Genomic DNA, 105,703 nt, shown 5'->3' with positions numbered 1-105,703 from the left:
TGCCTAAGTGATTTGATTTAGGCACCTAAGTCTCATTGACTGTCAATGAGTTTTAGGTGCAGAAGGGCTGGATTCACAAAGGAACTTGGATGTGGTGATGGTGAGCGTCACTGTGCCTCACTTTAAGTCATCTTGAAAAATCACTGGGATTCACAAAGCCTGAGTTTGGTGCTTCAGCTCCCTGCAAGGTGAATGGAGGGAGATAGGTGCCTCCGAATGGGATTCGCAAAGGCTAGCACACCAGGCAGTTCCCTGCCTAAGTTAGCTAGTGGGAGATGTCAAAGCGATGGATTTGTTCTAAGCCCCACCCCCTCCGAGTTTGGGGCTGAAAGACAGGCCAGCACTTAAAATATTGCATTGGCACAGCTGCACCACTGTAGCATCATCAATGAAGATGCTGTAAACTGATGGGAGGGAGCTCTCCCATCGACATACTTAATCCACCTCCCTGAGAGGTGGTAGCCATGTCAGTGGGAGAAGCTCTCCTGCTGACATAGCGCTGTCTACACAGTGGGGTGTCGGTACAATGACCTCACTGGGGACGTGGATTTTATATGCCTGGGTGATGATGTTCTATCGATATCAGTCTGTAGTGTAGACTAGACCTCAGTCTGAGCTGGAGGGAGATGCCTCCCTCTGCTTAGGATTTGCAGCTGACAATCCCTTCTTGGTGTTAGGCCCCTATTCTGTTTTAGCAAGAAAGCAGGGTTGGGGAGGGGAGACCATAACTTCTCTAACCACTGGGCAGAGACTCACCTGGATTGCAGGAGACCTGTTCAAATCTCACCCGAGGGGGAAAAGGGATTTGAATAGGGATCTCTGACACCCTTCCCCTCCCCCTCCCTCGGGGAGTGTTCTAACCAATGAACAACGGGATATTCTTCTGTGGGGAGGGGGGACCCCCTTCAGTCTCTCTTGTTTCATCATTTAGTCACAGGGGAATAGCTGCAAGAATCATTGGGCCAGAGGGAGAAAGACCGCACATATGAGAATGAGACGGTAGCCTGGGGGTTAGTGCAATTACTTGAGAGGTAGGAGAACCAGGATCCCTACTCCAGTGACTTAATTATTTAGCCATACTTGTGGAATAACTTCAACAAGAGAGTTAGGGAACGTCACATCAGAAATATCCTATAGCACAGCAGCTAGGGCACTTGCCTGAGACCCCTCTTCAAAGCCTTTCTCCCCCTTGGGAAGAGATGGGTGTGTGTGTGTGTGTGTGTCGGGGGGGTGGAATTGAACCAGGGCTCTCCCACATCCCAGGTAGTAGTCTAACCACTAGCTAGGCTAAGAGTTGAGTACGGTCTTCCTCTCTCTTCCCCCTGCTCCCTTAGAAATTCAAATAAAATTCTATTCAAATGGGCTTGGCTGTGGGCTGGAATCAGGTTAAGACTGTAAACAAAGGCCAACTAAGATGCTAGGGGGTAAAAAAAGCAGGTATCCAAGAATAAATTAACATTTATGCATAACTTGAGGGATTTGCCATGTATTTTGGGTGCTTTCTGCTACTACGTTCACATAGTATTGACTATAGATCTGCAGGGGATTTCAAAATCTAGAGAAATCATCCTGGGGAATTAAAAACACAAAACCAAAAAATCCTCCATAGGCAACTGGTGTGAGGAAGAGGGAAGAAGTCACATCAACCTCTTGGTACCTCTGGATAACCTGAACACATCAACCACAAACCAGTATCTTGCTGCATGGGGCCTTGGTCTTACAAAGAATTAGGAAGAAAAGTCTGACCTCCCATCTACTGGCCATGTGTAACCAAAAAGCTAAGGTAAGTGGGCTTCTTTACAAGAAAGGAATACCATGAGTAACAGGCTCACACTACCCCATTCCCCCTTGAAAGTCTATAATAAATAGCAAGTGGGAAGGCTGACAAGGACAAATTCTTGTAGGGTTTATCTAGCCACTCACTAGCTGATTGTGACATCAGCTTAAATGGGGATAACATCCATCAGCTGGAGTCTTGGGAGTGTTCTCACAGCACTCCAGCCACTGGCAAAGAAGAGTAGTGAACAGAATTCATAGGCAGCATGAACAGAGCCCTGCATTCCCCTACTATGGAATTCTACTGCCACCTAGCATGCATTAGGCACAAGGAGAAACCCCAGAATCGCTTCTGCAGGCAACATACAACCAAGCAGATGCTTGTTCGGGCTACTACTCAGACTTTTGCTTCCAAAATGAGTGACCATAGCTAAGCCAGAACATAGAAAAGGGGTCATTACATCTCAGTAATTCAATTTGGCTAATGGCATGCTATGAAACACAGCTGGATTGGTTCTCAGGCTAACTGGCTTGCTTTCAGAGGCTGGGCTGTAGAACATATAGCATGGGTCAAGGAATCTGGAATTAAATTTCTTCATTTAACTGAATATAGCCTTTTGGTCCAACTATTCCCGGGCTCAATCCTGCAACATTAGCTGCAAATACAGCTCCTCTCCCCCACCCCCGTTAAAGGAAACATGCAGTAACAGAAAACTGTACTCCCTAAAAAGATTTTTTTTTTAAGTGGTAAATTAATAGCTAATTATATAGTTAGGGTGCCACCCACTAAAGTCCTTCGGCACTAAGTCCCATTTTTTAGGTGCCACTGCAAGCTATAAAACTGCTGCTTGGCTGCCACCTTACCCCATAGGTGCCTAGGCACAAGGTGAGTTTAAGTTTTTGCAATTAAATTGCTTGAGCACCAATGTTTCTGCCTCTGGGTGTGCATGCTGTTGCCTCACACTAGGCATCTAGACACCTAGCGCTCCAGAGCAATTCACAAACTGGGGAAGATAGTGCTTCCACCTAAGTCAGAGAGGTGGAGGAGCGGCTCCCTTAGGCATGCTCAGGACGAAGTGGGGGCGGGGCAGCTTGAACTGGGACAGGGTCACCCGCATCTTGGGTACATACCCTCTCCACTACTCCGGTAAGGTTATAAGAGGTCCCGCTCCACGCAGCCGTTTTATTTCAGGCCCTGCACACGACTTAGGTGGAGGAGCACCTAATGTCTCCCAGATCAGGGCTTGCTAGCAGCACTAAGTGCCTCACAGCAGCCCAGACTAAGGGGACCTCTACAATGCAAAAAAACCAAAAGCCTACAGAAGCAAGTTTCAGAACCTGGGTCAAGTGACTTGGGCTTGCGAGGTGCGTGCTGCGGGGGCTAAAACTGCTAGGGTAGTGGTTCCTGCTTGGGCTGCAGCCTGGGCTCTGAGACCCAGGGGGGCTGCTATATGTTAGCCTCGTAGTCCGAGCCCCGCGATCCCAAGTCAGTTGACCCAGTCTTTTTTTCCTTTTGCAGGGTAGATGTAGCCCTAGTCACCTAGGTCTGCAAGAGAGCCAGGGCATAGGACACAACCCTATCATCAGCATTTCCCACTGGTTCACTTAAGCAAGGTGCCACCTATCATGCTGGCTTTGTGGGTCACATTCTCAGGCACCTCACTCTTCTCCCCCTTCTGTGTACAGGGAATCTAGGCACCTAACGCAGGCTGTGGATCCCAGGGTTGTACCTGTGATTTTCTAGGTACCATGATGCTCAGCATCCTAACGCCCTTCACGGCCCCCACCCTTGTTCCCTAGCACTTGACAGCCAACACCTGCCAAACATTGAGGCTAGCCGGCTAGGTATAAGGTTTTGTTAAAACTTAAGCAGGAAACAAGGCGGAAGGGAATGCTGGGAAAGGGTCAAGGCAGAATCTCTCCGGTAAAGCTGAGTGGCAGTCAAATTAAGAATAATGCGGTTAGCTTCATTCCATCTTGGCCAAAAGAGACTGTCTGTGAATGTGACCTATGGGAGCTCCCACACAGCAGACACTGCCTTGCCAGCATAGAACTAAGACATCAACTCTCACTGGAACAAACAAGGATTCAAAACTGTAAGGTACTGTAAGTGCCAGTTTCTATGGCATACTTCAGTGGGAACTACAGCTCCGCAGTACCCCTGAAATTTCAGCCACTTTTATTTAGGTGCCTCATTTTAGATATCCATGTGTTGGCCTTTATCTTTAAGGCTGAGCTAGCTCACAAAGTATTGAGTGATTACCTCAATTGGTCACTAGGTGTCACCTGCCCTCTTCAATACTAACTTCATGCTTAGCAATAACATGTTGGATCCAGTGGCACCTCTATTTTTACAGCTGTAGATCTTACAGAAGAAAGATTAAAACTTACTGGAATCTTTCAGTCATGGGTATGGTGATTAGAAGAGCAAGCTTCTTAATACCGTTTGTTTTACCTGCTCAGAGAAGGGTAAGAATTTATTCACTGAAAGCTAAAGTAAATAAATACAGGAAATTGTCATAATTTTTTTTTTTGAGGATATCTGGGTGAGATTCTGCCTGCAGGTGCATGAATGGCTTCTGTCATTGTCTCTGACATTGATGCACTCTGATGTTTGGCAAGTCACTTTACCTTCTCTCTTTTTCAGTTTTCCCAGCTTTAAAGTGAGAGTAATAGTCACTTTGTGCAAATACTCTAAGATCACATGAAATATTTCCTAGAACACCGTAGCAAACTATTTTATAGGCACAGTATCTATCTGTAAAGGAATACCTTCTGTAAAGAACAAAGGCGTTGGAGTTTATAGTAACCTATTTCTCAGTGGTGAGTTATTGCTGCGTAGCATAGAGTTCAAGTCCATCCTCTGTGATTCCTTGCTGGAGTAAATAAGAACTGTGCATGCATTTCCCTTCCATGTATTAAATGCTTCTGTGACAACATGGTCCCACATGTTTCTGCTTGGAATTTCCCTTGGACAAACTAAGGGAACAATTACGCAATATGTTTCTAGAAAGCTAAACAGAAAATTGTTTGGGAATAAATCATGGGGGTTTTTTCAGCGTGAAGAGACATTCCTAAATCTTTTATTAGACATTACACAACCACAGTCAAGCAAGTTATTGGGATAACTGAATGTGTGTCTTTCATGCTGCTAGCCCCTTAAATCACTTCATATGATTTTTCTCTGAACTCTCCAATTTATATCCAACTGATGAGGTGCTCAGAAGGGAACACAGTGTTCCACCTGTGGTCTCCACAGTCAGCTCCTCCCCCTCTTCGCTTATGCTTCAAGAGATCTGCCTGGGGCGATGCTGCTATAGATTTTTTTTATTAAGACTTGGCATAATCATGGCTTTCAGGAATGCCTCCTACCCTAGGCTGCAGTGCCTCAAAATATTCACCTAAGAAGAAAATCAACTACATTAAGAGTGGGATTTTCAAAAGCTCCTAAATGATTGTTTCATTGGGACTTGTGCCCCTAAGTCGCTTCCCGCTCACAACCCCGGGCGGCAGGGGGTCCACCTGTGAGCAGGGGGGGGCTGATGGTCAACAAGCAAGGTAAGTAATGCAGTGTCTACAGGACTACTGCACTGCCCTAATTATCTCCACCTAAGCCCTACGCCTCTTGCGGAGGTGGAGTTATGAGGTGGGTGTAGTGGGCGACTTGCATTGGTGGGAGATACGTTGTAGGGTACACACTTACAGAGTTAGGTCACTGTAAGCTGCCTTACATCAACCTAACTTTGTAGTGTAGACCAGGCTTCAAAGGTACTGAGGCATTGCACTGCTCAGTGTTGCAATGCCTACACCCCGTCTGGCTTGCCGTCTAGTGGAATCCTCAGCTCTGAGCTATGCACCTAGGCTCCCCACACAATATGTGCATGGGGAGAGTTTGAAACCTAGAAAACAGATCCTTGGAAGACAGAAAACCGAGTGCAGAGGCAGGGGTGAAATGCCAGGGAGAGGGGTGCAGGCACCTGAATGGCTGACAACGTACTTGGCTTATGAGCCAGAGACAGGCAGCTCGCTATGCTTGGGATCCTCAGCCACAAGCCATCTCCTGCAGTTAGGCACCGAAGAGTCGTCAGCCAGCAAGGCAGCCATTACATTAATAGCCAAAACAATCTCTTTCTGTCTCCTGCTCATGCTGGATACCTCTCTCAAGCTTGCCCCCTTTCCCTGTGCACCCCAGGCTCTATTTGTGCAGGTGCTGTGTCCCTCCCACCAAATCTATGGCCTGCATCCAGCCCTTCTGCAGGGACTGATAGGTCTTAAGTGTGGTCATACTATGCCTACAGGATAAGGCCATGCTGACAGAACAGGCATTCCCCTGCCTAGTTTTGAGAATCCTGCTTCAGGCCTGAGCTGCACATTAGCTGTGGGATGATGTCAGGGCTTAGGTGGCTTTGAAAATGCCAGTTGGTACAAAGTTAGATGCCTACAGCATTTGGGAAATTTCAGTGGGGTTTAAATGGTGGACTTCAACACCAAACTAGCTTAGAGGATCTGAGCCTTTGTTCTTTAGGGTTGTATTTTCAAATGGCAAGTTTAGCAACATCACTTACTTTAAAAGAAACAACATGCAACTAAAATGCTCTGAAAGCACAAACAAGGCTAAGGTGGTATCAGGATCAAGGCCTGACAGGCAAAACAAACCTGAAACAGCTCACTGTGTTTAGGGTTTATAGACAATTCTTTGAACAGCTGTTTGATAGTTTAAAGTTGGGACCACTTGTGTCTTTCCCCTCCCCCCCTCTTTTTTTTACATCTTCTGACCGTTGCCAGGGTAATTTACAGAAGGAAGAGACCACCCTCCTTGCCTGATATTCCTTGTTAAATAGGTTTCAGTCTCAAATCTACTGTCAGAATGTGGTAGCCATCACTAAGCACAGAAAAGGCAGGACTGTTATCAACCTAGTGCTTTTGGGTATGACCACAGTACTGTTAGCACACCTGTTCTCTGAACTAACCATCTCTCTAATGAACGAATGTCCTTGTTTGTGATAGAAGTCTGCCTGTTAGATGAACACTATTGGTATTTTGTGGAGAGAGAGTACAAGTTCAGAACTGTAGCCTTCTGCAACAATTGTGGGCTGTGGTGGTAGGAGGAATGATGCTTAGTTACAACATAAAATGTAAACAGCAGCTGGAGAAGTGCTTACATCAGCTATAGTCAAACTGTACAAGTTCAGCGTAGGGTCAACTTCCCTCCGAGGCAGATAAAGGTAGTACCATGCAGTTTCATCTGTATGGGACCTTAAGGAGAGGTTCTGTTTGTTCTACAAAAAGTGTCAACATTAATATCCATGCAGAAGGAGGTACAGCTGAGGCCAGTGTCCTTGGACAAGTTTTCACTCCCCTGCTGTGTATGTGGTAGTTGCTTCTCTCCACCTCAGCTATGGCTGCATTTCATTGGTGCTGTGGCTGCAGTTCAAAGAGCACTTTGGGATTGTTCAGCATAAAAAACTCATAAGTATTAAGGTGGTTACAGTTCACTCCAATTTGGCAAAGATTAACTATGCAAAGAGTAACTATGGATCTAGAACACGTAAAAAATCACTGCAGATTCATTCTAGGAATAAAGGAGTGGGGTGATGGCAGAGAAAGATAAATGTAAATGATAATCTTCTCTATCTAGCAACAAAAATGCCTAACACCTGTTTAAGGAAGACGGTTCAGGTGCCAATTCTCCTTCTGAAAATGAGTCCCAAAATGGGATTTGTTTGAGGAACGGAGAATAATGTTGCTCCACTTGATGCCTTAAATCCTTAAGTTTCCTTGTACAGGTGGAGCATATAGAACAGCTTGACTTCAGTTCTGCTAAAGAAAGATGTACACTAAATAAAACCCAGTATGGAAAATATTCAAAAACTGCACAGTTTCATATATTAGTCACTTTGGTGATGCCTAAGTTCAGAAAAAAAAAAATCAATCACCATCTCCTTGAATTTAATGAAGTTCTTTAGGATACTATTAGGAATGCCATAAATCACATTACAAATGTAAGAGCAAAATTTATGGCAATGTAGGAGTAAGGTATCAGTTCAATGCTAATCAAAGGAACACAGTTACATACGAAAAAAGATCTATACTATGGGTAGGCAATCTATGGCACGCGTACCAAAGGCGGCATGCGAGCTGATTTTCAGTGGCACTCACACTGCCCGGGTCCTGGCCACCGGTCTGGGGGGCTCTGCATTTTAATTTAATTTTAAATGAAGCTTCTTAAACATTTTAAAAACCTTATTTACTTTACATACAACAATAGTTTAGTTATATATTATAGACTTGTAGAAAGAGACCTTCTAAAAACAGTAAAATGTATTACTGCCATGTGAAACCTTAAATTAGAGTGAATAAATGAAGACTCGGCACACCACTTCTGAAAGGTTGCCGACCCATGATCTATACAATTCTTAATAGATTGCCCAAAGATTTTTCTAACACTATCCACTCGTTATAAAAATGTGCCACATTATTAAGATATAACTTCCATTAAAAATTCAATAAGAACATCAAGCAGTCAGAAGTTTTGATTAACAACTGTGAAACCGTTGACTTGCAAGATCAGTTGATATCTGTATGACTTTAATAGCAAATGATACAAAATTATGCCTTTGAGGAACTTGAAGCCAAATCCTGGAACCTGCAGGCAGGTCAAAAGGACCTAGCTACATGCTGGGTAGTGTCACTCTGGCATGGCTGTGTTATGTGTGTGGTAGAAGCCCTCATTCACCTTCCCCCAGACCTTTACTGCAACTCCATGGCTGAAGCACCCCCTGCGGCTACTGCTGGTCTATAGGAGAAGACTGTCAGTGGATTCCTTGGTTCAAATTCCTGCTCTCCTCCCCCACCTCTACATGCATTAGGAGCTCAATGGAGCAGAACTGCATGGAAGCAAAGGGTTCCCAAATACTGCCCTTATTTGCAGCAGTGGTTCTGTGGAGCTAGGGCCTTCTATGGTCATGGGGGAAGAAGCCCAAAAGTCACTTTGAGCCACCACATATTAGTTCACTTTCTACACATTTTGGCACCATTTATTCCTCCCTAGTACATCCCACATGTCATCTTTTTTCAAAGGCTCTTCATGTGACAGCTCAACCCATCCCCTCTCATGTTCTAGAATAGCAACACCACTGCCTACTTTGGCAGTGCACAACTTTATAATAGCAGTGTTATCCCGCAACATGATAAGCATAAGACTGATACGCTCTCCTGAAAAGCAATGGCTCAGCATGCTTTAAACTAATGATTGATATCTACTTCATTTGCTACTGTTGCCCTGCAAAACACAGCTAGGTCAGAATCTTGCTAGAATCAGAGATGTCCAGAAGCTCAAGCAACGATGCTGAATCACCACAACTAGCTTCCCAAAGCTCAGATATTTAGAAGATCTGATATGGCTGCTGATGCAATATTTTCCCTATTTTGATTCTGTTAAAGTCATAGAAAGCGACTGATTATTGTGCTGATTATTATTTCCACGGGAATAACAGATTTAAGATTTATCCCATCGCATGAACAGCTGATGCCTTCCGAATAAGTCGCTCAGTCAATGGTGAATTTGGTCTCAACCCATCACGTTCTGTCAGGAGGCATCTGAAGGAGGTAAGGGGGGGGGGGAAGGGAAAAAAAGAGACCTTAAATACAGTGCTCAAAATCATAACAGCAGGTTTTTCTGTTTCCTGGTTTAGTAGTCATGTGTCATCTGAAAATAAGGAACTAGCTGCAGCAAATAGGCTGGTCAACATTTTAGTTGCTGGCACTTTCATGAGTTATTCAAGGAAAATCAGTGTAGAAAACAGAACAGCTATGTTTTTAAATGCCCATATTTATGCTTTGACCACAAACACCACAATGCAGGACATATACTAAGACAGTGAACTTCCCTTTCCCATTTCTAACCCTGTTTCACATGTTCCCTGTTTTCACAGCCACGTGGCAAAGCACAAGAACTCTGTGAGGTTGTGCTAAATAATCTTGCTCTCTTCCCATCAAGATCCTAAAAGCTCCCTTGTTCCAGCTCACCTTCTACCACTAACCATCCACTCCTGCTCTGATACCTCATAATCCTTAACCATAACAAACATTTGAAATAAGGGGTCTCATACATAGACTACCCGTTCATATTACAGTAACTCCTCACTTACCGTCCTCCCATTTAATGTTGTTTCGAAGTTACATCGCTGCTCCATTAGGGAACATACTCGTTTAAAGTTGTGCAACGATCCCTTATAATGTTGTTTGGCTGACTTTACAAGGGAGCATTGCACAAGTTCCTCTTCTCCACCTCCTCCCCGTCCCTTCCTGCCTCCCAGCACTTCCCCCACCGCCAAACAGCTGTTTGGTGGCGCTTAGGACTTTTTGGGAGGGAGGAAGCTGCCCCCCCCACCCAGAACGCAGGGGCTTTAAGGGCTGCAGGGCCCTGGGCTAATGGGGCCCCGGGGCCCTGGCCTGCAGCTCTAAAGCCCCTTTTGGAATGCGGCCCTGCAAGCATGGGCCGGAGGACACAGGAGGAGCAGGGGCAGCTGCGCAGCCAGCGGCTGGAGAGAAGCGGCGCTTTCCCCTTCAAAGCGCCGCTTCTCTCCGGCTGCTGGCTGCGCGGCTGCCCCTGCTCCTCTTGTGTCTTCTGGCCCGTGCTCACAGGGCCGCATTCCAAAAGGGGCTTTAGAGCTGCAGGCCAGGGCCCCGGGGCCCCCTTAGCCCAGGGCCCTGCAGCCCCTAAAGCCCCTGCGTTCCGGGTGGCCCTGCCTGCTGGTGTGGGGCACAGCTCCCAGAATCACGGCCATGGGGGCGGTGCGGCACAGCACCACCTGCACACCCCCTGCACCAAACAGGAGCTGCCCCAGGTAAGTGCTCTGCGCCTCCTGCCTGCCCCACCGCTGAGCCTCCTCCCACATCCCCACCCTGAGTGCCCTCCTACACCCTAACTCCCTCCCGGACCCTACACCCCCAGCCTTGAGCCCCAGGGGTAAGCCAGGGGCACCTCCCCACCACAGTACAGTACTGTACAGAATATAATGCCTTTTGTCTGCCCCAAAAAAATTTCCTTGGAACCTAACCCCCCACATTTACATTAAAACTTATGGGATAATTGGATTCGCTTAGCATCGTTTTACTTAAAGTTGCATTTTTCAGGAACATAACTACAACGTTAGGTGAGGAGTTACTGTACTTTTAATGGTCCATCCCCAACTAATGTCTGCATGTTGTCTAGTTTTGATCATAAGGGCTTTCTGATAGGGAGGTAGAAGAATAAAATGAGCAAGGATCTCGTCATATCTGGGAGGCTGGAATGATTTTCATTACTTAGAAGCTAGGAGTCTGATTTTCCACTCATTTACACTTGTGTTAATCAGGACTAACTCCAGTGAAGTCAGTGGAGCTACTCTGGTGTCAAACTAGAGTAAGAGAATCTGGTCTTAAGGCTGCAATTCTTTCTGCTGGTCAGCACAGGTAGCCTCCTTCAATAGGCCTCAATATGGGGAAACGCATCTGCTACTCTGCTCACGTGAGCAGCTCTTGTGATTTGTGCCAGACTGCACAACAGAGAGCTGAAATATGGCTCGACAATAACTAGGCTTGGCAGCATCCCACTTTAACTGATAACTGTCGGCAAACATCGATTTCAGGTGACACACTGAAACCGGGGGCGTGAGGGAGGAAGAATCAATTGGTAGCAGTCGGTGCCTGCAGGGATCGGGTGCCACTGGCCCAGTGGCAACGCAGGGAGGCCTCTGTAGCTCTGCTGTCATGGGAGTGAGGGAGCAGGTCCAGAACAGCGCGGCTGTATAGGGCTGCCTCAGGGCCAGTGAAACCCAATCCCTGCAGGCACAAAGTGTGGGGGGAGGCAACTATCCTGGTGGGGCCAAGCAGAGACCCCCAGCCAGGACTGCGAGGAGGAGGACTAGGAGCCCCTGGCCATGGGGGAGGCCACTGCACAGCTGAATAGCTCCTGCTAAAATGCATTAAGTCCTTTGCGGCCTCACTGTCACGTCCGCTCTGCCCTGCCAGGACAGCAGCCTTGCCCACACCTTGAGCCGGCAGGGATCGGGTGTCACTGGTCCTGTGGCCATGCAGGTAGCCCTCTGCAGCTCCACTGTCACGGGTATGAGAGAGTGGGGCTGTGAGAGTGGAGCAGCAGAAGGCTCCCTGCATTTATGTGGGGCCAGTGACACACTCAGTCTAATCTCCACAGACAGAAGGTGTTGGAGAGGCTGTGGTCGTGTTGGCCCAGTGGGAGGGGAGGTCACTCCACTGCTGAGCAGCTCCTGCCCAGGGACAGCTCCCAGACTCCTGACTGGTGTGTGAATGGGGCAGTGACACCTGATCCCCACAGGCACAAAGTGCGGGAAAGGCTGCAGTCCTGGCCCAGTGGAGCAGAGACCCTCCAGTCAGCACTCTGAGGAGGAAGAGACCACCCTGTTGCTGAATAGCTCCATGTCCAGGTAGGAGCCATTCAGCAGCAGAGCAGCCTCCTCCGTGGCTGGGGATGCATCCTCCTCCTCGCAGCCTGAGCTGGGGGTCTCTAGGATCCCAGCCAGGATCCCAGCCTTCACCACAGTTTCTTGTAGCTGAACTATCGACTGCCAATGAACTGACAACATTGACCAGCCCAGTTTGTAGCAGCTGAACAAAGTTAATATTTGACAATTGCTGCAGATTGTGCCCTAAAAGATTAAATGTAATACTACATAGCTTTAGTTTTGCTAGCATATAATTTTACTTACAATTTACAATGTTTAAAAATATTGACAATTTCTGCTTTCATAAATACTATTTCTATTGATATATATCATGGAGTCCAGAAGTCCATATTTTAGCAAGTGGTACTCACCTGGCCATGTTCTGATGGGCTTTTGATTTGCAATTTAAAGCAGCATGGATCAATAGCTGGTTGAAAACATCCCTCTGACAAGAGAAGTCACAAAAATGAACATAAGTTAATATTTAGTAATAAATGCTGCAAGTGACAATTTCTTGGTTTCTAGGGGCTGGGTAAACCCATCCAGGAGGGATCTACTTCTCCCAACAACATTAAGCAGCTGAGACACAGTATTTATTATTTGTAAATTTGTCTCAATTATCACAAATTTAGAAAAGGAAAACTAAAAGGGAAGTGTAACACATGAAATACAAACAAGCCCTACCCAAATGCAATTAAAAAAACCCTTCAACCCCTTTACCTGAGCATTGCTGCCTCCGATCTGTAAGAGCTGGTAGCGAATTGGATAAAGTAATTCTACTGTCTTGTCATAATTTCCATTGTCAAACTCTATCAAAGCCTGGCAAAGTGGCAACCCCAACTTCGGAGCCAGCTCCAGCTCATGGTCTTCACCAGGTGCTCTGCAGAACAGGAAAGGAGTTAACTGCCAACTAAGCAGAAGGTCAGACTGCAGCACTTGTATTCTTTAGTGCTGCTCTGTCATCTCCTGCAGCATGATACTGTCGGCGCAAGTTAGTTTCACCGAGTTTAAGGAACTGTGCTACACGGAACCAAATCAAACACACACTCTGTACATTTTGCTAAATAAATGTGGAGGTTACTTACATTACAGTAACTGTGTTCTTAGAGATGTTTTATCCCTAAGGATGCTGCTCTGCAGGATGTACATGCGCTTGTGCACGCTCAATCAGAGACTGCAAAGTAGTTTGCAGGCCTGCACAGAGCAGTGCCTTGCGTTTTGAATGAGGGTATATAAGGAGGTGCAAGCCGGCTGCCACTCAGTTCCTTCTTGACCATGAAGCCAGAAGATCCACAGCAGCGTGGAAGGAGGGTGGAGCACTCATCAGGACAAAACCTCTCTAAGAACTCAAGTTACTGTAAGGTAAGTAACCGCTCCTTCTTCGAGTACATGTCCCTGTGGGTGCTCCATGGTTGAAAACTCCCAAACAGTGACTGAAGTCCAGTACAGTTTGTAGGACTGCATCACCAAAGGAGGTGTCATCTTTGGCAGAGGTAAGATGGCATAATGCTTGGCAAAAGTATGGACAGAAGACCAAATAGCAGTCCTGCAGATTTCTGCTATGGGAACATCCTTCAGTAGAGCTCCAGAAGTGGACTGAGTGCCAGTGGAATGCGCTGTTACTCAGGAAGGAGGCTGCACACCAGCAGGTCAAGATGCAACCCAAAACCCACTTAGACAGCTTTCAGGTGGAAATTGGTTTGACCTTTCTTCATTTCTATGAATGACACAAATAACCCAGGAGAGGCCCAAAGGTTTTAGTCCTGTCTAGATATAAGGCAAGGGCTCTTTTGATGTCCAAGGAATGGAGGCATACAGTTTTGGGCAGAACACTGACAGGGGAAGCTCCTGGTTAACATTATATTCAAAGGACACCCTTGGGAGAAAGTGAGGGGGGCATCGTATGAGCCTCTGTCAGGGTACATCTGGCCCACATCCATCCAGGGATGCTCAGTCTTTGCCCACCCTATCGCAGCCAGATTCCTGAAGGGTCTACACAACATGTTTGCTTTGATTTGACACCCAGTTCTACAGTGGAACCCCAGCCTGGTTCTAAATGCCCTAAGTAGAGCTCTCTTTGAGCCAACGGCTGTCTGCTCCCTTCCCCACCTCTCCCTCAAAACTTCATTCCTAATTGCCATCACCTCAGCAAGATGAATGGGGGAGCTGAGAGCGCAGATGGCTGACCTACCATACACCACCTTTTATAAGGACAGAGTTATACAAGGCGCAGAGATCAGAATAGTGTTAATGCCCTGGACATTGCCAAGTGGACCTCTTGGGCAACCGGCCTCTGAGAAGCCAGTTGTCCAAGTATGGGAATACCCATAGTCCCCAGTGGCAGAGGCAAGTGGCTGCCACTGAAAGAATCCTTGTGAACGCCCTCAGGGCTGTGGACAGTCCAAAAGAGAGAACTCAATATTGACAGTGATCTGCCCCTATTACAAAACACAGAAAGTGCTTGTGTGAGGGGTGGGTGGCTACATGAAAATAGGTGTCCGGTAGGTTGAGGGCAATGAACCAGTCTCCTGGATCTAAGGATGGGATTATGGTAACTAGTATCACCGTTCTGAAGTGTTGTGTTAGGACACAGTTATTCAAGGTCATGAGGTCAAGAATTGGTCTCCACACTACATCTTTCTTGGGAACAAGGAAGTAACAGGAATAGAACCTTCTTCCAATGAACTCTAGTGAACCTGGATCTAATGCTCCCAGGAGGAGAAGAGAATGAACCTCTTATCTTACAACTTCCTCATGAGAAGCATCCCTAAAGGGGATGGGGAGGGAGGAGTGGAATGGAAGTGAACAGAGTAACCCACTTTGACAACCTCCAATATTCACTTGTCTGAGGTGAGCGATTCCCAGGCTGGTAAGTAGTGGAAAAGTTGGTCTCCAAAAGGCAGGGTAGTCATACAAGAATTGATCCGATGGAGTAGGCTGCTTGATGCCTTCAACTGAGGTGTCAAAAATGCCTTTTATAGGGAGCATCTGGTTGAGTGGCCCCCGTTTTTGTGGTTTCAGCAGTCTCCAGAAGCGCTCCTGAGACTTAGGGAAAGCGTGGTGATGGTACTGGAATGATCTTGATCTTTGAGCAGTTTGGGATCTACTAAAGTGCCTTTTAATCACAGGCACATAAATCCCTAGTGACCGCAACATTGCTCTGGAATCTGTGTGTGTATGGAGGGAGGAGTCTGTGTGTTCACTGAAGCACTTAGGCCCTTTAAACAGCAGGTCTTCCATTTTATTCTGTACTTCTCTCGGAAGACCCAAGGACTGGAGACAGGATGCTCTTCTCATGATCACCACCATGGCCCTGGAGGCTATCTCAGCCGCAGAAGACCAGCTGGCAGGAAGTCTTTTGTAACCAGGGGATAAACTGAATCTTTCTGGTCTTGTCACAAGTGCTCAACAAAGTGTGTAAACTTGGAGTATGTGTTAAAGTTGTGTTTTGCCATTCAGGCTTGGTAGTTGGCAATACAAAATTGGAGAGCAGCTGCTGAGTAGCTCTTTCCTCCCAGCAAATCCAGCCGCTTGGATTTCTTGTTATATGGAAAAGGCCTAGAGAAAGATTGACTGCTTCTCTCGTTGGCTGCGCTGACTACAAGAGAATTGGGGCTGGGGTGGGAGTAGTATTCCATTCCTTTCGGTGGGATGTAGTTTGAGGTGATGTGCCTTGAGAGCTAGGGGCTACAAGGTTCAAACTCAAGTGCTGATCGTCAGAGTCCTGCACGCATGGGACCCCAGCAACGCGCGAGTGTTCAGAGAATACGGAATCGGTCAACGCTACACTCAGCTGATGTGGCAACTCATGGTGACGGATGCTATCAGGTGGTCAAGGGACATCTATCTAGAACACATCACCGGACATCGGCAATACCAGGAGAGATGAGCTGGAGTGCCGATGAGAAGCGCAGTCGGGAAAGTAACTGAAATATTTCCCTGATGGATTGCATCTTCTAACGGACAACCTATCCTAAATTCTCAATTATTGAGGGACAATCTTCACTTATTGCTATATTTGATTTCCACAACCAACTCTCTGTATAACTTTTTATGAGTGATGTGCCCGAATATTTGGATGCTAATATCTAAATTGTATCGTTAAATTTATTAATCTTATTTGGGTTATTGCTGATTATGTACTATATGTATTGTATTACTTTTAAACCAACCTTTGTACTTTTGGATAATTTAAGCACTATACCCAGCTGTACAGACACTCTTTTCTTAACCTATGTATTATATAATTTTAGCATTAGCTTTAATAAAATTTCTTATCTGCCCACTTACACATTAATAGCATTATGGCAGGTGTTTGCCATAGAGAGTATGCGGGCGATAACAATGCCTCATCGATGGGTTAATATTCAGGATGTCCACCAAGGAACGTTTCAACTCCTGGATTTCCTCAAATGGGATTTGAAGAGAATCCACTAGCCTCTTCATGAAGTCCTGAAAGGCTTTGAAATCACCAGTGTAGGACTGCAGTGGTGGCATTATTGCCTCATCCAGAGATGACCTTACAGAGGGAGGTGAGATGTACTTGACCTGAAACTCTTCTCTTCCTGTATATCATCTGGTACCTGAGAAGTGCGCAGTACCGTGATGTACAGTACCAGAGGACAGTCTGCAGGTACAATACCAATGACTTTTTCTCAGGTATCCAATAGTACTGGTCACTGTAGGGATCCCCTGAGTCACAGCAACCCCACTGGGGAGGGGGATAAGGGAAGGGACTCCAATGAAAACCATAGTCACTGAGCCTATGGTATTTGGTAGTACCCTAGAATCCTCTTCATGAAAGGGATTCACGTGAGTAGGATAGTATGGTACCAGGATAACATCCTGAACTGAGATCTCTGAGTCCCACGAATCTTCCTCTGAGCTAAAGGGGGGATGGCTCTCTATTGTCCTAACCAGGCTGGCGACTTAAGCAAGTCTCAACTTGCAGCTGTCAGGGTGGTACTGGAGAGGTGGCTCTAATAAATCAACTCAGTATTGGAGACTCAGGCTCATCAGAGATTATGAAATCCTCTGAAGAAAGGAACCTGGAAGGAGGTGGAGGTCTCTGATAGCCTTCAGACAAAGTGTGTGTCGGTACTGGAAGTGGAAATGCTGACTGGTGAGATGGAGGCTGTTGCAGTACGGAGGTGGTTGTAGAATCATCTCTCACCTCAGATGTACACTGAGCTGCCGGTGCTGGGGCATAGATGATCCCTTGCAGTGCTGCTATACACACAGGGCTGTCAGTGGTGCAACCGTGGTGGTTACTCTGGTGGTAGATATGTTGTCCAAGTGGGACTTCTTCCACAGTACCAATCCCTCCGTTCCGGACTCAGTCGGTGCCTCTACTGTACCCTTACAGAGACAAGAGGTCTCCCGAGAGCGGGTTTAATGGTTTATACCTCTCCAGGCAGGGAAAAGGAGTATGTTTCTTCTTTCGAGTTTTATTCTCTGGGGCCATAACCAAGACTACAATGGAGACCAAGGCGACCTGTGACATAGAGATCAATGCACCGGGGGGGTGAGGGGGGAGCAGACCTCTCCAGAGTTAGATCATGTTCTATTAACAGGAGCTTACATCTAATTTCCCTGTCTTTTTTTACTCTACCCTTTAAACCCAGACAAACCTTTCATTTAGAAGGATCCTGGGAGTCCCCCAAACACCACAGGCAACTTGAGTGTCTGTCACTATGGGGAAAGGACTGATGGCAGTCTGACAGGGCTTATAACCTGGGGGTTTGGGCGTAACAAGTTGTGCTCTGGCACAAAAGAAAGGTCCATGAAGAGAGGAGAAGTCAGGAAGCCCTCCTTGCCCCTGCAAGCACAATAGTGCTAAATAAAATAAAGAGTAACCAAATGAAACTAAATAGAGAAACTATAAAATAATGAAGTAAATAAGAAATTAAGGATTCCCAAGGTGAAAGGCAGGAAGCTGAATGCTGCGGACAGCAGAATGCTCCATCTTGAGCTGCAGGTGGTTGAGAAGGAACTAAGTGGCAGTGGCCTCACCTCTCCTTATTTGCCCTCATTCAAAGCACAAGACGCTGCACTGTGCACGCACTGGCCCATAGACGCTACTTTGCAGTCTCTGATCAAGAGTGCCGGGGAGCGCACATATCCTTTACAGAAAATCCATGGGGACATATACTCAAAGAAGAACCTTATTCGCTGTAACTTTAAAAATTCTGAAATCTTAAGTATTTTAATTGGACAAGTGAAAACATCCTTTCTATAACCTCTTTTGACCTGAGTAGTTAGCCAATCATCGGGGGCCTTGCAGGTTGTTTCCACTCAGAGGAGATATTGATGATAAATAAGGCTAAGATTTAGTCAGGGGTATTTTTAGTAAAAGTCATGGACAGGGCACAGGCAATAAACAAAAAGCATGGCCCGTTACCTGTCCCTGACTTTTACTATAAATACCCCTGACTGAATCTGCTCTGGGGGCCCCTGGGCACTGCTGCTCTGTGGCTCCAGGGGGGCCGGTGGCTGGCCCCTGCTCCGGTGGCTCACTGCCTCCAGGGACCGCTCCTGCTCCGGAGTTAGCTGCCCGGGACCGCCCGAGCAGCAGCCAGTGTTGCTGGCCCCAGGGGTGCCTCAGCAGCTGGCCCCGGGACCACCCCTGCAGGGGTCAACCACGCTGGCCACTGCAGCTGCAGAAGTCATGGAGATCCTGGAAAGTCACGGAATCTGTGACTTCCGTGACCTGCAGGACAGACTTGCAGCCTTAATGATAAAGTCAGATATTTCCTGATGCAAACCTGTTTATTAACAAGAACGTACACAGAGTCCTGTTTCCCTCAACACAAAAGGAAACGAACATACAACAGAAGCCAGTTTTTTTGCTCCATATTCCCAACCTCTTTTTCCAGCCAACCCAGCACTCGACCCAGAAAGCGCTCTCAGATTTTTCTCAGAGTCATGCTACAAGAGCTTTTCTGGATGTCCTTGGCTTTTTGATTGCCTTCTCTGTCAGAGTGCCACTCACACCCACCCACCCACCAATATCCAGCAAACCTTTGCATCCACAAAGCTCAGTTTCTGACCAGCTTTGCTTATGGCCTGTGATTTGGGCAATAGCTCCTGTTGTTTCAGTTATCTTATTCCAAAAGGAGCCTAACTGATTCTTACATTATCCTAAATAAAAGGCAGGTTTTACACCCAGCAACTTCAACAGATTTCACCCCACCCCAGCACAACACAATGGAGAATTTTGTTTGCACACTGATCCACCCAAGAGCGGGGAAAGAGTCAACAGGTTAATGACCCAGTAGAACAGATTATTCATTAATCCAGTTTATTACCAATTCCCAGTATAAAACAAAGGGAAACGAAATTAAGCTGTGCCTGTCTGTCTTATGGAATATAGGTTTCTGTTTAAAATTTAATTTGTATAGTTATCTGTTGTCAGTTGAAGCATTTTCTTAGCTCTAGATTTGTTAGTATATGACCATTAGAAATCTTTATAACAACATAAAACAGCTTAACCCTGTTGAAATGGAGTGCTAAATTTATGCTACTGAATTTGATGAAGGAGCTAACCACAAATAGCTGAGAGACAGTACTCCTAAACTACTTGGAATGTCAGCTAGTTGGCCCAGGACTGTTTTTTTGTTTTGTTTTTGTACAGCAGGGTCCTGTTTCATGACTAGGGATTCTAGGCACTATAATACAAATGAATAATGATAAAGAGGCACACTAAGTTTATGAAAACTCACAAGGTAAAAATGTATATGCAATGTACAGCTGCAAGCAAAGAGAATATACAAATATATCTTTAAAATCTTCAAATTCATCCCATGTCTATAATAGAAAGTTTTGAAAATATAGAGCAGGCTGTTGGATGCTTAGAATTTTATGTTTAGATAAAATAAACAAATACAAATAGTTTCTAAAATAGGTAATGTAACTTATATTCTTGACATGAGTAACTAGTCCAGTTTAATACATCTTGGCTTAGTAAACATCAAGTTTAACTGGATATTTAGTTTTTCAAATATGCCTATTCATATCAAGATATGCTTTATAATGTAAATAAAGTAAAAATAAGTTTTATAATGGTTCGGACTATTGCAATGCACAGCAATTACAACAATGACAATGTTATAATAAAAGATGTAAAGAGAGGCAGACAAGCAGAGCAAAGTACTGTAGCACTGGGTGAAGGGTTAGCAGTACTAAGTGTAAACTCATTAAATGTTCTACAAAATAGCCATCCACTAAAGTTTAAGTTCTACAGCTCAGACAGTAGCTATAGAAAAGAAAAAAAAGTCCATCATGATCTGCTAGTAGTAGGCAAACCAGATTACGCGGTTTTTCAACTCTACATTTCTCACATTTTCTTCTTAATCTCTTAAAGCCTCAGTGGATCATATTCACAGAATGTGAATCAGAGTTGTTCTGCAACTTTATGTCCAAAACAAAAATCCATCACACTTGATATTAAGGTTCCAGTTCTAAAAAGGGTAGCAGGCATTACTCTTTTTTTGGAAGATTGTTAGGCCTTGTCTACACTACGAGAGTAGTTCGATTTTACTTAAATCGAATTTTTGGAATCGATATTGCAAAGTCGAACGTGTGTGTCCACACTAAGGACAGTAATTCGACTTTGTGAGTCCACACTAACGGGGAAAGCGTCGACATTGGAAGTGGTGCACTGTGGTCAGCTATCCCACAGTTCCCGGAGTCCCCGCTGCCCATTGGAATTCTGGGTGGAGCCGCAAATGCCTTCTGGGTAAAAAAAAGGTGTCCAGGGTGCTTTTGGGTAACTGTCGTCATCCGTCCATAACTCCCGCCCTCCCTCCCTGAAAGCGCCGGCGGGAAATCAGTTCGCGCACTTTTCTAGTCAGTGACAGCGTGGACGCCACAGCACTGCGAGCATGGAGCCTGCTGCAACCATCACTGCAGTTGTGGCCGCTCTCAACGCCTCGCAACTTATCATACACCTTTCCCTGAGGCAGATGCAGAAAAGTCAGGCGAGGAGGCTACGTCAACGCGGTGATGGCCTGAAGTCTGAGAGTAGCACAGACCTCTCAGAAAGCAGGGGACCCAGCGCCGAGAACATCACGGTGGCAATGGGTCATGTTGATGCCGTGGAAAGGAGATTCTGGGCCCGGGAAACAAGCACTGAGTGGTGGGACCGCATAGTGCTGCAGGTCTGGGATGAATCCCAGTGGCTGCGAAACTTTCGCATGCGGAAGGGAACTTTCCTGGAACTTTGTGAGTTGCTGTCCCCTGCCCTGAAGCGCAATGACACCCGGATGCGAGCAGCCCTGACTGTCCAGAAGCGAGTGGCCATAGCCCTGTGGAAGCTTGCAACGCCAGACAGCTACCGGTCAGTCGCGAACCAGTTTGGGGTGGGCAAATCTACCGTGGGGGTTGTTGTGATGCAAGTAGCCAAGGCAATCGTTGATGTACTGCTGCCAAAGGTAGTGACCCTGGGAAACGTGGAGGCGATCATAGATGGCTTCGCAGCGATGGGATTCCCAAACTGCGGTGGGGCCATAGATGGAACTCACATCCCTATCCTGGCACCGGAACACCAGGCCAGCCAGTACATTAACAGAAAGGGCTACTTTTCCATGGTGCTGCAAGCACTGGTGGACCACAGGGGACGTTTTACCAACATCTACGTGGGATGGCCGGGCAAGGTTCATGACGCTCGTGTTTTCAGGAACTCTGGTCTGTTTAGACGGCTGCAGCAAGGTATTTACTTCCCGGACCACAAAATAACTCTTGGGGATGTGGAGATGCCTATAGTCATCCTCGGGGACCCAGCCTACCCGCTAATGCCCTGGCTCATGAAGCCCTATACTGGCGCCCTGGACACTGAAAAAGAACTCTTCAACTACCGGCTGAGCAAGTGCAGAATGGTGGTGGAGTGTGCTTTTGGCCGTCTCAAGGGGAGATGGAGAAGCTTACTGACTCGCTGTGATCTCAGCGAAACCAATATCCCCATTGTTATTGCAGCTTGCTGTGTGCTCCACAATCTCTGTGAGAGCAAGGGGGAGACCTTTATGGCGGGGTGGGAGGTTGAGGAAAATAGCCTGGCTGCTGATTACTCACAGCCAGACAGCCGGGCGATTAGAAGAGACCAGCGGGAAGCGCTGTGCATCCGGGAGGCTTTGAAAGCAAAGTTCCTGAGTGAGCAGGGTAACCTGTGACTTTAAAGTTTGTGTATTGAGAAGCTAAACCTGCCCCCATTTCTTTGCCCAGTTAATGTTGACTATCCTATCCAGTTACATACCCCCTTCACCCCACTTCCAACACACATTTCAAAATAAAAATAGTTCTACTTTGTTAAAGCACACCGTTTTCTTTAATACTGTATTCGCGGGAATTTTTTAAAACTGGGACGCAGACTGTGGTGCGGAGCGGGTGTACTGTAGTGGCGCGAATGCAGCTTCTAAACTCAAGGATTGACAGGCTCCGCTGCGGTGGGATGGTTGTTTCAACGGAGCCTGTCACCCCTCCTGATAGGGACTGTGTGTATGGGGGGGTCTATGTGACTTTGTGGCAGGGGGAGGACGGTTACAGATCCCCTGCTGTGTGGCTCTGTGATCCTGCCTAAGGACCGCCGCTTAAGATCTGTAACTGCCCTCCCCTGCCACAAAGTCACAGAGCAACCCACCCCCCACCACATAACATGAAAACAACCTCCCAGACTAACCAGGGTAACTAGTCACTGCATCACTGCACTATGTATGTGCCCTGCTGCTGTGCCTGCCCCCGACTATATACCCTGCCAAAGGTGACTGTCCTGTCGAATTACCAACCCCCTATCCCCCCCTCCTGCAAAAGAACATGATGGAAACAGTAGTTAACAGAAACGTATTTTTTATTATCAACCAAACATGGAACTGGGAAAGTGAAACTTGGACGGGGGCTTGTGTCAGGCGGGAAGGAAAGAACTTGTCAAATTTTGGGGAATGAGAGCCTTCTGCTGCTCGAGCTCTCTGCAGGGGTGGAGTGAGAGTTAGCAGGGACTCTGCCGCCTCTCCTTCTGTGCACTTTGGGTGAGGGGAGTATGGGACTTGGTGGCGGGGGAGGGCGGTTAGAGATGGACTGCAGCGGGGCTCTGTCCTCCTGCCTCCGTTCCTGCAGAACATCCACAAGGCGCCGGAGCGTGTCCGTTTGCTCCCTCATTAGTCCAAGCAGGGTTTGAGTCGCCTGCTGGTCTTCCTGACGCCACCTCTCCTCCCGATCCATGTTGGCTTGGTGCATTCGGGTCAAGTTCTCCCGCCACTGGGTCTGCTGTGCTGCCTGGGCTCTGGAGCAGGCTATAAGCTCCGAGAACATGTCCTCCCGTGTCCTCTTCTTCTTATGCCTAATCCGCGCTAGCCTCTGGGAGTGTGATGACAGGCTAGGTTGTGAGACAGTCGCAGATGGGGCTGTGGGAATGGGAAAAAGGGAGTGAATTCCTCAGAAAGATAAATGTAGTTGTGAACAAAGAACATAGTCTTTCTCTGTTAACAAGACCATGCACAGCACCTCTCACATGCGCACTCAGCACAAGGTCGAATTCTCGGCCTTCGCATTCAGTGCCTGGGGTCTTGCACAGCACATTTGAGAACCGTGTCAGGACAACGGAATTTCTGTTGCAGGCAGACATGGTAAGCCGTAGACTTGTGGCAGCTTAAAACTTTAATATTAGCAATGGCCTCATTTCACATTGAAATCAATGTCAGTCCCTGCTGCCAGCAATTCGGCAAGCAGGAAGTCTGCTCCTGTCCCACACCCTCGCGGCTGTCCCCGGGAACGATCCCTTTCGGCTGCCCCTCTCCCGCCTCCACCGCGTGGCTGCAAACCAGCGGTTACAGTTCTGTAAAGGAACGGCAAAGCAGTCCCAACACTAACATTCCCCTACCTCATTCAAAGCAGGTCATCATGAGCGACATCACCCTCATGAGGATCTCTGACAGCGAGAAAGAGAGAATGCTCCGGGAAAGCCTGCAAAGACCAGGGCCGTATGCCGCCATGCTGTGCAGAGCAATGATTCCAGAGTACTTGATAGTCTCGTGGCGTGGCAACGTGTCCTACTACGGAGGACCCAATAAGGCCGCTCTCCCCAAGAACCTAATGCAGCGGATTTCCAATTACCTCCAGGAGAGCTTCCTCGAGATGTCACAGGAGGATTTCTGCTCCATCCCCGGACATATAGACCGCATTTTACTGTAGCTGCTGTAGCAGTGACTAACCAGTAGAGCGGCTTGGGCAGGACAATCATGCAAAACCGGACATTGCTAGATTTTTTTTCAATAGTTGCACTGCCCATGACTGAACCGTTAAGCTAATCAAACTAATCATGAGAAACCCATTTTTTAAATTGTTAATATTCCTGTTCTGTTACAAATAAATGTTTAGATTTTTACAACACTTACTGGCTGATCCTTCCCCAGATTCTGTGTCCGGGGTAACGGCTGGGGAGGGTTGGTAGGGGATCTCTGTAAGGGTGATGAAGAGATCCTGGCTGTCGGGGAAATCAGCGTTGTGAGCGCTGTCGACTGCCTCGTCCTCCTCATCTCCTTCCTCATCTTCCCCGTCCGCTAACATGTCCGAGGATCCAGCCGTGGACACTATCCCATCCTCAGAGTCCACGGTCACTGGTGGGGTAGTGGTGGCGGCCGCACCGAGGATGGAATGCAGTGCCTCGTAGAAACGGGATGTCTGGGGATGGGATCCGGAGCGTCCGTTTGCCTCTTTGGTCTTCTGGTAGCCTTGTCTCAGCTCCTTGATTTTCACGCGGCACTGCGTTACATCCCGGCTGTATCCTCTCTCTGCCATGTCTTTAGAGATCTTCTCGTAGATCTTTGCATTCCGTCTTTTGGATCGCAGCTCGGAAAGCACGGACTCATCGCCCCACACAGCGATGAGATCCAAGACTTCCCGATCAGTCCATGCTGGGGCCCTCTTTCTATTCTGAGATTGCACGGCCATCACTGCTGGAGAGCTCTGCATCGTTGCCAGTGCTGCTGAGCTCGCCACGATGTCCAGACAGGAAATGAGATTCAAACTGGCCAGACAGGAAAAGGAATTCAAATTCAAATTTTCCCGGGGCTTTTCCTGTGTGGCAGTTCAGAGCATCCGAGCTCGTACTGCTGTCCAGAGCGTCAACAGAGTGGTGCACTGTGGGATAGCTCCCGGAGCTATTAGCGTCGATTTCCATCCACACCTAGCGTAATTCGACATGGCCATGTCGAATTTAGCGCTACTCCCCTCGTCGGGGAGGAGTACAGAAGTCGAATTAAAGAGACCTCTATGTCGAACTAAATACCTTTGCGGTGTGGACGGGTGCAGGGTTAATTCGATGTAACGGCGCTAACTTCGACATAAACGCCTAGTGTAGACCAGGCCTTAGTGATTTCAAGAGTTCAATAAGTTGCTTATAACCATGACTTATCTAAAACACTTTCTACTGTGCTTATAATCATCTTTAACACAACTGTAACATGCTTTTAACATCATTTAATCACATAGTAACCTTTTATAGACCATTTATAAATGGAACCATAATATAAAGGCCCTATCATTTTTCTAATGCTATGTATAAACCATCTCTATTTTTAGTAAGCTGTGTTTAGGGTGGGGGAGGGTTGTTGTTTTTCTCCCTCCAGAATACTCTACTCTTCTGCAAACTGAAAGACAAATCACATGCTCTCCCTTTTTTTTGTAAGTGAAAACAGCTGCCATTGTAGGTGGCTACCTATTTGCTAGTCCTGTCCATTTCAAAGTGTTCTGAGGTACCTTTATGCCACAAATGTCTTGCATCTGGCCCCAAAAGGTAAGAAGTAAAAAGCACCAATTGGCTCAGATTGTACACTGAAGAATGAAGGGAAATCAGTTTCACCCATCGAAAATTTGTGTACATAAAACAAAATCGGGAAAAATGTAAGAGTGGATTGTCATTCTCATACTGCCTGTGATGGTGATCAATAGCAAAATAAGAGCAAGAAATATTTTTTTTTCCATACATAAACAAGGACGTGATAAATATTTTTCTATTTTGATGAAATACAAAAATATTAAAATTAGTATTGAAGAATCAAACTGCCAAATCTTAGCAAAATTATTTTGGCAGCAGTTTAAACTCCATTTCATGTAAAAATGATAATTTGTTGTATACCTATAGCAAATATAGGATTATCAATATGGACACTTTATAGATATCTGGTAATGAATACAGAACAATGTTTTAAATTGATGCAGCAGAGCAAAAAGGGCCCTTATAGGTAGTTGGCTTATTTTGTAAAGTTTGTTCACTACTTTACAAGAGAAATGCCTCTGTTCAGCAATGAACACTTACATCCCTAGTATATACCATTGTAAGGAAAACAACCCTGTTTACAGGTTAAGATGCCACAACCACTCAAAGCAAAAAACCTACAGTGCTGGGATGAGGATGCTGTTCTCTGACAAGATTAAATACACACTCTAGACAATTACACACACTCACGGTAAAAAGTAACCATTAGGAAATCCTTATTGTATAACTTCAGAGACAACACCCTGCTGAAACCAGAGTTCAAGTTATAACAGCCTAAACCAAAAAAAAAAAAATATTATGGTACCTAGCAAACTGGAAGCAATTAATTATAATACTAATAAACCTTGTAATGGGAAAATATTTATTCAGAACAACATTTTAATTCACTTGCTTACTTGGCAAGTTCCTGAAGAGTTGTTAAGAGCTCATTGGTGGTTTTGTGGTCTTTGGCTCCTAGCGAAGACATGAGAATGTGGACATCATTGAAAAACAGAACATGATCTTTGGAGTGTTTCTTTGTGAGTTGGATAACTTCATTCCACCTGTCTCCTACCTTTACACCTAGGAGTAAAATACGTGATTTAAAATAAGACTCCACTGCAAAGCAATTTCTTTAGCATATATTTCCAGTTTCATTCAGCCTTGTAAGCTTTAAAAAGCACCTCTCAACGCAGCAGACTTTGTAACTAGCACTCAGTGTCGTATCTCCCACTTTTGAGCAAGTACTTTATTGCTTATCTCCAAAACCACCTTCGGTCACTGATGTCCTGTACCCCTTTAGATAAGGTTCATGGGATAGATGACTTCCCCCGAACACAGATGAAGGAGGATAATGCCCACAGTTGTCATTCTGGATCTGTCTGTGGCATTTGATTACTAATACTGGACTGCATATATAAATATGTGCAGCATGACTGGCTGTAGCAGAGTTCTGTGAAAATTATTATTTACAATTTAGGAACTAGTATTTTTTTCTGGAACTCTAACTTCATCTTCACTTTAGAAAGTAAAAACTCTGCTGGCTGTATATTTAGTCTCATGGAACTGTTCGAATAATGCAATACCTACAGTGGACTACTTATTTCAAATATCAAAATTAAGAACTAAATATTAGTGTTGGCTTGATATTGACTATAAGAGCAGCCAATAGCCGTTTAACAGTTTATATGTATGACCTTTTAAACTGAGGCTGAAAAACAGATCTCTGGGGACAGAGAAAGTGAAATTTGCCAAAAAAAGAAAAACGTGATCTATGTTAACTTAGTTGAATGGAACTCTGTACTCACAGGAAAGTAATAAACTCTAGGGAGAAATAATGGTAATGCATGTTAATAGAAACTTAAAACTCAGCTCCCAAGAACAGCAGCTCTTTCAAGTATTTATTCTCTAAAATAACCCACTGCTCAGAGTTGCTCTATATATTTTTGTAAATCTTCTTCTGCATGTTGGAGCACAAGGAGGAGTTTTATCTTACTATTTTAAGAAGCACAAGTACAACAGTTCTTTACCTTCCAACTGAAGCCGGTACAGCATGGAGCAGTTATCTACTACATCTAGCATACTTCCACTGGACATGCATCTGGGAGCAATCTGCAATCAGAAAGCATTCTTAAACTGCATTACATATATTTAGGTGGGAAGTTAATTTGAGAGTCAAACTTACTATGACAGTTCAAAATTAATTCTGTCTCTTTACTCTTCCAGATAGAGCTATTTTGTTACAAACCTAATCACATCTTTCAGAAATAGAACAATCCACACATAATATTCATATTATTTTCTCTCTGTTTTCCCATTTATAAAATCAAATACAGTGAGTGTGAAAACTGCTTTTTCCTATGAGCTCTGCTTTCCCAAAATGGAGCCATAAGTTCTACTATACTTTGCAACAGTTACTAGGTAGGACAAGGTATTTTTGTAAAGTTTAACACCAAAACAGACTTGTTATGCTGACTCCTAGTTAATTTACTGTGAATTATTTTAGAAAAATTCCTCTAAAGTTCAAGCAGGAGAGAACTTTAACAAGTCACCCAAAAAGGAAAAGACCTGACAAAGGAAGTTGGAGCCAAACTAGTAACTGGCTTGGTAGTTAATCTGTGAGATCCAGTCTTAGTCATGATACCTTAGACCTATACAAAAACTATTTTACAAAATGTTAAACTTTAAAAAATTATCTATATTTTCTTCTGGTGCCCTTAAGGCCTCTTCATAGCAACTAAGACAACAGGGTATAAAAGTGGTACCAATACAAATAATTGGAAAACACTAAAAAAATTAGTAGTTTCTAAAATGTGGTCTGAACAAAATAAAAATAAGTTGGTGTGATATAAAGGGTTTTTTTAGCACTGGTGTAGGATGACCTGTATAACTTGTATGTAATTTTCCCAGTTGAGTTGAATAATTTCTCTAAAATGCCAATTAAACACTTAAAAATAAAACCAGAAAATGGTATCACACTTTTATATATTTTGTGTCATATGAAGAATGAGGCAGGTGCACTCTCTCTCATTGGAACGTCTTTTCATTAAAACAAAATTGATTTATACTCACATGATTGTCATAAATTGTCAAAGCCGCTTCATAATCACCCTGTAAAAGCAAAGGAGGATTGTGTGATGACCTTTAGGATACAGTATCATAGCCAATGAGGTTAATCTGAGGCATGATTATTGCTAGTTGTAAACTTTTCCCAGTGTCCATAAGTGACTGGCTTATTTCTTCTTCTTCCCAATATCTAATCTCAGTATCTGAAAAAAGAGCTCCCGAAATCATCCTGCATAAAAACATAGTACGTATTGCAATCCAATACGCTCGATAGAAAAATGTTTGTAAAAGATTTCAATACATCTGAAATACTTTTAATAGGGAGAATTTAACAACATAAAATCTCTGATTCTTTAACATAAATGGCCCTATTGGTCAGTCTCAGGTAATTTTTGCAAACTCCAGCCCCTTACGTTCTTTTTGCTGGCAAACTTTGTATTGAATTCAATGGGAATTTTGCATATGCAAAGACTACAGAACTGGGTTTTCTATCACAAAATTAGTGAATTTGCTTTTAATGTAATATTTAATTGTCTCAGCTCAGTAATTTCTCTACATTCCCGTACAGATTATTTTAGATTTTTTCCTTCTAAAATATCACTTTTGAAAACACTTTAGTAAAGCACCAAACACCACAAATTATACTGCAGTATATTCATAAATACATCCAAATATTAAGAAGGGAATAAAGCAGTCCATACCCTTTTGCTCAGGACTGCCTGCTAATATGAGATTATTCATCCACCTGGAGCATACAGCATATAGATGTAGAAGTGTGCTCCTACCTTTTCAATGAAATACAAAGCCCAGTGCCAGTAATTATGGCAAGCAAGCATGTCACAGTCCTGAGAAGAGAGAAAAAATATTTTACTTCCAATATAAACTCATATTCCAGCTGATTTTATATGGCACTCTTCTCCTGCAATAAATCAGAGGGCATAATAGATCAGTGGATATTGGAACCAAGGAGCATACACGATTGTTCCATTCTGAAAACTAACTATGGAACCCTCTTATTCAATACACTTGCTCCTTGTGGGTAGAGACACACAAATATGGAATCTCACAATACAAGTTCTACAGAGCCACTTTTCAGAGCAGAACTGCATTTTGACTCAGACTCTACCTCATTCTGCAACATCTTTATTGGAAAACCTCCAAACTGACAGGACTAATTTCACACCTTTCTGTCCAGCCACAAGCTGACAGCATAAGGTCAAATACTCCTCTCCATCACACTGGCACAAACCCATTGGAAACAGCAGGCTTCCACCAGTGTAACAGCCAAGAATCTGCGTCAACAATACATCTAGGATAACTCAAATAAGCACAAAAAAATCACAAAGACTCTAACCCCCCCTATTCCTGCACAGCAGGGCGGTTAAAATTCATCTTATCACAAGGAGGACAATGTGCTCATTTAAGAGGTGACCACTGCAATATTAACCTCTGAGAAGCACCCGTGTTCTCAGGATGTCAGCATTTTATGATATTTACATAAGCCAGTAGTTTATCATCACTTGTTTAATATTAAGCTGCAAAAGGATTACTGAGTCAGATGGTTACGCGTCTGACATAAAAATGACATTACTAAATTCGGCCTATACAATAATCTGTCTCAAATGTCATGCAGGTAAGATTATTGGGTCCCCCTCCATGAATAAAACATAGCTGCTTAGTGCTGCCAATTATGAGTGTCATACACAATTAAACTGTAATTGCCCAAGGCAGTGCAGTCCTGTGGGCTGCTCTAATTCAGAGGAAGGAAAAAAAGGGCAAACTGCTTTATTTCATTAGTGGAACAGTTTGGGTGAAGAGAATAAAACAATAAAATACAGAGCCACGCAGCTCCTGAATGTGTTGGTCAAAATAAAACTAACCAGCAAGAAAGTTCATGCAAAATCTACACCTCTCTTCCTGGGGAGGATAGAAGGTAAATTTTCAAAAGCACCTAAGTGATGTAGGCACCTACGTCCTATTTCCAAAAGTGAACTAGCACGTAGGCCCCTAAGTCACTTAGGTGCTTCTGAAAATGTTCCTCAAATTGTCTATTGTTACATTTTTAGGGTGTTCTTGTTTGTTTGGGGTTTTTTGTTGTTGTTCTGTTAAAGTCATTCTGCAAGGGGGAATTTAAAAAGCCCTTTCTAAAATGACATCCCTGAACTTTGAATGAGCACTCAGAAAGATTTCTGTTTATAGTTCCAATCGTGATATTCCTAATATTTCTAACTTCAAAAAACAACCCAAAAACATTTTAGACCGTTTTTATACAACTCTGCTCCTTGTGTATAGTGGAACTCTCTAGTGCTTGGAGGGACAGTATGCAAAGTGTCTGCCTGTTTGTGTGTTAAGCGATTACACCTACCACATAGCCCCTTGAAGAGGGGTCTGAAGGTTCCCATTTTCGGAAGGAGTTCTGGGAAAGGGTGTGCTTAAGCTAGGGGGATACTCTGGAGGTCAGTGGTGGTCTTGGGGGCATAAGTCAAGTGGCCTTTGGGGCTTCGTTTCCACAAAGAGGTAACAGACTGAGAGTTGGTGCTCAGGAAATGTGTCCAAAGAGGGGAAACACTGCTGCAGCCTATTGAGACCAAGGGAAGCTAAACAAAGAGGGGGAATTCACTGTCTGGACCTCTCCCACAGCAATCTGTTGAGTGTCCAAAAGGCGCACTGGACTAGACCTGTGCCAGATGAATACTGTATAAGAATCAAATAACAGCAAAAGGTATAAGGCCCTGCCATGCCAATCGTAGGAGTCCTCAACCGCCCCCTGTTAATTTCTTTACTGAACACCTCTTTTTAAGTCCTTTTCCAAGCCATTTATCTGGTCAGTGTATACCTTCCCTACAGAGTACCTGCACTGGACATCTGCCCTACATTTAAATAATGAGTTGCGACATACGGCCTACCGCCCGTCATGTCATGCATGAACAGAGCCCTTCCTGAACCCACTGCCGGGAAGGCGAAAAAAAACCCAACTGCACCCAAGCCAATATGGTGGTAAGGGAAAAATTCCTTCTCAGCCCCTCTAAAAATGGGGCAGTTAGCATAATGCCCACAGCAGGCACTGACCAAACCTGGTATTTTTCACCTAAAAGAGAGGGAGGGTGGGTCCTGCTTCAGCCTTGGTCTGTGTAAAAGGCTCGCAGCACCGTGCTGCCCCTTTTCAAATCCTGCATTCCCAGGGGATGGGTCAGTGACCACTCTGCCCCTTTTGCAGCAGTTTTCATCTATCCCCTCCCCCACCCCCAGTCATAAAGCACTATTCCCTTCACTCTCACTCGGCCTGCCAGCCAAACATCCCCCTGCTTAATGCTGCAGGGCGGTCATTGCTCAAGATCCAAATCACAAGTGGGATGTAAAATGTTTGACCTACCAACATTGGCCATGTCTCTTTAAGACTTAAAATGTCTAATCTTCTTGTGCTTATGAATTGTAAAACATTTTATATGTAAGATCAGACACTGGTTGAAGACCAGGATTTACCACAATATTTCTAGGTAAAATAAGATGAATTGAGGAGAGGATAGAAATGCTGATCCCACTGAAGTCAATGGCAAAAGAAATTCAGTTGATCTTAATTCTCTTCAAAAGTAAATTAAACTGAACCAAATTAAGACCACTTTGAGAGTGTCCATACAGGCATTTAATGCAGTTTAACTAATCCATTTTAAATTCACACCTTTAGTTAATGCAGATTAATTTTTCTGAGATCTCCATGCAGACAAACTCTCAGATTTACACTGGTGTGAAAGAGGAGAATTTGGCCCCTTGTCTGCAATGTTTCATCTCAGGACAAATTCTGAATGGCTGAATTAGAAATCTTAGAATTCTACATCAAGTCTTTACAATGAAAAAGCAGTTCTCAGTTTTTGTTTTCTGGCAACATCTTACACAGGATTCTTACTCCTGGTTTTCTGTTAGGGCGAAATCAGAAGTGAGAATCCTTTGTGAATGGTGCCTTCAGGGAAGTAGAATTACAGGTAAATAATTTTCCATTCTCTTAGGCGTGCTGGAAATCTTGACTTCCATAGATGTCAATGGCAAAACTTGTATTGACTTCAATGAGGCCAGGATTTCATCTATTTCCTTTAAGTGTCTTTATCCGGGCCAAGAAAATAGAAATATCGAGGGAGGAGGGGTAGCTAATTTTTTTTTTAATTGTGCATTACCAATCTCAGCCATAAGTGCTGAGGCTAATTTTTTCATGATTAATACCAAGAGTGAATTTCTGAAACGTGGAACTGTGGTTGTATTTTCTGCCTGTTTCCCAAGTGCCACGAAAAAAGGTTCCACACTGAAGCAGCAGCTTCCTCTTCTTTGTGAAAGTATTCCTGTGAATTTTGTACTAGATCTGATGAAAAGCACATAAAGAGGAATCACTAGTATTCAGTGGGAGGGGAAAAACCCCACAGCCAGCAATTTCAGAGGAACTGTTAAGGAAATTTACCTTCCAGTTGTTTTCAGTTTGCTTCATAAATGTCAACCCATTCTTCAGGTCTGCTTTCATTTCATTTATGTGTGCTATGGTATGGACAGACCATGCATCTGACTGGTTTATAGCTAAAGCCTGATGGTGGGAAAAGAGAAAACACCATGATGTGTACTGGGTAGATTACAAATAGCTGTACATACTGTCACTAGTACAGAAATTGAAGACTATTTTCTCAGGTACAATAGGTATTAAGTATATCCTTGCTAATAACTTCAATCATATCCTGTGAGACTGGTTTCAGCAGAAACGGGAAAAACGTTTACTGGAGTTCACTTGTTGGCATCTGCTTAACAATGATTAAGAATTACACAGTAGTTTTAGAGAATGAAGGCCTTAATCAAGACCACCAAATTACACTTCATCCTACAAACTCTCCTTACACTTCAGCCTCAGAAGAGTCACGTGGCCAGCACAAAGCCATCCCCACACCATCCATATGGTGAGCATATGAGCTGATCACTTGCTTTAAAAGAAAATAATAATACAATTCCTTGCAGTTAACCACTTTTCCTATAACAAGAACAAAGGCTTCGCTAGCTTCTGAATATCAGATACATGTATCTTTACCATTCCAACAATTCCCACTCATCTGTAAAAATTTTCCCCAATTTCAATTATTGACAATTTAATATAAAATAAAAGATTTAATTTTTGTTATTACTTTCAGCAATCTGACACGTAAAAGCAGTTTGGCAAAAAAATGAACCTTTGAAAATACACCAAGGTGTCAACTGATTCTATTTGTGCTATACTTTACATAGGTTTCTCAAATTACAGGGACCCTTTGTCATACGGATATGTTGCCAGCTTTTCATTCCCACTGCAAATAATGAGATCATCTTTATAAAGCATGAATGAGGTATATCCAATTTACCAAGGCATTATACAAGTTGCTCATCAGGTTAACCTACTGTACTGCTGATATTCTGTGACCTCCACTAAGATTTGATGGCAAGTGGACACAGGTCTCATATATGCTGTATTTCTCAATGACAAGTTTCCATTTTAGTCTCTCCAGCTTGCGTAGCAAGATTCTTTCTGATCTCCACTCTCATTCTTCCTCTCCCCCACCAATCTTGAATTAAAAAAGCCAGCAAAAACTGAAGAAAAAGGAGAAATCTCCTTTTCTGAGTTTTTAAAAGCTAACACCTATAATAGCAAAGTCATTATTATGAAGATGTAGCACAAGAATAGTTATGAATTTCAGTACAGTTGCTTACTTTTGTTTAGTTAATTTTAAATGGTCATAAACCATCTCTCGCAAACAAACATTTGCATACTAAATAAGAATAATAATTTAAAACCTTTTAGTACCAATGATGTCCAGCTTACCTCACTGGCTAGCTTTTCAGCATGATCAAAAAGGTTAGTTTCCATCAGTCCAAAAGAGAAAATGCCTTTCACATAGCTAAACAACAAGAAAAACCCATTTAGCAGTAAGCAGATGAAGCTAATATTACAAAACACATTAAAATAATTTAATACAAAATAACACTTACTACTAACAGTGTAATACCAAATAGTGGAAGAAGGAAAAAGAGCGCAGAATCTAATTGTTTTCTCCTACAAAAATTAGCATATGCAGGAAATGACCAACTTTCTCTTTCCCAGCAAACACTGAGAAGACATGTATTCATGTGTTGTGCCAACTATAAAATCACAGACCTTTGTAAGATATAGAGTACTATTGATTTTCTATTGGATAACAATTACAACTGTATCCCAGGACTGCATTTCCCTCTCAGCTCTGCTTCTCTCTTCTGAAGTCCTGCAATTTACCTGACCCCAGTGAAGTCAATGGAAGCCTCTTTAGCTTCTGACCTGCTACAGAACTAGTAGATGGCACCAAAGACATATCTAGGATTATACTAACAATTTACAGAAAACGTATAAATTTACTCTAACTAACCTAATTTAAGACTAACTCCCTAAAAAACAGTAACTAAATTAAGCTAGGAAACTAGTTAGCGAGCTGTGGATACAAGGAATCTGAAGAGGTTCATGTCCTTCTGTTGCTACGGTTGGAAGGAACTGAGGCAGCACAAAGCACCATGCATCTTTTTATATCCTCCCCCTCAGAATGTTCTGGAACACTGAGGGGAAGGAGAGGAAGGGCACATGAGTGGTTCTATCTGGAAATGCTATGAGAAGGTTTCACCATCTAGGCTGTACCGGCTGGCACATTCCATGAGTGGAAAAACATTGAGGACATTCAAAGAAACAGCTCAGTTAAAAACAATTGAACAGTGGGTGAGTAGGAAAGCAAGAAGAGATGTTAATTCTTATGTGCATATTTTTAAAGCCAGGTTGGTTATTTACAACTCCCTTATCTGTCCTCAGATAAGAGATTACAGGAACAATCAGGGTTTGTGTGCTGCTCCTACAGACACTGCTGGCCAGAGACATCTGAATTTATGCATACAAAGCACATGCACACCAGAAGTAGAGATCCACAGACATCATCCGAAGATCAACTCTTGCATACCTACTAAGTGGAATATTAGGTGTCCAGTGGGGATATACCCGGGCAACAGAGTCTCGCATCTGTGTTTGATATCCCAGATAAAAATAAGTGTCATGGGCAAATTTTAGAGCTAGCATGTCAGTTGGATGGTCCAGCAGAATCTTATCCCATATGTCACAAGCTTTAGGAAGACGGCTAGAGAGAAAAACACATATTAATCATTGACAAGGCCAGCATGACCAAACTGCCTGAATCTAATATTATTTCTAAATTTATACTACTGTGGCAAGTGGGAAATCTACTGACAATTCCCTAGCTTGCAAGAATACTTCTGAATTCTTAGTATACATGACTGCACCATGAAGACAGTTGAACACTTTCTAGACAACCTGTATATGGTATTCTTTGTTTGTTACTAGTAATGCACTGCAACAGGGGGAGGGGAGGGAGTTCCTTTTAGGCCCTGATCCTGCATGTTGATCCATGTGGAAAGACCATTACCTCTGCAGAGAGCCTCACTAAAGTCAATGTGGCTCCACACAGGTATTGGGGTCCAGACATGCAAACCAAACACCATGGATCAGAACTTTAGTGATCTCATTTCTTACCTTTGTTATCAAATATTTTTACTGCTAATATCCCCCATGTGGATAATAAACAAATAACAAAAGTTAATAGTGTTTGATATTGTCTAGAGAATACACAAGCTCAATATATTCCTGTAAACATTCAATTCCCCAAAGTCCTCATTTTTGTGGAGGGCTTCCAACACCTTGTATGTCGTCTCACCTTTTTAGAGGAAACAGAGTCTATAAATAGAATAATAAGACAAGACGGTTGTATTTTTGCTTCTATAGTCCAAGTCTGTGGAAAGTTAGGCTCAACGTTTAGAATGGCCAAAGATTTAGCCTCTTGAGTGGTTTTAGTTTTAAGTCATTATTCCAATAGTAGAATTATTAGTAGGTTTTAAAATACAGAAGACTTTAAACTAATTACATGTAATATACTGGCATGATAGAAATATTTGTCATTATAGTATTGTTGGCTAATTAGATGCAGATAGTTTGGGAGAGCTAAACTTAGGAACCAGTTTCTATGTGTCACTGTGACAGTAACCTGTGGTGACTCTCCAAGATAAAAGGAGGCAATATCTCTTGCCAGCTGTACTACTGAGTGGCACTGCTTTCTATTCTAGATTAAGCATTTAATCAATCATTTAAGTGGAATGAAAGATGCCAACATAACAGTAAAACTGTGAACAGAAAGGGCAACATGCAACCATGCTGTACATCGTCTGAATGATAAAACCAAACCCTCTTCAGCCCTCCCCTAAAAACCAACCACTTACCCACTGGCAAACATGTCTAGTGCAGACACATGTAGCTTCTCCCTCTCAGTCAGTGGTTGCGATTCTGAGAGTGCCATCATCTTTTTCATCGCACCGTCCAGCTCTTTGTCTAACCTCACTGAACTCCCAGTGCCAATCAGAACCAAGCCATTGGCAATCACGTGTCCCATTGCTGAAGAAAGCAGCATGGAAAAATTTAGACACTATAGGTAATTTAGCAGGTGCAGAAGCTCTAGGCTAAACTATTGAGATAAATTTAAATGAGAGCCACAGGTAGTAGATGGCAGTAGTGCTAGAGACTGGTTAGGATCCCACAGAAGGCCCAGGCAGCTAAGGAATAACCATACATTAAGGACTTGTAGCACTTCAATGAAGACGTTACCTACGCCGATGGGAGGGGTTTTCCCATCAGCTTTGGTAATCTACCTCCGCAAGAGGCGGTAGCTAGGTTGGTGGGAGAATTCTCCCGTCAACCTAGAGTCGTCTACACCGAGGATTAGGTAGATTTAACTGTGTTTGCTGGCAGTGTGGATTTTTCACAACCCTGGGTGATGTAGTTATACTGATCTAATTTTCTAGCACAGACCAGGTCTAAGTTACTAGCAGGAATCTAGAATTTTCCTTTTAAGCAAATCTTTTACTTTCAAATTCTTCTTTAACACCCCTAAACCCCTACCCCCCCCCAAACAACCACCTTGTTATTAGGAGCAGTTAACCAATGCTGCCTCTGTCCCCTCCTTAAGCAGAGCTTGTGATCCTAATTTCTCACTGTACTCTATAATGATCCATGTACAACAGGATGGAATAAAGATCACAGAAACTATTTTAGGACAGGCCAGAGGCAACAACAGAGGAGAATTAACAGTCTGCCCAACACCAGAATAGCAGGGGTGGAGAACACCCTACCTAAGTGCAAGGCACTTCTAAGAGTTACTTTACAATGAAAAGAGGAAAAGCAGATCTGCAAAAGGATTAAGAGAGGTGGAGCAAGAAGATGGGCATAAGGTGGCTCAGGACTTGTGGACCATAAAGCTACTTTCATTGGCTGTGATGTATAAAACACATGGTGCCTTTACATTACAGCTGGAATAGTGCTTCCCAGCTCAGGTAGTTAGACACACACTAGTTCTGCGTGAGCTAGTGCCCTAAAAATAGCAGTGTAGCTAGCACAGGCAATGGCTTGGGCTAGCCATCTGAATACAAACCTATCTGTGAGTACATACCTGTGGGTACATACCTGGGCAGCTAGCCTGAGCCGCCACTCGTGCTACACCCAGCTACACTGCTATTTTTAGCATGGTAAGTTGAGCAGAGCTAGTACATGCCTGTCCACTCAAACTGGGAAGCATACTCCCCACTACAGCGTACACATGCCCACAGAGAAGCACATTCCTTTGGGGCTGCATAGGCCCAACTATCTCTCCACAGGGTAGGGCTGTCTCGATACAGGAATTTTCCCCTCAGCATTCCTTTCTGGGGACAAGTCTTTAAAATTTGGCAAAGGCAAACACCTGCAGAATTAAAGTTGCTATTTTGCTACTGGCAGGCACTCTACCTCTGGTACATTCCCTTCCTTGTTATTTCTGCGCAGATGTAATGTTCACACACACTGCCCAACAGTGAAGCCATATTTGTTTTGTATATGTACAAAGATGTCAAAAAATCTTGATACAGTGCAGGAAGGTGTAAAATAAACGATGATAGCTTTAAATGAAGTGTACTGTAATACTGAATGTATTCTGTTTAATTAGCTAAAATAAAATGAATGCCTGCAAGTCTCAACCCTCATCTTCAGCATCAGAAGATAGTGAGCACCAGAAGATATCCCTTCATCAGTGCCTTCAATCTGAGATTCACCACTTTCCTCTCCATATGCTTTTTCCCTGGCATTAATTTTCCTTTCATTAACCCAGTCCTTCAATTGTGTGTATGAAATAAGTTAACCATGTACAACTACTGTACTGCATATCCAGCAATTAAAAAGTTATACTTACTAAAAGTTGGATCTGCTGCATGTAACTTGGAGAGAGATCCTTCAATGCCCCCTAGACTCTTATCATTGGTCCATGTAGCATACTGTAAAATAGAGTGTGAAACTGACTTGCAACCAAATGAAATTTCCCTCCCACCCCCCATGGTCCCAGCTGAGTGAAATTCAAAAGTAAACAAGATCAATGGTAAAAAGTGAGACTAATTTTTTTCAAGAAGTAATCATCTCTGGCCTGGTCTAAACTACAAAGTTAGGTTGTAAGCTATCTTGTGTCGACCTATTTGTGCATGTGTCTATACTCAAATTTGTCTCCAGCCAACATAAGCAGGGTGCTTATCCCTGTTACAGCGGCACAGTGACACCACCTCCTGAACAGTATTGTGCCATGATCAACCTACTGAGGCTGATGCAGTGCAAATGTGGACACTGTGTGACTTACATCAACCTTAACAATCCTCAGCAGCTGTCCCATAATGTCCGACAATGACAGCTCTGGTCACAATTGTGAACACCACTGATCAGGAGTCACAGAGACTGGAAGCCACCCACTTCCCCTTTAAAACCTCCATGTATTCTTGAAATGCCTTTTCCTGATTGCCCAGCTGGTGAGTACATCTAGCATATCTCCCTTGTTGCATGCATGGATCTCTTGGGCCTGAGGGAAGAGCAGGCTGTGCGGGCACAACTATGGACCTATCGTAGAAACATGGACATCTATGAAGAGATTGCACAGGAGAGGAAAGTGAAGAGGTATGACAAGGATCAGCAGCACTGCTGTGTGAAAGTGAAGGAACTGTGGCAGGTGTATGACAAGACCCAGGAGGCCAACATTCATTCTGGTGCTGAGCGGCAGACCTGGCACTTTTTCAATAAGCTGCATGCCATACTTGGTGGCCACCCTACCAGCACCCAGTAGACCACTGTGGATACTTCTGAGAACCCTAAGACACAGACCCCTGCCATGAACAGCAAGGAGGGGGAGGAGGAGAAGGGGGTCCAATTATGCCATGAGCTAGGATCTTTTTGAGACTCCACCATAGTCAAGAGCAACAAAGAGTCCTGTGGCACCTTATAGACTGACAGAAGTATTGGAGCATAAGCTTTCGTGGGTGAATACCCACTTCGTCAGACGCCAGGTAAAGCACAGTCCACCACACCATATTACTGTGGTTGACCATTAAAGAGCTCTTTCAAGGCCTTCCTCAGCTGCATAGCTCTGAACTGAGCTGTTCTAATGGCCCTTGTTTCTGGCTGTTCACACCAGCAGACAGCCACTACACCTCCATCCTGGCTGCAACATTTCCCCCTTTGCCTCGCACATATTATGCAGCCGCAATAGGCAGCTATAATCTTTGGGATATTTTTCTCACTGAAATCTAATCTTCTGAATAACCCCACCATTGTCCCTTATATCTACCCGAAGCATCTTCAACTGTCATTCTGAACTTGCTGAACTGGTAGTTGAATCTTTCCTTGGTGCTATCAAGGTGTTGAGAGAGTGGCTTCATGAGCCAGGGGAGCAAAGATTAGGGCTGGGTCCCTCAAGATCACTACTGGGATTTCAACATCGCCAACCATAATCCGCTGATCGGGAAAGAAAGTCCCTGCTTGCACCTTTCTAAACAGTCCTATGTTCTTAAAGATACCAGCATCACATACCTTCCCGAACCAGCCCACACTGATCTCAGCAAAGCATCCCCAGTGATCCACCAATTGCACAACCATAGAAAAGTAGCCCTTTCTATTGATGTAGTCTGTGGCAAGGTGGGTTAGTGCCAAAATAGGCAGATGCTCCATGAATGCCACCAACAACCTTGAATTGTTTTTCACTATATATCTCAGCAGTCTGTCCTCAAAGAAACTGTCATACCCCTTCCTGTTACGGTTCTTCCTGCAGCTCTGCAATTACTGGAGGATTGTTTGTCCTGTGGCTGCAGTGTTCATAACAATAGTGCAGAGCTCTGGGGGTCTCCATGCTTCTGTCGGAGACAGCAGATACCAAAAAGTGCCACATGGGTTTCTGAGATTTTAAAAATGGTGTGAAAATGATAGGCTATGGATAACATTATGGGATGGAGAAATTTGCATGATGGGAACTTGACCCCTTGTTCCCAGTCACCCCTTCATGACTTGTTTCTACCCCACCATGCATTGCGAAAATTTCCCAAAAGACACTGCGCTGGACAGTAGCTGGTTGCACATTGGGATACCATACCACACTGTGCATCGATACAAGGTGAGTATGCGCAGTACCAACGCAAGTAGCCAAATATGCATGCACATGAGCGATATGCTAACTATGGTGGCTTTCTGGAAACGTAACTTGCATCGACCAAGTTTGTAGGGTAGACAGGGCCGAAGATGTCATCAGTAATACATAAGGGAATCTGTTTCTTTAAAATAGGATTTTTTTTAACCAGACTCTCCTTTTGATTCATAAAGAGGATAAGCAAACTAAAAATTAGCTGCAATAAACACTATTTTTATACTTGACAGTCCCTTCAAATCACATTTTGTCAAAACCCGGCCATACCCAGTGGCGGATTAGCCACTGGGCCGACGGGGCCCATGTCCAAGGGCCCTGGCCAACTGGGGGCCCCCGGAAAAAATCAGCCTCTACCTGAGTCAGTGTAGCGTCAAACATTTTGCAGGCCTCATTACTAGTGGTGGATAGGGCAAGTCCAGCATCCTGCCAGGCCTATATAAAAAACAAAAAGTGAGATTGTTTATAAATACACTGATTTTCCAGCTGTCATGTTAGCTGAGCTCTAAGAACCAGAACAGTAGATTTCTGGCAAGTGTTTCATCTACCTAAAAAATTTACAGGAAATTTTGAGACGCATGTAAATCTTTTACTCCACTAAAACTATGTTTGAGGAATCCTCTTAATGGGGATAGAGAGGCCGGAATGGTAGTGGAAAAAATGGTGGAAAAAAGACAAGGGAAATTGCACAATACTGTGTATTTGCCAAGGACCCAGATATGCTATAGTTCTTTTAATTTTAGTACCATTCTCTCTATAAACCGCAGTAGTATGCTAGTCCCATCACTTCAGATATACCCCTTTCAAAACGGATATGTGGTAAAACAAAATTCTTGCTTTGCTTCTTGTCAAAATCAACAACCCCAATGACACCTGGAGCCAAATTATTTGCTAGTTTAAGTCCACTGATATCAACTGAGTTACACCAGCAAAGAATTTGACCTAAGGATTAATTTATAGGAGCTAGTAGGGACATTTGATAAGGCTAAAATACAACACACAAAGAAAGAAAGAATTAGGCCATGCACAGTTTTGCAAACAGATTATATAACAGCCTCATTATATAAACTGCATGGTAAACATCTCATTGTGATAACTGAAGTTTTAGATCCACCAGGGCAATACTAGGAAGACTGAAAGAACACCTCTTATTGTCTGGATGAGGCGATGTATGCTTTACACAATGGTGTGTTTGGCTGTGCAAACTGCTTCCTGACTGTCCTTAAGAATATTCCTAAAAGAATCCCAATAATCAGATGAAAAATCCAATGATCATTCCAAAAATCCCTCATCTGCCATCAGACTACCTGCGCAACCTTAACTCTGCTTCCTTGTTCATATGCATACTTTCATCACATACTATTTCTTTTCCACAGGATGCATGCGCAAGGGAGCAGAATTAAGGTTGCATAGGAAACCTTAAATATGCCAAATGATTGATTTTGCAACCTAAACATCTAACTTAGTTTTTTGTATGTAATCTATATACACTGACCACTTCCCACTCTCCGTTTCTAGAATGATCTCACTTATGCCTTTAAAACTGTAAGCTCCTCAGGGCAAAGATTCATGTCTTACACATTTTATCCACTGTATAATGCTAGGCAAACTTAAAGAGCTATACAAATAACAGTAGTCAAAACCAATTTTTCTTCCATGACATAGAATTTATAAAAAATACAGATGGAAAGACCTGGAGCCATTTAATCCATTTTTCTGTGAATGAACCATATTTTGCAATTGTTTGTCTAGTTTCATTTTACAGCTTAAACTATTTTCTGATTTCAGCTGTGAAACTCAAGGGTGAAAATCTGAAGCAAGTAGCAGTAACATCTATTTTTATTAGCATTCTCAGGATTTCCTCATCATGACTGGATTAAAGGATCACCTGCAAGTACTTGAGTGTTCAAACTACAAGTCTAAAAAAGCTATATTGGAATGTAAATGTATATCTTTTAGTTTAGCGTTTGTATTATGTCTATGGCAAAAAGGAGCAGGAAAGCAATTAGGCTGTATATTACAGTATACAGACACTAACCCAACTTTGAAAAGGGAGCAGATCAAAGCACACCGAGGAAATGGTATTGCGCGGCAGTGACAGACATAATACACAACAGGTAGGGTAGATTGACACCCCAGCGTGTCACAAAAATCAAGGTTCACATAGACAAGCCCTTAGGCTTTCCCTGCACTAGCTTCATTTCAGAAAAAATATTCCACTGTTGCTAATGCTAATACACCTCCATTAGCCGTGGCAAGCATGAGAACGCTAGTTTAGAAAAGGTGCCCCCAGCAGCCAGCATTATAACCACTGAGTGTTACATAGTGTCTGCCCTAGTGTTCCCAACATTGCTAACACTGGGAGAGCTGCATCAGTGTTAGCAATGACAGGAAACTTTCCAGGGAGCAGGCTAGTTTAGACAGAACCTATGGGGAGAAGCCGGTACCAAGTGTTGCTAGCCACAAACTTTGTTGGGAGCTGGAGTGAAAAGGGGGGGGGGGGAATGCAGGCAGGATCTGGGCAGATGAATCCTCTGCTTTCTCTCCCTTTCCTATGTGCTTCAAAAGGCCTCCAAAATGACAGAGAAGCCCCTGCCTCCAGGGTTCATTAATACATGACAGCAGCAGCATGACACCTTTTTCTTCCCTTCCCCTTTATATTAGCCCACTTGAGGCTATAACGGACTCTGAAGCTCACTTTTTTTAAACAAAGCCATGACTGAGGATATAGCAATATTTTAAGCCTGAGTCAGCATAAAAGTTGCAGGGCCCTAAAAGCAGCATAAAGATATTGGGACCTACACCACAATCAAGCATCTCAGAAAGTAACGAATTTGGGGAGACAAGACATGCGAAAGAAACTCAGCAAGGCCCCGATTCAAGGGTAGCAAATATAATAGAGAAAAACTTGATGAGGCTGTGCCTGTAGTGGAGACAGCGGAAATCATGCTGGAGGCTTCTGATCCCCTTTGTATTTCCTGAAAGGGGTCTCCCTAACAGAATTTTTTTCAAGCTTCAAAAAAGGTTTAATTTTCCCTATCGTAACTGATTATAGGATTACTGTTTACTTTGAATTACACAAGCGGCAGCTTTATCTAGAGGCCAGACTCTCAGATTCTAATCAAACAACTGGATACTTTTCATAAATGTTAAATACTTGCTTGAACAAACTACAACTTTGTGAAACTTGCATTTGGAAGAATAATGTGAAATCTGAGACATGCAATGAAAGAATAGCAAAATAAACAAAAATGTGAACACTATTGGTAATTAGCATTTGCACCTAGCCCTTTGAACCTTCAGAATCAGAGCTGGTTAAAAATGAAATAAATGTCCACTGGCTTTTAAGAAACAGAGACTGATTAGTACTGAAGGAATGTGACATGTGCAATTAAGTGTTTATAGAAACACAGGAGAGAAATATGGGGAGTTTCTGTTCCTTTATGTAGAAGAGTGCCCTGACATGTTCACTTTGCCTAACAGCACCAAGGGACTCCTTTGTTAACCCTGACCAGTGCAGTTTCAGCCAATAATGTTTTCTGAGATCACATCAGAGTAATAGTTTTGCACTGTATGCTGCATGTTAAACTCTCCTCTCCAACCCCCGAGGTTGTGCCCGATGACCAACATTTCTCCCCCACAAGTTCAGCTCCACACATTTCCCACCCAAGATCTCAAAACATTTCATTCATACACACAAGTCAGAATTACAGCCTCCCTGCGAGACAGATCTCACTTTCAGACGGGGACTTGAAGCACATGGAAGCGCTTGCATGACACAGAGCTGGGGAAGGGACTCAGGAGTCCTGACCCTTAGCCCCGCGTCACCACCACCCCTGGTTTGCACCAGGCAAACATGGGCGCGGGGCAGTGGTGACAGTCTGTGTGTACTGGGCGGGGGGGCTGTCACACCAGCACGGGAGGGCTTCTAACGGGGGCTGGGGAGGGCGAAGCTCTGCAGGGAGCCGGGCTGAGCGATGCTTCGCCAACTGGAAGAAAGAGCGTCCCCCCCAACCACAACCACAACCACATACCCGCACCCTGCAGAGCCCCCAGCCCATCGCACCGCTCCCCGCTCACCTTGCAGTCTCTCAGCGGCAGCATGTTCCCAGCCCTTTCTCTGCCCCTCGGGCTGCGGGGTCGGGCCAGTCTCCTCGCCCCCAGCAGGGAGACGCCTCCCCGGGCGGGGCGGGGCACGGGCGGCTCCGCTGAGCGGGCAGCGGCCCTGGGGACGCCGGGGGTCAGAGCGCCGCGCCGCGCCCCCAGCCGGCTGCGGGAGAGCCCGGGCGGGGTTGGGGGCTGCCCCCGGGTTCCCCGCACCCCACTCGGGGGTCTGGCCTAGCAACGATCCCTGCGGCTGCTGCCCGGACAGCGCCTGGGGGGAGCCCGATGGGATGAGCCCCGCCAGCCGGGCCAAGACGAGACCCTGTCAGCAACCAGGCCCGGCCCCGGCCTTTAGCCCCAGATCAGGGAAGGGAGGAATTTGGGCGCCACGTAAAATGCACGCAGGGGGCTGCAGGTGCTGGCTGGAGGGCTGCCCCGGGGCCTGCAATGGGGGGAGGCGGGGTGTTTCCGGGCTCCTTGGCTGTAATAATTGGGAGGCCCCAGCTGTGTCTGGGTCAGGGATCTTGTCGCTGGCAGCCACTGCGGCAGTGTACTTTGACAAGCTGTGCTCACATCTTGTTATTCCTTTGGGGATATTTTCCCATGTAACTTTGCACGCAACAGCGCAGGGCCAGCTCAGAGTAGACGACCACCTTAATGGCTTGCGTTTGCTGCAACCAGTGGCTCAAGTGCACCAAGGACAGGAGTTTTATGTTGGCTATTGGAGTACAGGGTGGCTGCAATTTGAACTGCTACTGGGCGGGGGAGGGGGACTCGAACATTTTGTAGCTTCTGCAAACTGACTTTATGCCACTAATTAGGAGGCCCCTGTATGCCTACTTTTCTTCACAGAAGCTCCCCGAGTGCCCCCTCCCATTACCCTCTATTTGAGGAGCTCTCTGCAACTCCCTCCAACCCAAGGCCCCCCCTCTCTCCAGGGCAGCCTGCTCTTAACTTTTTTGCCGCCCCAAGCAGCAAAAAAAAGCGTTGCTCCGCCGTAACACTCCCCCCACCCAGCGCCACCCTGCCGAAACACCCCCCCACCGAGCGCCCCCCGCCGAGCGCCACGCCGCCGAACAGCCCCTGCCGCGCTGCCAAACATCCCCCACCAAGCTGCTGAACCCCCCTGCACGGAGCACTGCCGAACAGGGCCGGCTTTAGGAAGTGCGGGGCCCGATTCAAACAGTTTCGACGGGGCCCCGACAGGGATGACTTAAAAAAAAAAAAAAAACACGTTAAAAAAAACATGTGGGGCTTGTACTCACTGGGCCACACTCCTAGTCTTTGGCGGCAGGTCCTTCACTCACTCCGGGTCTTCGGCGGCACTGAAAGACCTGCCGCCAAAGTGCCGCCAAAGACCTGGAGCGAGTGAAGGACCTGCTGCCAAAGACCTGGAGTGCCGCCGGGTGAGTAAAAATTAAAAAGGTGCCTCTAGCCAGGGAAGGGATTCTCTGCCACTTGCCCCCCACTCTGGGCGACCCTGCCACTGGGCGCGGGGCCCTCTTAAGCGCGGGGCCCGATTCGGGGGAATTGGCCTAAAGCCGGCCCTGCTGCCGAACACCCCCCGCCAAGCTCTGCGCCGCCGAACACTCCCGCTCCCCATGGAGCGTCACACTGCTGAAGCCCCCCCCTGCACGGAGCGCTGCCGAAACTCCCGTGGAGCGCCGCGCTGCCGAAACCCCTGCCGAACACCCCCCACCGAGCGCCGTGCTGCTGAAACCCCCCCCCTGCAAGGAGCAGCGCCGAACACCCCCTGCAGAGCGCCGCGCTGCTGAACCCTTCTCTGCGGAGCGCCGTGCCGCCGAACACCCCCCGCCGAGTGCTGCGCCGTGCTGCCCCCCGCCACCCCAAGATTGGCCGCCCCTTACCAGGTGCTGCCCCAAGCACGTGATTGGTTGGCTGGTGCCTGGAGCTGGCCCTGCCTCTCTCCCGCCACACCTCAGTCCCCACATGCCAGTGGCTCTGCATATACCTTCATTCCCACTGCCTCCCATTCTCTGCTTTCTGTAGGCATGCTCAGAGGCAGCCCTCAGGTAGAGATATGTTTATGAAAGATTGTAATTTGGAGAAGCTTCCTCGTGGACTGTGTTGTGAGTATGAGAATTTAGAGGCAGGAGCTGGGAACACCACATGGCTGTGTGCAGCATTTCACCAGAGACGCTCCTCAGTTTGTTTTATTGAAGTTTTATTCCTTTCTCATTTACTGGTTTGTTATTTAATGAACTTCAAGATCGTTACATGGTGTTAGAAGTGCTGAATGAGAAGGAAACAGCAGTCATTTTGAAGTTAACTCCTGTGTTTGCAACTGAAAGCAGACAAAGCGAGGCACCAGAGAAACACATAGACTATCAGGCACAGAGGCTTTTGCACATATATGTGGTAAGCACAATAGTAACTTGACTAATTTAAGAGGGGAAAAAAGCCAAAAATGGATATGTTGCAAAGTAAGTTCCCTGTAAGCTGCGCGGCCGCACAGCAGGCTATCAAGGGCTGCGCAGGCAGGGAGAGGAGCCCCTCCACCAGCCCAGCCCTGCCGGAAATGCCGCGGCCCAGGAGAGGTGCCTCTCCCCCAGCCATGCCGGAGCTGCCACAGCTTCGGTGAGGTGCCTTTCACCTGGCCCTGAGCTCCAGTGAGAGAGGGCTGGGGGGAGTCCTCTCTCCCCTTTGCAGCCCCAGGGCAGCCTGCACCCCAAATGCCTCATCCCAGGGTCCGCACCCCCCTGCACCTCAATCCTCTGCCCCAGCCCTGAGCCCCCCCTCCCACACTCCGAACTCCTTGGCCCCACCCCCACCACACATCACGTCCATATTGGTGTACATAACAAAATTCATTCCTCACATGGATGTAAAAAAATAGAGGGAACACTGGTTGCAACCTCCATCCAGTCTGCAATTGTCAGGCAATGTTGCAGAGAACTGGAAAAAATTCAGAGATTTTAATTGTATTTAGTAGCCATAGGGGCAGAGAAGAAAAATGATATAGTAAAATCAATCTTTTTGCATGTTGTTAGGGAGGAAGCATTGGATATTTATAACAATTTTTAAGTTTGAAGGTGAAAGCATGAAGTAAAATACTGACTAAATTTGAGGGACATTGCATGCCAAAAAGGAATGAAACCTTTGAGAGAGAGAATTTTTTTACATGCATGCAAAAAACTGAAAACACCATAGAGCAATAATTAATCACAGAATTAAGAAAACTCAGTAAAATCTGTGATTTTGGTGAGCTGATAGAGTCTCTGGTCAGAGATAGAATCATTTGTGGCATTAAATGTGTTAAGAGACAGACTGCTCCATGAAGGATACTTAACTTTAGAAAAAGCTCTCCAAATATGCAGGGCAGAAGAAACTGTGAAAGCACAAGCCAAAGAGCTGAATTCACTAGAAGGGGTTATCCATGTATTAAGTACAAAAGAATATAGCAGAATAGGTCAAATCAAAGAATTGAACCACTCTCTATGAAAACCACTGCTAAGGGGAAGACTGGGTACAGATGGCCATGTGGAAGGTGTGGATCACAACATCGCCCTGAACTGTGTTGCCTATGGGAAACTCTGTCATAAATGTGGGGGAAATAATCATTTTTCAAAATGCTGCAGATCCCAAATGTAGAAAAGTCAAGTACATTCAGTTAAAGACAATCTGCTTGAGGAGTTTTTCATAGTGTACTGGGATCCACCAAGCCTGATGAGAGGGACTGGATACTGCCTATGACATTGAATGGAACAATTCTTCTACTGAAACTGGACACAGAAGCTCAGGTTAATATTCCGTCAGAACAAGATTATAAGACACTGAAAATAAGACCAACACTGGGACCAACAACAAAAACAAAAAAGTAACTGGTTATTGTGGGATAAATATACCAATGAAAGGGAGATGCACTGCTAGCATCAACCAGAAAAATACCATTTACAGGCTTCCTTTCATTGTAGGGTCAAAGGAGGTGACACCAATTTAGGCCTGGCTTTGTGTGAAAAATTTAGTCTGGTAACATGGGTGCTCTCACAAGAAGATCATATTGAACCTGGCTAGGAGGCACTCTTTTGGGAATATCATGACTGGTTTCAAGGGTTGGGTTGCTTGCAGGGTGAACATACAATCCAGCTAAACAAGCAGGTCTTTCCAGTTATCCATCCATGTAAAAACGTGCCATTTGCACCATGATAAATTCAAGGCTGAGCTTGCAAGGATGGAGGCACTGCAAGTAATACAAAAAATTGAGAGGCCAACAGAATGAGTGAGCTCCCTAATCATCATGAAGAAAAGTAATGGCCAGCTACAGATATGCTTAGATCCCAGAGATCTCAACAAGGCTATAAAAAGAGAACATTTCAAACTACCAAGCAGACAAGAGATTATGGCTCAATTTGCAAATGTTCAATATTTCTGTAAATTTGATGCATCGTCAGGGTTTTGGCCACTAAAATTAACTGAAGACAGCTCAAACTATGCAAATTTAATACCCATTTGGAAGATACTGATTTTTATGCTTACCCTTCAGCATAGCTTCAGCACCATATTAATGGTGTTGACACTTCAATGGATGGCATCATCATCTGTGGCTCAACAAAAGAGGAGCATGATTGTAGATTTAGGAAGTCCTGGATGCAACCAGAGCAGCAGCTTTGAGAAAACTCCTAGAGAATAAAAATGAATGGTATTGGGGTGCCGAACAGGAGGAATCATGGGAAAATTTAAAACAACTGATACAAGAGCCAGTGTTGAAGTTCTATGCACCAGGAAGGCCTATTAAAATTTCAGCAGATACTTCAGTCTGGATTAGATGCAGTGATTTTACAGAAGCATGAGGATTGTTGGCAACCAGTGGCATATCCATCCAAACCACTGATTGAGGCAGAAACCAGATACACACAGATTGAGAAGGAGCGACTGAGACACACTTTAAATAGAATATCCTGTAACCCAACACTTAAGGCCTTTTCCACAAAGCTGGGAATCCTGGGTTCAAGTCCCTGCTCTAAATCAGGCAGAATGGGGATTAGAACGTGGGTCTCCCATGGCCTGTACAAATGCTCAAGGGAACTGCCCCCTCCTCTTTGTTGGTTATTTATTTATTTTGCAAGAAGGACTGACCTGGCTTAGGTGCCTACTGCCAGGAAGGGGTTCACAGCTGTGAATACCAAGCTGAGCAAGCTGCCTCCCTCTGACTGAGACTAATCCCTTTTGTGGGGCAGGGTTTAGTCCATGCTGCTCAGCATGCTAGTTTCTGTGAATCCCTCTTTTGAGGCACCCTGGATGGGGAACTAACTTGGGGCTGTGAATTCATTTGGACAGTAGCATCTAAGTGTTGCAACATCTAAATCTCCCTTGTGCATCTAGTCCTTAATTCTGTATTCTTCTGTGACAGATAAAGGTAGTACCATGCAGTTTGCTCTATGTATGTAACATTGGTAACAGTCAGAAAATGATCACATCACTGTCTGCGTTGCACAGATATTAGAGTTGACACTTTTTATAAAAGGGGGTAGAGTTTGGCCCTATATCCTTGGACAGGCGCAAGCCTAGGACCCAGTGACTGACAACCATCCAAGTTTGCTGATGACACTAAACTGGGAGGAGTGGTAGATATGCTGGAGGGTAGGGATAGGATACAGAGGTAGACAAATTAGAGGATTGGGCCAAAAGAAATCTGATGAGGTTCAACAAGGACAAGTGCAGAGTCCTGCACTTAGGATGGAAGAATCCCATGCACTGCTACAGACTAGGGACCGAATGGCTAGGAAGCAGTTCTGCAGAAAAGGACCTAGGGGTTACAGTGGACGAGAAGCTGGATATGAGTCAACAGTATGCCCTTGTTGCCAAGAAGGCTAATGGCATTTTGGGCTGTATAAGTAGGGGCATTGCCAGCAGATCGAGGGACGTGATCGTTCCCCTCTATTTGACATTGGTGAGGTCTCATCTGGAGTACTGTGTCCAGTTTTGGGCCCTACACTACAAGAATGTGGAAAAATTGGAAAGAGTTCAGCAGAGGGCAACAAAAATGATTAGGGGACTGGAGCACATGACTTGTGAGGAGACGCTTAGGGAACTGAGATTGTTTAGTCTGCAGAAGAGAAGAATGAGGGGGGATTTGATAGCTGCTTTCAACTACCTGAAAGGGGGTGCCAAAGAGGATGGAGCTCGACTGTTCTCGGTGGTAGCAGATGACAGAACAAGGAGTAATGGTCTCAAGTTGCAGTGGGGGAGGTTTAGGTTGGCTATTAGGAAAAACTTTTTCACTAGGAGGGTGCTGAAGCACTGGAATGGGTTACCTAGGGAGGTGGTGGAATCTCCTTCCTTAGAGGTTTTTAAGGTCAGGCTTGACAAAGCCCTGGCTGGGATGATTTAGTTGGGGATTGGTCCTGCTTTGAGCAGGGGGTTGGACTAGATGACCTCCTGAGGTCCCTTCCAACCCTGATATTCTATGATTCTATGATTCTAAGTTCCCTCTGTGATGCTGATGTCAGCTCTGATCAAAACCGTAGGCTCAACTGAAAACTGACAAACTCACAGTTGGAAGTCAAGTCAATTCATTTGTGTAGTAGCAGATCAAAAGACTGTTAAATGTGTGTGAATGTGTTTGGTGTTTAAACTTCATAAAATTAATGAGATTTTGCATGCATTGTTTTCACTTATCTGTATTGTGTTAGTAAATATAACACCCTCCTCCCCCCTCCTGTTTAGTGTGCTTGTGTTCTCCCTACCTCAGCTATGGCTTTATTTCATCGGTGTTGTATGCAGACAGTTCGCACAGCACTTTGGGATTCTTCAGCATAAAAAAATCTTACATTTTACTGTGGTTACAGTTCATTCCAACAAAACAGATCTGAGCAAAGACACCATGAATCCAGAACATTTTTAATACAAGAAAAATCAGTGCAGACTCATTCAAGGAATAAAGGATTGGGTGGGCGTAGGGAAAGATAAGTGTAAATGACAATTTTTGCAGTCTGGCCACACATATGCCCAACAGTAGTGTAATGGAAGTTTTTGGTGCCAAGTCCACCTCTGAAAATGAGTTCCCAAAATGGGATTTTGTTTTTTGTGGGATTTGTTTTGGATGGGTGGGTGAATATGAATATTGTTGCTGAACTAGATACCATAAATTTTAAATTCAAACAGCATGGCTTTCTCTCACACGTTTGGTGCATAGAATAGCTTGACTCATCCCAGAATTCTGCTGAAAAGAGATCCAGATTGAATATATAAAATAATCATAAACTACAGTTTCATACACGTAACTAGTCACTTCCTTGCTACTGCCTGAGTTCAGAAAAAAAGGATCATATCACTGAATTGAACAAAGGACCATAGGTAGTATTAATTATATATAAATCACATTACATATAAACAAGGTAAGCATTTAGGATAAAAATCACATATTTTTCTTATTGTATATTTAATAAAGATCTTAAATTCAATCAGTAAAAACTTCATACTAAACTGTGAAGTTGTCAACTTGCAAAATAAAGTCATACAGGCATGATCTTGAATAGCCAACAATTCAAAATTATATTTTTGAGGAACCTAGAGCCAGGAGGCAAGCCCAAGGATCTGGGCTGCATACTGGATAGTGTGTGTGTGGGATATCACTGTGTATGAGTGATATGAGTGTTCTCCTACCTTCCCCCAGGCCTCTGTTGCAATTCCAGCACTGGAGCACACTATGTGGCTAGTGCCACTCCATAGAAGACTGTCACCTGATTCATTGGTTCAAAACCCCAATCTCCTCTCCCACCACTGCATGCATTAGGAGACCATATGGAGTGGAGCTTCATGGAGACACAGGGCTCCCACATCCTTCCCCTATTTGTAGCAGTGGTTCTGTGGGGCCAGAGCCTGCTGTGGTTATTGGGGTGTTCATATAAAAGCTCTATCCATCCCAATCTAGTATTCATGTACTCGAATAGCAACACCACTGCCTACTTTGGCAGTGCACAACCTTGCAATAATAGTGTTATCCTGCAATCTGATAAGCATAAGACCGATGCGCTCTCCTGAAAAGCAAAGGCTCAGCATGCTTTTAAACAAATATTGATATCTATTTCATTTGCTACTGTTGCCCTGCTAGGCACAGCTAGGCTACAATCTTCCAAGAATTAGAGGTATGCCAGAAACTCAAGCAATGATGCTGAATCTCCAAAAGAAGCTTCCCAAAGCTCAGATATTTAGAAGATCTGGTATGGCTGATGATGCAGGATTTTCCCTATTTTGATTCTTTTAATGCCATAGAAAGAGACTCATTACAGTGCTAATTATTATTTCCACGGGAATAACAGATTTAAGATTCATCCCATCGCATGAACAGCTGATGCCTTCCGAATAAGTCGCTCAGTCAATGGTGAATTTGGTCTCAACCCATCACGTTCTGCCAGGAGGCATCTGAAGGAGGTAAGAGATGGGGGAAGTGAAAAAAAGAGGCCATAAATACAGTGCTTAAAACTATAGCAAGTAGGCTTTTCTGTTTCCTGATTTAGTAAGTCATGTGTCGTCTGAAAATAAAAAGCTTGCTGCAGCAAAAAGACTGGTAGATGCTCACGTTTCAGTCCCTGGCATTTAAAAGAGTTGAAAATGAAAATCAGTATAGAAAACAGCACAGCTACATTTTTAAATGCCCATATTGTGTGCCTTGACCACAAATATCGCAATGCAGGACATGGACAAATAAGAGAGTGATGTTCCCTTTCCCATTTCTAACCCTCCAACTAATTTTCCCTATTTTCACAGCCACATGGCTCTGAAAATCACACAGCAAAAGAACTTTGTGAGAAAATAATCTTGCTCTCCTCCCTTCAAGATCCTAAAAGCTCCCTTGTTCCAGCTCACCCTGTACCACTAACCATCCACTTCTGTTCTGATATCTCACCTCATAATCATAATCCTTAACCATAACAAACATTTTAAATAAGATGTCTCATACATAGACTACCCGCTCACATTACTTTAAATATTTTTCCCCAGTTATTTGTATTTTGTCTAATTGTGATTTTAAAGTTTTCTGACATGGAGATATAATAAGAAAATGAATAAAATGAGCAAGGATCTCGTCATATCTGGGAGGCTGGAATGATTTTCATTACTTAGAAGCTAGGGGTCTGATTCTCCACTCATTTACACTTGTGTTAATCAGGACTAACTCCAGTGAAGTCAGTGGAGCTACTCTGGTGTAATAGAATTTGGTCTTAAGCTTCAATCCTTTCAGCTGCCCTACACAGGTAGACTCCTCCAAAAATTTGAATGGGCCTCGGTATGGGCACGTGAGTCTGCTCACCTGCTCATGTGAGCAACTCTTGTGATTTCTACTAACACAAGCCTGGCACAATGGAAAGCTGAAATATGGCACTAGAGTAAGTTAGATCCCAAATAAACTGCATGTGGCATCATTATAGTATTCAGCTACTCATATATGTTTTATTTTATAATCTATAAAGTATATTGTTCCATATGTAAATACAATGGTGCCATACTGGAAGAGAAAGTCTTTTATAGCTAAACTTGTAGACTGCTAATAAATTGGTCAAATCAAACAGCCAAGTTTGTGTAGCTGAACAAAATAAATATTTGATAATTGCTGTAAATTGTGACCTAAGATTAAATCTAAAACTTTGCAGCTTTGTATGTACTTACTACACATCATTTTACTTGTAATTTACAATGTTTAAAAACAGTTGCCATTTGTGCTTTCATAAATTGTATTTCTATTTAATACATATCATGGAATCCAGAAGTTCTGATTTTTAGCAAGTGGTACTTACCTAGCCAGTTTTTGATAGGCTTTTGATTTACAATTTAAAGCAGCATGAATCAATAGCTGGCTGAAAACATCTCTCTGAAAATATGAGTCACAAATGAAATAAGTTAATATTTGGTAATAAATGCTGCAAGTGACAATTGCTTAGATTCTGATTAGTTAAAATTATCCAGGAGAGAATTTCTTCTACAAACAGTATTAAGCAGCTGAGACATAGTACTTCTTATTTGTACATTTGAATGTTAGTGGTAACACGAAAGCCTAGCAGATGCTACTCAAAGACAAACAAGCCTTACCCAAATGCAATTTAATAAAATAACATTCAAGCCCCTTACCTGAGCATTGCTGCCTCCTATCTGCAGGAGTTCGTAGCGAACTGGATAAAGTAATTCTACTGTCTTGTCATAATTTCCATTGTCAAACTCTACCAAAGCCTGGCAAAGTGGCAACCCCAATTTTGGAGCCAAACTAAGCTCATGGTCTTCACCAGGTGCTCTGCAGAACAGGAAAGGAGTTAACTGCCAATGAGCAGAAGATCAGACTTCAGCACTTGTACTCCTTTTAGTGCTGTTCTGTCACCTCCTGTTGGAGCAACTTAATTCCATTGAGTTCAAGGAATAGTGATACACCGAACAAAACACCTCACCCATTAGGTACATTTTGCTAAACAAATCCTTATTTGTTGTAACTTTAAAAAATCCTGAAATCTCGCATATTTTAATTAGACAAGTGAAGACATCCATTCCATAGTAATGTTACCCCATTTGACCTGAGTAGTTAGCCAATGATTGGAGCCTTGCAGGTTGTTTCCATTAGGAGGAGAAACTGATGATAAAGTCAGATATTTCTTTGAGGGAAATCTGTTTATTAACAAGAATGTAGAGAAAGCCCTGTTTCCACAAACACAGTATGAAACAAACATACAACAGGAGGCATTGCTCAATATTCCAAGCCTCTTTTTTCAGCCAACACTCTACCCAATAGCTCTCTCAAATGTCAGGGTCACACTACAAGTGATGGTTTGGATGTCTTTGGATTTGTGTTGCCTTCTCTGTCTGCCTGTCTCTTTCTCTCTCTCTCACACACAGGCACACAGACAGAGAGCCCTCTCCATCAAAACCCACATAGCTCATCTCCTGGCCTTGCATGTAGCCTAGGTTTGGGTGGTGGCGTTACAATAAAAATGTAAAGGTAGGTGTGGACAAGTAGGTGAAAGCACTGTGCAGAGGTTGGCAATACGAAGTATAAATTCATTAAATATTCCACAAAGTTTCCATCTATCAATGTTGAAATTCTATAGCACATATAGTATGTATCTAGAAGAAAAAAAAGGCTGTTACCATCTGATAGTAGCAAGCAAACCAGAGATTACTGTTTGGTAGCTTTACATTTTTCACATTTTCTTCTTGATCTCTCAAAGCCTAAGTGGATCATTTGCACATGCACCAGTGCTGTTCTGTTCTTTTATGCAAAACAATACCCATCGCACTTGATATTAAGATTCCATTTATAAATAGTTTCTAAAAATTGTTAATTGGTTAATAGACTCATAGACTCTAAGGTCAGAAGGGACCATTATGATCATCTAGTCTGACCTCCCGCATGATGCGGGCCACAAAACCTGACCCACCCACTCCTGGAAGAATTCTCTCCCTTGACTTAGCTGTTGAACTCCCCAAATCATTATTTAAAGACTTCTAGTCGCTAAGAATCCTCCAGCAAGCGACCCCTGCCCCATGCTGCGGAGGAAGGTGAAAAACCTCTTTCCCAACCTGTCTATTTCAGGATGTTCTGTGGCACCTTTATGCCACAAATGTCTTACATATAGCCCTAACGGGTCAGAAAGAGAAAGCAATGACTGATTCAGTCTGTACTCTGAAGAAAGAAGGGAAAGCAGTTTCACCCACAGAAAAGTTGTGTACATAAAACAAAAGCAGGAAAAATGTTGTGGAAAAAGAGTGGAATGCCATTCTTATACCGCCTGTCACGATGGTCAATATAAAAATAAGAGCAAGAAATTTGTATTTTAGACATAAACAAGGATGTGACAAACATTCTATTTTGCTGAAATACCAAAATATTCAAATTTGTATAGATGAACCAAGTTGTGCCAAAATTATTTTCACAGTGCTTTCAGCTCAATTTCATGTTAAAATGATAATTCATTGTACGCTTATAGACATTTTATAGATATCTTGTAATGAACATTGATTAAAATTGGTGCATCAGAGCAAAAGGGGCCTTTACAGGTAGTTGGCTTATTTTGTGAAGTTTTCTTAATGCTGTAGAAGAAAAATTCCACCTTTTTGATATGAAGAGTCACATCTCTAAAGTACACCCACTGTAGGGGGAAAAAAGTGTCTACAGGGTAAGGTGCCACAAGCACTCAAACTCACAGGACCTACAATACTCAGACAATGATGCTGCTATCTGACAAGATTAAATACCCAATCTAGACATTAAATGCCCAGTTTAGACACGCTTAAAATCAAAAGTAATAAGATTTGCTAATCTTAACTTCAGAAACACTACCCTGCTGAAACCAGAATTCTGGGTAGGACGTCCTAAATCAGAGAAAAATAAATTATGGTACTTAGCAAACTGGAAGAAATTAATTATTATACTAATATGCCTTGTGATGAAAACAAATATTTATTCAGAACAACATTTGAATTCACTTGCTTACTTGGCAAGTTCCTGAAGAGTTGTTAAGAGCTCATTGGTGGTTTTGTGGTCTTTGACCCCAAGCAAAGACAAGAGTATGTGGACATCATTGAAAAGCCAAACATGATCTTTGGTGTGCTTCTTTGCAAGAGGGATAACTTCATTCCATCTGTCTCCCACCTTTACACCTAGGAGTAATATACATGATTTCAAATAAAAACTCCACATGCAAAACCATGTCTCTTGGCATATACTCCCAGTTTAATTCAGCATCATAAGATTTGATTACTAGTTTAAGGAACCACCTCTGGACCTGTGTCAAAGCTCTTTATTGAGTATCTCCAAATATACCATCTGTAACTGATATCCTGGATCCAATTAGATAGGGATCAGGCCTAATAATAAGATAAATCAGAGGCGGATTATGGGTTTGTAGGGCCCTGGGCCAGAGAAAGTGGGAGCCCCTCCCCACCCCTTCTGTCTACAGTCCCCCTGCTCCCACCCCCAGCGCTCCTGTGGGGAGTTGGGTCAGGACACAGGGGCTTCCCCCGCCCACCCGGTGCTGCTGCTGGGGAACAGGGTCAGGGCGTGGAGGCTTGTCCGGCTCTACCTCCCCGGTGCTCCGGTCTGGGAGCGGGGTCGGGATGCAGGGGCTTCCCCCTGCTCCCCAGCAGAAGCGCCAGGCAGGTGGGGGGAGCAGGGCAAGCCCCCGCGCCCCAACCCCGCTCCCCAGCAGTAGTGCCGGGCAGGCGGAGTGGGTCAGGGCAGCGCCCATTTTTCCAGGGGCCTCACAATTTGCCAGGGCCCCTGGGCACAGGCCCCGTGGGCCCAGTGGCTAATCCGCCACTGGGATAAATGACGTCCTCCTGAACACAGATGAGGGAAGATAATGCCCAAAGTCATTATTCTGGATCTGTGTGGGGCATATTATTACTAAAGCAGATGGCAGATGAGTGCACCATGACTAGCTGCAGCAGAGCTCTGTGAAAATTATTATTTACAACTGTGATGATGTGGGGACAGTCTGTCCTATGAATTCTGGTTGATATTATGAAGTTGTATCATTAAATTGCTGTATCAAGGAAAACCTCTGTATGTGTATCCACCATGAGCGGGCAGAGTTGTGTTATGTCTTCCCCAGACCCAGGACAATGGGAAATACTTAATGTTAACTGAGGTGCTTTGAGCAGGCAATAGATATGCCTAGATAGTTTGCACAAGGTGAGAAAAGATATTTCTTTCTTGGGAGTGGGGGAGATCGGAGCACTGGAAATTTGCCAAAAAGCAGAACAAAGAAAGCCAGGTGTTGGAAAGGTGGCATATAAATAGGGAATGTTTGCTGTGAGACACACAGTATCAGGCCGTGTTGGGTAGTAAGAGAGGAAGGGCATGGAGCAACCAAGAACACAGAAGGCAAGCTGGGCTGAAAGACTCCATGAGGAGCAGCAACCCAGAAGCCTGATGGGGCAGGGAAGGGCAAGTAGGGTTTACTATGAGCAGATCTGTGTATTTCTCATGCTATGAAACAAAGACTCTTAATGTGTTAGTAACCTATGCAAAGGTCTGTATGTGTTACATGCTTTACAACCATCATAGGCCCTGACCCTGAGAGACTTCAACTGTAAGCCAGAGGGCTCTTATCTTTGGTGGGATTCTGGGACTGGGTGTGTGTAGGTTGCTGGGATACCAGGGGGAAAAAGGGGTCAGCACTGGTCCTGGGGACTAAGGCATAGGGTTACCATATGTCCAGGTTATTCTGGACATTGCCTCTATTTTGAGACTCCGTCTTCTGTCTGGGCAGATTTTTCAAATAACAGGAAATGTCTGGGATTTTTGCAGAGCAGATACTGCAGCTCAGAAAGCGCCCTGATTGGTCCCTCCCCTGTATCCGCCGCTGATTGGACCATTCCCCTGCAGCCACAGCTTCTGGATCCTGCCCACCCAGACCCCGGTTCCCAGCCCTGGGGAGAGGGTCCATCAGGAAAGTGCTGACTGATCACAGAATCATAGAATATCAGGGTTGGAAGGGACCTCAGGAGGTCATCTAGTCCAACCCCCTGCTCAAAGCAGGACCAATCCCCAACTAAATCATCCCAACCAGGGCTTTGTCAAGCCTGACCTTAAAAACCTCTAAGGAAGGAGATTCCACCACCTCCCTAGGTAACCCATTCCAGTACTTCAGCACCCTCCTAGTGAAAAAGTTTTTCCTAATATCCAACCTAAACCTCCCCCACTGCAACTTGAGACCATTACTCCTTGTTCTGTCATCTGCTACCACCGAGAACAGTCTAGCTCCATCCTCTTTGGCACCCCCTTTCAGGTAGTTGAAAGCAGCTATCAAATCCCCCCTTATTCTTCTCTTCTGCAGACTAAACAATCTCAGTTCCCTAAGCCTCTCCTCACAAGTCATGTGCTCCAGCCCCCTAATCATTTTTGTTGCCCTCTGCTGAACTCTTTCCAATTTTTCCACATTCTTCTTGTAGTGTAGGGCCCAAAACTGGACACAGTACTCCAGATGAGACCTCACCAATGTCAAATAGAGGGGAACGATCACGTCCCTCGTCTGCTGGCAATGCCCCTACTTATACCGCCCAAAATGCCGTTAGCCTTCTTGGCAACAAGGGCATACTGTTGACTCATATCCAGCTTCTCGTCCACTGTAACCCCTAGGTCCTTTTCTGCAGAACTGCTTCCTAGCCATTCGGTCCCTAGACTGTAGCAGTGCATGGGATTCTTCCATCCTAAGTGCAGGACTCTGCACTTGTCCTTGTTGAACCTCATCAGATTTCTTTTGGCCCAATCCTCTAATTTGTCTACCTCTATATCCTATCCCTACCCTCCAGCGTATCTACCACTCCTCCCAGTTTAGTGTCATCTGCAAACTTGGATGGTTGTCAGTCACTGGGTCCTGGGCTTGCGCCAGTCACCATGACAGGGAGTGACACTGCGCCCCATCTCCAGTGAGCGCCCGCACCACAGGTACCCCCTCCAGCACCCTTAACTGTATCCCCTTCCCTGCCCCCCCCCCCGGCAGTATCCTCTTTTGGGGAACCTGAAATATAGTAACCCTACAGTAAGGCAGGTGAGCTGATGAGCTCTATTTCCATGAAAGGATAACAGACTGAGAATCAGCACCAGGATATGTACCAGACACACCAAGGGAGGAAACACCACTGCAGCCTATTGAGACCCAGGGAAGCTTAAAAACACCCAGGAATCCTGACAGCAGTCTAGTGAGGGTATGTCTACACATGCACAGGTCTACCCTTCACCTTCGCTGGGTCTCAGAGCTCAGGCTCTAGCCTGAGCCCAACTGTCTACACAGCAATTTTCAGCCTGCGGCCCCGAGCCCAAGTCAGCTGTCCCGAGCCAGCCTGGATTTTTTATCCCTGTGTAGATGTACCCTGAATGACCAAAAAGAGGTGCTTGATTGGATCTGTGACAAACAACTTAGGAGGTAAGCATTTTTTTTCTGGAACTCTCGCTTCATCTTTGCGTTAGAAAGTTAAAGAAAAGTCGGATGGCTGTTTACATAGTCCCATGGAACTGTTGGAATGATTGGTACTATATCTACATTGACTCCTTATTTCATCAATATCAAGATTAAGAACTAAACATTAATGTTGGCTTGATATTTACTAAAAGAGAAGTTAATGGCTTTTTAACAGCTTATGCATTTGATCTTTTAACATTAGGTTGAAAAAATTAGATCTCTGAAAAGAAAAATGTGACCTTTATTAATTTGGTTGAATGGAATATTGTAGTTGCAGGAAAATAATAAACTGTAGGGAGAAATAAAGGTAATGTTCATTAGTATATACTTAAAATTCACCTCTGAAGAACAGCTTCTCTTTGAAGATCTCTTCTCTAGCATAACCCACTGCTTGGACTCGCTCTGTATATTTACCTAAATCTTCACCTGTTGCATTTTGGAGGACGAGCCTTTCACCTTACTCTTTTAAGAAGAATGAGTAGACTGAAGCAGAAACTAATAGTTCTTTTACCTTCCAACTGAAGCCGGTACAGCATGGAGCAGTTATCTAGCACAGCTAACATACTTCTGTTTGACAAGCATGCAGGAGCAATCTATAATCAGAAAGCATTCTTATGTTGCATTACCCATATTTAAGTGGAAGTTAACCTGAAGATAAACTTACTTTGACAGTACAAAATTAATTCTATCCTCTTACTCTTCCACATATAACTATTTTTTAACAACCCAAATTGCAACTTTCAGAAATACAGCAATCTAAAAATAATATTCATATTATTTTAACTGTGGTGTTTTTCCATTTATAAAATCAAATATAGTATGCGAGAAAACTACCTTTTCTATAATCTCTGATCTTCCCCAAATGGACCATAAGTACCTCTATTACTTTGCAACAATCACTAGGGTAGAACGAGATATTTTTGTAAAGTTTCACACCAAAACAGGCATGAAGAGACCTGTTATACAGATTCCTGGTTAATTTGCTGTGGATTATTTTAGAAAGATTCTTCCGAAGTTCAGATAGCAAAAAATTTTATAAGTCACCTAGAAAGGAAAAGACATGACTAAGGAAGAAGCCTAACTAGTAATTAGATTAAAATCAGATCTCGTAGATTAATTACCAATCATGACAGTTTAGATTTATAGAAAAACTATTTTACATAATGTTAAACTTTCAAAGATTATCTTTTTTTCCCCCTGTCTCGCCAAGGCATCTACATAGCAACTATGGCAGCATGACTAAAGATAACAGGATATGAAAGTGGTATCAATAAAAATAATTGGAAAACACTAAAAATATTTAAATAAAAAGTGATATAAACAACATTAAATATGATGGTGTGAGATAAAGGGGTTTTTGGCACGGGTTTAGGATGACCTCTGTAACTTCATTTGTGATTTTGCCAGTTGAGTTGAATAGTCACTCTAAAATGCCAATTAAACATTTCAAAATAAAACCAGAAAATGGTATCACACCTTTATATATTTTACATCAAATACAAAATGAGGCATGTGCACACCATTTCATTTGAACAATGTATTTTCACTACACCAGAAATGGTTTATACTCACATGATTGTCATAAATTGTCAAAGCAGCCTCATAATCACCCTGTAAAACCAAAGGAGGATTGTGTCATGACCTTTAGGATACAGTGTCCGTAAGTGACTGCTAGAGTTCGGTAATACCAAATTTTTAAAAGAATATCAGTGATCCCATCAATAAATGTCCATGTGCAACATACCCAGATTAGATATGGGAGAGGTGAACAAGTGGGCTACCTGATTATTATCTATTATGTGTATTATAGAGTCTAAGAAGAGAGTACCTCAAGTCATATTACATAAAAAGCAATTATACATAAAAATAAAATAAACTCTAGAGTTATTTTGTGGCTTTTATCCAAAACTTAATCAAAGAGCTCTGAATAAATTTAAAGGAAAATTCAACGTGGATTAATACTAAATTTACCACGCAAAATTATCATGGAAATCTCATTTCAGTGGATGTGCAAAACAAATGCAACATATAGTACATGTTAACACATGGGTATTGGGAGAGGAGCCGTAGGAAGAAAAGTAACTTGGAGAAGGTTTCAATAAAGTAAGGAAGGGGTTTGCTTTATCTTACCCTCTCCAGTTAGGGTGTAACACGAAGTTTTGTATTAATTAACTGCTAAATTGGGGCAAGTTACACTCTTTGTCATTAACATGTATTGCCTCACCAACTCATACTGCTTTGCCACTTACATACCACCATTTATTTCCCTGCTAATTTTTGCCCCCAAGATGTTAAGTGCTATTCTTATTAAATCCAAAGAAAATATATATTGCAGCCCAATAGGTTCAGGATAACATACACATATTTGTAAAGAGTTTAAATAGATCTTAAATATTTTAAGACTAGGGGGAAATTAACAGCATAAAATCTCTCATTTCTTTAACATAGTGGCCCTATTGGTCTCTCTCATGTAATTTTTGCAAACTCCAGACTCTTACATTCTGCGTGTAGGAAAAAATTGTACACCTCTACCCTGATATAACGTGACCCGATATAACCAAACACCACAAATTATACTGCAGTATTTCATAAAAACATACAAATAGAAAGAAGGGAGGAAAGCAGACCATACCCTTTTTGTCAGGTCTGCCTGTTAATATGAGAATATTAATCCAACTGGAGCAGATAGTATATAGATGTAGAAGTGTGCTCATACCTTTTCAATAAAATACAAAGCCCAGTGCCAGTAATTATGGCAAGCAAGCATGTCACAGTCCTGAGAAGAGAGAGAAAATATTTTACTTCCAATTTAAATTCTGATTTAAACAGATCCAGGGCATCCAAATCTGAGGGCCTAATAAATCAGTAGATATTAGAGCCAAGAAGCTTAAACTGTTGTTCCAGTCTGAAAACTGACAACAGCACATTCTTACTCAATAGACTTGCTCTTTGTGGATATGTAGAGAGAGACAAAGATGGAACCTCACAATTCAAGTTCTATAGAGCAACTTTTCAGAGCAGAACTGCATTTTTAATCAGACTCTACCTCATTCAATGGCACCTTTCTTGGAAAACCTACACAGACCAGACTAACTTCACGCCTGCCTTTCCAGCCATAGGCTGACAGCATAAGGTCAAATACTCCTCTCTGTTACACCAATGGCAGATTAGCCACTGGGCCCATGGGGCCCATGCCCAGGGGTCCCCACCAACTGGGGGGCCCCTGGAAATAATCCGCTGCCCGGCAGCAGAAGCCCGGAGCCCCAGCCACCAGGCAGGCGGGGCGGGGGAAGTCCCCGCACCCCGACACCACTCCATGGCTTTTCCCCGCCAGGCGGGGAGAAGCCCCACCCACAGCCCCCCCGACCTCATCCCCGGCCAAAGCTGTGGGATAGGGGAAGCCCCCCCCGCAGAAGCTGCACGGCAGCAGGGGAAGCCCCAGCACCCGGATCCCAGCTGTGGCCCTGGGACTGGAGGAGCTCTCACTCCCCATTGCAGCCCGGGACTGTGGCAAGGGGTCAGAGCTTCTCCAGTCTTGTGGCCTCAGTGAGGGGCAGAGGGGAGAAAGGAGCAAAAGGGGTTGTGGGACTACAGTGGGGAGGTGAAATGGGGGGGACCCTTGGTGGAACAGGGGCAGGCCCCACCCCCAGGGAAGGGGCAGAAAGGGGTGGAGCTGTGGGCAAGGCCACAGGCAGAAGGGATGAGGAGGGACCCCCCACTTGCTCTGGCCCAGGGCTCGGGAAACCTTAATCTGCCTCTGATTACGCTGGCACAAATCCACTGAAGACAACAGGGTTGCACCAGTGTAACAAACAGGAATCTGAATCCACAATATATTGGTGGCAACTCAGATAAGTACAATAATCACAGACTCTAAAACTACCTATTCCTGTCCAATGGAGAAGTTAAATTTAATCTTATCTCTAAAGGAACAGAGTGCTCATTTTAGTGGTGACTACTTCAGTACAAACCTCCGAGATGTGAGAGAGTTCTCCGTATGTCAGCATTTTATGTTGTTTACATACGCCAGTGGTTTATCATAACTTGTTTAATATTAAACTACAACAAGGACTCTACTGACTCAGGTGGTTAAAGGTTAGACATAAAAGTGACATTAGCAAGTTTGGCCTATACAGTAATCTGTTCCAAATGTCACGCAAATAAGATTATTGGTCCCTTCCCTATGAATAAAATGTAGCTTCTTAGTGCTGCATAGGCTAACCTATAAGAAATGCCTAGGGGAAGGGTGTGGCCTAAGTGCACCCCTCAAAGGGATTTAGGCACCTAAATCGAGACCAGTGCAAGGTGCCTCCTTCAGCTTGGGAATCACAAGCATGAACCCTTTCCTGGAGTTAGTGCCTAAGTCCTTTCTTGCAAAAAGCTGTTCTACTTTGTACAAATAATTAAAGTCACTGGGCCAGAGAAACAGTCATTCTCATTCTATAGCCCAGAGGTTAGGGCACTCACCTGGGATGTGGAAGACCTACGTTCTAATGAGTAATTATTTATATAACGTGGAACAGCTTCAACAGGAGAGACTGAGAGAGACCCACCCCATAATATCCCATAGCCCAGCAGTTAGGACCCATTCCTGGGAGGTGGCAGACCTGGGTCCAAATTCCAGGTAAAGTGGGGATTCCAACCAAGGAATCTCCTAGATGAATGCTCTCACCACTGGAGTAAAGGCTGTAAGAAGGTGGCAGCACCTTCCCGCACAGGCTGCATTTTATGCAAAGCCCAATCCAGTAGGCATGCTCTGAGCAAGCCTGCTGAATTGGGCCCTGCAGATGAGATAAGTAGGGCAACGCTAGTCTGAGGATCCTGCTGGTGCTTAGGTGTGAGCTAGGTGTCCAGTCATCGGAACACAGTGGACCGTGAATATGCCCACAATAGAAATGTAGGTTCCTAGGGGACATTTTCTGCAGAAACTTAGGCACCATGGGACTTTAGGTATTTACAAGGTAGGCGGCAGCTGAGAGAGCACTCTGGTGCTTTTGAAAATTTCACCCAAATTTTCTATTTATAGTTCATTACAATTTTGTTTGTTAGTTTTGGTGCCGTGTTTTTGTTTGTTTTGTTGCTGTTGTCCTCAAAGTTGATCAGCAAAGGGGAAAAAAAAATCTCTCTCTGAAATGTGATATGCCTGAACCTTCAAGGAGCGCTCAGAAAGCTCTCCGTCAATAATACTGATCTTGATATTGAAGATTTCTAATTTTTAAAAACAAGCAGAAAACAACCCCAAACCTCTTTAGGCCTTCTTGATACAGCTCTGCCCCCTGAGTAGTGGAACTGTCAATTGCAAGGATAAAGCTCATTCCTACAGCAGACAGACCTTTCTTGGAGCAAACTCCTGGGGGTTGTAAGAACCACCACAAACTTCACGACCTTCTATTCCAAGTGCAAGGTGCATTTCTTTGATACCTTTCCTTCACTATCAAATACATTGCATACAGCAGACAAAAGTTAAAAATCTACACACAATTTTCTGCCTGAGGAGAAAGAAAGAAGGAAAAGACCCACATGACAGATACTGGTTATGTTATTTAGTTCTCAATCTTTCAGACTACTGTACCCCTTTCAGGAGTCTGATTGGTCTTGCATACCCCCAAGTTAAAATCTACTTGCTTACAAAATCAGGCATAAAAATATAAAAGTGTCACAGCACGCTATTACTGAAAAATTGCTTACTTTCTCATTTTTACCATAGCATTATCAAAATCAATTGGATATAAATATTGTACTTAAATTTCAGTGTATAGGATAAGAAGCACTTTAAACAAGTCATTGTCTGTATGAAATTTTAGTTTGTACTGACTTCTCTAGCGCTTTTTATGTAGCCTGTTGTAAAACCAGGCAAACATCTAGATGAGTTGATGTATCCTCAGGAAGACCTCTGTGTACCCCCAAGGGTACACATACCCCTGGTTGAGAACCACTGATTTAGTGCATTACTGGACCATGCTCAGATGGATATGATATAAGAACATGAACAGAAAAGGGCACAAGCACCATTTTCCTTTCCTTTCCAGTCAATCTTTTAACATCCTCCCCTCCCCAAAAGCAAACACAAGTTGAGGTCTTTTACAATCTTGCTTTGATTGTGTCTCCCTACAATTCATTCTATGTTCACTAATCTTTTCATGAAGTAGTTTTGTCAAGTCCCTCAATTTATTCTTAAATTGCTGATCTTAGGCTTAGTAGAAAGCTCATAAATTTCACTTTACTGCCTGCATATCAGAGCAAAGGGCCCATAGCCACAGCAAATAAAAGCATCCTATGCACATATATATTGCTCATGATCCAAATCACAAGTGGCATGTAAAATGTTTTATCTACTGGCCACCTCCCTTTGGGTATGTCAAGCCCGTGCTTGAGCCAGGGCTCAAGCCTAACAATCCTTGCACCTACACTGCAATTGCACTAACCCAGGGTCCCAGGACCCTGCAAGACTGGAGGATCCAATCTTGAGTTCCGACAGTAACCAGGGTCTGAGCACTATTCCCTCACAGTGTAGACACAGCCCCGCTTGACTCAGGTCCCAAGAGTCAGCCAGAAGTATCCCAATTTCATGGGACAATTTCCTTAGTCCCCTCTATCCCAACAACCTGCAATTCACTCTATTGAAAATGGAAGCCACCACTCCCTCTTTGCAAATGGCAACAGCTCACGTCAGCATTAACCCATTCTCTCCGGATCACTGATCTGCAAGCACACTATCAGAGAGCCTCCTGGGTTTGCAATGGAGAGCAAACTGATGAAGCCTTTTGCAAAATGAGCTGCTTCCTGGTAATGTGTGTGTGTGTGTAGGGGGGGCGGGGGGGGGGGACGGACACAAAGCTTTCCCCACAGTGCACCATGGTCCTAGGGCTAGAGTGGCCACATTTTGGGGTGGGGAGGGGCAGCATTAGGGACTCTGGACATGGTTACTTTGACTCGGGTCTGCACTCTACTGTGTGGAAGCCAGAGCCTTAGGGTTAAAATATAATGTAGATCAGAGGTTCCCAAACTTGTTCCGCCGCTTGTGCAGGGAAAGCCCCTGGTGGGCCGGGCTGGTTTGTTTACCTGCCCCTTCCACGGGTCTGGCCGATCGCGGCCCCCAGTGGCCGCAGTTCGCTGCTCCAGGCCAATGAGAGCTGCTGGAAGCAGCGCGGGCCAAGGGACGTACTGGCCACTGCTTCCAGTAGCTCCCATTGGCCTGGAGCAGCGAACCGCAGCCACTGGGAGCCGCGATCGGCCGAACCTGCGGACGCGGCAGGTAAACAAACCATCCCGGCCCGCCAAGGACTTCCCTGCACAAGCGGTGGAACAAGTTTGGGAACCACTGATGTAGATGCTCAAGCCCAGAGTTCCCTAGCATGGGTCACCTGACTAAAGCCCCACTAACCATGGGCTTACGTTGCAGCGCAGACATACTCAAAATGTCTAACAACTCTGATGTGCTTATGAATTGTGAAATATTTTTATATGTAAGATCACATGCTAGTTAAAGATGCCTTCAGAACTTACCTCAATATTTCGAGGTAAAATATGAGAACTCATAGAATTTTGGGTGAAATCTTGGATACACTATAGTCGATAGAAAAACTTTTATTGACTTCAGTGGGACCAGTATTTCACCCATTTGCTTTAAAAGTTTTTATTTAGGTCATTAAAACAGAAACTTCGGGGAATGAGTTTGGAGTTGTTGGGGTTTTTTTGTTTTAATTGTGTATCACTAATCTCAGCTATAAACACTGAGGGGAATTTTTGGATGACTAATACCCAAGGTGGATTTCTGAAATATGGAACTGTAGTTACATTTTCTGCCTGTTGCTTCCAAAGTGGCATGAATGGAGATTCCATCTTGAAGCAGTAGTTTCCTATTATTTGTGAAAGTCTACAAATTTCATTAGGAAACAGATCTGATTAAAAGTATGCTACATAAAGAGGAATCACTAGTATTTAGTGGAAGGAGGAAAAAACCCACAGTCAGCCACATCAGAGGAACTGTTAAGGAAATTTACCTTCCAGTTGTTTTCAGTTTGCTTCATAAATGTCAACCCATTCTTCAGGTCTGCTTTCATTTCATTTATGTGTGCTATGGTATGGACAGACCATGCATCTGACTGGTTTATAGCTAAGGCCTGGTAGTGGGAAAAGAGAAAATAGCATGATGCATACTAGGTACATTACAAATAACTGTACATACTATTGCGAGTATAGAAACTGAAGAATGTTTCTCATACATGATGGGTATTAAGTATATCTCTGCTTATAACTTCAATCATATCCTGGGAGACTGGTTTCAACTGAAAGAAGAAAAAAAATGTTTGCTGGATGAATTCACTTGCTAGCATCTATTGAACAGATACCAGTTGCAAAGTAGTTTCAGAATGAAGGCCTGAACCAAGACCACTAAATTACACTTCATTTTACAAACTTTCCTTATCCTTCAGGCTCAGAAGAGTCATATGGCATGGGCAAAGCCATGATTTATGTCCATCTCATACCCTCCAGATGGGGAGCATATGAGTTGATCACTTGCTGTAAAAGAAAATAATAATACGGTTCCTTGCAGTTAACCACTTTCCTATAACAAGAACATGCTCTGCTAAGTTCTGAATATCAGACAGCTGCATCTTTACTATTCCAACAATTCTCCATTCATCTGTAAATCCCTCCCACATCACCCACAAATTTCATTTGCTGTCAATTTAATGTAAAATAAGAGATTTAAGTTCTATTACTTTCAGCAATCTGGCAACATCTAAGCAGTTTGGCAAAAACATACAAAGATGCCAATAGATTCCATTTGTGCTATAATTCATGTAACTTTCCTATTTTACTGGAACCCTTGGTCATGTGGTTATGTTGCCAGCTTTTCATTACCACTGCAAATGAGATCATACTTATAAAGAATGAATGACATATACCTAATTTACCAAGGCATTATGCAGAGTGCTCATCAGATTAACCTATTGCATGTCTGATATTTTACTAGGGGGCTGTTACCATTCCTAAGATTTGATGGCAAACGGACACAAGTCTCAAATGCATTTCTCAATGACAAGTTTCCATTTTATTCTCTCCAGCTTGCATAGCAAGATTCTGCCTGTCCTTCACTCTTATCCTTTCCTCCCCCTCCGATCATGAATTTAAAAAGCCAGCAAAAACTAAGGAAAAGGGGGAAATCCCCTATTCTTAGGTCTCAAAGGCCCATAACCTACCATAAGGATGTGGCACATGAACAGTTATGAATTTCAGAACAGTTGCTTACTTTTGTTTAATTTATTTTAAATTGTCATTTATCTTCTCTCTCAAAGGAACATCTGAATACCAAATAAGATTAAAAACTTAAAAACCTTTTAGCACCAATAGTGTCCTGTTTACCTCATTGGCGAGCTTTTCAGCACGATCAAAATAATTAGTTTCCATCAGTCCAAAGGAGTATATGCCTTTCACATAGCTAAACAAAAGGAAAACCTCATTTAGAAGTAGGAGGATAAAGCTAGTATTGCAAAGCACATTAAAAAATTTCAATACAAAATAATTCTTCCACTGCACCATATTAATACCAAATAGTGGGAAAAGGAGAAAGTACACAGAATCTGATTTTTTTCCTACAAAAAATTAGCATATTGAGGAAATGCCCAACTTTTTCTTTCCCAACATACCTGGAATGGGAAAATATATGTATTCATGTTTTGTGGTAACTACAAAAAAAAAAAAAAAATCACACAGAACTTTGTGAGATGCAGAGTATTTTAAAGAAATCAAGTACAGTATGTTTACAATATTCAGTGCATATATTTCCAAAGTATAATGTTGTAGATATTGTATCATTTTCCCAATTTAATATATTTTGAAGTGAAAAGATTTTACAGAGAGGCGAAAAAGGGTACTTTATGTCTGGGTAATGTAGCAGTTTTCTTTCCTACTGAAGCTCTGCAAAGTATAATAAAATAGATACCAGTGCTTATTCCCAGACAAAAAGGAATCATTAAGATGCATTTAATTCATTACTTGCACTCATGATATCAGAATACTGTAGTTAGTCAGAGCAAAAGCTTGAAATTCTTAAGTTTATATTGGACATCTCAAAAAGTCAGAATTTGCTGTTCTTCAGAGAATCCTAACTCTGCCTACTATGTTGTGTGTTCTCCACATGACACTGTTGGGTTCCCATGCTAGATACATCAAATACTGTCAAAGTTTTGTCAGCTCTTTGTCCACTTTCTGGAGTGTACTCACTGCAACTAAATGCGGTGGGTCTTTGTGCAGGCAGCAGGAAAAAGGGGACAGGGCTCCTTTAAGGTCCCTACTGTATTTGGGTTATGTGGAAGGGGAAACAGGAACAGACTTACCCGACTGGAGCAAACAGAGAAACAGGAACTGGCCAGATTTGGGGGAGTGGGGTGCACGAACCCACCGGAGAAGGGGAAGGTATTTATACCCTGTGTATTCCAGAAGGATGTCTCTCTCTCCTCAGTCACTGTCCAGCAGCACTCACCCTCCCATCTACGGGAGCAGACTTTTTATGATTTGCTGTGGACACTGAACTTGTCGCTTTTTCTCTTTTGGGGCTGGGAAGGAATTATACCCTCACTGCCAGATTGGCTGAGGCGTGATGGGTTTTTTCTCCTGCCTCACAGCAGGTCAAAGACCCAGTGGGACAGGAAGGAGTCAAATGTCAAATTTAGTAGGTAGCGGATGTGGCAGGAGTCCAGTGCAGGTACTTGTTACAGAGGGGATACCTGGTAAACAGGAGTTGGAAGTGGACCTAAGGGAAGGCATAGCTCAGGAAGCTGGGTAAGGGGTACTTGGGGCTCCTAAGGTCTGGAATAGAAGGGAGACAACACCCCCTTTTTTCCAACTCCTCTTAACCCTCATATGAGAGGAAGGTAGTAGGGTCCCAGCAATAGACTGGGAAGGGAGAAGGCTGACAGCTACCCTCCCAAATAGGCAGAAACAATTAACAATGGCCTGAACAATTTATTGCCATGTATTCCCAGATATGTAAAGCAAATAAAATTGTGACCTAATTAAACCACATCCATAGCACCTTGTCTTTCTTCCTGCATTGCTGAGGTAACAAAGTAAGTTTGTTTTGGAGGAAGAGATACAGTATGCTGGTCACAAGGTTGTATTCATACAGCTTATAGTGTCAGGGCAGGAGCTGGTTGCATATGGATGCTTTGTACATCTACCTCTGTATGTCAACCTGTGTATCCACTTATAAATTTATCTCTGCACTCAGCTCTAAATTTCTTTTATAATTCAAAGTTAAAATCCTTTCATGAGTTTAACGCTAGTAGCTTTTTTTGCCTTTCAAGAGTTTGAATTTTTTGTTTAAAAAGACCCAAAACCTGTTCTAAAGCATGTTTGATAAGTAACTGATATGTCAACATATTTAAATTATCTTGCATTAATTCCAGAAGACCAAACTGGATCATCCTGCAGCATTTCATGACGCACCAGAAGTTTTAGATGGGTGCAGCACAGCAGCCCTCTTCCTGAGAGAGCTGAGTCAGCATGTACACTTAGTTCTTAAGTTAGGCAGCAAGCAGGCTGAACTAGATTTCCTCATTGCACAACTCTTTTTAGGAAAATCCCAATTCTTATTTCAGAACAACGGTTTGGCAGTCCAAATTAAAACCGGGTCCCAGGGCTGCATTTTCCTCTCCCAGTTCTGCTTCCTTCTTGTAAAGTCTTGCAGCTTAGCTGTACATTCTTTTGAATAAAGACCCTGGATACAAAACTGGCCCAACAGAAGTCAATGGGAGTTTTGCCATTGACTTTATTAGGACAGGATTTCACCCCATGTCTTCATATATCATTTGTGACATTTTTGAGTACTATAAATTAATCAACATCATCAATGACCCATTCAGACAAAATCTCAGTTAAAAACAACTGACCAATGGGTCAATAGGAATGCAAAAAAAAAAAGTTCATTCTTATACGCATATTTTTAAAGCCAAGGGTGGTTAGTTGGCACTCCCTTATCTGTCCTCAGGCAGTGATTGCAGGACTAATCAGGAAAAGTTTGCAACAGCCACACACATTGCTGACCAGTAGGGTTACCCATACGTCTGGATTTTCCCGGACATGTCCAGCTTTTTGGGCTCCAAATCCCCGTCTGGGGGGAAATCCCAAAAAGCCGGACATGTCCGGGAAAATCGGGACATGCGGGGCCGGCGGTGCCGGGCCGGGGGCCGGGCCGGCGGTGCCGAGCCGGGGACCGGGCCGGCGGTGCGGTGCCGAGCCGGGGGCCGGCGGGGCCGGGCTGGCGGTGCTGAGCTGGGGGCCGGGCCGGCGATGCCGAGCCGGGGACCGGGCCGGCGGTGCAGTGCTGAGCCGGGGGCCGGGCCGGCGGTGCCGAGGGTCGGGGGTGCTCGGCCGGGGGCCCGGGGGCCGAGCCGGGGACCGGCAGTGCTGGGCGGGCCGGGGTTGCTCGGCCGGGGGCCGGGCCCAGAACCGGCAACCAAGGGGCCGATCCGACCCAGGCTGGAGACGCCGGGGGGGCCAGACTGGGCCGCGCCTCCTCCCCCCACACCCCCCTTACCTGCTTCAGGCTTCCCGCGAATCAAATGTTTGCGGGAAGCAGGGGAGGGGGCGGAGTTGGGGCGGGGACTTTGGGGAAGGGGCGGAGTTGGGGCGGGGGCGGGGCTGGGGGCCCGTGGAGTGTCCTCCTTTTGGAGGCTCAAAATATGGTAACCCTACTGACCAGAAGCTTCTGAACTTATGCAAAGCAGAGGTGGAGATCCACAGACATCTGAAGATCAACTCTTCTAAGAGTTGCATACCTACTAAGAGGAATATCAGGTGTCCAGTAAGGATAAACACGGGCCACAGAGTCTCGCATCTGTGTTTGACATCCCATGTAAAAGTAAGTGGCCTGGGCAAATTTGAGCGCTAGTATGTCAGTTGGATGGTCCCGTAGAATTTGATCCCATACATCACAAGCTTTGGGAAAACGCCTAGAGAGAAGAAAAAATATTAATCATTGACAGAGTCAGCAAGACCTAACTGTCTCAGTCTAATATTTCTAAACTTATACTACTCTAGCAGGTGTAAGTGAAAAACCTAACAGGAAGTGACAATTTCCTAGCTTGCAGGAATTTTTCTTAATTTCTAATATACACGATTGTTATATTGTCTTCACAGAGTATTTTCTACACAATCATGTATATGGCATTCTTTGTTACTAGTAATGCACTGTAACAGAAGGGAAAATGAATTACCTTTTGGCCCTGATCTTGCATGTTGAGCCACATGGGAAGATCCTCACACCTGCAGAGAGACTCACGGAAGTTCATTTAGTTCTTCACAGGTGCAGGATCCCGCCATGCAAACTGAACTTGTGGGGTCAGAGCTTTAGTAATTTCATTCCTAACCTTTATCAAATATTAGCATAAAAGTATTTTCATATTGACAGAAAGCAAATAACCAAAACTAATAGCGTGCAATATTTTTGACAGGATATGCAAATTCAATATATTTCTGTAAATGCTCAAATCCCCAAAGTCCTAATTTTCTGGGAGTGCTTCCAACTATGTATCATCTCTCCATTTTAGAGGAAACAGAGCTTGTGGTGCACAGGGGCTATAAAAAGAAGAATAGGAAAAGACTCCTGCAGCCCCAGCTCCATGGGATGCTATGCTCAAGTTTCAGCATAACCAAAGATTTACCCCCTTGAGTGATTTTAGTTTTAAAAATAATTTAGTCCACTATTGGAATAATGGTAGGTTTTAAAATACAGAATGCTTAAAACTAATTAAGTTTAGTATGCTGGCACCATAACAATAATTTTTATTATGATATTGCTTGTTAATTAGCACAGTGATGCATACAGTCACTCAAGAGGACTGAAAGAAGCCAAGACAACAATAAAAATGAAAATGAAATAGCAACATGCAACTACACTATACACATTTTGAATAACAAAACCCTCTCCACCTCTTCTCCTCTAAAAACCAACCGCTTACCCACTGGCAAACATGTCAAGTGCAGAAACGTGTAGCTTCTCCCTCTCAGTCAGTGGTTGCGATTCTGAAAGTGCCATCATCTTTTTCATCGCACTGTCCAGCTTTTTGTCTAACCTCACTGAAGTTCCAGTGCCAATCAGAACCAAGCCATTAGCAATCACATGTCCCATCGCTGAAGAAAGCAGCATGGAAAAACATTAGACACTAAGAATTGCAAGTAATTTAACAGGCGCAGAAGCTCTAGGCTAAACTATAGAGAAAAGTTTAAATGAGAGCCAGAGGCAGTAGATGGCAGTAGTGCTAGAGACTGGTTAGGATCCCAATGGAAAGCCCAGGCAACTTAAGGTACATCTTCACTGCAACGAAAGGCCAGACTCAGGATTGAGCCCAACCCCCTTTCATCTGCACACAAATCTCTCAGACTCAAGTTTGTACTTAGGATCCTAGGAGCCTGCAGGGGTGAAGGGTTCAAACCCAAGTCAAGCCAAGACCCAGGATTCAAACTCTTGCTTTGTAATGTAAATGCAGCCTCTTGACTCGGGTCCTGTGAGTCCACCAAAAGTATCCCACAATCCTCTTGGCCAATTTCCTTTGTCTTTTCTATCCCAAGAATCTCCAATCGACTGCAGGGAAATGGAAGTAACCCCTCTAAGTTAAGTGCAGCAGCTGGGTGTCAGCCTTTAACACTTCCACTGTCTTCTGAACACAAAGCTGCAAACACCATCAGAGAGCCTTCTGTATTTGCTGACCAGGAGAAGCCTTTTGCAAAGTACGCTGCTTCAGGTCACAAGAGCACAGCCAGATTTTGGTAAATCCCTGGTGAGAGGCCAGCAAAACAGTGGACTTTAGTAAGAGTACAAGGAATGACCATACATACCAGCAAATAGAGAAGAAGCTGGCAGTGTTGCAAATTTACCAAACCAGTGATCACTGCAGGGAGCAGATTAAGTGGCTCAAGACTGAGTACAGGAAACCAGGGATCACACCTCAGGCAACATGCCTGTTTTATGAGGAGTTTGACCAGGTGCTGGGCACTGTGCTGAGCACAGAGCCAGCAGTGGTGCATGATGAAGTGATCAGCTGGGATGGCACCCTGCTGACCCCAGAATCCAGCATGGCGACTGATGGGAGCCAGCAGCAAGCGCCGAGTGAGACCAGCAAAGTGACTCTGTTGCTGAAACTGTTCCCAAAGGAGGCTTTTGGGCAGAGCACCAGCAGCACATCCTGGGGCCATATTTGGATGACCTGTTTGATGCACCTCTGAGGAACAGTCCACTGTGGAGCCTGCAGCAGCCCCAGAAGGGACAGAAGCCTGCACTGAGCTATGTGAGACAATAACCCTCTGTGTTTTGTCCTGTTCCAGACCCCTTGACCTCCATTCACTGCAGTACCTCCATAGCTTGCCCACAGTGCAGCAGAAGCCTGGGCCGACGTACCTTCACAGACCATTCCAAGTGGAAGCATTTCTGTGATGAACTTATGGTTAAAGTTCTAAACAGGGACAATAAGCAGGTCCAGTACCAAAGACAGAGGGACTTATGGCTAGAGGAAAAGTATGGTGAGCAGCAAGAGGAAAGGCTCAGGCTTGTTGTATATCTTGAGGACAGGGTTTCAGCATGAGACCAAGCACTTGCTTCACAGTTCCTGGAATAGGAACAGCAGCTAAGGGAGGAGGATAGAGCTCAGCAGAAAAAACTGTCTGAACAGCTTATATCGCTAATGGCTGCAAGAGTATCGGGTCCTGCTGCAATACCTGCACCATGGCATGAATCCCATGCATGGTACCCTGTGATGCAGTCCAAAAAGAGCTTGAAAAACTCCATGGCTGGGTGGCCCATGCAAACTTGCCCGATGCAGCTCTCCATATTTTCCCATGCAGCACTCCCCACCCCCAGCACAAAGGGCACGGCAAACAGGGAAAGGAGGATGGGCGGTGGGGGGTAGCGGACACGCAATGGTAGGGGGCTTCAGTCTTGTACATAGTTTCACTTTTTGTACTTGTTCATGCCCTTTTTTATTTTTTCTGTAAGGTTCTGTTACTGGAGTTTTGGTGTGGTAACGGCAGCTGGCCTGCCTGGCAATGGGCGAATATTGTACTTTTCTAATACATGCTTATAAATAAAGCTTTTTATTTAATCAATATAGTTTATTGCTATCACTGCATCACATCATACTATGTGTATTTAAAATAATAAAGGTAAACACATGATCAGGGACAATTAGGAATTAGCATGCAAACACTATTACATCAATTTGAGGTTCACCACTTTCCCCACCATTCATTTTTTCCCTGTCAAGTGATCACTTTCTTTCATTAATCCTATCATACTCATCAGCCAGCAGGAGGAGATTGCATAGCAAGCATTGTCTCCTCCAGTCCCTAAGCACATCAGCATCCTCAATATGACTGAGATCCAAATCCAAGCATGTACCCCCAAGTTACTATTCATTTTAGTAATTACATTTCATAGTTCATTTGAAATACATTTTTTCAGCCCATTTCTCATGTTTGCCTTTTAAAAGAGATTGTCCTAAAGGGAAGAAAAGGGCTATCTTGTAGAACATAAATAAAAACAATCAGTATATTTTCAGGACCCACCCCTTATGCTTCTGCGTGTGATACTCCGGGGGGAATTCTGCGCCATATTCATACCTTACACAGATTTCTTGGCTCCCCCGCAGAAAAATGGGTGAGCCAAGAAATCTGTGGGGAACACATGCCCCTTCCACAGCAGCCCAGGCACATCTGCTGTGGAGAGACGTTAAGGGGGTGGGGCTGGGCACACGCCTGCGTGGGAAGGAGTGAGAGAGACTCACTCTGTCCCTCTCTTCTCTGTTGCTGCATTCCGAGCTTGGAGCCATAGGGCTGTGTGAAGCAGGCTCTGTCCCTGAGGCAGAGCAGAAATGTAACAACTAAGCAGGCAGGGTGCTAATGTTCCCATTGTTAGTTAATTGTTCCCATTCTCAGTCAATTAAAAAGCAACAGAGGGTCCTGTGGCACCTTTGAGACTAACAGAAGTACTGGGAGCATAAGCTTTCGTGGGTAAGAACCTCACTTCTTCAGATGCAAGTAATGGAAATCTCCAGAGGCAGGTATATATCAGTGTGGAGATAACGAGGTTAGTTCAATCAGGGAGGGTGAGGTGCTCTGCTAGCAGTTGAGGTGTGAACACCAAGGGAGGAGAAACTGTTTCTGTAGTTGGATAGCCATTCACAGTCTTTGTTTAATCCTGATCTGATGGTGTCAAATTTGCAAATGAACTGGAGCTCAGCAGTTTCTCTTTGGAGTCTGGTCCTGAAGTTTTTTTGCTGTAAGATGGCTACCTTTACATCTGCTATTGTGTGGCCAGGGAGGATAAATGAGGACACAAGTCAGATATCAGGAATGGCAATATACAAAAACCTGTAGGAGAACACTTCAACCTCCCTGGCCACACAATAGCAGATAGAAGAACAGGAGTACTTGTGGCACCTTAGAGACTAACAAATTTATTAGAGCATAAGCTTTCGTGGACTACAGCCCACTTCTTCGGATGCATATAGAATGGAACATATATTGAGAAGATATATATACACACATACAGAGAGCATAAACAGGTGGGAGTTGTCTTACCAACTCTGAGAGGCCAATTAATTAAGAGAAAAAAAACTTTTGAAGTGATAATCAAGATAGCCCAGTACAGACAGTTTGATAAGAAGTGTGAGAATACTTACAAGGGGAGATAGATACAATGTTTGTAATGGCTCAGCCATTCCCAGTCCTTATTCAAACCGGAGTTGATTGTGTCTAGTTTGCATATCAATTCTAGCTCAGCAGTCTCTCGTTGGAGTCTGTTTTTGAAGTTTTTCTGTTGTAATATAGCCACCCGCAGGTCTGTCAAAGCAACATTCTACTTTACAGAACACCAAACGCCAGTAATGTAATTTAAATGAAAATCCAGGATTATAACTGGAATGCAGGGTAATGGTTAACAAGCATTTGTAACTTAACTTCCATGTGTTTAGGAAATGCTGGATAGTTATTGTGATTTTTTTTCTGTATGGTAGTTTAAATAAATTACCAAAATAAGTGAAGCTGGCATGATTATATTGCATTATTTTGACAAATAAAATATGCAGAATTTTGCATTTTTGGCACAGAATTCCACCAGGAGTAATATGAAATAAGTTAACCATATAAAATTACTGTACTGTATGTTCAGCCTCAGTGATAACAATTAAAAAGGTATACTTACTAAAAGTTGGATCTGCTGCTAGTAACTTGGAGAGACATCCTTCAATGCCTCCTAGACTCTTATCATTGGTCCATGTGACATACTATAATAAAGAATGAAATTGACTAGAAATTAGGAGAAATTAAGTTTCTTTTCATTGTCCCAACTGAGTGAATTCAAAAGTAACAAGATAAATGGTAACGGTGAGACTAAGTTTTTTCAGATGTAATTATCTAACATGTCATCAATAAATGAGGGAATCTGTTTCTTAAAAATACATTGTTTAACCTGACTCTCTCCACTTAATTAATAAAAAGGGTAAACAATTCAAAAACCAGCTGCCACAAACACTATTTTTATGCTTGTCAGTCCCTTCAATGCACGTTTTATCAAAACTCTTCCATACCTGAGTCAGTGTAGCATCAAACATTTTGCAGGCCTCATTACTAGTGGTGGATAGGACAAGTCCAGCATCCTGCCAGGCCTATATAAAAAACAAGATGTGAGTATGCAGTGTTGTCATAGCTATGTTGGTCCCAGGATATTAGCACCTTTTCCAGACTGAAGAAGAGCTCTGTGTAGTTCAAAAGCTTGTCTCTCTCACCAACAGAAGTTGGTCCAAAAAACATATCACCTCACCCACCTTACCTCTCTAAACAAGATGTGAGACTGTTTACTGAATATACTGATTTTCCAGATGTCATGTAAGCTGAGGTATAAGAATTGAAGGAATGTTACCGGGAATTTCGTTTCATCTACTTACAAAAGTGTACAGGACAACTTGAGAAGCTATGTGAGCCTTTTATTCCACTACAATTATATTTGAGGAGTCCTCTTAGTCTTAATGGGGATAGAAAGGACGGAATGGTAGTGGTGGAAGAAAGACAAGGCAAATTGCACAATACTGTGGAGGATCCAGATATGCTATGGGTTTTGTAATTTTAGGATCAGTGTCTCTTTAACCTCTTTAATCCAGATATGCTATGGGTTTTGTAATTTTAGGATCAGTCTCTCTTTAACCTTCAATTGTATACTAGTCCCATCTCTTCAGATATACCCCTTTCAAAATGGTTATGTGGCAAAATAAAATCCGTGCTTTGCTTCCTATCAAACCAATACCACCAGCGATACTGGGGGCCCAAATTATCTGCTGGCGTAAATCCACGGAAGTCAACTGAGTTATCCCAGCAAAATATTTGACCTAAGGATTAATTTATAGGACTAGTATGGACATTTGATAAGGCTAAAATATAACACACAAACGCTGAAAGAATTATGCGGTGCACAATTTTACACAGCGATTATATAACAGCCTCATTCTATAAACTCCATGGCAAACAACTCATTGCGGTAACAGAGGTTTCAGATTCACCAGGGTGATTTATAAACAGGAAGATTAAAATAAGACCTTTTATTAGCTGGATGAGGTGATGTATGTTTTACATAATAGGGCAGTGGTTCCCAAACTGGGGTCCGTGAACTCCTGGGGGTTCGCGAAATGTTATAGGGGGTTCTCGGGGAAAAATTCCCTAATGGCGGCCAGAGCTGTCCCTAGGGACCCCGGGCAGCATGGGGCCAGCAGCCCAGAGCCCCAGGACTTCCAAGAGCTAAGCAGATCAAAGCAAGCCTGTCTATCACATTGAGGAGATTTAAACTTCAAGACTCCTTATAAGAAATGGAGAGGGAGGTGGATATTTTTTGCTGTTTTTAAAATTAAATAGGCAGCTAGTATTGTTTTTAAAATTATTATGAAGAACAAGTTTAAGCTTTGTTGTAACGTGCGTTGTTTGCATGGACTGCTCAAGACCTCACTGCTTGGGTAGGAGGAATTCTTTGAGTTGGCTTCTTAAATACCTTCATGCTGTTTCACATCTGATACTCCTTGATGAAACATAGGCTCCTTGATACAAGCTACGAAAGTGAGATCTGGGAAGAGTGTTGCCATTTTCATAATGTAACAAAAATACAGTAATGATAATTAATAAATAGTGTGTTATAAGCATGTCATAAAAACAAATTTTATATTTTCACGATCACTGGAAATTTTTACATTTATACTCTGGTAAAGGAGAAAATCTCTGGAAATATTCGTTTTTAGGAGGGGGTTTGCGAGACTTGACATTTTAGTGAAAGGGGTTCACAGGTTGTTAAAGTTCAGGAACCACTGTAATAGGGTGATTGGTTGTGGTGAACTGGTCATGAATGTCCTTAGTGGTATCCCTAAAACAATCCCAATAGTCAAATGAAAAATCTAATGATAATTCCTAATTTGCTATCAGATTGCCCATGCAACCTTAATTCTGCTCCCTTGCGCATATACATACAGTCTTTAATTACATAATATTTCTTTTCAACGGGATGGATGCACAAAGAGGTGGGATGAAGGTTGGATGGGAAACCTTAAATCTCATTTCCTAACTTTCAACTTTGCCACCTAAATGACATTTTTTAACTTTGTATCCAAAAAGCTATCTAAATACACAGACCACTTCCCACTCTCTCTTTCTACACTGTTATCACTCGTGCTATTAAGACTACAAACTTCTATGGGCAGAGACTCAAGTTAATACATATTATGCATTGTATAATGCTAGGCACACTTTAAGAGCTACACAAATAACTACAGTCAAACTCAATTTTTCTTCCATTACATAGAATTTACAGAAAATACAGATGGAAAGACCTGGAGCCATTTAATAGATTCTCCTGCTAATGGAAGAATATTCCTTATATATTTTGCCGTTTTTTACCTAGCCTAATTTTACAGTCTAAAATATTTTCTGATTCTAACCATTAACTCAAGTGTGGAAATTTGAAGCAATTGGCAGAGACATCTATTTTAATTAACAATTTCAGGGTTTCCTCGGTGTGATTGGATTAAAGGTCACATGCAAGTAATTTAAGTAAACTGAGTGCTCAAATTACAGGTCTAAAAAGACTATACTGGAATCCAAATTTACATCTTTTGTTTAGTATTTGTACTATGTACAGAAATATGGCAAAAAACACCAGCAATAAAGAAAGGAAAAGAGGTAGGTAGGCTGTATAACTCTATATACACATTGATAGTAAGACTTTGCCTGGACTAGCCTTGTTTCTGAAAAATATTCCACTGCTTCTGATGCTAACTCCACATAGGGTGACCAGACAACAAATGTGAAAAATTGGGATGGGGGCGGGGGGGTAATAGGAGCTTATATAAGAAAAAGACCCCAAAATCGGGACTGTCCCTATAAAATTGGGACATCCGGTCACCCTAACTCCACAGGTGGTACCAAGCATTGGAATACTGGAGTAGAAAAGGTGCCCTTGGCAGACAGCATTATATCTATCCTGTTATGTAGACCTCTTTGTGCTTTGCCTGCACTGTGTTAGCAATGGCAGGAAGCTTTTTAGAAAGCAGGATGGTGTGGACAGTGCTTATGAGGAGAAGCAGAGACCAGTAGAACTGCTATAAGTTGTATTGCCAGCTATAAACTTTGTATGGAGCAATAGTGCAAATAGGGAAAGGGGTCTGAGCCTCCTCTCCAGGGCCGTCCTTAGGATTTACGGTGCCCTAGGCGGGATTATTAAACTGGTGCCCCTGTGCCTGACTTGCTCTTAACAACACAAACATAAGCTTACAGTACTGGAAAACTTGCCACATGCATGTTATTAAACCCAGTTTAACTTAATTAAGCACACTGTAATGCTGATGGACTAGCACTAAAGAAGTAGCGCTATAGAAAAAATTCTGATTTGACAGAATGATGCAAATAATATAATTTTTTTAATTTGTCAACATTTTATTGGAAATTTATATGAAGAGGTTTTGAAACAAGGATTTGTTTTTAATTAAAAGCAATCTTTCTGGCTTTTTTTGGCTGCAAAAGCAGTAATAATGTCATTGTATGACAAAGACAAAGTGATGTCTTGTTCGATTGCAGGAATAGCAAGACCAGTCAAGCATTCCTGACTCATTGTAGAACGGAGATAGTTTTTAATGAGCTTTAGTTTTGAGAAACTCCGTTCTCCTGATGCTGCTGTTACAGGAATTGTCGGTAGAATACGAGTGGCAATGTACACATTAGGATATATGTCAACAAGTTTGCTGGTATGAATAAACTGTACAATGTCCATCACCGATTTTGCATGTGGCAACATTGGTGACAGTGTCCTCAATTCTTCGTACACTTCAAGTCCATTTAAATCAAAACTATCACCGTGCTTCAGGAGGCTCTCTAGGTTCTTGCGCTGTGACCTTGAGCTAGTGTGAAGACACCTCACAAGGCGCTCCGCCCTGACTGAGACACAATAGAGTTGGAAACCCATGTCATTTTTACAAAGCCACTTTTTAGTTTAAAATGTATAGTGGGCATCAGTCTTAATGTTAGTTACAACACTATATCAACCTTCTACTGTAAACAGATCAATGGCATTATCCAGTTTAATAAGCTGGGTTTCCAAGCAGTGGGGAAATATAACCCCTAGTTTTACTCCTAGGTAAAGCACAAAGTGACCAAAATGAAGTCAGCACAGAATCATCTCATCTAGATTAAGGTAGCACAGAAATGTTACAGAAGTCCTATTGTGCCTCATTTTTGTTTGGAAAGACATTAGCAATAGTAGCACATTTTGGGCACTGCCAGAAATACATGATAAATCACTGCCTCTAAAGTTCCATCAAAAACTGACATTTTCACAGCTCTAGCATGATCTGCTACACAGATTCTTCACAAGGAAGTGTCCCTGGCCTTTTTAACTCGTATTAACCATGTCTTTACTTTATGAAAGTTGGACAAAACATTGTGAAAATGTAAGACATTGGCTGCCCAACCTCTGGGCTGGCAAAAGCTATACTGACTCACTGGGAAAAAAAGCAAGAGAATCTTAGTACAACATATGGTCACTCTATACCAGGGGTCGGCAACCTTTCAGAAGTGGTGTGCCAAGTTCACTGTAATTTAAGGTTTCCCATGCCAGTAATACATTTTAACATTTGTAGAAGGTCTCTCTATATGTCTATATTATATAAATAAACTATTGTTGTATTTAAAGTAAATAAGGTTTTTAAAATATTTAAGAAGCTTCATTTAAAATTAAATTAAAATGCAGATCTTATCAATTTAGTGTGATCCTTTCCTGAGATCCTTGTCTGGGGTTCCAGCCACCAGCCCCACTCAGCCCACTGCCGGTCTGGGGTCCAGCCGCTGGCCCTGCTCAACCCACTGCCAGTCTGGGATTCCATTCACTCAGCCGGCAGCAGGCTGAGCGGGCCGCTGGCGGGCTGAGCGGGACCGGCTGGGGGGCTGAGTGGCTCAGTCCGTTGCCAGTCTGGGGTGCCGGCAGCACTCAGCCTGCTGCTGCTCTGGGGTTCCGGCTGCCGGCCCCTTGCTAGTCGGGGTCCCAGCCGCCGGCCCCGCTCAGCCTGCCACCGGCCCCGCTCAGTCCGCTGCCGGCTGAGTGAATGGAACCCCAGGCTGGCAGCGGGTTGAGTGGCTCAGACGGGGTCTCAGCCACCGGCCTGCTCAGCCCATTGCCAGCCTGGGGTTCCTTGGGGGTCCCCAGGCCAGCAGCAGGCGCTGAGTGGGGCCGGCGGCTGGGACCCCAGCTGGCAATGGGGCAGCAGCCGGAACCCCAGAGCGGCGGTGGGCTGAGCCGCTCAGCCCGCCGTGGCGTGCCATCAAAAATCAGCTTGTGTGCCACCTTTGGCATGTGTGCCGTAGGTTGCTGACCCCTGCTCTGTACACTAGTAAGGGGATGAGCATATTACAGTTGTTGGAGGGCTCTATTTAGCAGTAACAGGGCTATAGGAAAGACAGTCAACATTTTTTGTTTCTCTGATGAAAACTGGCCCACTCCCTGCCCCAAACCAAACTTGTCACAAATAATTGTCAACAACTTAATTTTCTGTTTTTGGCTAAGATATTGATTTAAAAAAAATATATTGAAATTGAATTTAGGGATTGTTAGCAAGCATTTTTGGCAAACAAAGTTGTTAAATGACAATCTAAATGGCAACACAGTACTGCTTTCAGGCTTGGCTCACCCCCCAGCCTGCTGGTCCAACAGCTGCAGTAGAGGAGGAGATAGGTGGAAAACTGCAGGACCCCAAAATCCACCTCTTGGGGTGCAGAGTGGCAACAGCAGCAGCAAACCCTCAGGTCCGATCACACACCAATGGGCACCGCCGCCAGCCCAACGGACCATGGTGAAGTTAGCACAGCATCTGATCTCAGGGACGGGGCACCCATGGAGCCACAGCAGCTCATCCTGCCCTGCGCAGCTCCCCCCGGATGAGATGGATCACTGCCAGCCCGGGGGAGAGACGCGCTCCCCAGCTAGGGTGACCAGATCCAGATGTCCTGATTTTATAGGGCCAGTCCCGATATTTGGGGCTTTGTCTTATATAGGCACCAATTACCCACACCTAGGGTGACCAGACAGCAAGTGTGAAAAATCAGGACGGGGGTGGGGGGGGGGGGTAATAGGCAGGGCTGGCTCTAGGCACCAGCAAAACAAGCTGGTGCTTGGGGCAGCACATTTTTAGGGGCGGCATGGCCGGCGCCAGAATGCTGCCCCTAAAAATGTGCCCCGGCCACCCTAACTCACCTCCGCTGCTACTGCCACGGCGCGCGAAACAGCTGATTCGCGCGCCGCTACTTGCCCTCCCTCCCAGGCTCTCAAACCTGGGAGCGAGGGGGAGCAGCGGCGCGCGAATCAGCTGTTTCGTGTGCCGCGGCGGCTCGGGGTCTCCCCCTCCCTCCCAGGTTCTCAAACCTGGGAGGGAGGGGGAGATCCCGAGCGGCCGTTTCGTGCACCGCTGCTCCCCCTCCCTCCCTCCTAGGCTTGAGTGCCTGGGGGGAGGAGGCAGGGCTGGGGATTTGGGGAAGGGGCGGAGTTGAGGCGGGGCCGGGGGTGGGGTAATTAAATAAGGGGGGGGGGCAAAATTGTTTTTGCTTTGGGCGGCAAAAATCCTAGAGCCGGCCCTGGTAATAGGAGCCTATACAAGAAAAAGACCCAAAAATTGGGACTGTCCCTATAAAAGTGGGACATCTGCTCACCCTATCCCAACCCCCGTCCTGATTTTTCATACATGCTATCTGGCTATCCCCAGCCCAGCCACGCGTGACCATTCCAATCCTGGCTGGCTGCCGAGGAAGTGAGTTACTTTCACTTTCATTCCTCAGCAGGCAGCCAGCTAGCCTCCCCCCACCCCCAACACCTCACAAAACCCAGCCCTGCCGGAGGGGAGGAGAGAGAGAGAGAAGGGTGCTCCTTGCGGGGGAGAAAAGGGGAGTGCTCCGTGGGGTGTGGGGGGGAGAAGAATGGACGTTATGGGGGACAACCAGGGGCGGCTCCAGGCACCAGCGCAGCAAGCGCCTGCCTGGGGTGCTGTCTGCCGGTTGCCCTGAGGGTGGAGCCTGCCTGCGGGAGGTCCCCCGGTCCCGAGAGGCACCCCTGTTCTTACACACCCCAAATACTCTCTCCAGCACCTCCCAAATACCATCTCCCAGTACACACACACACCCCTCCAGCACTCCAAAATACCACCTCGAGCTCACCCCCTCCCCCCGCAGCAGTGTCCTCTATTACGGAACTTGAAATACAGGTGGGGTCACCCTAGATACAGTTGAATTTTAAAGGCAGATGTTTCTGTTCTACCTCATGGAGTGACCGCAATGGGGCCAGGCTCTGGAAGTCTCAATGAGCAACAATTCCAGCTGGGTCCCCAGAGGTAGTTCCAGAAGGGCGGGGTGATTCCCTGCACAGCCTGGGCAGAGGCAGCGTTGCCCTTTTCTCTCCCCTCATTCCGAAGGCTTGGCCCGGACCCATGATACAAGGTTGGATGAGCTGGGTACACGCTGGGAAAAGCCCTGAGTGGGGGGACTCAGGCTGGTGCAGAGAGGGGAGCAGAGCCCGGAGGCCTCCAGCCTGGCTCTCTCTCTCCTTCCCCTCTCCACCTAGTACCTTGTGTACCCCGCTGCGGCTGGGCTGAATCTCGCCCCAGGGGGCCCAGCCGAGGGACACCCCGTCTCTCTCTCGCTCTCCCGGGGGTCTCTCTCGGAGTCAGGGTCACCGTCCACTGACGGAAGAGGTGCCTGGCGGTTGCGGGGAGTCTCGCTTGCTCAAGTGGAGATGACTCCGTCCAAGGCAGAGTGGCGCCTGCCGACATTCCCCGCTCTGGCGGGGTCTGTCCACTAGCTACCTCGTCCCTGGAGCGCAGGGTCTCGCCTCTGCCCCACACGGAGGGAGCCCTCATTGCTCAGTGTATAACAGGGGGGTCGCGCTTAGCCTCCTGTACAACACGAGCAAGAGCCTTGTGTCCAGCAAGTATAAATGGGAGTGGTTCCCCCCGGGCTTTGTCTGTGGGTCCGGAAGCCCAGGAGGGCGCCACCCCTCACTCCCAGGCTGGGGTGGCCGCATGGCTGGAGTGAGACTGCTGTCTAGCCCTGTCTACACGGGGGACAGAGAAGAGGACACGGGGGCACACATCAAAGCTCCTCATCCCTCACCTATGATATGATATAGGAGCACAAGCCCCATGGACTCTCGCCCTCGGTTTTACAATTGTACTTCTTTTTTCGTGTGCGTTTTTTCTTAATAGTTATATTTTTACCTTTTTAATATATTTTACTTGTATTTCCTTTTTTATTTTATTGTTGTATATATATATAGATAGAGATATAAAGTTTCTTTTAATTTTATTTCCCCTTTTATGGTTTTTATGTATTTTACAATTCTTTTATTTTTCAGTTTTTATTATTTTACTTTTTTTAAGTCTGTTAATATTTTTGTATTTTATTCATTATTACTATTTTAAATTTATTTTGCACTTTTTATAAATGTATTATTTTTTCTATTTTTTATTCTATTTTATGTGAATCGTATACTGTTGTCCAATCATTTGGGCTCCTATCTTCTCTCACTCCAGTGAGGATCTTCAGCCTCTCACCCCATCATGGTCGCCGCCCCAGCCAAGTCTCTTTGTCCCCTGACTCCAGCCAGACCCTCCACCACCACCATTCCAGCCCATGGTGCTGAAGTGTGCACCCCCTGGCTTGAAGTGGTTTCCATCCTATGTTTACAGATTGGTTCACTGACTCTCAGCACCCCACTATAAAAATTGTTCCAGCACCTCTGATCCAGCCTGGTCCCTTGTCCCAGGAGTCAGCTGACTGGTGTGGGGGCCAAAGGGCTGAGCTGGGTTTTACAGTTCAGTCAACATAACCAAATAAAGCATGTTTGTAAGCCTCTGTGAAAAAGTGGTAGCCTAAGGGAAGTTAGGCACCAACTTCTTTTAGAGCATAAAGTGCTATAGAAAGTTAACAGTACTCCTATGTTTTACCCCACCCATAAAACTTTGGCTGTTTTATCAAAATGTAAATTAATGTGATCATTTAACATAACTTGCTTAAATCTAAGGAATGAGGTTAGTCCATATAAGGGACAAATTGTCAAGGCCCCAGGGCTCACATAAGTCAGGGATGGGCATTGTTTTAAGAACATGAATAGAATAGAATCTGACTCCTGGTTAGGAAGAAAACAATTCAGTGATAGAGTGGGGATACACAACTGGATACACAACTGCAGTTATTGCTGTAGCTCCATAAGCAGGCTGAACTGACTTATTCCCTGCCCTCCATCTCTTCTCTTCCCCCCCCCCCCCCCCCGGTAGATGCATAGGGAATCTCCTAGCATGGGCCACCTAATTCGTCTCTCCTTTCCTGGACTAATCCATGACCTCAAAGGAATAATTGTCATCTTATTACCTCTTACTAGCCACCAAGAAGGCACACTGGATGCACAAGCCTAAGCACAAATATTCCCTTTGAGTGTAAAGCAAGTGGGTTTTAAATATCTTTTAAAAAACAGCTCTGACAAATGCTGCATTTAATAAATCCCTTTGCAGATCAATTCCATCAGCCAGGGAAAAGTGGTTTTACTGAACAGCCATTATGGATAAAAGCAAGGGGAACAAAGGAAATTGCACTGCAGAATTGTGAAGGAGTGGGGAAGCATGACAGATGTAGCTACAGAATAAGTGGGAAATAGGGCTGGCTCCAGGCACCAGCTAAAGAAGCAGGTTCTTGAGGCTGCCAATACCAAAGGGCGGCACTCCAGCCGCTATCGGGGCGGCACGTCTGGGTCTGCAGCGCAGTAATTCGGTGGCGGGTCCCTCAGTCCCTCTCGGAGCGAAGGACCTGCCACCCAATTGCCACCGAAGAGTGGAACGGCGCAATCGTGCTGCCGCGGCTTTTTTTTTTTTTTGCCACTTGGGGCGGCAGAAAACCTGGAGCCAGCCCTGGGGACAACAAAGGATACTGGTGCCAGAGCTGCCGAGCCTGCCTCACCCTCACACCAGGGGAAAGAGTCACACTCACAGGTGAGTTCCTTCCCCCACCCCTCCCCTTCCCTTCCCAGAGACCCCAGCAGCCAATCCCCTCCCTCAGACTGTGCTGCATTCGGCTCTCTCTAGGACTCAGCAGCCCTGCTGTTAAATGCTCCACTGCTTCCCGTCTGTCCGGGCTCCGGGCAGAGCGGTGCCCCCAGGTAGCGTGGTGTCCTAGGCAGTTGCCTGTTCTGCCTATGGCTAAGGACGGCCCTGCTCCTCTCCCTTTCCAGCTTTCCACTATATGCTGAAAACTTTAGCCTGTTTCACTCTCCCGCATTTCCCATTATAGATATTGTGCTTGATCATTAACATTCCCCCCACCACCACCACCCCAAAGCCAGCTGAACAGGACACACACAAAATTTTTCACCCAAATGTCTCAAAACATTTCACACACACAAGTAGCAACACAGCATCCCTGTGATTGTTTGCACTTTTGTAGCCATGTTGACCCCAGAAAATTAGCCAGACAAGGTGGCTGAGGTAATATCTTTTATTGGACCAACTTCTACTGATGAAACATACAAGCTTTTGAGCTACAAAATAGAAATTGTACGGTGGGTCATGAATGCTCACAAAATTGGGGTTGAGGTGCAGGAGGGGGTGAGGGCTCTGGTGGGGGGTGCAGGCTCTGGGCTGGGGATGGGGATTAGGAGTTTGGGGTGCAGGAGGGTGCTCTGGGCTGGGGCTGAGGGGTTCAGAGGGTGGGAGGCAGATCAGGGCTGGGGCAGGGGGTTGGGGCATGGGGAGAGGCTCAGGGGTGCAGGCTCCGAGCGGCGCTTACCGCAAGTGGCTCCCAGAAGCAGCAGCAAGTCCCTTCTCTGGCTCCTACCTGGAAGCGCGGCCAGGCGGCTCTGCGCGCTGCCCCATCTGCAGGCACCGGTCCCTGCAGTTCCCATTGGAGCACCGGATGGGGCCATTGGAGTGCATAGGAGCCAGAGTGGGGCCATGCCACAGCTTCTGGAAGCTGCGTGGAGCGGCCCCCGACCCTGCGCCCTAGCTGGAGCGCCAGAGTGGGGCAAGTCCCAGACGCTGCTCTCCAGTGGGAGCTTGCGGGCCGGATCTGGCTGGCGGGCTGTAGTTTGTTCACCCCTGATGTAGCTGGACAGCTTGCCTCTTTCACCACCAGAGGTCTGTCCACTGAAAGATATTACTTCACCCCCCTTGCGTGTCTGGCATCCCTGTGAGACAGATGCACTGTCTGTTATCCCCCACTTTAAGCCAGGGAGCCTGAGGCAGGGAGAAGTGAAGGGCTTGCAAAAGGCAGGCTGGGGCAGAATTGGGGCTGGGACCCAGGAGCCATGGGGTAAGTCACCACCACAAAACCCTCCGTGATTGCGGAAAGCAAACGGCCGCTTGTATTCATGGTATTTCAGAACAGGCGGCAGAATCGCCTGTCGGGAGGCTCAAGGGTCACTTGGCGCTGCCCGCGCCTGGAACCGGACGAAGCCGCCGCTCCAGCTCCCGTCCAGCCCCATGTCTCTGTGGGTGCGGGGGCAGGTTGTGGTGTTTGTTGGGGGGCGACCAACCAACCTGCCCCACGAACTGCACCTGGTAGGAAGAGACCCCCCCCGCTCCCCCCAGCCCATCGCAGCGCGCGGGCCCCAGGGCGGCGGCGGCGGCGGCTCCCCCCTCACCTTGCAGTCTCTCAGCGGCACCATGTTCCCGGCCCCTTCTCTGCCCCTCGGGCTGCGCCGGGCCCGCCCCCAGCAGGGAGACACCTCCCCGGGGGGCGGGGCACGGGTGGATCGGGCTCCGCGGAGCGGGTAGCGGCCCCTGGAGGTCACAGCGCCGCGCCCCAGCCGGCTGCGGGAGAGCCCGGCTCGGCCCGGCCCGGCGCCCCAGACCAGGGAAGGGAGGGATTTGGGCGCCACATAAAACGCGGGGGCGGGATAGGGCCGCACCGGGGGGCAATGGGGAGATCGGGGGCTCCCGGCCGTGCCGGGGCGCGGGGAATTCCGGGCTGCGCAGCGGCTGCTCCGTGGCAGTTGGAGCCGTTGGAAGATGTCTGTTCCCGGGCCCGGGACCACCCCTGGGCCCGCCACCGCCATGCCTCCGCTGCTGCTCCGCGGCCTCCTCCTGCAGCTGCTGGGCTGCTGCGGCCCCCCGTGCCGGGCGGCTGCGGGCCCCCGGCGCTTCCAGCTCCCGCCACTGCGGGTCACCTGCTCGGGCCCGCACGGACGCGTCTATCGGCGCCAGGACAGCGAGGTCTGGGCCTCGTGCCTGTGGGATGGGCCCATCGAGCTGCGCTATGCGCGGGCCCCGGGAGCAGTGTCAGGCGCCCAGGAGGGAGAGACACAACTGCCGCCCCCACCGCGCTGCCGCTGGTACCGGGACGCGGCCTGGGTGCAGGACACGTCTCGCTGGTCAGGCAGGGCACTGCTGGGACCGGGCCTGGCTGGGGGGGGCCCTGCTCCACCCTGGGCCTCAAGCCGCATCACGGTGCAGTGTGAGTCGGCCTCGTGTGCCGTGCCTACGTGTCTGCACCGCAACCTGAGCATCGAGGTCTCCGGGCAGGATGTGCGGCTCTTCCTGCTTTGGCCCCCGCAACCCCCCATCCTGGAGTGGCAGCCCGTGCAGCTGGGCTGGTGTGCACGCCTCAAGAGCTCAGCCTGGCGCTACCGCTTCAGCAGCCGCGGGGGCAGCCCTGCTGCACTCCTCATTCCTAGCAACCAGCACCACAAGCTGCTCCCACCCGCTGCCTACCCAAGAGCTGAATTGCACCAGGTCTGTGCCTCCTACTACAGCTACCGCCTGACCGTGCACTATACCCGCCGTGGTCTCTACATTGCTTCAATCAGCATGGAGCGGGGGCCTCAGATCAGCCTCAGCCTCACCCTGAGGGTGGAGCCGGCTCTGCTGCATGTCCTCAGTGCCCACTCTAAGCTGTTTAGCCTTCCTTACCAACCCCTCAGCCTCTCCTGGAGGCTACAGCCCCTTGGCCCCAGGACACTGGCATATAGGCTGCTGGACATGCAGGGGACGGAGGGCTGGTCAGCCTCCTATAATCCTTATGCCTTGCGGAGCAACTTCTGTGCTGACTCCATGCCCCGGCAGGCTAGTGAAATGGCGCTGGCCAGCATCTACTTCCATGTTGATGGAGAATGGTGTGGGGATCTAGCAGGGGAGCTGAGTTTCTCCAATGCTACGCTGGGCCTGACAGTGAACAGTGAAACTCCCACCTACCTCACCCTTAATGCCCAGAAGACCAAGACTGGCACTTACATTTTTAGCCGCAACCATGGACTTTATTACACCACCCAAGCAAACAATGCCAGTGCCCCTGATGATGGCTTCAACACCCATTATATATTCTTCCAGCAGCAGAGCCTTTCCTTCTTGCTCACGATTGAGTTTGTGAGGTTGCAATGGTACAAGTTCAACATGCACTTGTATCTGAACCGGAAAGGAGCCCTGTTTAGGTCTCTAGTGGACAGAGATATAGAAGTCCACATTTTCAACAGTGGTCCTTCTTTTTTGCGGAGTTTGATCTACATTGTGTGGTTTATTCCTGTGCAACATCCGATGCTGCAGTGTGAGTGGACCTTCAACCTGCAGCTGTTTGGGTCAAGAAAAGAGTACGTCATCCAGAACAATACTTATACTTATGATGATCATGTCAGAAATGCAGCCCGCTTTGTCCGTCGCTCTGTTTTACCTTTTAATCCTGCCCTATACACAGGGTTTGTGGCAAAAGTGAATTGTACCAGAAGTGGACTTACACCTGCTGTTTTAAAAGTCACAGTCAACACTTATGCTTCAAAGGTCATGGAGTCACTGGTGTCTTGTCAGAAAAAACCTTGTTTCATAGAGCGTTTGAGAATCCAGAAGCCTGATCTTGTTTACCCCATCATACGTACTAAAAAAGGGTTACAACTTATCCTGTATGCCAAATTGCAAGTTAACTGCACGGATCTTGTACGTACAGAAGCAATCTGGAAAATCTATGGTGTTCAAAATGTCACGACTATTCCAGACTGGACAAAACCTTTAAATCCACCCCTCATCTGGAGAAGACAGATGCTCATTTTACCAATTCCCAGCTTTAGTTTAGATTATGGCTTGTATCTGTTTAATTTCTCTGTTAAAATAATTGCATCTGAGGGTGTTTTGGAAGGCTCAGATACAGTTTTTGTTCAGGTCGAGAAGAGTGACCTGGTGGCAGTCATTGCTGGAGGCACCTTCCGGACAGTGGGGTTTTCTGATCATTGGACTCTGGATGGATCTACTTCCTCTGATCCTGATTCAGTGGACCGATTAGAGGGGCTCACATTTACTTGGTACTGTACAAAACGTGTATCAGATTATGCAAACATGACAGTGAGTACAAATGGGACCTGTCATCCAAACCAGGTAGATTTGAAATGGATAAAGTTTTCTGGTCCTACTCAGACTGTTTTGCCAGAAACCCTTCAAGGAAATACTGTGTACCATTTTCGTTTGGTCATTCAAAAGGATAACAGAAAGAGTTATGCTGACCAAACCGTAAGTGTGAGGCCTGGATCTCCACCTGTTCTGAACGTTATATGCATTGAAAATTGTGGTAAAATTCTAATTCCAACAGATAGATTTACATTGTCTGGAAAATGCCTAAACTGTAGAATGACTAGTCGACCAGTCTATCACTGGTCACTTTTTTCAGCAAGTTTCACTGAAGTTAAATTTGATTGGGCTTCCAAAACTTCAACAGGGAAGTCTAGTGCATACCTGTCTATACATGCTTTAACTTTTATGAATATTGCAGACCGGTCATACACTCTTCTCCTAAAAATAACCACTTGGGGTGGTAGGTCATCAACCTCCAGGCACTCATTTTATGTAAATTCTCCACCTAGGATTGGAAAGTGTACTGTCAGTCCAACCAGCGGTGTTGCATTCCTGACAAAATTCATTGTTCAGTGTAGTGGATTTTCAGATAAAAATTTACCTCTTACATATAAAGTAATAGCAGCCTCAGATTTATTGAAAAGCAGTAGAATAACTTCTTTAGAGGAGAATACATTGGGGACAATAGTGTATTTTGGCTATCAGCCTAAAACTCCTCCATCTTTTCTCCCCATTGGTGTACCATCTAAGAAGTATACTTTGACAATCTATGTTCAAGTGTATGATTCCCTTGGGGCATTTTCCCAAGTAACTTTACACACAACAGTGCAGGATCCAGCCAAAAGTAGACCGACAGATATTATGCTTAACGAACTGCTTGCTTTAACCAGTGGATCAAGTGCACCAATGACAGCGTTGCTTCAAATTAGAGATTATTTAAATGTAGGATATTTGGTTTATATGGTTGCCTCAATTTTAAATGATATTAAAACTGCACCAACTATCCAGGTGTCTAAGGCTGAATTTAGGGAAAGCCTTCTTAATCAGTCTTTGAGTATTCCTACTGCCAATGTAATGGAAGTAAATCAAGTAGTTGCTTGTATTTCGGAATTAACACAGGAAGTCACTGAAGTAAATAGAGCGTCACAACAGCTTGCCATTCAAAAATTGAAAGAAGTGAGTGAAGCACTAAAAGGGTTCAGGGATAAAAGCCTTGGGTCTGAACAAGCAGAGCTTCTGAGCACTGGTATACTAACAGGCCTGTCCAATGTCCTGAAAGCTTCTCTTTTAGACCTCAACAATGTCAATGTGCATGCAGTTAAACAAACCTTCTCCGTCATGGAGACTTTAGCAGAAATAGTTTTACAAGGCAAAGTCCCTGGAGAAAATGAAACTGTAATGGAGGCCAAAAGCTGGAACATTAATTTAAAGAAAGATGAAAAGTGGGATGTCACAAATACTTTCTCCGCCAAAAAAGACTGCAAGAATTGCTTTTATCCAACACTGAAGCAGGGGGATCATTCGGAATTGCCAATAGATGCTGTGATTTCTACTGTATTTTATGAGTTTGAAGAGAACCCCTTCCCTTGGTTGGCATATAGGTCAGATATTGTAACAACAGTCACTGGGTTCAAAATGACAGGAACCAAGGTGAATGGTGACATAATAGGGATCATGCCTGCAATAGCAGAAGTGATTATTGCTAGAAAAGACAAGAAGTCTGCCACTTTTAAATTGACAATAGGGCCTGATAAAACCCTCCCAAAAACAACTGGAGGATTTAGTTTTGCAGTGGACAGAAACTCCAAGGATGTATTTATCCAGATTTTGACTAAATTAAAAGTTTCTTTCAAGGTATTTATATACGTAGGTGTTAATGTCACCCACACCTCTCCTATAGTTTCTTTTTTTGCTTCTCACAATGAGCTTGCAGTTGCAAGTGGGAATAAGTCAAATAACATAGATTGTGCGATTAAGGCTCCTTATGTTATCTGTCTCCCACAGTCACTGCTGAGGGCCACAGCCCCAGGCAGCGGGACAGATAAATGGAACATCTCCATTATCTTGCAATCACAATCTATTGTAAGGTACAGAAACAACAGATTGGTGAGCATATCCCTTTTTAATGCTGCCTGCTTAGACCTAGATGGAGTGCAGAGTCAGTGGAAAGAAGGTACATGTGTTCTTGGCCCTCTTACTAGCTGGCAAAGGATACATTGCATCTGCAAGGTGAAGCAGCGCACCAAGAGAACAGCAAGCCGCACCATACCCAGTTCCCCCAAATTCAATATCAAGTTCTTGGCCTCCAAAGTATTTGTGATCCCCAACCCAGTGGATCTGGAAAAATCCCTTTTAGCAAAAATACACAAAAACGCAGTGACCCTCTTAACAGTGCTTTTCATTTTTTTAGTCTATTTTCTCCTGGCTGTCTGGGCCCTGAGAAAAGACCGGACTGATAAAGTTAGCAGGGACAAAGTTATAGTCCTGCAAGACAATGACCCCTTTGATAAAGTGTGCTACTTGGTCACTTTATACACAGGCAGTCGCTTGGGAGCTGGAACCACAGCAGATGTTTTTCTCCAACTCATAGGCCAAAATGGCACCAGTGACGTGCATCACTTACTGCACCCGAATTATCCGTCATTCATTCGAGGAGGCATTGATACTTTTCTGCTAACTACCAAGAATGATTTAGGAGACATTTATTCCCTTAGGGTCTGGCACAATAACGGAGGTTCTTCTCCTGACTGGTTCTTAAGTAGAGTAAAAGTTGAAAATATGTATACTAAAGAATTCTGGCTGTTTATTTGCAGGAAATGGCTTGCTCTCGATAAGGACGATCGCTTACTAGAAAGGTCATTTGTTGTTACACACCCAAGAGTACCTTTGGCCAAAATGGACTATTTTTTTATAAATATTGCCAATGACCTTGTAGATAGTCACATATGGTTATCTGTTTTTGCTCAGGTTGTCACTGGCTCTTTCAACAGACTCCAAAGATTATCTTGCTGTTTAGCAGTACTATTGTGTACCCTACTTATTAACATTATGTTCTTTAATGCCGATAAGAATAAAGAAGTTGTTTCAATACACTTACGATATTTGATATCAGTAATAATAGGAATTGAAAGTGCTTTGGTTACCATCCCTGTGCAAATGATTATAACTGCCTTGTTTAAGTATTCACAGAAGGAGCCTTCTCCACGTAATGCAGCTCAGAATCACCCAAAGGAAAGTTCACCCTTCATGTCTGGAAACCTTAGGAACTGGAAGGAACGTCTGCAAAAATGGTACCTTGCAGAAGCTTCTACACAATCTGTGAGTAGCAATTCTCTAGAGAACTGTTCCAATGCTAATGATTCGTATAGTTTGCAATATTTTGGTAAGAAAAGAAAACAAAGAACACCAAAAATGTGGAGTAATTGCATAATCTCTGAGGGTGCTGCAAATGCAATTGCAGCAGAGGAGGAAAATGCAGCTGATACTTCAACTGCAAAGGCTAAAACGCAACAGACCCAACCGCCAAACTCCAATTTCAGTAATAATTATGCAGAAGAAAAGGATGCCAGCATTCAGAAAGAAAGAAAACCACTAAACATCCCCTTCATGCTCTTTCGCAAAAGGCCACAGATAACTTTTTGTTGGTGGTGTGTCTATGTCTCTTGGATATTGGTCATAGTTGTAGCAGGGGTGTCATCATTTTTCATCGTATTATATGGTCTGTCCTATGGCTACAAAACTTCATTAGAGTGGCTTTTAGCATCAACAACCTCATTTTTTGAGAGTGTGTTTCTTCTTCAAACTCTAAAAATCATTCTTTTCTCAGCCCTGAGTACAATTTATCCAAAGTACTGTGAAAACATCCCTTGGTCAACAAGGGAAAATTTCCTTGAGATTAGGTTGGATGAAGTTACTATGGATGCAGATGAGATGAGAGAGATGCACTATGAAATTATCAGACTCAGAGGCACCAAGCAGTATCAGCCCTTAGAAGAGGATGAAATGACAATCATGAGGAAAAGAGAGAAAATTAAAAGCAAAGTTTTCATCTTCCTAAAGGACATTGTCAGTCACTTTGTCTTTTTAACCCTAGTATTAAATATTGCCTATTCCACAGAAAACACCAACAGCTTTTACTACAATCAAGTTATTCATAAACAGTTTTCTCTCAAGCTCTCCAACGTGGACAAACTAGAACACATTTACTTGTGGGTGAATAATGTCTTTTTGCCTTTGATCCACAATAATCACCAACCAACTTTTCTTTCTGACAGCTGGTCCAAAATCCTAGGTTTGCCAAGGATGAGGCAAGTAAGGGCAAAAAGTACTGAGAAAAAATGTTTCCATCCTCACAGCTTTGTAAATAAATTTGTGATCAGTAAAAGCCATTGTCTTCATAAATATGGCAGTGACCCTGAAGAGAGAGGAGACTATGTTGGGTCCTGGACAAAGGTTGCCAACAGATCTGTTACTAGTGACACCGGCAACTATGTAGGGTTTACATACCAGTCAAACAGAAATCAGTGGGTGTATTACTCATATGGAGAATTATACACATATGGACCAGGGGGATACACTTTTTACTTCTTCCCTGCAGAACAGCGGCCTAATTCAACAAAAAGGCTGGATGTTTTACAAAATAGCAATTGGCTTGATGAAGAGACATGGGCTGTGATTATTGAACTAACTACATTTAATCCAGATGTACATTTATTTTGCAGCATCTCGGTCATATTTGAAGTTTCTCATTTTGGGCTCATAAACACAAGCTTGTCAGTACATTCTTTCACGCTCCCAATTTTCCAGCAGCAAAGCAGAACACAAATTTTTGTGTTTATAACTGTTCTTGCTTTTCTCCTCATTTATATCATGGATGAAATTCACATCATACGCCAAGAAAGGACAAAGTATATTAAAAATGTTTCCAACTTAATCAATTTTGGTCTAAAGTCAGTGTTTTTCTTTTTTGTTTTTCTGCAAGTCATCAAATTTAAGATGGGGGCTGATATAGTAAAGTTTTACTTACTTAATCCAAATGATTTCATTCCTTTCCATACAGTTTCTCACGTAGATCAGACCTTGAGGATAATTATGGGCTTTTTGGCATTTCTCATAGTTTTGAAAACTCTCAGGTATTCCAGATTCTTTTATGATGTGCGCCTGGCACAAAGATCCATCTTGGCAGCTCTTCCTGGAATCTGTTCTATGGCACTTGTGGTGGCAGTGTACTTTTTTGTATACATGGCTTTTGGCTACCTAGTGTTTGGCCAACATGAATGGAATTATAATAATATGATTCATTCAGCTCAGACTGTCTTCTCCTATTGTGTTTCAGCTTTTAAGGACACTGCTTTTACATCCAACCGGTTGCTGGGTGGTCTTTTCCTAGCCTCCTTTATGCTGGTGATGATCTGTGTCTTGATCAATTTATTTCAAGCTGTGATTATGTCTGCCTATGAGGATATGAAACAACCTGTATATGAAGAACCATCTGATGAAGCGGAGGTGATTACTTTTCTAGTTCATAAGATCAGAAGGATATGGTATTTTATCACCTGTAGGACACCATCAGCAAGTGATCCAGATCTTTTAAATAGTGTACTGTATGGGCAAGCTCAGAGGTATAGCCACCGACACTTAGGGCTAAAGACCAAAAAAATAAATGGCAAGAAAATGGTTTATCTTGTCATATGAGTAATGCAGATTTTTATGTGCAATAAACAATTTTTTAAAAAACAGTATAATAATAACAATAATAATTTATCCTCTAATATTTCCCAAATCAGTGCTCATAAATACTCTGAGTTAACTTGTGACATTAGGGAATTCTCAACATACAGCCACTCACTATTGGTCCTCCTCAGATTTACCTCAGAATCCTTTGAGACAGTTTCCATAGTATTTTAAATTAGGCATCAGTTCCTATAACATTTCATAGGCAGCAGGTCAGGACTCAGTAGTTTATGGGGTCACCCTTGCCTTGGACAACAAGCCACCTGAAAATGGCTGAGCAAATCCACTATAATGGAAAACTAGAAATGGACAGGGAGCAGGGTCATGGCATGTATACCCCTGCCCAGAAACTGCCGGTAAAGCTTCTTCATGAATCATAACCTAAAGGATGAGAAATGTTACATTGAAAGAAAAGAGAGGACAATTTATAATAATTTGATTTGGCAAGCAAAAAAACTGTTTCAAAACTACATTTCCCTAACAAAGACAATTTAAATACAATACTATAAGGTTCTTAAAAGAATCAGCAAATACCTTTGACCTATACAATTTGCTGTGTATTCAGACTGTGCATTTAGTGGAATTCTGATATATTTTGCTACTTTGTTTGCATGTTGGCCAATATGTTAAGTTTTACTAAGTAATGAATGTCAGATAATTGGGTACAGGTGAGAAGAAATGACTTGTTTTCTCACATCAAGCATTATTAAATACATAGACCTTTGTTAGAAAAAATATATTTTCTATCCCTGTAACTTGTTTGCTGTACAAAACTGATGTACAACAGATCCCCTCTCCCTCAATTCTAATTGTATGTGTTTTCATTGTATGTTCAACTTTTGCATGGAAACATTCTCCTTAGTTGAGTCCCTGTTTAGCTAATAAACTCCAGGTTCCCCCTTCTGTTCAGAAAAGTGGCGTTTTACTATACTAAGCTTCTGACATTATTGTATATTCGTAGTCTATTTTTGATGTGAGTCAATTATACAGTATTGTGGGAACACATTTTATACAAGTTTGTGTTTTAAATGTGTATCTTATCATAAACATTCAGGAATAAACCAACCTTTAAACACCTCCTTAGAACACTTGGCTATTTCTTACCAATATAACTGCATACATATACCAAATTCTGTTAGTAATTGGCATTGAATACAGTTTCAAATGTCTTCCTTTGAATTGATAGTTTGATAGATCTTCTGGATGCATCTACAGCAAATGCATATATACGTAACTCAATCTAGAGGCATGACTGCAGCATTCTCTCTTTCCTCCTCAGGGGTGTGGGTTCTGGGTTCACCTATCAGGCCGCCTGGTGCCTCCACCGAAGGAAACTCCTTCTAGTGCAGAGAACATAGAAGGCCTGCGCCTTGTAAAATATTCATCACCCAATCTCATAAACAGGAGTGTTAGAGCACCAAAAAAAACCCTATCAATTCCCAGAGTGATAAAACAGTAACAGGGGCTTTATTAGGTATTGGAAATTCAGGATAGGGGACAATGGAAAAAACAGAATGGGATAATAAAAGACAAAATGAATAATACATAAATTCTACCCCCCATCCAACATTTACAGCCAATATATACTATACTGCTCCCTCCCAGCACGTGCCTAGGCAAATAGTGATTTTAGGCGCAGTCTGTGATGGGTGGTGTAGCACTGAAATCAGTAACCATCTTAAAAGACAATATCAAACTAAATAAAGAAGGGTGTTCTTATAAGTATCCACACCAAGGATGGTTGGATCATCCTTGTGACTCTCCGGATTCAAAAGTGCAGTTAGGTTGGCTCTTGGTAGCCTCACTGTGACTCCTCAGTCTCCTGGGTTTCTGGTCGCTGCTACAATGACACTGTTCAATGTCCCAGAAATTCCATAAGAGCTCAGAGTTTCCCCTTCGGTAGGAATGTGGAGGATAGAAGGGTCCTCCCCAGGTGAATAGCTCCTTTTCTTGCTACACTCCAAACACAAGTAACAGAGGGGTAGCCGTGTTAGTCTGAATCTGTAAAAAGCAACAGAGGGTCCTGTGGCACCTTTAAGACTAACAGAAGTATTGGAGCATAAGCTTGCATCTGATGAAGTGGGCATTCACCCACGAAAGCTTATGCTCCAATACTTCTGTTACTCTTAAAGGTGCCACAGGACCCTCTGTTGCTTCTTACTCCGAACACAGTGCACTGAAAGTGAAGTCAGACCCTTTATTCTGAGTCCTGGCTCATGATTGCTCCCAGTAGTGTTGCCAACTGTGTTCTGGTTCCGCTCTGGACCGAGGCAATCTGGAAAACAGAGTCCTTAGCCTCTGCCATCATTACTGCTGTAGTTCAGGGGTGAGTCCCTTAGAGGCTGAGTGTGGTATTTCAGGAGCAACCCCTCAAAAGACAGTACACGCTCCCCTACATCAGAAAACGTGGGGCTGGTCTACACTGGGGGGGCGGGGGAGATCGATCCAAGATACGCAACTTCAGCTACGCGAATAGCGTAGCTGAAGTCGAAGTATCTTGGATCGAATTACCTGGGGTCCACACGGCACGGGATCGACGGCCACGGCTCCCCCGTCGACTGCACTACCACCGCTCGCTCTGGTGGAGTTCCAGAGTCGACAGTGAGCGCGTTTGGGGATCGATATATCGCGTCTTAACGAGATGCGATATATCGATCCCGGATAAATCGATTGCTACCCGCTGATACGGTGGGTAGTGAAGATGTACCCTTGAGGTCCCCATCAAGAACTTAATTAAAAACATTTAAAATAATACATAATAAAACATCAATACAGACAAACACAATGTCTTACTAAAACCCAAGGACAACATAGAGGTCTTTCCAATACTGGACAGTCCATTCTTGATACCCACTTACGAAGTATCCGAAGAAGCGCTTTGGAGGAGACACTAGCAGAATCCTAGGTTAACTTTACAGTAGGTTTCACCTTTCATCCAGAGTGTCTGGATACAGCTGGATTTTCAGCAGCACTAAGTCATGCATTCCTCATCTCAGGTTCCATGTATGGGTCTGCAACTTCTCCCTCAGTGGGGCTCTTTCTCTATAACCATAGTCATATCTTCTGGATTTTGTGGTGGAAAGAACAGTTCTTCCAAAGGGTTTAACTAATCTATAATTGTAGCAGGATTAGACCGATCAGATATGGAGATTTTGTTGAAACTGGGACTTTAGTTTCATCATAAAACTTGGCCCTTATGAACATCATCAGGCTGATATGCTCATAAACCATTTCCCCACACAGGAAACGATACCCACTATCAGTATATGAAACAACTGATTCTTCAGCTGTAGCTGAATACACTATATCAGGAGATGATACAGTAACACTCTCTTGTCTTTATTTCTTCTCTTAATGACAGGAATTCTTTTGACAGATGTTTTTGGTACAGGGTTACTGCTTGGGGTAAGTTGTCTAACAGGTAGCAGATGGTTCCTGTGCAGAGTCTTGATAGATTCTCTCCCATCCTCAGAGCAAACTTTATAAACAGGTAGGTCCAGTAACTTTTGTACAATGAAAGAGGTGTCAGCCTTCCATCAATCTGCAATTTTATGTTTTCCTGGGAGTCCAAAATTCCTTATTAAGATCCGATTCCCTGGTTGCAGGGCATGATCTCTTATTTGGGAATCATAGCAGGCCTTGTTAGATTCTCTGCATTTTCTTATGGCATCTGTCGCTGTTTTATAGGCCTCCTTCAACGGCTCTTATTCAATTGACATACTGAAGACATGTCTAAAAGTAAACTCCTTCAGCTGACACCTTGAAGCACAAATCAACCAGAAGTCTGGCTTCTCTTCCAAATATTAAGTAACAGACAATATCCTGTAGACTCATTTTTGTACAGTTATAGGCATGCACCAGAAAGCTGATTTGCTGACTCCATTTGGGTTTTTGATTAGGTCTTAATGTGCCCAAACATGTTTAATGGTGTTCTGTTAAATCTCTCCAGTTGAGGGTCTGCTTGGTGATGATATGGCGTGGTTCTGGATTTCCTCACAGCTGCCATTTGCAATAGTTCTTTAATAAACCTACTCTTGAAGTCTGTTCCTTGATCTGAATGGATTCTACAAGGTAATCTATAGTGTACAAACAACTTTTCCCACCACACCTTAGCAATAGTAGTGGATTTCTGGTGCCTGGTGGTGAAAGCCTGCATGTATCAGGTGAAATGATCCATTACCACAAGTATGTTTCCTTGTTCTTAGTATCACTTTCCACACTTAAACAGTCCATGTATAAAAGATCTAGGGGTTCACTGCTGGTGACGTTAACCAAAGGGGCAGATTTCTTTGGCAATGTCATCCTCTGTAGACATCTAAAACAAGCCTTGCAATGCTTTCTCTCATAATTAGCTATACATGACCCCAACAGAACTGGGATTTCACTAAATCAAGTGTCTTGTCCACTCCCAGCTGTCCCATTTCTTCATGGAGCGAATGTAGGACAATCCTCCTAAACTTAACCAGAAGCACTAGTTATTTCTTCAGGGCTGTTGAACATTGACTTGTGCAACGTAACAGACCATTTATGGGGGTAAGCCTACTCCATTATCTTAAAAGAAAGGGTGCATCTTGGTGAGAAGATTACTGACATCTCTGGTTTTCCCTTCTCTAGAGCATAAATAAAGTCTCTTAAACTGTGGTCTGTTTTTTGAGCTTTTCTCAGGGTGGATGTGCTTATCTGCAGTAAAGAAGTCATGACCAGATGGGTGAAATGGGCATAAGTGATAGGGATAACTTCTGGACAGGCTCCCAGTTAGTCACACAGCCTTTACCCCAGGGGCAAGAATCTAGTGTGTCCTGTTCTGAGCCAGAGCATCCACATCAGTGGTGTTCAAATTGGGTCAGTACTGAAGATTGAAGTCCTAAGCAGACAAGGCTGAAAACCATCCGTGCCCTGTAGCATCAAACTTAGCTGATGTTAACAAGTCTGTGGCGTTACACCCCATATTCTTCATAGAAATATGATTATGATATGAATATGGCATAACTAAGATATACTTTATGCAAGATGGCTCATGTAAGTTATCATTGGAAAGGTTATGATTTATTGAATGTGATTATCCAATCTGAATGCATGTATTATTTCTGTATTTGAAGTTAGGAATATTGACTATGTAACAATTACAACTGTGTGTGTACTTGGGAAAACGCCCACCAGACAGTAAGCAATCATCCTGAATGAGCCATTTAAGAAGAAACAATAACACTGTGAAGATACTAATCTCTCTCCTTCCTGAGAGGCATCCTGGGACGTAGCTGTGATACTACTAAGGGCACGTCTTCACTGGCAACATTAAAGCACTGCCGTGGCAGTTTTAACGTGGCATGTGTAGTTACGGCAAACCACCTCCACAAGGGGAATAGCTCCCAGCGCTGGGAGCGCGGCTGCCAGCGCTGGTGCACTGTCTACACTAGCACTTTACAGTGCTGAAACTTGCTGTACTCAGGGTTTGTTTTTTTTC

General features: G+C 44.4%; 3 protein-coding genes and 1 non-coding gene across 6 annotated transcripts; 2 read left to right on the top strand and 2 right to left on the bottom strand.

Annotated features, from left to right (window-relative positions):
• Nucleotides 1–7,708: 7,708 nt before the first annotated feature.
• Nucleotides 7,709–46,110, bottom strand: LOC128842499 (tetratricopeptide repeat protein 38-like). The gene is made up of 14 exons (XM_054038550.1): nt 45,690–46,110; nt 41,967–42,044; nt 39,351–39,432; nt 37,357–37,528; nt 36,030–36,203; nt 34,877–34,952; nt 33,500–33,619; nt 29,838–29,897; nt 29,059–29,097; nt 28,017–28,098; nt 26,904–27,069; nt 12,963–13,122; nt 12,614–12,687; nt 7,709–9,375 (listed from the first exon to the last, which is right to left on the bottom strand). Exons 1-14 carry the CDS (start codon nt 45,711–45,713, stop codon nt 9,282–9,284), a joined length of 1,401 nt encoding a protein of 466 aa, XP_053894525.1. The 5' UTR covers nt 45,714–46,110; the 3' UTR covers nt 7,709–9,281.
• Nucleotides 29,127–29,266, top strand: LOC128830715 (U4 spliceosomal RNA). Its single transcript, XR_008443661.1, has one exon. It is a non-coding gene; the product is annotated as a U4 spliceosomal RNA (small nuclear RNA).
• A 6,443-nt stretch (nt 46,111–52,553) lies between the features above and the next one.
• On the bottom strand, nt 52,554–91,918 carry LOC128842488 (tetratricopeptide repeat protein 38-like). 2 transcript variants are annotated; one of them, XM_054038531.1, is made up of 14 exons: nt 91,818–91,918; nt 80,212–80,289; nt 79,827–79,908; nt 75,592–75,763; nt 74,410–74,583; nt 70,994–71,069; nt 69,628–69,747; nt 64,341–64,400; nt 63,197–63,235; nt 62,136–62,217; nt 58,154–58,319; nt 55,803–55,962; nt 55,472–55,545; nt 52,554–54,098 (listed from the first exon to the last, which is right to left on the bottom strand). In XM_054038531.1, exons 1-14 carry the CDS (start codon nt 91,839–91,841, stop codon nt 54,005–54,007), a joined length of 1,401 nt encoding a protein of 466 aa, XP_053894506.1. In that variant the 5' UTR covers nt 91,842–91,918; the 3' UTR covers nt 52,554–54,004. The 2 variants fall into 2 exon arrangements, with proteins under 2 accessions (XP_053894506.1, XP_053894516.1); XM_054038541.1 differs by lacking the exons at nt 80,212–80,289; nt 91,818–91,918 and adding an exon at nt 79,306–79,465 and having other exon boundaries at nt 79,827–79,906.
• A 68-nt stretch (nt 91,919–91,986) lies between these two features.
• On the top strand, nt 91,987–101,316 carry PKDREJ (polycystin family receptor for egg jelly). 2 transcript variants are annotated; one of them, XM_054038519.1, is made up of 2 exons: nt 91,987–94,665; nt 97,687–101,316. In XM_054038519.1, exons 1-2 carry the CDS (start codon nt 92,185–92,187, stop codon nt 100,198–100,200), a joined length of 4,995 nt encoding a protein of 1,664 aa, XP_053894494.1. In that variant the 5' UTR covers nt 91,987–92,184; the 3' UTR covers nt 100,201–101,316. The 2 variants fall into 2 exon arrangements, with proteins under 2 accessions (XP_053894494.1, XP_053894484.1); XM_054038509.1 differs by having other exon boundaries at nt 91,987–101,316.
• Nucleotides 101,317–105,703: the final 4,387 nt, after the last annotated feature.

The sequence above is a fragment of the Malaclemys terrapin genome, chromosome 1 (genome assembly GCF_027887155.1).
Source record: "Malaclemys terrapin pileata isolate rMalTer1 chromosome 1, rMalTer1.hap1, whole genome shotgun sequence".
NCBI classification, from domain to species: domain Eukaryota; kingdom Metazoa; phylum Chordata; order Testudines; family Emydidae; genus Malaclemys; species Malaclemys terrapin.
The sequence above is the reverse complement of the archived record's forward strand: the minus strand, read 5'-3'. Positions and strand labels throughout refer to the sequence as shown.

Excerpts from the sequence above, each read along its gene's own strand:
- LOC128842499 (XM_054038550.1), bottom strand. The coding sequence starts at position 45,713 with ATGCTGCCGCTGAGAGACTGCAAG. Across the intron at positions 39,433-41,966 it reads TTGACGCTACACTGACTCAG|TATGCTACATGGACCAATGA; the intron begins GTAGAGGCTGAT and ends TCTATTTTACAG. Across the intron at positions 29,898-33,499 it reads AAACTGAAAACAACTGGAAG|GACTGTGACATGCTTGCTTG; the intron begins GTAAATTTCCTT and ends CTCTCTTCTCAG.
- LOC128842488 (XM_054038531.1), bottom strand. The coding sequence starts at position 91,841 with ATGGTGCCGCTGAGAGACTGCAAG. Across the intron at positions 58,320-62,135 it reads GTACCGGCTTCAGTTGGAAG|GTGTAAAGGTGGGAGACAGA; the intron begins GTAAAAGAACTA and ends TATTACTCCTAG. Across the intron at positions 55,963-58,153 it reads ACTCTTCAGGAACTTGCCAA|AGCACCTGGTGAAGACCATG; the intron begins GTAAGCAAGTGA and ends CCTGTTCTGCAG.
- PKDREJ (XM_054038509.1), top strand. The coding sequence starts at position 92,185 with ATGTCTGTTCCCGGGCCCGGGACCACCCCTGGGCCCGCCACCGCCATG.